Source organism: Pelecanus crispus, chromosome 8 (assembly GCF_030463565.1).
Source record: "Pelecanus crispus isolate bPelCri1 chromosome 8, bPelCri1.pri, whole genome shotgun sequence".
NCBI lineage: Eukaryota > Metazoa > Chordata > Aves > Pelecaniformes > Pelecanidae > Pelecanus > Pelecanus crispus.
Genome location: NC_134650.1, coordinates 2017869 through 2159550, shown reverse-complemented (window position 1 = coordinate 2159550; position 141682 = coordinate 2017869). Strand labels below are relative to the sequence as shown.

The following is a 141682-nucleotide window of genomic DNA, read 5'->3' as shown; positions in this document are numbered from 1 at the left end:
CGGAATGCCGAGCAGGCTGAGCTCCAGGTAGAGCTACTGGCTGCTTTCCAGTTAAAAAGTTCCTTTTTTTTTTTTTCTTTTTTCTTTTTTTTTTTTTTTCCTTTTTTTGGGGATACTGGACCTGTCCTGCTGGGCTCGTGTAAGTGATGGAGCGCGGTGTGTTTCCTTTGTCGCAGGTGGTTTCATCGCGACCTTTTCAGTTCTTTGCACGCTCGCTGCTTCTCCTTGCTCCCGTGGTGTTTTCCATGAAGCCGGCGGCTGGTGGGGCCTTTCCTTTTCTCCACCTTTCCCACCCTTCTGAAAGGCACGCGCTGCACCCGGTGAAATCCGACCTGGCATTTTTACGGTAAGCACTCGTGCGTGTGTATTTAACTTCATCCCGTGATTGTACTGAGGGGTTATGCTCCTCGCGTTGATGCCCGCTTGTTTTCTAGTCAACGCCTTTCTTTTTTTGGCTGACACACCCTTCCCGCTCCAGGGAAACCGGAGGCAAAAGGTTCGGACGGATGAACCCGCCGGCTCGCATCCCACCGGGACTGCCCTCCTCCGGGGCCGCCGCGGCGTCGGCGGGCTGGGGGAGGCCGTGGTGCGGTGGCCATGTGCTGAACACCAACGGGACGTGGGCTCCTCCGAAATCAGAACGGCCCTGAAATGGGGCCGTCGCGTTGAAGGAGCACCGCGGTGCCGTTCTTTCATAGAATGAAAGTGTGGGTAAACGAGGGAAGAAACTTTTTTTTCTCTTCCTTTACCTTTTCTTCTTATTTCTAACAAACATAACTGCTGGGCTGAGCCCTCGGGACATGCCCGGGCATCTCACCATGGACCATCTCGGCTTGCCCAGACGAAAACGCTTTGTCACGGAGGCAGGAGTGGTCCAGCAGCCAGGGCCGGTGCATCCGAGCGCTCCGCCGGCTCCTGCTCGGAGCTCCCCGGGGCTTTGCTGCTCCGCCGGCGGTCAGCGGCAGGGCCATGGCAGCGTTGCCCTGCCTTGCAGGAACAGTTGATTGAAAGGGAGCAGGAATTAAAATAAGCTATGTGAAAATGCGGCAAGAACGGTCTCCTGTGCTGGCGTAGCATCCAGGGCAGTCAGATCTCTGAGCGTGATCTCATTCAGTGATAATGAAAAATAATATGGAAAATAATAATAATATGGAAAATAATAAAAATATGGAAAAAGCGAACAAATGAAAAGAGCCAGTGTCATTAGGAGCTACTTTTGGAGGTTTTCTTGTGCTGTGCTGGACACTTTGCTGGGCTGTCTGCGCAGCCTCTGCAGTACTTCTCAGAAACCACCTTTTGCTTTTTGAGGCTGCAGCGGTGCTGCCTTCTCGTTCTGCCCCTTTGTTGCTTTTTGACGTAGTTCAGAAATGCCTTTTTGGCCTTAAAGCCCAGCCCTGCCTCACCTCAGGCAGCGGCTCTCCGGTGCCGGGGCTGCCGCTGCCGCTTCGTGGGTGCAGGCTAAGGTGCGGGACGCGGCGGTGCTGGCTCAGCCGGAGGAGCTGCGTGCGGCTGGACGCGCCGCAGTCCCGCCTTTCCCAGCCCGGTGCAAGCGTTCCGGTCGGTGAACCGGACTGCAAAGCGCTTCAAGGTTTGTGGTTGGGTGTCAGCTGGCATTTGCATTCCTGAAACGCTTTGGAAGGGTTTTTTCAGCTCCAGGGAGCACGTGGCTTTGACAGCCCAGCACGCCCACGTTCCTGTTGCACCGTCGACCGTTTTCTCTCCGACACGTCCCACGCAGGTGTCCGGTCTGACTCTCCTGGGTGGGTGGTTGACCTTGGCTGCTTGCTTGGCCGCTCTCTGCGTGCCCGGGCGCGTGTTGCCTGTGCTGACGTGGGGCCAGAGGACCCCGCTCACCATCAGCCCCGGCGACACCGTCCAGGAGCCGTGCGTGGGTCTCTGCTCCCGTGTTGGCTGCGCGGTGGAAGACAAACCCCCGTGGGAAGGGGCTGGCTCTGGTGCGGCTGTGCCCGCGGGGGCTGCTCCTGCTCAGCTCCTGCCCGGGGTGCCAGCACACAGCATCCCACCTCCTTGGGGCTGGGAAAATAATCCAGCCAGCCAGCCAGGCAACGTGAAATGAATTATGACTCTCCCCTTAATTGGTGTAGTGGTGGACTTGGTAGTGCTTGGTTAATGGTTAGACTTGGACTGGATGATCTTAAAGCTCTTTTCCAGCCTAAACAATTCGATGATTGTGAAGCAGCTGCTGGATGAAGGAATGTCTGTCCTCAGGAGGACAGGGGCTGCCAGCAGGTCCTGCAGGCAAACGGGGTGGGGGGCCACCTGCACCTGCACCCAGGTCTCCGTGGCTGCGGGTGCTAATTGTGATTTTTGCATATAGTAGGAGTTATCTGGGACACGGTTTAGTGGGCATGGGGGTGTTGGGTTGATGGTTGGGCTGATGATCTTAGAGGGCCTTTCCAACCTTAATGATTCCCAGTTTTACTTCCATTAAAAAATAATCCAGCCAGCAAGCCGGGAAACACAAAATTAATTATGACTCTCCCCTTAATTGGTTTAGTGGTGGACTTGGTAGTGTCAGGTTAATGGTTGGACGGGATGATCTTAAAGCTCTTTTCCAGCCTAAATGACTCCATGATTCTGTCCCTATGCCCGGATGAGCCGGTGATCAGGGACACCGGCAGCCTCTTCCAGCCCGTTCCCTGAGGTGCCAAGGGGTTGCATCCATACAACAGGTACTGCTGGAAAGCAAAAATCTTTGCCTGCTGGATAACGCCCGTGCCTGGCATTGCTCCGGAGATGCCCCAGCTGCCGGGGGATGACGTTTATCCACCGTATCCCAAGGATATCATGGGTTGCCGGGCGCCTTCCAGCGCCTTGAGGCTGGTTCACTGCTCTGGGTCCCCGGGAAGGGGCCGCGCACCTCCCAGCAAACCCCCCGTGGGGGTGAGCGCCGGGGCCAGCACCGTCTCCCCCGTCACACACAGGGGTCGCGGCTCCGAATGTGGGGGGCACGCCGTCCCAGGGCGGAGGGCAGCAGCTGTGTGAAGCCCAAGCCGGACCTGGGAGAAGGGAGAGCCTTGGATTCAGTCGGCAGGGCCGGCGGCGATGAGGGGAAGGCACGCTGCCGAAACAGAAGCGGTTAAAGACAGCGGCATTCGCTCGCAGGTGCTGGCGTCCGGGTTGCACCGCGATATGCTGACCCAGGGCACGGCCTCGGGCATTGCCAGGGCAGGAGAGGCAGGGTTGGAGGGGCTGGGTTTGAGTTTTCTGTACCCTCGGCGGTTCAAAGCCCATCTCAGGAGAAAGGCTGGCATCCGGGAGGCAGCGTGGGAGAGGGAGGCGTGTTTCGGAGTTGCGTCTCGCGCAGGCGGCCCGGGAAGGGGCGACTTGGGGGGCGGCCAGCGCCGCTTCACCCCGGCAGGGATTCGGCCGCGGGGCTGCCGGCAGAAGGGGTTCACCCTGGGGTGCAGCCGGGCGGGGGGTCCCCGCCGAGCACGGGCAGCGGCTGTGCTTTGAGCCGCACAAAGCTTCGCCCCAGGGACCGGGACTGAACCTGGTCCCCAGCCCCGGCCCCGCTGGACGGCGGCCGGGCATCGTCGCTCGTTTTTTGTATACAGCACCAGCTCTGCGCCCATCAGAAGGAAATCCCTCTCTGGGCTTTTTCCTGCTCAAAAGCTCACCCGACAAGGTCTGTGCATCTTGCATTTCTGGTCTCCTGTTGCCACCTGCCGCCCGGACGCCTTTCTCCCGCTCCTTTGCGGGCGGCTGCTCTCGCTGCTGTGTTTTGGAGGCTGGATGGCGGGCAGGGAGAGTAAAAACTCTTACAGATCAATGCCTGCATGAGTAATTTATAAATAATTTTGCTGCTTAATCCTTGTTTCACCACCAACTGTGCCTGCTCCCCCCATCTGATGGAGCTGTACTGTGTAAAGCTGTCTTTTTCCTTTATAAAAAAAGTTGGACAGTAGCACTTGAAAACACTGGGAAAATCGGTGTCGATGTGACAAGAGCACGCTTTACTTCTGTGTGTCTGTTCTGGTATCACGGGATTCTCACCCATGCTTCAGCGAGGGTCTCCGGGGGTGCACCCGAAAAAGGAGCTCTAATGGAGACATGTTGTATCAGGATGTGTCAGACCCAGGAAATCCAGAACAAATGAAATCAAAGACTTGGGAACACCGTGACTGCAAGCACCTTGCTTGGTTGCTCAGCTGCTTTTTTACCATGTCAAAATTGGTGAGTTCTGCAGGAAGCTTTTCCTGTGATTAGAAGGACACCGGAGGAACCCACCTCTCACTGAAAATCTCTCCCTAATTTTCTTCTCATTCTTCTCCCCTATATTTAATTTTTTTTTTTTTTTTAAAAGAACTAATTTACACTGGGATATTCATAGCAAAAAATGCAAGCATCATCCAGGGAGCTAAGGGAAACCCATTGATAAGGCAGCCCCAAAGTTTCTCTAGAGCTCTCCTTCTGTGTTCTCCGGCTGGAATCGGAGCCTTCCTTGCAGTGATGAATAAAATTTGGGATGCAGGTAGGCCAATACCCGGGTGGATGGGATTGCCCTTGGGAGTGCCTGCCCATTTTCGCTGCCCCGAGCTCAGAAACAGCTTGTGAGAATTAGGGAGTCTGCGCTGAAAAGGAAAACTAGATTTCAGTTTGGGGTTTTTTTTTAATACATCAGTTTGTGGTTTTTTTTTTTTTTAATACATTACACAATCTGGTTTGATTCCGATTGAGAAGCAGAAGCGAACACGAGGGGCAGGTTCATTTGAGGCACCTGACACGAGGCTTTTCTGGAACGAGATGCATTGCCCACGACTGTAACAGCTGCTAACCAGGTCTGCAGGTGCTCTTGCGGGGGTGAAATTGCCGGTTCTGCTAATCTGAGCTGGCCGCTAAGAGGGATTGGAGGGCTGCAGTTAAGGACAGTCCCACCCTACAAGCCATAAGGCGTGTTCCCTGAGAAAGCTGCTTTGGCTGGAAATTTTGGAGCGGCTTTGTCCTGTCTGCGGAGCTGAAGGAGGACGAACATGCCCAAGACTCCCCTGACTTCAGGTTTTCTGCAAAGCCTGTTTTGATGTTTAAGTTTCCCCGACCTGCTGCGCTTTCTAGGAGCTGATACTTCTAACCCAAGCATCAGAAACATTTCCTTCATCTGTTTGTGCCCAAATTTTTGCAGGCGCTCAGGAAGCTGGTTAACAACATATCTTTTGAAGTCAGCATGCAAGTGCATGTCACCTATCAAAATATCTTGAGAAAACGTGAAAGAAATCCCGAAGAACTATAGAGCAGGGCAGGGGAGAGCATTCAAAGCTAGAAAACATCTTCAGAAGGCTGGAACTGTCTCCAAATGGCATCCAGGCAGTCACCTGGCAGGTAAAAGGCAGAATCACCGTTGTGCAAGCTAAAAGAGGCTACGGAATAATTTGCAAAAAGAGGTAAAAAAAAAATAAGGCTAAATTATTTTTCAGCACCCGCAGCCTCCGCAGGGACACCCAGCAATGGGAGCTCATGCCCCGGGCTGGACACAGCCCAAAACAAAAGAAATAAAGGCAGATTGATGTGCCGTGGGTGTCACAGCCGGAACGCTGGAGGGCACAGCGAGCCCGTGGTGCCGGCTGCCTGCCCCGGGCCCCCGCTGCCTGCCCGGCTGCCTGCTCCGGAGAGCGGGCAAAGCGGGAAAAGCAGGAGCAGGGCACAGAGGGTGATAAAAGGCTGATGGAGGGTCCCCTCGGGTCTGGTGGGAGTCGTTCGGGAGAGCGGAGCTCAGCCTGCAAGGAAAGATGCTGACCCTTTGAATCAGGTCTTTCCTTAGATTTCATTCATATCAAATATTTAGAAGTTTTGTCTTATCCCAATTCAGACTGAAATGCTGGAATATCTCTTTTAGTTCTTTTTTTTTTTTTTTTTTTTTTTCCCCTCAAATCATTGCTAATTGGTATTAATTTTCCCTGCCTGCTTGGAGTGCTGGGTATCTAAAACCCTCTGCAGGGCCAGGGAATCTGCGCTTGTTGTGGGTGTCGTACAATTAGCGCAGGAGGAACCTACGGCCGGCATCCGGCTTCTGCATTCCCTGCTTTATTACGTGTTCTTCACTCCAACCTCCTATTTCTTACTATTTTTAATAGGCAGGCTGCGAGGTGCAGAGCTATCACCTGGGGGTTGTGCAGATGGGGATTTCGTTTTGAGCAATAGCGGTCAGCTGCGGCGTTTTGGTCTGGGTGACTTGGTGAGGGCTCTACTTAGCCGGCGGCTCCAGAGGTGCAGATCGGCATCTGGGGATGCTTTTGTTGTGGCAGCCTCCAGCTTCCAGGAGGAGAGCGAAAACATCTTCCACCCAAGGTACTTTCTGTGCAAATGTTTGTTTGTGAATGGCAAGGGCTGTAATTTCTGTTGCAGGTCTGAGGAGGTGCTTGCTTACTTATTTAAAAGGTATTTATTTTACATTAGGAACCTCACCAGCTGTTTTTTCCTCTGTTTGCAGCACGTTTAGCCCCATTGCTTGGAGTTATCAGGCTGAGTCAGGCAATCGGAATGTGGGATGCTTGTTCGGATGCTGGCAGGTGTCTGCGTCTGAGAATACGCACGGACAAATGGCTCGGCTTCGAGCCTCGGGCATTGCCACCACCTGGAGCAGGTTCTGCAGTTAGACCGTCGATTCGATTCTCCCCCTTTCTATTTGAGGTGTTGAAAAGCAGGGAGAGAAACCAGTAAGCTTTTCTCTGACCAGCCAGTTTGGTCTCCACGGCCTATCAGCCCGTGTTCTAGCAGGGGCTGCTCAACAGCTCTGTTAAAGTAAACCCAAACCTGCAAGCACAGCTCCGTCACCGAGAGGTGCACCTTAATGCTCCCTCTGGTTCTTAATTTGCGCGTCGTTAGAAATAGCTTCTAGCAATGCACTTGCTCGCTCACCTCAAGGGTCTAATTCCCTCCACCATCAGAGATTCTACAATAACTAGATTTGCTCAAGCGTGGAAATAGCTTAGAAGAGATTTATTGGGGAAAACAAAGGGCAGAGACAAACTTTTATTCTCTTTATTAAAAGTAGTAAAAATACAGAATAAATATTTTCTCCAAAATACATATATCTATAAAATGTATTATAATTTAATTGACACCATAGAAATAAATTCATACTGATGTAAACACTCCTATCATCACCATTAGCTTTAGAAAAAAATATTAATTCTCTAAGTGGCATATGCCCAGATCCTTATAAATCTTTAGTTGCCAACTTTACACGGATCTACCAAAGCTGCAGGTAGAGGAAAACCTCAGAATGTGTTTCTCAGTGCTTGTGGAAGATTTTGGGCAGAGAGCTAAGCAGACCAGATCAAGGTGATCCTATACGCGTGAGCACAACGTTCTTGTGCTCCTTGCCGATAAGCGATGTACGTCTATGTATCAAAGCTTAGGCAGAGCTTAAGAGGTGCGATATTGTGTGCAGATGACTTTTGCAGTTCATCCTCGTCTGGCTTCAAAGCAGTGGCAAAGCCAGCTCTGTACTAGGAAGGTTTTGCTTGTATAATGACGTTGATTAATCCTCTTGATTGTAGATGGATATTACAATGTCGAGATTTTCCCAGTATAGCCGTACCAGTTCTCTGAGCTAAATCACCTCTTTCAGTAGCATCAGTTGAGTACTGGTTTAACGGTCTGTACACAGGTTCTTGCTCTTCTAGACGTGTTATCAAGAATAATACCCATTCCGCTGAGGTTGTGCAATACCAGCAAAACTCTCCAGCAGACATTTGACCTTATACCTGAAAAGTTATAGATCCCCAACCCGTATTGCTAGAGTGCGTGCTGTCCCGCCCGCCCCGACACTGGTCTACCCTGGTCTTAAAGAAAGGCAAAGGAAATATATTCACATCACATCTTGATATATCGCTCGGTGTTTATGGCACAGCAGGAGAAACCCACGGGGCGAGGCAATGGTTAGATAAGGCGCATAGCGTGAACAGCTGCTTTTGCTCGCATCCATCTGTACGCATGCTCGCTGTGACTCTTCAGAAATTAGCTTGACCTTTTCATGGGAAACCCAAAAGTTTTATGCCCAGTCAGGTCCTTCCATGATACCCTGCACTATTTGCTTTATCAGGTGTTCAAATTTTCATCTAGAAAGCTGAGTGACATTTCACCATCGATACTTTCAGAGGTTGCATGCCAAACAAGACCCAGTACAGTACCGCTGAAACGGAAGATGCACCCTGCCAGATTGTAACACAAAGGAAGAGTACTTTTAAAAAAAATAAACATTTTACTGCTCCTTTAAATTTACAGCAATCCTAGAAACTTATAACTCTATGCTCTCATGTTTCTTGATGCTCTTCGGATGAAGGTCATCAGCTTCTCTATGAATATTGTTGCTTTCCTTCTTTCTGTATCACATTTCCCCTGAAAAGTTGATCAAGAAAATGAAATTACTTAATATTTAACCGCTATGTAGAGCTTTTTCATCTTGAAATCATTTTATAAATTATACGTTTTTCCTTAAACCTTAAATATGCTGATCACACATATGAATCCTTATTTTAGAGGTGGGTCAAGATGAAGACTAGAGCAAGGGAAGGGTAGAAATGCGAAATAATGCCATGATTTCTTCTTCCATGTACTCAACACAAGCAAGTACAAAAATTATTCTCTCTCATAGACGTAAGGGCTTAGTTACAAATTATGGATCACATTGTATTACATCTCTGCTGCGTGATCTCTGGTAGACAAGAAATAAATTCCTACCTCTTTTGCAAGGCTTGGTGTGAGGGATTGCTTCAGTCTTTCAAATTTATGGAAAAAAACACTGAATTTTTTCATAGCTGGATTAGTTTTCAGCTGTTCCGTTCCTTCAAAGATTGTGCTGACACAATTCACATCCTAAGATGGAAGAAACAGCAAGTCTGAGATACAAGAATTTGTAACCATAAACTACAGTAAGTTTATTAAAAATCATCTTGAGTTACATCCAGCTGCCTGGGTGGCAAATAAATCGTTAATGACTTTTGGGCTCACATTTGCAAGTGCCTTAGGCAAACATGCTTAACTGATGTGCACATTTATTTACTCTGCAGACACAATCCTGGCAGATGATAGTTTCTGCTAGCATATGTTTTGTAGTGTCCAGATGAAGCATATAATTATCTAAGGACTTAGTTGTCTCTCTTCTGCAGCCATCTGAAGATGAGTTTGATTTCTTACATCTGCTCACGTCAGCAAATAATTCTGGTTTACGTCTTCAGTTGGATGCAAGATGCTTTCTGCCCCGGAAACTAGAACTGCCTGAACACGAGAGAAAGAAAATTAATGAACCTGAAACTACTCTAAACGTTAATCTCTGTGACAGCCGACATCTGCATGACAGAAGAGATGGGGACAATGGTCACGCTCTCATCTCACGGCCCCATTTGCCCCTGGCCATGCACCAGGTGTGCTGGTCCTCTTCTACAAAGTGGTTGCTGGCATTTGTCTCCAAGACCTTACAGTCTAGGCAAGGCGGCCAGAAGGGCTAGAGAGGATACGAGGTGGAAGCAGACCAAAGAGTGGTGATGGTTGCACTTGCCAGTGCGGGGTTGTTTTGGAAGAGATCAGCTAAAGTCATGGAGAAGAAGGAGAGGATGCCTCTGTCAGCAGCAGGAACAGATTGGAGAGAAATGTAATGGGAGAAGGAAGCGATGAGAAATGAAGCAAAAACTATTTAGCGAAGGTCAGAGGACATGCAGACAGCTGCTGGAGGTCGGCATCATGCCATGATGTTCTCAACCAACGCGTGGTCTTCTGTTAGTCATTCCTGGATGCTGCATGACAAGGAAGAACATTTTTTCCCAGAACCTTGCTTGGAAAGCTGCTTGCTCCTGCCACTGATGAACAACAAACGCAGAGACACGGGGAAATTCCCCATCATCTCTGTATCCAAAGCACAGGTGAGAGCGAAGCAGCTCTTCTCCCCAGAGGAGAGCCGGGAACCGGCGCGGTGGGCTGCAGTGGCACCGCTGGGGACCGTGGCAGGGAAAGGGACAAGCGAGCTGCCGGCGCTGGGCACCGCTGATTCCGAGTCTGTTTTCCTTATCAAAAAGTCAGGGTTAAACCCAGCCCAAGCCTCAGCCTGGGAAGAGAGCTCTTCCAGGCAGGATCCAGAGAGAAGTGACGGAGCTGGAAGTTTACACCTAATTTACCAGGAATGGGCTGGATTTGCTGCCAAAAAAACCCAAACCCCACCCTCCTGTAGCTAGGTTATGGCACAAACGTGAACTGTTCTGCTCCTTGAATAAATCAATGACTCGGGTAGCAACCTGGCCATCATATTATCTGAAGAGCTCTGTGCCGGGCTGTGATCTCTTGTTGAAACCAAGTTTCCAGTCGATGCACAGCAGAACAAAATCTCATTAGCAGCGTCTGCATCAGGAGGAAGTTGTTTAAAGTCAGCTCACAAAGAGAAGAGCCTTTATGCTGTGAGGGAACAGGAGCAATTTACTGGAGATGCAAAAGAAGATGGCAAATGCATAAAGGGGAATTTGGTCTTTAAGACAGACCTCATTCATGGGCGCACGGCAGTTGGTGTCTTGTTCCCTGGGCATTAGCACCATCCTTCAGCCAAGATGTGGTAATGCAACTAGTCAGTCCCTTACTGATGGTAAAGGTATAAGAAGCCATTTCTAAAAGTAGACTAAATGAAGTAGACTACAAAGAAGCATTTTTGCAGGTGGATGAGCAAGAAAAGTGAACGAGGTTGTTCTTTCCTTTCTAACTGTCCTTCGTTTAAAAAGCTGATTCAGAAAATCACCCTGTGTGTGTGTGTTCTGCCGGAGATTTACAAAAACATAGAACAAGTATATTTGCTGTCCTTGGCTACTTTTATATCACAGCATATTTTTCTTTGACTCAGCATTTGATTGTTTTTAATAACTTTTTATATCTTACAATAACATTTAATAGCTTTAATAACTTTTTATATCTTATAATCGCTACATTTAAAGTCATTGTTTGTTCTTAAATACAAACAGAGTATTTCAGGAGATGACAATTTTAAAACTATCTCAATTTCCAATGACTAAATTTATGAAAAAGTTAATTTGCTTCAAAAAAGGGAGTTTTACTTACATGGATATTGTCTGGAGTTTCAATCCTCAGATTCTGAAAAATAACATTAATTAAGCCTTTCAAATATCATCTTCATTGACACTAATAAAAATAAAATGCCACTTAAATAGATTGGTTGACTTTCGAAAAAGCGAGATATTCAAGAGCAAGAGGAAATTGAACTTACCTGACTGTCGTTTGCCACTGCCTCCAGCATTTGCTGTAATAATGTCAGTAATTCAGCCATGTTGATAATCTGGGGAGCAGCAGAGATGCTTGCAGCCAGCAAAAGAAGGTAGAGATGGGTCTTCATCCTCCTGATGTGCTCAGAGAACCTGTAAGTGCTTCTGGACCAGCCCTCTACCATTTTATGGTCTCTCCTCAAAGAAATAGCAGTTTAGGTTGATTTTTAAAACTGATAGAAAAAAAGCCATTTGTCGCGACTTTCTGGAAGAGACAGGTTCCAGTAAATTGGGTGTTTAACCTTGGGGCACAAGGCTCCTTACCCAATCAGCATTTCCACAGAAGTAGGTAATAAAGATACAAGGATGTGGCCTTTCAATTTTAAAATCAGCAAAACATAGAATGACCCAAAGCATAACCAAGCAGTTGCCGTCTCCACGGCACTTCTCTAGAAATCGAAGTTTCTCTGGTAATGGCATGCGATCTCCTGATATGCGATAGGAAAAAAGACTGTGATGTAAGAAAAAGAAAAAAAAAAACACACCCCACGGAAAATATGTGGACCACTGCCTAGAAAGGGAAAATGACAGCATTTGTGCAATACTTATGGCAAAATTTGGACAAAATGCAGGGGGTTTGTAAGAATTAATGAATTTACAGCAGGAGAAGGCACTGCCCTGGAGCACGCGCTGGAGCAGGAGGGTGGCCCTGGGGATGGGCACAGCAGAGCGGCTCCTTTTGGGTGGGGAAGGAGGGATGCAGGATGCACCGAGCGTGTCAGCCCGGACCCCGCGGGCGCAGTCGGGACCAGGGAGTCGATTTTGTGCCAGGACAGCGATGCCCTCGCTGCCCCGCTCGCCGGCCGGGGGCTGGCAAAGGGGAAGCCCACCGGGTTTGCGAGCATCGCGTCTAAGGTCTTAATTCATTGAAGGCATTACAGCTTGTTGTCTGGCCAAATCAGCCAACTCAGTGCCTTGTCTTTCCCTCTTTCCTGGAAGCTGAGAAAAGGCCTTTTTGATCCCTTTTCAAAAAGAGTAGTGTCTCTTTTGAAAAAGCGCTATCATTTGCTTTCTGCTTGTGGGTCCCTGCAAGGGCAGCATCCGCGGCAGCAGGTGGTCCAGCCCCGTTTCTGCTGGGCAGGAGCAGATCTGCTGGCTCTGCGTGGCCCGGTGGCTTGCAGCCTGATGCCACAGCATTTATGAGTAAGCATCTCAATATCTCAATACTTTGAATTGGGGAAGTCAAAAGTCAGTAGTGGCTGTGTGGCTTAGCTCAGGCTAACCTGCAGGCTGATTGCTGCCCACTTCACTGACCCAGTTTGTCATCTCTAACGGGAATAGGGTATTTTCCCCCACACTGTATGCTTATCTGTAGATCTTTCTCATCACAGCTCTGAGGATTGTATCCTTCCAGGAACATGGACTTTGCACCAGCACATCGCTAGGAGCTCTGTGGAGAACCTGCCTGGTGCCACTGGTTGCCGTCGGGCTGAATTTTTAAGTTATGCATCTGAAAATATTAAGCCCTGTTCCTGGTCTGCTATGTTTTTGGTGTTTTACAGCTCATTTTGTTTGGTCTCCCACAAACTCATACTGATTTTTCAGGCAAAGCCATCTTTGGCTGGCACCTGGGCTGTACCTGCCAGCCAGGCTGAGGTCTGACCCCACCATCAGAGACCTCCATGGACAACTTGGGTTTGAATTGCCATGGGACCTCGAGACCGGCTGGGAAATCTCTTTTTCACCTTTTCCTCGGCCAAAGGTTGGTCCATCCTGTACTGCTGCCACGGTCCCCCCCTGCCTCGGGTCTCCCCGTGCCGGGGCCGCTCATCGCAGAGAGCACATCTGCCTCCTCTTTGCTCCTGGCCGCCACAACTGCCGACAGATTTTATGCCTCGGGCCTTTCCTTTTCCCCCCTCACTTGCATTTGGGATTTTAAACCACTTCTGCAGAATCCTAGCATTGTCCCAGAACCTTGTATGAACTGTATGATTTTTTTTTCTTTTCCCTTGACAAATGTTGTTTTTTTGTGTTCAGGAGATAACTCCCAGTTCCCAAGAATTATAGGGTAATCTAGTTGCACATATCAGTAGCATGAGCTGGTCTTTCAGCAGGGCTTTGGCTAGCTCTCAAAGGAACAAGACTGGTTCTTCACCATCGGATGACCGCTCTGACTTCTTGTGACATACTCCAAAATCATTAGACTTTGCAGTGCATGAGTTTTTCTTTTCCTTTTTTCCCCACCCCTTTTTTTCCTCTTCTGCTTGAGATAAGAGAACTGCTGAAGTGCTAGTTTTTCTCTCTAAGCTGGCTTGGTGTCCCTACACAAACTGTAGTCACATCTTCCAGCCTCAGGTTCATTATTGTTCGGATGGTTTGGGGTTTTTTTTGCATGTGAATGCAGCATTGAGAAGCTGAAGGCCAATGTAAGTACAAAATAGGGGAATGTATGCAACAGGTCCTGACCTTGATGCTCTCCACCTTTGATCCCTATAGTGCTGGAATTTGTCTGCTCTGTGAGTACGGGCAGAGCGAAGACACCACAAACACTGACAGAGTTGGTAGGAATAAGATTTCTGAAGAAACTCTGGAGGCTGGAGAAAAAGACAGTAAATGGAAATCCAAACTGTTGGATTAATCCAAAATGACTCAGTTTGAATTTGGAATGATCAGGAGTATGGAAGTGAATAAATGATGTAATTAATGAGTGAGTTCATGAATTCTGATACTAATGAGAGAGGTATTTCAGTGGGAGTCAGGGTGTGAGAGGCAATGTTCATGGTACGGCTGATCAGGAGGGTTACCGAAGAAAGAATCAGATGATGCTGCAGGTGTGAAAACAAAGCGATCCTAAAAGCTGTGCCGCTGATGCCAGAGCTGCCGGCTGGGATCATCACGCGGGGCAAGGGCTTCTCTGCATCGAGAAATGGTGATTCCCGTGGGTGCGTGCCGCATTAACGGGCTCGACAGACCTGGGGAATGCCTCGCATGAATTGAGCGAGTCAGTCTGCCATCGCAGCCTGCTCAGCAAGCCCGTGACGGGCGAGACTAACGCTGAGCTTTTTAGCGTGAGCTGTGCTGAACCTGCTCGTGGCCCAGGTGCGTTGCCGGCACCGGGGCAGCTGTGGGAGCCGCTCAGCGCCTGCTGCCTGCTCCCCAGGGCAGGATTGATGCCCTGGCCGTAGCAGTGCCACGAAGCCCCTGCAGAGACCACGGCAGCTTGAAGCACTGCGGCGACCGGAGGAGGTGGAACTGAGGTGGCACACAGGAGCTGGTGAGCTATCGTTATGCTACTGTCACCTTTCTATCTTTTTGCTGGCATCATTAGCTGGAAGCTGCAACTGTTTGCAGTAGCTGGTTTTGCTCCTTCATCTAGATAAGCACGAAGTTACGATGCTCAGATAAGGCTGCTTTTACGGGTGCGAGTACGTAACGCAGCATGGATATGGTGCAGTAGCTTGCGCCTCTCTAGCCCGCCAGGCTCAAGAAAATGGAAATTTCTGAAATTCAGGGAACAGACTTCCTTTGGTAGACCGTCTTTCCCCTGGAGATGGCAATGGCTGCTCGAAGGCACCTGCGCTCCTCTGCCAGGGCAGGTCCCAGGGGAGGCGGAGGACTCGGCGGAGCAGCGCTGCAGGGCGCAGGTAGCGCGCCGGGTGCTTTGGGGTAGGGACCCCTCTGCCATCCCCCTGGCTCCCCTCCTCTCCTGAGGTGTCAGGAGTGAGGGGGGTGCGACGGGGATGCGAGGGGGGTCCAAGGGCGGTCCTCCGGTGCCCCAGCATTGCTGGCCGGGGCGTGCAGCCCACGGACGCTGTCAGGTGGATGCACTATGAAATGCTGTGTGGGTGTTTCGGTGGTAAATGGGACGAATGTGTGGGGGTGAATGGAGCCCTAGGGCAGAGTGACATTTGTATCAGACTCTGCATTTTGTCCTTTTCCTCCCTTATCTGAAAGGGCAGGCTAGATGTATGAGGAGATCATGGGGCTCCGGAGACCGTATCTTGTTTTTTAAATCCTCCTTATTAAACGGGCAGCTTTTGACTAATGTAATCTCGCACATGGAAACTACATTTCATCACTTAACCTCATTAGTAAATGTTATGTCTCGTTTGTTACGATAAGTGTTTCCTGGGCATCTCTGAAGTGCCTGCAATGTCCCACTTGAGCAGATGCTCCGTACGGATTTCGGCTGCAGCCAGTGCTACGTATTTGGCCACACAAAAAGCTGCCGCCATGGTTCCGGCTCTTCTCTCCGCTCCCGGGAAAGCGGTGCCACTCAGGACTGCAGGGTTTGCCGCCTCCTGAGCTGGATCCAGCCCGGCACCCACAGACGAGCAGGTGCCTTGGGGCCAGGAGGGCTCCCCGCCACCAACCGGCTTCTATGAGAGCACCAATATGCTTTTACCAGCCTGCAGAAATGCTCTGAAATGCTTTCTCTCAGTGGTTATGTTTCAATAGGTTGTGCTGGGGGCTTAGTTTAAAGTGATCCAGCTGAAATGGAGTTTTCTCTTATCCTGGCAGATTTCCTTTAACGTCTCTTCTGGATTCTAAAATCCTTTGGCTTTCCCAGCCAGAAAATGAAACCAGTAGCACCTCAGCAGCCTGTGATTATAGTCCTTTCAGCCCAAACTGACCCATCTCCTGGGGCTGTAGAGCCTGTTTTACCTTTAGTTACACTCTCCCCTCTTCCAGACAGCAACAGAGAAAAGCCAGGTAAGTGCAAAAAGCAGGTCACTAGCAGGGGGGCTTGAGTCCTATTCGCAGTGTTTGAGGGATGAAGATGTAGCTGTTTGCCGCCTTCCAGCACTGCAAGTAGGGCGGCTGGCACAGCGAGGTACGTACGCATGTGCAAAACCAGGCTGAGATGCTCCAGCAGCAAGCAGAGATCCTGCTTCGTGCAAGGGAAATAAAAGATAAGCCGCTGGATTTTGTTCTTGCTATAAGAGCATGCCGAAGTAGTGCTGCTCCGTAGTGCAGCTCGCAGAGCACCTCTGCCATAGAAACTGCTCTGGTGCTTGTTCAAAGGCCAGTCCCAAGCCAGGGAAATTGTGAAATTTTGTAAAGACCGGTCTGGACCTAAATTCCATGAAATAAAATCTTTTCTTAGGAAACAGGCTGTTAGGAGGAATGTTGTTTATAGTTCTGGAATGGTCTGTGGGAGTGACTGCTTTCTGGAAAAAACACGCACAATATCTGAGCAGTTTTTCCGGGGAGAAATGCTTTTTGCTCTGCTTGGGGAGATGGGAGCCCGCCAGGCAGAGGTGGGCTGGGTCAGGGGCACGCTGCGAACGACGCTCCGGCTGGTCTTTACAGCGCTAGTTTAAACCAAGTCTGTACGGTTTATTGAGTATGTACTAATTACTTAATGCACGTAATTTATTAAGTATGTATTACCAAATACACCACAAAAGTGTAAAGAATTTTAAATGCAAGGACTAACGAAGGCTGTTGTTTTCACAGATTTTCCCTCTTTCCACACAAAGTGGTCCGTAGCAAGAAACGCCTGGTTTTCCAGTCTCCTCGGTGGTGTTAGAGACACCTGGAAGAAAACGTTGGCCAGATGACCTTGACTTGTTTCTTTGCAGTCCATTATTGCTGCCGCTGAAAGGCGAGCCAGGGCAGAAGTTGCTCGGGTAGGAGAGGGGAGCAGCACGGTTCCCATCGAGCACCGGCCACCGGCGTCGGTGGGACAGCCAGGTGCCAGCCGAAGCCCAGCGTGGCCAAGCTGTCGCACAATGTGGGACGCTTCCTATGGAAAAAACAAATGGCAGAAGAGAAGAGGAAAGCCAGGGGAAGGAAGATGACCCAGAGGAGCCAGGTGCTGCCCAGGACTCAGCCAAAACTAATGGAAATGTGGACGTCGTCTGCTGCTCGCTCTGCCCCAGTCTGGAGCAAAGGAGCACTGGCCGGCCCAGGCTGTACTAGAAAGCTTTTCAGCATCATGGGAAATGGCAGTGGGAAGGGTAGCCAGAAGAGTTAGAAAAAAATCTAAACAGTTGTCCTGTAATTCCCTGAAGTGATAAGGCAGAGGAGCAGTGGTGGGGATGCTCACCTCTTTGGATCTCAGAAATTCCTTCTGGCAGCTTTAACATCTCTTCTGGATTCTAAAATCCTTTGGCTTTCCCAGCCAGAAAACGAAACTGGTAGCACATCAGCAGCCTGTGATGATGGTCCTTTCAGCTCAAACAATTCAGTATATTTGCCTGTAGCTTTTCGTTTCTGTTTTCTGATTTTTATCATGGAAGCGATGCGCTGGGTTTCAGTTCCCACACCACACATCAAGCTCTGCGGAAGGAGCCTGTCTCAGCGCAGGGTGCCCTCTGCGTTCAGTGAGAGACCTTCCCAAGATGTGGCTCTGCCCGAGTTCGATTTTTTTTTTTTTTTTTTTTTTTTTTTTTGCCTATACATCTTGAAAATGAAAGCCTTAAGGCTTCTCCTCTTCGCTCGCAGCAGCGAAGCATCGCCTATGTTGAATGTGAGTTTGAAAGGGTGCACAGCCAGCCCCATAACTTCCTCTGCCCTTGCGTGTACAGCCTTTCCCTCCCAGGACTCCGAAAAACCCCATTCCTGTGTCTTGATGAGCCTGGTTTGAAACAGCACCTTTCCTTTCTCTTCCGAAACCGCTTCTCAATACGTTGGCCAGATTGCAAACGGATGACGCACCGCGCTGGCAGCAGAGTCCCCCTGCACGCCGAAAATCCATTTCTCCCACTCAGGGTATTTTCAAATGCTCCCAAGGACTCTAAATTGCATTATAGTCCTGGCACTAGTATTCCTGAAGAGCAGGTGGCATGACATGAGAATTACAGGCGCTCCAAACTGTTAACCTGTACTCGCGCAGGAAACAAAATGTTTCCAGAAGAGCAAAAGGGAAGGAAAACAGCGTTCCCTGCGCTCCGCCCTGGGTGGATGGACCCACTGCAAGGTAACGTGGAGGAATAGCGAAAGAATACGCCTGTAGGTGTGAGCAGAGCTGACGCAAGGTTGCGTGAAAACTGTGCTGTAATGAGAGCTCTCTTCGGCTTAATTGGTTAATCAAGCTTCAGTGCGGTGTTTGAAGCAGTCACTGGCATTTGACGGTGCTTGCCTCGCGAGTTTTAGCCTGGCACTGGTGAGTGGTGCTGTCCCCACCCCTAGGTACATCACGTTATAGCTGACATTTTTAACATGTTTTAGCACGCTTTGGAAGGAAAGGTGAGTCTTTAGGATGACCTGTAATACCGTCACAGTCACTCAGCAATGGTTGGTTGAAAGGGGTTGGTTTGTTTGTTTGTTTCTGATTCAGTTGGTACCATTTCTGCAAACATTGTGGTAAAACACCGACTTTGCTGCTATTTTTCAGTTTTTATGCAGAAAGCTGCAATGGACCATAAAATAAAAAAAAAAACCCTGATGCTCTCTGCCTTGCATCAATTTTAGCAGTTGTGCATCGCTTAGTTACTTGGGAACGCTGTCGTTGCAGCACTTCATTCCTCCTCTGTATGGGCCAGGTTCCCGGGCTTATCGCCCCTCCAAGGATGCGCGGTGCCTCCTCGGGAGCTGCGTCGGAGGAGCACGGTTTGGAGAGGCACCTGCTCGTGTGTGCTGCTTTGACAGCTCCACGTCTCGCTGCTGCCTGCTCTTGCTAAACCCCTGGCAGTGAGCAACGGCACGGGCATCGGCTTGTGGGACAAGGTCCTTTGCCTTTCCTCCTTACTGCTGCATTTATTCACTTCAGCTAAGGGTTATTAGTTTCACAACCCGGTGGATTAGGCACTGTCACGCTGATAATAACAGTGTCTGGGTGCATCCCGGCTTTTCTCAGTCACCAAGAGGGGAATCGCTTTGCTGTGCGCCCTTTCATTTCTTCACTCGTCACGTCTTGTCTACCTGGTACGATCTCCACAAACCTTCTGGCTCCTTGGACAAAATGATGCTCAATTACTTATTCCTGCGGTTTACCTTATTGGTGAGGATCCATAGATCCCTTAGATCTATATCCCATCTAGATCTAGATCTAGATCTAGATCTTAGATCCCATAGATCACCTTATCGGTGAGGATCTATGACTTCCCAAAAATACATCCGTGGCAAGTATCTTTGACTTAAAATGTACGCAACGCCTAGCTGGGCAGGTCCTCAAACTACCTCATGCCCCAGAAGCCAGCTGGGTGAGCCCACTGCGTTTCATGTGGAAACCCGAGTACGCTTCCACACGTTAGCAAAAGTATCGCTCTCCTCTGGCGCTTAAGATGCTAGAAAAATGTAGTATCTTTATTCAAGAAAAGTAACTCACAAACGCATTCTCCGCTTCATGAAAAATATAGCTTAAGGCAATTAAAGGCAAACTGTTTTCCTGAGGAAAAAAACCAAATCCAGCCTAAATTAGACATCCTTTGCTACTACCATTATTTCTGTTGTCACAATTATCGTTTGCAGACTTCTACTGCAACAACCCCCGAGAGACCTGCTCAGGGTCTCATTTTGGCTTGGCACTGAGTCGACAAACATGAATTCCTCACTCTTTGCTCCAAAGTTTGAAGATAACGTGGGTTGAAAATAAATTTGGAGTAACATTAAAATAAATATGATCTGCTGTCACCATAAATCTATTAAATAAATAAAGAATGCATAGCATGCAGGTATCCCACGCGGCAGTTATGTCATAGAATTTCAGGAAAACACACTGATTTCAATCTTAATTATGCACATATTTAAAAGATGGCCTTTTCTCATTTTTTTTCTCCTGCCTTCAGAAAATCAAGATTCTGACAATTTTGTAAACCTCTGCAGGAGAGCGCCTTAATGGATCTGCCTTCTAATCTGTATTTTTTAATTTCACTCGCATAGTTTTATTCAAGCCTTGACATATGCTTTAATTATTAGAGTGCACAAACCCCACAATAGAACTGATAATTTTAAGCTCTTTTATTCATTATCACTTTGAACATTAGGGCTCTGTACAAATATAAAAGCTCTCTATAAATAAAATAAATACCTTAATACCTGCAATAAGACATAAATATCTGATAATACACATATAAAACATTCATGTTCGTGTCGTGCTGTCTCTTTGCGGCGCTCCGTGGCAGCTTTGCAGTATTCCGTCAGAACCGGCTCTAGTGTTGGGTAAAAGACATCTCCGACTAGCTGGGAGGCCAGCAGCCATCAGCACTTCTCCTCCAGCTTTTGAAAGAACCTCTCGTACTGCCTCAGGGCATTCTGCAGATCCATCTCGGTCGTCAGACAGGAACTGTCTGTCTTGGGTTTCTAGAATAAAAATAATAAGAGGTAATAGCGGTAATAAGGGAGAGAATAAGAAGAGCATATTGCTGCGGAGTTGTCGGTGGTTGTTCAAGGCGATAGTTAATCAGAAGGAAAGAGAGAGCTTCACGAATGAACGGCAAGACGGCTTTTGAGAATCAGGAATACTCCTCCTGGCTGACCTTGCTTACTGAGATGTGGCGTAGGGCCTTTTCTTATTAATCTCCTGGCTAACGACAAGTCCAGGATTTGTCTAAGGGTGATGCATCTTTTAGAAAACTGTAACTTCCATCCAGACTCTACGAATTTCAGGTAAGTGTTTTCTATAAAACCACTGCTGAGCAGCAGCCATAATGCTCAACAGTGTGAAATTGAGAGCGTACGGAGATGGTATCAAAATTTTGCTATTGACTTTATTTGACCAGGATGCCCAGTTGCTTAATTTCATATGTTCTGAAAACAAAGGAGCCGTCCATTCACAGTAATTTCACAATTTTACTTGTTTAATCACTATAAATAACTGATGAGAAACTTACTGTACATGCTTTATTTAAACTTGATACTATGTGGTCCTTGTTTTTCTCCATCAGAGAAATTCGTGTTCTCATTTGATCATCCTTACAGTTATCTTTCAGCTTTTCTATGGTTCTTTCAAGCTGACAGGGAACATGGTTGCACTAAAAAAAAAAGTCAAACAGCAGCAAAATTATATTCTGCCAAGTGAGTTAAATTCTATCTTTCATTAAATTCAGTAACTAACTGCATGCACAGCAGAAGCAGAAATTACCTATTATCTACTCTATTTCTGTACAATCAGGGAAAGATTGTTTTCTGGGATTTGATAAAAATCTACAGCAGGAGACAAAAAAGCATATAACATCCAAAAAATCATTATAAAGGAAAAACGGGGAAAGGAGTTGTAAAGGAGGGTTGAAATCCATTGGGGTTGCAGTTTCATCAAAATCACACTGAGTAGCCCAAGGAGATTGGGTCTGCTAATTGCCTTTCACAGCTACCATCTCTGCAGAAGGACAGAAGCACTGTACTCTTCTGCCTATAAAGTGCTGCTCTTTACCTTCTTTAAAGTTGCAAACATTTTTTTCTCTAAAGATAAGGCCTCCCAACAACAGGCTGCCTGTTCTTAGCTATTTTTCATGAGCCTTTTTTCAGTTCACAGAGCCTGAGAAATCTGCAGACCACAGGCTGAAAACCACCGATCAACAACGCTGTGCGCGATAACTTGTCATGCCTGCAGATCGCTTCCTTCGGAGACAAACTCCATTATGCTTTATAACACTCAACTCGTCTGTTTGCCAAGAGGTAAGAACATTTTAGCATTTCCAGTACTGACTGTATTCACCGCCTTCTGCTCTAAACGGCAGCAGGTCACATTCAGGGTCTGCACCTCATATAGCAACGTTGAGAACAACCTCAGTATTAAGCTCTCTGCAAAAGCTCCTGAGGTTGACTTCAGCAGGAGTATAACCAAGTCTCAGAGACCCTGGTCTCAGAATTGGTTATATATTTCCGTAACCTGTTGCATACAAGGAACTTAACTGCCTTTGGCAGAGCTGCACACCAACATACCGTTAGCACGGGTACTCCCTTTTGGTGAGAGTCGGTCTTTTTTAGTAGTCTAACTCTCTCTTTCTCTCAAGACCTGCTACAAAGCATCGTAATTTTCCAAATGATTAACAACAGCAGTAATAAAGAAGCTTTAGAAGTCTTACCTGAAATTTCCCGATAGGTACTGGAAGAAAGGTCTGAAATTTAAAAAAAAAACAAACAAAATAGCGTTAGAAGGTATTTCTCTTCAAAGTGACTGCCACATTGTTAAGCATCTCTAACTACATATCGTCTTCATCAGGTTTTCTATTTCTGAACTTCCTTTGGGGAAACAATTGCAGCGCCAGCTTCTGAGGAGAGGTTGACACGCAGTGCCTTCAGCATCGCAGGTTTAACAAACAAAAGACAGGACACGCGAACTAGAGCTGAAACTAGCCCAGGCGTGATTTGATACTTCCATCAAAAGAACTGTAGAAAATGAAGAAGAAAAGATAATGACCCACCTCCTTCTTTTCTAGTTCCACTAGAGCCTTGAAGTTTGCTTGAAATTCTTTTATTGCACTGCCCATTGAGGCAGATAAGCAGCAGCTCAATAAGAAGATACAGAGCAACAGCATTTTCGCTTCCAGGAAAGCTACGTTTGATTTATGCCTTTTTAACACCGCATGCTGCCTATATATACTCATGCACACCTTGAATATTAAATCAAAGGGAAAGTTTTCTCATATAGGAAAAGGCACAAGAACATGGTGTGAATTATTATAGGCACTGTGGGATGCCTCAGTGGGGACAGGTTGGGGGTTTCCTTCCCTCTGACATCAAATAAGGGGAAAATACCTTTATAGATAAGAGATGTCATCTTCTTACACGATATCAAAAACTCATCACAGGAAATAGGAGTATTCCTTGTATAACACACATCTTCATGTGGTTCTATTCTTACTTTTGCATTGTATAATCAGATAGATGAAGATCTGGAAACCTCAATAGTTTTTACATTCCACTCAGTAATATGACATCCTTTGTTCAATAGGATTTTCTAACATAAATTGCAGTTCTAGGTACAGTAAAAAATAACAGCAAATTCTTAGACATACACACGCTAACACCACCAATTTGACTTCTTTAGCCTTCCTCCTTCATCCTTGCCATTCTGTGAAATTCAGCATATAATACATAGCTGGGAAAAGCATGGGTTTAATTAGCAACAGCCAAATAGTAAAAGCATGGTAGGCATTAATGGCAGAAATTAGCAGTCCTGGCATCAAGTGAAAACCCTGTCCTTCAATGTTAATGGAAAAACTCTATGTACTGAAAAATACTGAAGTGCTTATAAATGGCTAAAAACTACTTTCGGATGGCTGGCAGAGGCTTGTGAGAGGGTTACAGTCACTCATTAAAAGGTTACAATTTTCCAGCAAAATCAGATAAATCACTCAACAATGTGAGAAGAGTCATCTGGTTTTCCATAGCTATCTGCTTGAGAGTCACAGAAACAAAGGAGACCTTGTGCACATCAAACAATTAATTTCTCAATACACAATTTGATGAACAGATCTTTTTAAGTCTTGTCGAAAACACCACTAAACTAAACTTTTAAATATTTTTTAATATTAAAATACCTATTCTTGTCTTAAAATTCAGCAAGAGAAGTATAACTAGAGGTTAAAAAAAAAAAACAACTCTTAAAAGGATCTTTTGATCCTAACTGAAAAAGCTCCTGAAAAAGCTTTTAAGACCAGGCTCATAGAGCATCATATTGTCAGAGCACATCCAAAGGAACACAAAAGGCCCTCCAGCTGGATGGGTTCCAGCTGATCCAAAGGTTTGGATCCAGGAAGAACACGAGGGGAATAACACAACATATACTTACATTCCTCCATGGAAATCAGCATTTGACTACTCTTAGAGACAGGACGCTGAGTAAGATGGACTTTGCCTGACATGGTACGGCCACTTTTTCTGAGAGGGGGAGGGATAAAAAGCATCTATGATAATCTAGGCAGAGGAAAAGCAAATCTTCTGAAAGGTTCCCCTTTCCCATGGTGTGGAGATAAAGCAAGCATTTTGTTATATTTCACAAATGGTGGTAGTTTTATTAAAAATTATTTGTATAGAAATTAGCATGTCTATCATATCATATGCTAATAGAGTACATATTTTATTATATTTAACAAGAACTAAAGGAGTAAACGTTTATTCTCGCTATATTGGCCAATAATCTAATCTTTTGGGGCTGTGACCAGCATCTGAATCACCACCGTCTTAGCCATTTTTGAAACAGTGAACAATTTTGCCCCCAACCGATCACACCCACGGTGACATACCACCAAGGTATGAGTTGGGAGAGGAACAAGATGCACATGATTTTTAATAGCAGAAGACTTATGTCCATCATCCATAGGTAGAACCATGGCAGTTCTTTGTATCACAGTATCAATGAGTCTTGCAGAATTTGAATAAAGAAAGAGTTGTGACATTAGGGGAGGTATGTGGGAGTAGAATGGAAAAAATGCATGAAGGCAACATAGGATAAGTGTCTCCCAGTAAGATGCCATTCACCCAACAGCAGCAGAAGCAAATGAGATCAACATGTAAGGTTCCATTTCCCAGCTGAGTGCAAATATCTTGTCTGTCAGACTTTGCGTTCATATTTATCCTCTAGGGCAGAGTGAAATCAGAACTGACAGTACTTAGTAATTAAAAAGAATTCAGTTAAATAAAGATATCACAGTGGTTAAAAAGGTGTCAAGGACGGATGGGCAGTCAGAGGAAAATACCGATGTAAGAGATTGTGAGGTAGGCGGTGCCGTGAGTGAAGAGCAGCATCCGAAACGACAGGGTGGACTGCAAAGAAATGAGAAGGAAGACAAAATGATTTGGCTGGGGCAGCAGCTCTTGGGGAGACAGTCGGGTGTCTGTGGCGTTTCTCCAGGCCTGCCTTGGAGCTGAACTGAGTTATCAAACCAGGGGATGATAAAATCTACGTCCCCCAATTCCCTATGAAGTGGTGCATTAAGTTGCACATAAAAAGCAACTTGGACTAGTGAAGGCTGGCTCTTCTGATATGTTGGCCTTTAGAACAAGCTTGGAAAGAAATGTATGTTAAAGACATAGAAGTAAATGGTAGAGTAAGACAAAACATAACATTGATTGCTGTAGATGGATCATGCCAGAGTGACCAGATACCCTTGTTTGATAAGAGAGTTCATCCTGTAAGAAGACAAGGATCCTAGGTATCTGGGGTTTAGCAAAGCGCTGTATCGAACGATAATGTATTGGTTAATCTGGAGAGGATGTGAAAGTATTAAGGCAGATGAATAGTTTCCTGGGCTATGGTAAGAGTCTTGTTGAAAAGGAAAGTTATTAGGCTGAAGCAGGTAACTAATGGATGGCCTCAAGATGCAGTCTCTGTCCTACTGTCATTAACAACATCGTTGACCAGCTGAACAAAGAACTCAGGGAGTGGAAGAGGCTGCTTTGATTATCTGGGAAAATGAATTATCTGGCTGAGAATATATGCAGTCTATAAACAGATTGGGAGATAAGAGCAAGAAGAAGATATCTCAGATACAGGACAACATTCAGACAAATTCAGACAGGGAACACTCCAGCCACCAGATATTTAGGCCTGAAATATAAAAGTTTGTAACTGTTAGTTAGTTCTACCTAATGTTCCAACCAGTTTTATAAAGGCGTGTTGACAGATTTCTAGAAGGGGTGACATGATAATAGGCGTTGCAGGAGACTGGAAACAGTGACTCGGGTAGTCCCTTCTGCTCCTCAGCCTTTCACGTTCATACTTTCACATTCACAGATTTCTATACTCCGAAAGGCTGATAACTGTGCTGAGTGTCAAAGGAGATAATCACAAGCAAAGAAATCATTCCCACTAAACCATCTCACAGTAGCATAAACACTGATTTAGAGAATAGATTTCATATTGGTGGGAAAACTCTGTGTGTGAAACAGAAAACTCTTACCAGAAACACCACCAATAAATAAGTCTCCTAATCATAGAATCGTTTAGGTTGGAAAAGACCTTTAAGATCATCCAGTCCAACCATTAACCTACACTACCAAGTCCACACTAAACCAATCAAGGGTAGACTAGACTAAACCATGTCCCAAAGTGCCACCTCTGCCCATTTTTTGAATGCTTCCAGGGGCGGTGACTCCACCACCTCTCTGGGAAGTGTGTTCCAATGCTTGACTACCCTTTCCGTGAAGAAATTTTTCCTAATATCCAATAATTAACGACTTTCGGAGAATACGCCAGAGGTCAGATTGCAGAGTCAGGATATGGTCCATGCATCATCCATCAGCAACATGGAAAAGCATTGCCATGGAGAAAGCAGCAACAACAGAGCCTGATGGCATTGTGCTCCTGAACAACTGAGTCATAGGGAGGCAGCTACAGGGCAGGAGACAACACGCAAACGGAGCATAATCTAGTATCATCTATCTAGAGGAGTTGTATCTGCTTCTGAAAGATGGGTATGACTTTTATCTTTGACTTTGGCAATATTCTAACAGCCTGCTGTGCCAGTAACATCTCAGTGAAATAAATACTAATCTCTTCTTGTCTCAGGATCTGCAGTGGCCATAGATCATGTTTTGCAAACCTTTTTCGCACTCGTAAAAAGTAGGATTATCACCAGACTAAGACCATAGAGAAAGCCTGAATCGTTAGCCACAAAACCACCTGCTGGCTGCCAGCTTATGATAAGGTCCAGGCTTACTTAATCTATCATTTATATGTTACTCATTTTAATTACAGATGATGCTGAGATTGAGTACACAGGGCTGTTTCCCAAAGTTTGCCTCTGTTACCTAACCATGAGCTTGACCTGGTACAAGACCGGCTGCTTTGTTTCTCTCCATAGAGGAAGCAGAATAAGCACTAAAATACACTGGTAAAGTTATTAATCAAATTTGGAGTTGGCTGAAAGCATTCAAATTAGATTCCCCAGACCGGCAGCTTGCCCGGTTTACCTATCCGTGAGCCTGAGATGGCTCCTGCCTGGACAGGGGCTGCCGGGAAGAGGTGAGGGTGCTCACGGGGTCTGCGGCTGGCAGCCTGTCCCCGCAGCTAGTCCTGAAGGGACTCCTGCTCCTCAGGAGTAGGATAAGAAAGCCCCAGAGAAGGGAGGAAGGGGCAGTCCTCTGGCTTTTTTTGTCGTTGTTGTTCTGGTTGGGATTTTTTTCTAACTGGAAGATGAATAGGGGCTATGGAGCAAAGAGGAAGAGTTACTTCTTGCAATGGATGTGGGAGAACACTGGTGCAAGGGGGCAGAGGAAGTCTGCAGGCCCTAGAAAGAAATGAAGAGCCAAAGGGAGAGATCCTTTTTCCTACCCCCAACCACCTGGAACCTTTCTACAGCCCCCAAAACTGCCTCAAAACTCTGGTACACCTTTCCAACCCCTTTGTAGACCTCAAAGCATCTACGAAGTGTTGAGTATCCTCTGATTAAACAGTGCCCAATGGCACTAGCTGTGCAATAGCTGGAGTCCACAGACCGTGTCTTCTATATTGGTGATAGACAGCTCTTGACAGACTGTTATCCTTAGAATGCTCTACTGGGTGACTTCTTAATGCGCTTTGTGCATGTGATCATTAACAACAATGTTATCTGGTGAGCTAAAATTGTGAGAGCTTGACTTTCTTATTATGGAAATAAAGGTCAGTTGCAAAACTCCAGATGTGGCTTAGAATTTTGGACTTTCCTAACATCCAGGATTTTTCCTTGCGTTCTTTTCCAGGGCAGACTGTAATGTTGAAAGTATTTAACAAACTACGCCAAGATCATAAATGTCAGAAGATCAGCAACGTTGAGCGTTTATGTTTTCACAGGTACACAGAAAAGGGTAGGTAATGGTTGAGGACTTAACCAGAAGCAGCAGAAGTTTTTTTGTATTGCAGGGAAAGCTGTTATTTCCCCTTTCACTATTTCCTTCAGAGTAAGAAATAACTCACACATTTTAAAGTGATTTGAACTTCTACTCCTCACCCTAGTGAACACTGATAGGAACAGCAGCTCTTGCAGCAGTTTCTGTCAGTATATCCGACAACGGGCATGCATATTATCCATGGATTTCCTGTTTAACTCTTTCAGACGTATTATTTCGTGTCAGTTTTGTAACTACTTGTTCTGCTGTTGAGAGCAGGATCTGTATTATACTACCTACCAACTGGTGTAAAACATGCGCCCTTGCTAAAGGTATCATGTCTGTTTTCATTTTTTCTCCTGTTCTCTCTTATTTTTCTAAAAAAAAGAAAAAAAGAATAAAAATCAGACTTAGCACTGTGAGTAAGAAAGCATATAAAACAGGTAGACTTGGTGGCAAAAAACTGCATGGAATTTCAACTACATTATTTAGCAATCTCCCCTCAGATGCGTATAGGAGGTATTTCTGAATGCTTTCTAATTTTGTTCTAATTCACTTAGGAAATGGAGTTTTTCTTTTGGTTTCTTTCCAGATTATATTCATTGCTGGAGTCACTCCCCTAGAAGCATGAAGTTGTTTTGGTCAGCTGCTGCCATTGAGCTGTCTGCGGAACAACGGAAGCTGTTTGCATTTAATGTCAAAAGCTGCTACAATTTATTTTCACATTTTGGTATGTGCAACAACATTCACCTTTGTGCATGACAACTGTCTGTCCGCAGGACAGATTTTCAGAAAATTATGAGCAAATAAGAAGTAGGTTTGGTAATGAAGGTAATCATAGAATCATAGAATCATAGAATGCTTTGGGTTGGAAGGGACCTTGAGAGATCACCGAGCCCAACCCCCCTGCAGTGAGCAAGGATTGAACATGATATTGTTTCTTTACAAACAGCTTATATTCTATTGCCAACCATTTTTGTAGGCAGGTGTAAAATGTGGAGAAGAATACCATACGCCGTTAAGTAAAACCTTTCTGCTTAATGAGAGGCCACCTGTTTGGGTTTCATACTCCGTGCATCAGAACGGTATTTGAACGATCACAAGGACCTGCATTAAAATTTCTAAAATAGGAAGCTGAAGTCCAAGGGCTAGTGCCCCGCAGCCGCTGCGCTGTGCGGGAGATGCTGTTCTCCTTGGGGGTCCTCACGCGTTTCACCTACTCGAACAGCACTTGTCTGTACGCCCAACGCTTCTCTGAGTCCTTCTAAAGATGTTAACTTCAAAAATACCTTATACCACTTCGTCTAGTCATTCTTTCCCTATTTTTCATACGGATTTGAAGGGAAGTTCCCCTCAAATGAAACCTAAACGGAGCAATCCCACAATCAGACACATGACTGCACTTCATCCTCTTCCTGCACTGAGCACAAAGAGATTGATGTGGAATTTCTGCAGTTTGTGTTCTAGATTTCCTACTAAGCAAGGTGAGTTATCAGATCGCATTACACCTCAGACTTGCAAACCATTTCCTGAGTCACATCTGTCGCTGCGAGAGAGGGATGCATCACACTTAATACTGCCGACAGCGTCATGGTGAACCACTGCTCACCCACAGCCCCGAGGACTCATGCTATCGCTGGAAATACTCGAGCACGCACAGTTACTAAGAGGACTGGCATCGCTGCAGCCAGCCAGGTAGCTCTCGCAGCTCGGATGATGCCGTGCCACCTCTTTGCCCGCCGGTCGTTGATCCCGTGCTGGCTCTGATTCAACAGCGCGTAACGGGCAGAATGAGCAGACATCAAAGCTGGCATCGGAAATGTGGTTTCTGAGACAGAAGCACTGAGCTGGATTGCTGCGGGGATCCACAGATTTGCCTTAAAAGCCGGGCTTAGCAGTAAAAGCCTCACGCTCCCCACAACTCGGTTACCCCCGGGTCTGTTCATCACTTAATCAGACTGTCGGAAAAAGCTGGCTTGTCTGTGGGATGATCCACTGTCACTCGGCTCCGTCTGATGACGGGGCCGGAGGATTTGGCTTCCAGCGGGTGACCTGTCTGCTCTGAGGGCGAGGGCTGCCGCTGGAGTTTTCCACTGCCATAGCAGCCGTACCAGCACTGCGGGGGCACAGAGCCATGGCAGCAGGCTGGAAACATTCTTTTAAAACCCTCCGAAATTATTATTTGACAATTATTTTGTGTTTTTAATAAAAGCGCTGACAGCTTCTCAGCCACGGAGGCGGGAATTGCTTGGGTGCCACTGGGGTCCCCAGGACAGGGCAGGCAGGAGAGGATGGGGGAGAGGGACTGAGGGGATGAGGAGAGGGGCAGAGGGATGAGGGGCCAAGGGATGAGGAGAGGGGCTGGGGGATTGAGGAGAGGGGCAGAGGGATGAGGAGAGGGGCCGGGAGGGATGAGGAGAGGGGCTGGGGGATGAGGAGAGGGGCTGGGAGGGATGAGAAGAGGGGCTGGGGGATGAGAAGAGGGGCCGGGGGATGAGGAGAGGGGCCGGGGGATGAGGAGAGGGGCCAAGGGATGAGGAGAGGGGCTGGGAGGGATGAGGAGAGGGGCTGGGGGATGAGGAGAGGGGCCGGGGGATGAGGAGAGGGGCCGGGGGATGAGGGGAGGGGCTGGGGGATTGAGGAGAGGGGCCGGGGGATGAGAGGGGCTGTGGGGGTTGAGGAGAGGGGCCGGGGGCTGCCCCCTCGCTGCCCCCTCGCTGCCCCCTCGCTGCCCCCTCGCTGCCCCCTCGCTGCCCCCTCGCTGCCCCCTCGCTGCCCCCTCGCCCCACACGGCCCGCGGGCGGAGAGCGGGCGGGGCACCGGGGGAAGCACCGCGGCCCGGCCCCTCCGCGGGGCCTCCGGGCAGCCCCGGCCAGCGACGGGGGGCGGTGGCGAGCCCGGGGCGGGGCCCGCCATTGCCGGGGCGGGGCGGCCTTGGCCGCGGTGGCTGCCGGGGAGAGCGGGACGGCGGCGGCGAGCGGAGGTGACCGGGCTGCGGGAGCGGGGCGGCGGGCAGGGACCGGGCCCGGGACAGGGCCGCCTCCGCTGCGGCGGCGCCATCGCCTCTCCCTGGAAAATGTCCACCCCCGCTGCGGCGCGGGGCTCCGGGCGGGGAACTCCCGCTGCCCACCTCTGCCCCGGCAGCGGGGTTTCTCCAGGAAATGTCCTCTCCCCCCCCTCCCGGTGCCTCCGACCGCAGCGCCGGGCCCCGCCTCAGGGGGCCGGGAGGTGCCGGGGCTCGGCCGTGCCGGGGGCGCGCAGGGCGGGACGGGCAGGGCCCTGAGGGGAGGCCGGGGCGCGCTGAGCTCCTTCTGCCCTCTGAAACAAAGCTGAAATGCATATATATCTATATGTACCCGCCTGAAACACGCGTGTTCGCCGTGGGTGGGAGCTGCCTCCGTCGGTGTCTGCGCCCCTGTGACAGCTCCCACCCGTGCCCGTGGGCCCTGCCTGCCCCTGCAGCCAAGGCCTGCAGAGGCTCCTGCTTTGTTTTGTTGTTGTTTTCCGTCTTTCCCCTTATTTCAGGGCAAAGGTGACGCTTGGATGTCCCGTACAGATTTTGAGTGTGGCCCTGTGAGGAGCAAGGGGGCGGCGGGGAGGCTGGCGCGGTGTTGGGGGCTGTGGTACAGCAGTGGGTTTTTAAAGGGGGGAAATAATAAAAAAAAAAAAAAAAATCGGTGCCTCGGTTGTGTTTGGGGCATTCTGAAAGCACGTGCGTGGGTTTTGCGATGCGGAATAACGTTTCTCATACGCTTCAAGGGTTGGTTTTGGCCATTGTTTTGGATTTAGTGATAAATAGCATGGCAGCTCTCTTAATTTGGAGTTGATTAGCTTCTCGGCTTAATGATAAATAGCATGGCAGCTCTCTTAATTTGGAGTTGATTAGCTTCTCGGCTTAAAGCATGAGAGCTGCCTTCGTACGCTCGGTACCTTGAGCCACTCTGAAGAGCCGTAGCTGTGTTCTTAAAGATGTTCGGAATGTTTTGTGCTTGTACAGATGTGTCGTCAGCTTTCAGTGATATGCTGTGATTTTTGCCTTCTAGATTTTCCACAGAGCTCTACTTTACAGCATCTACAACGTTTACATTCCTGACTTTGGAAGAGAAGAAGTTCTGCAGCAATGTCGAAGATTGAGAAAATGAGTATCCTCGGAGTGAGGAGTTTTGGGGTAGAGGATAAAGACAAACAAATTATCACTTTCTTTAGCCCGTTAACTATTTTGGTGGGGCCAAATGGTGCAGGAAAAACGGTAAGGCTTACTATATGTTTGGGTTTGCACTGTAAATAGCTCTGAAAGGCCTCAAAATTGAATAACTATCTCTACGGAAAAGTAGTAATAATACCGCAAAAATCTTGCTGTTTTTACTGTAAATATTGTATTGTCTAGCATTATTAGAGATCTGCTTTCATGGCTGGATTTTGCAGAGCACTGGTTGATATTTTTCATAGGAAATTGGTTCAGATCCTGATTAAAACCGATTTTGCAAAGTACCATGTTCTCATGATACTCAAAAAATAAAATGTTATTTGTTATTTCTCTCTCCTCGCATATTTAACTCATTTGTGAATATCTGGGCTGTTACTGTGGTTTTGCCTGTAGTCCATCTTCTTTAGTCTAAACTGCCATTGTAACGATATACTCATTTCTGTTTTCTTAGACTATCATTGAATGCCTTAAATATATATCCACTGGAGATTTTCCTCCTGGCACCAAAGGAAACTCTTTTGTTCACGATCCAAAGGTAAAAGTCATAGTGACTAGCTTTAATGTGTGTTTACTTCCAAGTCAGATACTTAACGGCGCTCAGTGTTGTGATGAAAACAGGGATGCTCAAGTTATAGGCAGACATGAGCTGACCATTTCAGGAAAAACAAAGAGCTGGGGGAGATTAGAACATTACCCACAGCTGGGAAGGCACATATTCGTTTGGATGTTGAGAAGAATTGTCCTTACTCAGGTCTTTGTTTCTACTAAAGGTTGCCAATGAAACAGATGTTAGAGCTCAGATTCGATTACAGTTTCGAGATGTAAATGGAGAGCTCGTAGCTGTCCAGCGATCCATGGTCTGTACCCAGAAAGGCAAGAAAACGGAATTTAAAACGCTTGAAAGTGTCATTACTAGAACAAAGTAAGTTGTGGGTTGGTTTTGTTTTTCCTTTACTTTGGCATGAAGATCGGTTTGGGTTTTGTGTATTTTTATATAAAAGACAAGAGAAAACTTCATAATGTATTCCCTGAAGTAGCTACCAGTGCTCTTAGATTAAAGCTATGTAGTTTCATCCCTTTATCTATTAGTTGATTCAACAATCCTACAATTGGTAGCCGCTACTTTAAGAACTACTTGTATCTATTAACTTGCATTTATTTGAAAGTTGTGTTAATGATTGTCGTGGTACCAACCACAGATACCAAATAGCGCTCAAGGTCAGTGTTTTAATAACAAATCTCCCAGGCAAAACATCACTAATCACTGCAGAGCATGCCAAACTGCAAAAAAAACCACCAATCTTTAACAATGATACGGTATGAAAGTAGCATTGTGTGGAGTATGTAGGCTTTACTTCTTTTAGCACCATTTTCAGTTTCAGTTCATTGTTGGCCCTTTTTAACTCTCCATCCACTCTTTAGGAGGCGTATTCACTTCGTTGAAGATCCTTTTTGCTCCCTCTGGTGGTTCTGCATCATTTTAAAATGTGTGATAGTCTTGATTACAGATACTGACAGTGTTAAATGCATGTGTTGAACATGGTAATTACATGCTTACAAATTGTTAGTCGTTAAGTTTTTCAATCAGTACGTCACAATGAGATTATGCTGTTAAAAATGCAGTTTACTTTTGAAAGAATTTGCTAGTAACTTCTTTGGGGGTTTTCTTTTCTGTGCTACATAGGCATGGCGAGAAGGTCAGTCTGAGTTCCAAGTGTGCAGAGATTGATCGAGAGATGATCAGCGCCCTTGGTGTTTCCAAATCGGTGATTAACAATGTCATTTTCTGCCACCAAGAAGAATCCAACTGGCCGTTAAGTGAAGGGAAAGCCCTGAAGCAAAAATTTGATGAGATCTTTTCAGCGACAAGGTTTATCTCTTTACTGTAATTCAATAAAAACTAAGAACTGTCTTCTCTAATAATGTAGGTGTTAATGAAAATGTCTGAGGCATTGTTTCATACATCAGTATTGCTATATTGCCAATAGGATCTGAAATCTTGGTTTGTTTGGGTTTTTTTTAAAGGTATATTAAAGCACTTGAAACTCTCCGTCAGGTACGACTGAAACAAAGCTTGAAAGTAAAAGAGTGTCAGACAGAACTGAAATACCTAAAACAGAATAAAGAAAAAGCACAGGAGATCCAGGGTCATCTTAGCGATAGAGAGGCTCAACTGGCTGCTTCTAAGGAGAATGTAAAATCTATTGAGAGTCAACTTGATCCTCTAAAGGTAATTTGCATGACGATTATGTTAAGACTTTAATACAAAACAATACATAAGTACTAAGGAACACAGAAAAATGTGAGAGCTGGACAAATTTCTTGATTAAGATCTTACACTCTTGTGTTGTGTTATCTAATCCTTTGCTCTGAAGCAGAGTCGAGCATACCTCAACAAACCTGGCGGATGCTGGTCTAATCAGTAAACAGTCATTGGAGATTTAAGAACATAGTTTGTGAAATTCTTGTAGCAGCATTGTTTTTTTGTACCTTAATTTAAAATCTCTCTTTCTCAAATTTAGCTGGTAACTGAAACTGTTAACTGTAACTGAAACAAACTGAACTAAAACTTAAAACCCCCTATTTTTAAAAAATATTTTATAAAGCTGAAGGTTTTACACTTAGACTAACTATATTGTATAGAACAATTGATTATGGGATTCATAAGCTGGTGAGGTGTTTTACTTATGGCATTCTTTCCTTTGCAGACCTCTCTGGCTGCAGTGGAACAGAATCTCATGAAAGTAATGAGGCTGGACAACGACGTAAAAGCCCTGGAGAGCAGGAGGAGGCAGATGGAGAAAGATAATCAAGATTTGCAACAGAAGATGGAAAAGGTTGCCTTTTAAATTCCACACTGCCATCCTTTCTGCTGAAGAATCAGTCTGTCTTGCTACCCAGTGAACTAAGTATATATTTTATTATGCATCAGGTGTTGGCGAAGAGCGTTTTCATAGCCCATGGAGCTCGCTTGATAGTATTAGATATTGCAAATATGGCTCACTAAAGCTGTATTAATTTCTGTGTAATTTGGATTAACTTGCTTTTTGTAACTTTTCCCTCCACCATAGACTAGCTTGCCAAGAAGGCAGATACCGACAAAAGTTTTCATAAAAGTGGTAACTACTGGTAACAGTGCCCTGCGGTGCGTAACTTGAAAATATCTACCTCTCACTGTATGTTGAGGATAGCACTTGTTTTGACTGGTACGGGGTGGCTCCTGATGTTGATATTATTCATCTCCCTGGAGATTTTTTTATTTCTTTCTCTTAAAATAAGAAATAATTGTCAGTCTGTTGTGATTGTGACAAGGCACTGAAAACTATTTTGAAAAATGGAAAGAGATCGCTAAGTGATAAAAATTTAGATTAATTTGATTTATCAGCCCAAGAAAAATAGATTTTCTAGTTTTGCTTGTGGCATATTCAATTTTTCTTAATATATGTCTTAATGTAGAAAATCTTTGTGGGAGGTGTTTGTCTTATTTCTTGAATTCTGTTACAGTAAAAACTATACTTTTTAAAAACATCATTAATTGGCTTATAAATTTAGTTAAAAAGCTAACTTTATTCTGTGTTGTATTTGGTGTACAGGTTTTTCAAGGAACAGATGAACAACTGAGGGATAGATACCAGAACCACCAGAGAACAGTGAAGGAGAAGGAGAAGAGATTATCAGACTGTAAACGTGAATTAGATAGAGCCACTAAAGAATGCCAGAGATTTAACAGTGAGAAATCAGAACTACTTATCGAACGAGGTATTTTAGACTTCATCTATAACCTTGTGTTTATTTTTTTTAATGTCATTAAGATCTGAAATGAACCGCTGAAAAGAATTGAAGGGATTTGAACTGGACAAAACCCCTAAAATGTGTATGAGTTTGGGGTCAGCTGCACAGTACGGAATGAGACGTGGACAGGCCGCAGCGTTCTTCTGGAGTTTCTAATGTGCACTAGTTGGTTTGAGCTATAATTACAACACGTAGTACCTTTGCTCTTAAATGGGCCATTCTTTATAAAAATACTCCAAATAGATAATTTATGGTGGCATAGGTAAGCATCAGCCTAGCAGTTTACAACACAGTTGTTTTCACTGTCTGTGCTTGTCCTTTCTTTAGGCAATGAAAATGCCTGCTAACCAGATGTGATTGTATAAGTGTGTTTCAACCAAGAAAAACATGAAAGCGGAACGCTTGGCATGCTCGGGGTCTCAGGTGGAGGCTGGGCACTAGTCAGAGGGCTTTAGGATAATACTCTTTCCTATATCCTGTGTTCTCTTTTTAGATGGACTATAGAAATTTCAGTAAAGCTGTAGCAGTTGAGACACAAAATACATGCTTACATAAAATATGTTTGGGCTTTGTTTGTTTATACTTATCAGAATAATATTTTTAGTGTTTTAAGAGGCTTTCTTTTAAATTATTGATTCATTAATAAAAAATTAGTTACTTGAAAGAGCAATCTCTCAAGGTAAAGCTTGTTTTTACTCGGGAGCTTTTTGTGTTGTTTAAAAATACTTCAGTTTCAAAGGCTTTTAAGAAAATAGTTGCAACTGACTGTGAATCCTAAATGTATCTTCTGCCTCAGTTTTTGAGCGTTTATGTCACGTTTTCTCATTGTGAAGGTCGTCTTCAACTGCAAGCAGATCGTCACCAAGAACACATCACAACGAGGGATTCGCTAATTCAGTCTTTGGCAGCACAGCTGGAATTAGATGGTTTTGAGCGAGCACCTTTTAATGAAAGGCACATTACCAGTTTTCACAGGTTGCTGAAGGAGAGACAGGAAAAGGATACAGAAGCTGCAAACCATTTGATGGTAAGAATTTTGTTGTTGTGGTAGTGTAGTTAGTATGGTTTCTTGGTGCGTTATTGGTCCATATGTGTCTTCATGGTGCTGGGAGGAAGAGGAACAATGTTGGGAGGGAAAAACTGAAGCCATTTTTTTTTCTTCTAGAATTGTTTATTATGGGCTGTCTGAATCTTTCCATGGAAATTCGTTTGGGAGCTGGGAGTGGTCATCAGGTGATCTGAACTCCCAGAGCTATTGAACAGGCAGTTCCTCAGATAGGTTTTTCTCAGCAGCCCTCTCACGCAGGTGAATCACTGACAAGCTAAAAAGACCCCGAGGAAGAATTACAGTGGGCAGCTGGTTTAAAAATAAGCAACTTTTTGTTGAAGTCGTCTTCAAAATAGAGCTGCTCTCACAGAACACTACCGGTACGATGCATCTGCATTTTCCTATCGAAACATTTCAGCAGAAATTTCTGGCAAGTTCTAGTTACTTGTATTACAGTGGCTAATATTTGCAGGCTGGTGTGAAGAAGTGTTTTTAAATGTTGTTTTCCTGTGAAAAAAATAATGAGTATGTTATTGTTGGCTTCTTTCAGAGAGAGTTTGCACGAAAAGAAGCAATGAAACAAAAACAGATAGATGAAATAAGAGACAAGAAAACTGGATTAGAAAGAACCATTGACCTGAAATCAGACATTCAAAATAAGAAACAAGTTGAGCTGAAGAATGTAAAATATGAATTGCAACAGTTGGAGGGGTTTTCAGACAGAATTCTGGAGCTGGATCAGGAGATTGTCAAGACAGTAAGTTAATGTAGTTGAAAAACTTAGAGAAGTTTGAAGTAAAAACTTTTGGCTTTATCGTTTAAAAAAAAAACCCCACAAACACCCCCCCTTTGATGTTTACTCGGTCTGCTGCAGTTTTGCCCTTTTAATACCCTCTCTATGCTTCTGTTTAGATGGTGTGCCCTTTGGGGCTGGGACTGTTCACTGCTTTGTTTTTGTACAGTGCATGCATAGCATTTATTGCTTCTGCTTGGTAAATAGGGTAACAGCCACAGCTAGTGATGTCATAATGTTAGTCAGTCTTAAATCATTTGGCCAGAAAAATATGACCTAAAGTGCTACACTACCTCCATTTTTCCAGATGACTTGTCTGTGAGATGGGTTAGTTGGTTTGTAAGTGTTTTATCCGATGAAGTATTATAAAGTTACAAGCGTTTTATGTCCCAGTTGAACAGCTGGTGATGCCTTTGTAGCCAAATATTTTATGTTTGTTAGCGGTGTATGAATTCAGTGCTTGACAGTGTTTCTTCTAGCCTCCTCACTAGGTTAATTCCAAATTTAATGTACAGTAGATGCTAAAGTGCAGAGAATCAAACTAAATATGAGTGAGCTTCCTAAATCATGTGGTCATGGCTTATGGTAAAAGCATGAGCAGCTTGGGGCAGTACCACATTTCAGAACAGTGCATCCAGTATCTGCTTTACTTTCCCCATGTCAGCATCACAGCCTTTGTCCTTTTCCATGTATTCTTTACAAATCTTATAAGTGTCATTCCTGTAACAGCTGCTGGGCAGCTTTCTTCTGTTTCCCTTAGTTAGAACTTTATTGATCAGTGTAATTATTTAAGTCTTCTGGGGTTTTATTTTTTCTTTAGGAACATGAGCTGGAGAAGGCTGAGAGGAACAGCAGTGTAGAAACACTCGAACTGGAAGTACAGACTCTGCAAAGTGAGAAGATAAACCTGGATAAAGCTCTTAGGAAGTTGGATCAAGAGATGGAACAGTTGAATCTACATACCATGACAATTACCCAAATGGACATGCTGAAGAAAGACAAAGTAATTTTTATATCATCATCTCATAAGAGAGGGACATGAAATTAACACAGTCCCTTCACGATTTGTGTATTTTTCAGGTGTTTGTCAACAATCATACATAAAGCTTCTGTCTGACTTCATAGAAGCCATTACCTTCATGAATGTATTGAGTGACACAAACTTGAAGATACAAAAAAATTAATTTAAAACATTTCATTTCCCCAGGCAGAGAAAGAAGAGCAGATTAGAAAAGTAAAATCAAGACATTCTGAGGAACTGACATCACTGTTGGGATACTTTCCGAATAAAAAACAACTTGAAGACTGGCTTCATGGTAAAAATAAAAAAATCAATCAGACAAGGGATAATCTTGCTAACCTTAAGTAGGTATTAATTTAATTGATTATGTCTCCATAAGTATTTATGTAATTATGAATTTAAATGTTGGGAAGTTTAATATGCTTAACTTGTTACTTTAATTCATTATCTGCAAATACATTAATTGATTATCTGCAAAATCAAAGCATCCTGCAGAATTTTTGTAATGTATAGTTGATATAGTTTGTGCTAGTTAATAAAATCACAACATTCGTAGTATGTCAAAGGCAGCGCTAAAAGCAGATAGCAAAATACTGTTCTGGAACATCCTGAATTGTTTATACTCATTCTAGCTGAATGAATGTACTTGGGGGGTGGAAATTGGTGGTCTTCTGACTTTCTTACAAGTCACGGAGTGGTTAGTGACTGTATCGCGAGTTCATGTGTGATTACCTGTTCCTGATTTCATTTGATTATATAAAACAATTTGTTAGAAAGAGTAGGTAACCTCAGCACAGTGATACCCATTAAACTTCCACAAAACAAAAAACCCACAGTATTTTAAGTATAAAAATATTGCATAATTTAGAAGAATGGAACAGGAGTAGAAGGATGCTAACGTTCTTTGCCTACGAAGTTCAATAATATCTCCTAAGCCATAATTGCTGTAGGAGAAAAAAGTTAATACTGTATTATTCTATAAAGTTTGGTATGTCTTTGTTGTTAGAAATGAGTTTCTCATCAGTAAGCATCTAGAAAACAAAAGGGAATTAAACACTTTATGCTGTACTTAGATGAATAAAAAGTTGACGCTATAGATTTCCTGGAAAAATCATTGAAGAAGAGCTGGTGAACAGCTCTCTAATACTAGTTTCAGATTAAATTCCCACGCTCTTGTTTTTGCTTACACAGTTTGAAGTCTTCATTTTTTTGTAATAAAAGAGTTTATGCATTGATGTTTCAGCAAACGACTGGCATCAGTAGAATATCATAAAACTTATGTCAGTAATGAGCTAAGAAACAAAGAAGCGCAGTTGTCCCTTCATGAAGCAAAACTTTTTGATGTTTGTGGAAGCCAAGATTTTGACAGTGATCTGAACAAACTTCAAGATGAAATTGAAAAAAGTTCAAAACAGCGAGGTAAATTTCTCTATAGCTCTATTTTCTGTTTTAAACTTTTTTTCTCTATTTCTGTTTTACACTTAAGCAGGATCAGTTGTTTCAATTCTTTCAGTTACTTCATTTACACATAAGAGAGTTGTCTGCTTTGGCTTACTGCGTAGGTAGATCATGACCTTCTCAAAGCTAAGGAAATGTTTGAGTGCGTGGGTCTGCTAGGTGTGAAGACAAGCACGGAACCAGCCATTCAGTGTGGGTTTGGCCCATAGGGCCTACTACTAAGTGAGAGAAAGTAATTTCTGAAGAAAGTACTCGCTTCCACTGTTAATTACAGAGGGATGAGCATGGTTTTATTAAAAGAGACTCATAGAATAATGCAGGTTGACAAGGACTTCAGGAGGTGGTTTAGGGCAGCCTGCTGAAAGCAGGGGCAACATTGAATTCAGACCAGGTTGCTTAAGGCCACTTCAGTTTCCTATCTCCGTGATTTTGTGGGTTATAATTTTGTCTCGTTTATGGTAAATACATATCTCGTTTAGATCTGATTATGCACTGTTGATGTTTTTACATAAAGTCTTTTGTTTCTTTTTAAACCAGCTGTGCTTGCTGGAGCCACTGCGGTTTATTCACAGTTCATTACACAACTGACAGAGGAGAACCAGTCATGTTGTCCAGTTTGTCAAAGAGTTTTTCAAACAGAGGCCGAACTGCAAGATGTAATTAGTGATCTACAGTCTAAGCTGCGTCTTGCTCCAGACAAACTGAAGTCAACAGAGTTTGAGCTTAAAAGAAAAGAGAAAAAACGTGATGAAATGATGAGTCTTAAACCACTTCGGTAAAGTACTTAAACCATATTGTTGCAAGCTGTTTCCTTTTAAATGCTTGTTCTTTGATTATTAAAAATTATGTAGACATCAAGGAGGCTTTATTTTAGGGCTAGTTAATTTGTTAAAAATATCTCATTGTTGAGATAAATATTTTGCTAGCATTCGTCCTCTGCTCATTTGGACTTTTTAATATTAAACTGGTTTATATTTTTGGTATTTATGGTCCTTTGGGGCCTCTCGTGAGAGCGAGGCAGAAAAAGTGGTTATATACTTACTTTTCTTGCAGTTATTTCCACTATACAGGTACAGTTCCTCTCCTTGTTATTTATCATTGTAACATAAAATGGATAGGCTATTCTTGTTGTTAATAAAATGTTTTCATACCACATCACCTTAAATATGTTCCTTAAAAATGCTGAAATGGAAGTTTGTCTAGACAGAATGGGAACTGAACCTATATTAAAAACCCTGTAATAATATCTTGATTTATATCTTCTTTAACAATACTTTTTGTTGCTGGCAGTTTTGCATGAACTACAACGTTCTAGAAAAGCATCTCTGGATTTTATAGTGGATTCCCAATGCCATTTATGTTTCCTTGAGGTTCAGTTATTGCAATTCCATCATTTGGGAATACATCTCTGTCTCTGATACTGATAACCCATATTAGACTGGACTGAATTTATTCCTTTACTTTAGTTATTTAAAAAAACTTTTTATGTTTTTTTTTTTTTTTTAACATGGAAGGTAATACAAAGTGTAGGTAATATGAACAAATTCGGAAGAGGTGCCTACAGTATTTTCCAATTTCCAGGCTGAATTTGTCTGTATTTTAAAGCTATGGAAATACTAGACAGCCTTTTTTGTTGTTGTTTCCCTTTTCTCTTCCTGTTGCCTCCTTCCAAAACATAAACAAGTAACAGTAGCCATAAAGAGCTTTTGTCAGAGTCCTGGTTTGTGGATTTTTTTTTTTTTTTCTTAGTATATGAACAGCATTTAAAGTAAGAGCAGGCAGGTTTCCTGCCAGTAGGTGAAGAGGCTCTAGTCTCAAGAAGAAATTTGCAGAACGTTGTTCTGAGAGACTTTGGAGAATTTATGTTAGAGGGTAGAACTTTTCCTTCACAAGAGGGCAGACCTTTCCTTCACAAGAGGGCACTCCTGTACAGTGGATTTAGACCCCCTTGTGAGCGCTTGCTGTAATTAAATTAAAAACCAAAAGAGATTTTGTTTGCTCTTTTGTTTCATCTCATCTGTCTAAAATGAGGGATGTATTACCTTAGCTGGGTATATAACATAAGCTCAATCGAATGTGGGCAAGGTTAAAGGGATACTGTTTTGGCTAAATTTAGTCTTCCACTACTATATCACAGATTTTGTGATCTTGAATGTCTTGAATTTATGCTGCTGTTTTTGACAAAGGAAATTTTACGGATTTGTGTTTTATTTAAGGCGAACTGTCGTTGAACTCCAAGACAGGGACCTACCAGACTTGAGGAACAAGATACAGAATGCAAACAGGGATTTAACAGGCTTGAAGTGTGAGATAGAAGAACAGGAATCACTCTTGCGGACAGCTTTGTGTGAGGAGGAAGGTGCCAAGGCACGTTTACAGGATATAACACTGATGGAAAGGTACCAGGTATGCTTTGGTAATCTCTTTTAAAATATATAAAATGATACTCACTTGCTAGCATCTAAATATATAGGTGTTCAATAATATGACAAAACTTTGAGGTCTTAAGACTTTTCAAGCAAAGTAAGCTTTTAAAGCCAGCATAGATGTCTTGGTACTAATAAAACTTTAAAGTTTTATGTAATGATTTTTGCTGTTGAGGAGCAGAGAGTCTCTTGACTTCTGATTCCAGTCTGTGCTATAGTAACTGGGAAGAGAGGTGTAGTCCAGAACTCGAGCACGAACGCAAGTGCACCAAAGGGGTTTTCAGTCCTCATAGTCAGGCTTCTGTCGTTATTGTTCAGTGTGTTCTCAGCGTCTGCTCTGTGTGCTTTCTGAAGTCTTGTCACATATGCTTCCTTGTTCTGTGCCATCTGAGTATATGGTAAAGGGGAATTGATATCCTATACTTGTTATTATTCTCATGTAGGAGACTGTTTCGAACAGTCTTCATGCCTTAATTACCAACACAAAATCTTTGCTTGACTGAGAACCATGCGAGGGACAATTACGTAGAGAACCTGGGGCCAGGCAAAGAACTGAGAGCGTTTCACAGGTGGGAGGTGGCAGCAGCTCCTGAGGCGCCAGCAATTTGTTGTTGCAGAGACAGGTTGCACATGTGACTGATCTGAGGTAGCCTGGGGATGTCAAAAGCCCATCCACCTCTATTGACTGATTTCCTCCCACAGTTAGGGATTCCAGTTTCTAGCAGCCTGTGGGCTGACGTAACCTTACCGCTAATGATGTGACATTGCTCCAGCAGAGGAGATAAATTTGGAGGTCTGAAGTCATGTGTGCCTCAAGCCCCAAACTTGTTCTTGTATGCCAAAGATAAGAGATACATTGTTAAACACTAATACAACAATAATAGTACTTTTCCTCCTACTTTCAGACTGATATTAGGGATGTTGAACGAAGAATTGCTCAGCAGGAGGCTAAGCTGCTAGGGGTTGATTTAAGTAGAACTGTTCTACAAGTAAGCCAAGAAAAACAAGAGAAAAAACACTTGTGGGATACAGGTAGGTCATACAAAACTGGTATTTCATTTTTATATTGAAAATAATGTTCTAAACTTGCTGCCATTAAAAAAATTAAACTTTAGTTATTTTACATTCTGAAATAACTGTATTCCAATAGTTTGTTTTGGTTTTGGGGGTCATACTAGCTTAATTTAGAGTTAAATTTTCATAAGGAAGACAGTAAACCTTTTTAGTAACAGATGGGCTCTGTGTTTGTTTTCATCTACAGTTACTGGTAAAATTGAGTTAAATCAAAAGCTCAAGCAAGACCAGCAAAATCAGATTCAGCAACTAAAGAGTACAGTTAATGAGCTGAAAGCAGAGAAACTTCAGATTTCCAGCAGCATGCAGCGTCGTCGACAACTGGAGGAACAAACAGTGGAATTAACTACTGAGGTTCAGTCCTTATGCAGAGAGATCAAGGTAGGAAATGCTCTTATTTAATCCTTAGCTTTGTTGTCCTGGGGAAAAAAAAATAATGTTGTTATATTTAACATTGTCTATAATCCTAGCAAATAACTTGTGTTTTTAAATGTTTGTCCTGTGCTGCTATTGCATATCTTTGGGGATTTGCAGAACTTTATTAATACATGTTTCCACATCTGTTTTTCAACACACACACAAAAAAGAAAGAAGTAACCGCATGACTTCTTTTGCCACTTGAAAAATTGTTGATCTTTAACAGAATGAGAAAATAAAAAGGACTTTCTCCAACTACTTTTCAGGAAGCAAAAGAACAGGTATTTCCTTTGGATGCGACTTTAGACAAACTGCAGCAGGAGAAGGAGGATCTAATGAATAAAAGGACTACAAGTAATAAAGAAACACAAGAGAAGGTTTGTTTGCTTTTGACATAGCTGGAAGATAGGATTATTTATTGGTTTTCAGGCACGGGTGGAAGCTACGGTAATGAGTTTGCTTTTAGGAAACGGCAGCGACTTTAGCGAATGCTTTAGATTGATGGAACTTTTAGGGAAGAAAAGGAACATAACCAAGTCAGGAGATGAACTCAGTTGTAATTGACCTTTGGCAGTCTTGTCAAAAGGCTTCTAGGGACATTTGACAATATTTAGTAATGGTATTAAAAGCCCTTCCTAATAATCTAAGAGAAATAGCAAGGATGACTGTAGGCTGTCCTTGCCAAGAGACAAATCTGTTTTACTCAGGTGAAGTGGCCCTCTTGTGTAAGCACAGATGAGTGATTTACCATTTGCTTTGGAAAACATTTTCATGGTAATAAGGAGCATCTGGGTTTCAAAAGCTGAAGGCTTTATTAGAAAATTAAAGGGAGTTATGATAAGGAATTGTACTTAGACTATAGTGTTATCCAGTGTCTGATCTTTGATACAGAGCGTACCAGTTCTTGGACGTAAGACCGCATTTCATTTGAAATCTTTCCCCTGCAGATAAATGGCATAAAAGAGAAAGTTAAAGACATAAACAAGTATGTGAAAGAAATTGAAAACTATATCCAACAAGGAAAAGAAGAGTATAAAAAGGTAACCTAAAAAACAGTCAATAAAAAGTTGACATTAAAAGGACTTTTGTGTTTAAATTGTATACTGTTTTATTTCTTTAGCAAAAGGAGTCTGAACTTGAAGAAGTAAATTCTCAGTTAGCTGCCTGTGAGAAACAGAAGGAAACGATAAGTAAAGAGATGGAAATGATTCGACAAGATATTGACACTCAAAAGGTAGATGCCTTGTTTTACAGTAAAGTGTATTTTGCGTAGTTGAATTAATTTCTGGTTTTAGTTTAAGTCTGCCTCGGTCCACAGTGGTGCAAAGTTTGTCTCCTCCTGATTTACTTAATCAGTTTTTAGTCAGAATAGCTCCTGTACATGCATTAGGCTGAAAAAAAGTCATGAGATTTGTATATGCAAAAGCAGATGCATTTTAGAAAACTTTTATCTCTAACTATCCTTTTGTGGTGTTTCCAAAAGGGGTAAGGCTGTTGGGATAATAGCCAGCATTTTCAAAAGTACCTTTGTGTGGAGAATACCCGCCTTCTGAAGTAAGACTGCTGTAAGGTGTTTCTAATTGCAGGTACCAACAGTGGCTAGCTACTCCAGATTTTGCCATGTACTTTAAATTCTTGTGTATGTATTCCAAATACTGTTTACATTCTTTATAGGAAAGATGTCTTTCTCCATTCTACCCCACCACTTACTGTCTAACTTGTAGAACTGAGATGGGGGACTTTGTGAAATCTCATACTAAATTACTTGCCCCGTTTGAAACATTGATTAATATTCGCACACAGGATCACTCTGTGTGTGCCTGTGACAATAAATACTGTAAGTATTATTTCAGGTTGAAATATGAAATAATACTGCTGGTTTCCTACTTCTAGCACAAGATAAGTTCTCACTGTGATAATTTGTGGTGTCAATTATTTTATACTTGCAGCATGTTTTAGAGTTGTGCAGAACTCGTACTTGGTAATTGAGAATCAATATACTGAAACATTGTACAACTTCTTGCTTTCTGTTGGGATAGATACAGGAAAGGTGGCTAGAGGATAATCTTACTTTGAGGAAACGGAATGAGGACCTAAAAGAAGTTGAAGACAATATAAAGCACCTTGTGAAGGAGATGGGAGAAATGAAAGTCCCGCAAATGAAAAAGTAAGCATCTTCAAAACAGAACGGCACGTTTTGCGCAAGAATCCACTGACGATCTGAACGTAATGCTCACTGTGTGTTGGTGTGTTTCCTGGGCCACCTTTCTGCCCATTCATGTAGACCACTTCCTCCTTCAAACTCATGTTTGCATAATATCCGCATGACGACAACACAGATGACTCAGTGAAATTATATAGAATCATAGAATGCTTTGGGTTGGAAGGGACCTTGAGAGATCATCGAGCCCAACCCCCCTGCAGTGAGCAGGGATTGAACCTGTGAACTTGGCGTTATTGGCACCATGCTCTAACCAACTGAGCTAACCCTGCTGGTCTAGCTAGAAATACATATATGTACACATGTGCACATACCTGTTCCAATCTAATCCACTGTTTTAAATGACTGCCACTGTTAAATGCACATTTAAAAAATAATTTGTATCTCTGGATAAGAATGTTTAGTTTTCATTTTCAGTCTGCTCACTTACGTTTCAGCAGCAAATTTTATATTTATTTCAGTTGTTTAATATTAATTGCTCAGATAACAAACACTTTTGAAAAGGAATTAGCCCTATGCTGGTTCTTATGTGTGAACCATTTATTTAGCTTTCTAGAGGTTGCCCAATTAATTCATCTTATTTTGCTCAGTATCCTAATTTAATTCCACCTATGAAATTAATTATTTTCTGTGTTTCTACATATAGCACTTTGGCATTCGAACTTGATAACTTGTGTCTCCTCCTCAGAATAGCGATTTGAATATGCTCTTAACAAAAATATTTTTATTTCAATAATGTCTTAATTTCAGTGACATTAGTACTCTAATTTTAACTGTTATAGACTTTATAGATGCAATATAATGAGCTACTGTCTAACAGAAACTCAAAGTTAGAACCCTGATTAAAAAATTGTGAAACATGAAATACAAAAGACTTATAAATCAATTACGATTTCACAGTGAACGAAAGCATTTAGAGGAGAAAATAGAATCTCTGAAAAGAAACCATCATGTTGCACTTGGCCGACAACATGGATTTGAGGAAGAGATTGTTCGGTTTAAAAAGGAACTTCGAGAGTCACAATTCAAAGATGCAGAGGAAAAATACAGGGAGATGATGATTATTATGAGGACAACAGAGCTGGTGAACAAAGATCTGGACCTTTATTACAAGGCTCTTGATAAGTAAGTATTGTCGTATGAGGGTAGTTCGTAAATGTTTTAGGCTTTATTACTATTGATAACCTTGGTGCAAAAGCAGCTTTCAGTTTCAGACTTTCTGGGGTAACTTAGAGATAGTAAATTGATAGAAGTCTTTGAGATACATAATTCTTTCTCTTCAGAAAATCAGGCTTTTAAATCTGAAGATAACAAGATACAACTTTTTAAGTAAGTTAAAATATAGTGCAAACGGCACAGGATTGGTAGGATGTAGGAAACTTGTAAGTTAATGTATCTAATGTACATACAGTTAATGCATTGATGGTAATAATTGGAGTTGAATGTAGTCATAGATAAGTCCAGTGATCATTATAATTTTATTCCCAGTTCTCTGTAGGACCCTTTTTGTACGTGTTAGGACTCATATTTGCGATGCAACAATTCAAGTTGAGTGATAATAGTGAGTGAACCCGACACATCACCCACCTGTGCCTTCTGTGCTGAATTCTTGATGTGAAATAATCTTTTGCTCTGTTGCCTGTGGTGGTTAGAGAATGCTGAGACAACAAACACATTCCACTTTGGTTTTCTATGAAAATGTGTGGAAGAGCCAGTAGAGCTGCAGGCTGTTCCTCTGACCCTATTCCTCTGTAGCTTTTTTCCCCACTTGAAGGCATTTTTAGGAGGCTTTTGTAATTGTGTCTGCCAACATTGCTGATGGTTTTCCTTTCTTCCTGTAATTTTGGTTGCTTTGGGTTTTGGGGGTGGTTTTTGTTGTTTGGGGTTGGTTTGGTTTGGTTTTTTTTTTTTTTTTGAGGGAAGTAGAGGAAAGTGTTACAGGATACGCAGTGGGAGAATGTGTTTCTTTAAAGTCTGTCTCACATGTTCTCTCAAAGTACATAAACTCCACAGGGTGAAATCTGTGTTTAAATCCTTCATTATTAACCTGGATCTTTCTTGCATAGTCTCTCATAGTACTTTAATTTCTATAGTAGTATGTTTTAGCATCTTCTGGTTGTATCTTAACATGAATAAGATATGCCAGGTAGATTTCTTGTTTCCCATGATCTTTTTCTCAGGTAAACAGTTGTGTTTTCATTAAAGAATATTACAACATAGAGGTATTTTTTCCCCTTTTCCAGTGTGGGTGGTTTTGTGCTTACATTAGAGAAGGCAAGATCAAAAGAGGCATGTCTTGCATTTGATGGAAAGTGTAGTAAACTTTGTGATTGTTTCTGCTTCCTCTGGAAGCTTGTTTTCCAGTCTTGGCTTGACTGGCCAAAAATAGCATCTCAAAATTTGTAAACGAATACAAAGTAAAACATATGGCTCCCTAAAAAAACCCCTGTACTCTCAGTTATAATGATGGCATTGCAATGAGCTACTGCAACTTGATGGACAATGGGGAAGGATCTTGGAATCGGTGGATATGTTTCAGGAAGTATGAAACTGGTGCTCAGTGACAGAGAGATGAATATTGGGAACAAAGAAAGAGCGAGCAACGTTTTGGGCACTGTATAAATTCACAGTACACCCATGTCTTGAATATGGTATGGCATTCTGGTCCCCTGTATTAAAAGGGGTCTAGTGCTGGAAAAAAGAGCACAGAAGAGCAGTAATGCGGTTGAGGGTACAGCACAACGGTCAAGAAGAGAAACTAAATAGATGAGAACGTTCCAAGTTAAGACAGGTCTCAATGGTTATTAAACACAGTGGTCTAGAGGAACCCTGTTTTAAGCAGTTTTAACGATAAAATAAATATGTTTAATAGTTGAATGTAAGCGAATCCAAAAATTATTTTGTGCAGATTTAAATTGTTCAGAGCATGTATAATTCTTCCCTTTCAGCTTAAATGGAAATGCACTCCAAGAATTTCCCTTTTAGAATTCAGAATCTTTTTGTATGGTAGTAATCATCTATTGTTTCTATTTAAGGCAAAACAGGAAATCAGTCTCGTAATTTCAAGAAAAATAGATAAGCATCACTTATTGGTAATCGCCTGAAAAATCGGTGAGACGAAATGTTAACTCTAATGGCCAGAGATTGAAAGCTGTATCTGTAGCGAGGAAGACCAACATTTTGGGTGTTCTGTGCTATCAGTTGATCTTTATTGACTTAATATTTAGTGGTTTATCATAAATATTGATGAGGAATGCGTTCTTGGGTTTAAGTAAATAGTTGAAAACACTTTCTTCTTCTTCAGACTTAATAAATCCTATTAGAGTTGATACTTCAGTCTCCCCCAGAACAGGTGGAAATAATTCCTGTAAGAGGGGAGGTAGGAAAAGTATATGTAAAAGTCCAGTTCAGAAGTATATTTTATTTCCACCATATTTTTTTGAAAGAAGACATTGGCACAAATTGAGGAGGCATTTTTTTCATTACAGAGCACTTTTTCTTTAAAAGGCCAAGTTAGAAATGTTAGCATCCTGTCCTTTCTTGAATGCTTTCGTAAGGAATCATCTATTATTGAACTAAAGTCATGTTGATATATTAATTGGGGAAATTAAATTGAAAATTATTAATGACATCCTATCCTTCTCTTGCTGCTGAAGAGAAAGGTGGCTCTAGTCATAACGTCTCTTTGGGTAATTGTAAATTATACTCTTGATACAGAATTCTCTGCTCTGAGGAAACTTCACAGGCTCTTCTTTCCTACTGAGACCCAGTTATTGGCACTGTTGGGGGACTGTGCCCATGAGTAACACCGGTGTTGTTTTGGAAGGCTTAACATCGCATTTGTTGTCTTAGTGTCAGTCTGAAAATATACCTCACACATAAATCTCTTAAAAAGTCAGGTAAAGTGGCTGCAAATCTTCTTGTCTTCATTACTCTCCTACTTCTTAGACTGAGCTGTTTGTGAGAGTAGAATTGTTTACGCAGTGGAGTGTGGTTAGTCTTTAGATACTTCTGCATTCAAAATGAACTACTATTTATTACATTTTTAGTAGAAGTATTTAGGGAATGGAAAGGGAGCTGCTGCCTTCATTTAAAGCCCCTGTAGTCCATAGCAGTCCATGGCTGCGCCTATAACAATCTGCATTTTTTGTTGTTCTTCTTTAGAGCAATAATGACATTTCATAGCATGAAGATGGAAGAAATCAACAAAATAATTCGTGACCTTTGGCGAAGCACCTACAGAGGACAAGGTATGTAAAATTTTTTTTTTTTTTTTTTTTTTTTTAATTTTTGCCCATACATATCCATTTGATACTGAGCACAGCATACTGAAAAGTGTCTGTTCAAAATTTTGGAAGTCCATATAACCAATTAGTTGGTTCCATTCTAAAGGCTACATCTGTTGGTTGCCACTATAATCTCCCGTTTATTACAGATTGTGTAGTTAGTTACAGGGTAAATAGAGGTAATTTTCCCTTTTCCATGTTTTCCAAAGTTAAGGTTTCTTTGAGACAGGGGAACTGCGTGAGTTCCTTCAATTTTGGAAAAAATTAATTTCAAAGATGTATCGTATTAGTGGGAGTTCTGAATAGAATTTTTGTGGTTACTGCATATTATACCTCTGACCCTGTTTAATCCTATGATATTTTTAAAGATTTTTGATATTATAACAACTGTCTCCTTCCCATTTTCAGATATTGAATATATAGAAATTCGTTCTGATGCAGATGAGAACGTCTCGGCCTCTGATAAAAGAAGAAGTTACAATTATAGAGTAGTAATGATAAAGGGAGATACAGCACTGGATATGCGAGGAAGATGTAGTGCTGGGCAAAAGGTAATAGCATGTTTTAGTACACAGTAAACAAGATTCTGAAAACTGACTTGGGTGGATGCAAGAGAGTAACGCATTCTGAAGTGAACCTGAAGAACTGGTGGCTCCAACTCTAATTAGCGATTCTGTGCAACTTGCTTCCGCTGTATCTGGATTTTGCCAACAGTATGTAATATGTCGTTCTGAACATCTGAACCCTATTGTGGGGTGCCAAAATCCCTTGTTTCAGTTGGGAACTGGTCTTGAGTCCCTGCAGGAGTGAAGGGTTCACCTTCCCTCTCTCCTCAAGTTCAGATGCTCCCAGTCTCTTGCTAGTGACCGCTAAGGTTCCCATAGCTTTAGGTCTGTTGACGTGCTCCCATTTTTTCCTTCCTCGGGGCTGGCCCTTCGTCTTCTTTTCACAGCTGCGTCTACCTCTAAGTACGATAAGACCTATTTTTCTCCAAGTTATGCTGCTCTCCCTTACTGTTCAACATAACCTTTCAGTTCATGTCACCGAGTATCACACCATGCCATACTTTCAGGCATTGCGTTTGATTCTGTCCTATCTGTGTCGGCTATCAGCTCTGCAGTCTGGCCGTTCAGCTGTCTCGGTAGTTTAATAACGCACACTGGCCGAGGGGCCTGATAGCACACCTGCCTTGACAGTACCAGAGATCAGAGGTTCATCGTAGTTAACCACACCTCTTTCACATGTTGGGGCTTGAGAGTTGTTGTTTCCACCTGTCTGTTATGACAGGGCATCTAAAATATTCCTCAGCAAGAGAAAAGAACCATCCTTGTTCATCTGCTCCCAAAATCACCATCTGCACTGATTTTTTTATTTTTTTTTTAAAAGAGCTGAGGTATGGGAAAAAACCCGTGATACTTGTAGCCATTTGACACTTGACATATTGGTTATGCAGCCTGGGCAACCACAGCTACCTACAAGTATTACAGCAGGAAACTGCTTCTTCCTCAGATAAACCATTTCCACCAGAATAAGCAATCTTCCTAAATGCAGAGATACTAGAAAGGGATAAAAATTTCTTCCCTGCTGGAACACTTTCTGCCCATCCTTTGTGCTTGCTGCACTGTAAATAGAAGACCTGGAGAGCTCTCCCTGACACTTAAGACTCTCTGTGCAAGGTGCCAGTAACAACCTAGCCCAAGGACACTGCAGTTGTATGAGGGACATTCTCATTCCTCTGCTGCGCTGGGAGCTCGAGCTTTCTGGCTCCCTTTCCGCTGCAGTAGCTGAAAGGGCTTTGCTAGCAACGGATTTAGATCTCTCTGATGTTGAGGAAGAATTGCCATTCTCTGAGGTAACAAACTGCCTATTTCCTTACTTCCAGAGTAGCAGTTCCCACTGTGTTGCTTACTCCAGCAGAGTTTCACTGGCAGCCAGGCCTTTTCCACAACCAGATAGTACAGACAGTAGTAGAAAATGAAATCAAGGACTGGAACAAAATGATACACAATGTTTTTAAGTGCAGACAGCAACAGAATCATGAAAGGATATTTCATGAGAAGATGAATACTGTATTGTTGCTTGAATATGAAAAATGCTGTCAAATTAATTCCCACCTGAGTATAGATGTATACTTGGTTTTGAAAATTCCATACTAATTTTGGGGGAAATCCAAATCTTCTAAAACAGCAGTATAGGCAAAAAATGTGTCCTCTCCTAAAGTAGTCTAGGGTGTTACGTTAGAGTCCTATGTAAATGAGAGTGAAACTTGTTCACAGTTTCTTAGCTTATATTCTGAGAATTCTTTGATCGTGAACTGTGATGCCAGCAGTTGTGATAATTGGAAAGTATTTTTGGCAGCACAGTTTCCATCAAGTGTTCTGTCATTTTCACTAGTTCAGGAGATCTAATAATAATGTGATTAGGCATGTTAGTATAAAACTGACATGTAAGGTGGTAAATCCTACTGTCTTCAGTTTTAGTGAGTAGTCAGGAGTTCGGTAACTCAAACTCAGCGATACGCGTACAGATTTCCACCATCCCCGCTGCAGTAGGGTGGGGCTTGAACAGAGCGTAGGGGTAATGCAGGTGACAGTGTTGTAGCATCTTTACCTCGGATTGGAATCCTTATCTAAAATATTTCCTGAATTTTGAGTGTTTGACTTCTTTGATATTTTTCCAACAGCACTTCGTAGAATGGATCCTTCAGTTAAAACTTGAAGTTTTAATGTAGTTTTTCGGTAACTAATTATTTATTGTCATTTTGTAAACTATCAACGTGTTGTTACATAAACTGTAGTCAGGGTTTGCAATGGCATCAAAAATAGCATGTTACATGTAGTTCCTCTATAAACACTTTGAAGAGTGAGATTTTGGTGTTAGTTGTGGTGGTTTGGTTTTTTTTTCCCCTTAGGTGCTTGCTTCTCTCATCATTCGTCTTGCTCTAGCAGAAACATTCTGTCTCAACTGTGGCGTATTGACACTAGATGAGCCTACTACCAATCTTGATCGAGAAAACATAGAGTCTCTTGCACATGCCCTGGTGGAGTAAGTATCTTGTGAAGCTTAAAGATGGATGTTTTTCAAATGTTAATAGTTGTCAGCAGAAGTTAATTATATTTTAAGCTGGCATGTCTTTGTTGGCATCCGCAAATATACATGCAAAGCAGTAGCTTTAGATTCCCTATCCTTTATCTGGAAGAGGAAAAATATTTCTTAAGTAATTGGGGATCTTTTTAATGTGGGTAAAAAGAGTGGCTGATCTGCATTAGATTGCTAGACGGTTCATGTTGTTTGTTATCAGTAGTTAAATACTTTTGTACTATGTCTTTACAAGTTCTATAAAACTAGACTGTGGTTTAGATAAACATACACTAAATAGTATCTCTTTGTAGGATAATAAAAAGCCGCTCACAACAGCGTAACTTTCAGCTTCTGGTGATAACTCACGATGAAGATTTTGTTGAACTTCTGGGCCGTTCTGAGTATGTGGAAACGTTCTACAGGATAAAGAAGAACATTGACCAGTGCTCTGAGATCATGAAATGCAGTGTCAGCTCCCTAGGCTCATACGTTCATTAGAATTTCAAGTAATTACATATTAAAGACTGGCGTAGCTGCCTGACTTGACAGAGCTCAAGTGAAGGCATCGGAAAATACACTTCCTTCATATCATATGCTACTGAAGGTTTGTAACAATTTTAGCTAGAGTCAGAAATTATTAGACTTTTAAACTTTGTATCTTTGTATGTATTTCTGTGTCTGGGTTTAACGCTTACCATGATTAGGAAGAATTTAAATGAATACAATGCAGTTAACTTTTAGCTGTATTTTATGCTTTAAAAGTGAAAATAAAGTTATGATGTTCTTCGCCTATGTCCTGGTGGGGAGAATCACGTGCAAATTCTTCGGAAAAGCTGCAGCTCTGTCACTAGACTAGGGCTTGCTCTCCATCACTGCATTATGGCAAGTTCAGGATTGATTTGTATCTCTCTAGTCACAGCATGTTCATAACTACACACCTAGTCTACACAAAATTCAGAAGATTCAGAGAGAACTTTTACTACTTTCTCTACGAGGTAGCAGAAGACAGAATCTTCACAAAGTACAACAGCTTTCTTTAGAACAAAGGCAGGTCCCATCTCTAACTAGATGAATGAGGGAATGGATGACAGAAGCGTATTTTAAGCGTATTCTCTTTGTAGTGTCATTTACCTCTCTGCCGCTTTAAGATGATGACATTTATGAGAGTTATGTCATATTCTGATTCTCAATGAGATACAGTCAAGTTCTGTGAAAACGATACAAAAATGCCTTAGAGTTAATTTGTGTGGATGCTGAGCTTCACCTGCACCACTCAGAGTTCTTCCTTGAAGCTCTTTTGCTTGGTACAGCAACACCCGATGGCCCTGCAGCACGCAGGCCAAGGGGAGCCTAGAATGACAACGGAAAGTCAACAGCCGTGGCATGCTTCAAAATGACACCTGATCATCACAAGTCCTGAGATTTCAGACAAGGGTTCTTCAGCAACATGCCTCGCCGCCTCTGAAGCCATGCAAGCCCTGGGGCATGCGATTGCTGGGTCTCTGTTTTGTCGGAACCAAGTAAGGGGGCACCTATTCTACCTTGAACTCCGGGTTCTGGGTACAGGTCCACCAGCAGAAGCTGGGCTTACAACTCTCTAAATCCTTGCAGACGGCAGTGATCAGCTGAACCTCCTTAGCAGACAGTGTATGGCCGAAGCTCAGTTTCGGAGGAAGGATCTTAAACCACTGTGGGGAAAAAAAAAAAAGTAACATCAGGACATTTGTCTGGCAAATATGGGACTGAGCCCAAGAACGTTGTGCACTGCCTTCCTCCTGCTTCGGGATGCGGCAATCCCTTTATTTCTCGGGGATGAAGAGCAGTTTCCAAAAGCGAGTGAGCACAGGGGTAGGAGTGTGGGCAGCACCACGGACAGAGGCAGCCCCGGGACGTGCCCTGGCACCCGGAGGCCTTTGCCCGAGGGGACGGTGAAGCGTGGACCTGCCAGCCCACGGGCGCTGTGCCGTGGCTCCTTCCTGGCTCTGCCGAGCCCCTCGCCTTAAATCATCCCACCGCCCACAGCGCCTGCTGAAGGGTGTGACCAAAATCTGCGCCAAAAGAGACAAAACCCAACAGTGCCCCGGCTCTGATTCTTCATCTCGATGTTCTTCAGCCTTCTGCGTGGCAGCAGGTGCCTTAAAGGGTAATGCCAGGCACTCAGCACTTGAGCTAAGGATTATTTCCACCTGAATTTCTGAAACTGCAAGTCACTAGAGTCAGGGTGGCCCCAGTCATCGGGAAACCACTCGATGATAAGCGAATGAATGGGACTTCCTAGCAATTACACTCTTTCACCAATCCCCTGAAAAAGCAATTAACACCAAACTGGGGGGGGGGTGGAGAAGGCGAAGGAAAATGCTGCTAACATGCATTACGTTTGCACTTTTAAGCAGCTTCACTGACTCTAGTACTACTTCCTGAAGGGGAATTTTCTTCAAGATCTAATCAACAGAAAAAAAAAATTGCTTTGAGTTTTCAAATTTTCCTGTGTTACCTGTTTGTTTTAGCATGACACATACATCCCAGCTCATGAAGAATTACATTCTCTTCAGAAGCAACTCCCCAACCTTTATGAATTCCCCCCCAAGTTAGAGCCGTGTGGTTTGCAATTCGTCTATAAAGTAGTTTGGGCACGTTTCTGCCTAAATCAGTCTTTCTCTGTTCACCAGCTGCAAAGTTTATCTTCTCACACACACACATACACACAATTTGGGGATTAAGCTTTTTGCCAGAGCTTGGAAAAAATACAGAAAATGTGGTGGGAAACTAACTTCTCCTGTGTCAAGTGTCAGTATTCAAATGACAAAAAATAATCCAGGTGATGATTTTTTTCCACACCTTTCATTTGAAGAATCCACAGGCTCCTCTAGAGCTAACAGCGTGGAAAAGAGATTCCACCAGCCCCGTGGGTTTGATACGGACCGGGAAACAAAAAAAAAGAAATGTGCTCGTGTGAATCAAGTGTAGGAGAAACTTTAAAACGCTTTCATGATCTGCTGCTGCTCGTGGGCACCTCGGGGAGAGCGAGGACAGAAACGTGGAGCGGGGCTCGCTGCCGCCTCTCCCGCTGCACCCACAGGAAGCGGGGCTGCTGCAGATGGGCGCAGTCAGCCGCCCCCGACGCCGCGTCGAGGGGATCCCTGCTCCGCCACCGCTTCCTGCCGAGCCGCACGGCCGACGACGCCGAGCAGCAGCTGGCCTCTGCTCCCGGCCAGACGGCTCGCTTGGGCTCGGCCGCCACGCCGGCCGTGTCCCACGGGTGGAGGACGGAATGCGAGGGTGGCGAGAGGAGCAGAGCATCGGTGGGAAGGCGTTGCCCGTACGCGACGCTGCGCAAAGTTCAACGCCGTCTGTGGCGCTGAACCAAGCAGAGGCATTTTTTTAAGGCGAGCGAGGCGCGGATTTATTGCGGCAACTCGTGGAGCGGCGGTGCAGAAACTGGCTCGCCGTTTTGGTCGGAGCGGAGGTGGGTTTCCAGCAGGCACGGCCACGGGCAGACGCTCGCTCAGATACACCGTGATTTAAGAGCCAAAAATGACAACTAAAATAATTCTAAATGCTTTCACAGAACTGTCGGTGAGGGTGATTGCAGCAGGCTCAGGAGCCAAGAGTCAGACACTTGCCCGGGACGGTGATTTCGTAGCCAAGCAGGCACCCGGCATCCCTCTGAGAGCGCCGAATGCCTCCCATGCCCGTACAGGCGAACGGTGGCAGGTCAGCCCGGGAAAGGGTTTGCTGGGTTTAAATCCCAAGGGATTTGGGTCTGACTGCTGCCTCGGCCCGGGCAAGTGCTTTCAGAGCCAGGAATCTGCAGCGGAGCGAGGGCTCCAGCGTGCATGGCTCAAGCACATGACTTTCCTCCCACCTCTGTGCCACATCATTTATTTCTTCAGCAACGTAACTTGTTTTTGGCTTATCTGCACTTCGTAAGCAAGGTGGCAACCACTTTCACTAGGAAAAAAAAAAAAAAAGCCTTAAAGACATCCCTGTCTGAATGGTCTTGTTCCTATGTGGAATACATATTACAGTGGAAAAAAACAATACTTGGATTTTCTGCTGCTTCCTTCAATATTTCTTACGCAGTACAACACTGTGCTGTCTGGTTACACACTGCTACAAAGACACCTGCTTGGCCCAAAGTACTTTGAGTGGTTAAAACTGCAGAGAAAGTGAATTTTTTTAGGTTGGTTTGGTTTTTTTTTTTTTAATTTCCCCCCCAACCAAAACTGCTTTCTGACCTGCCTGAAGTAAAAAGTGAAGTAAAAAAAAAAAGTAAAGAAAAAAAAAAAAAGTAAAAAAGTTACAGAACACGTAACTTGCTACTTCCAGGAGCAACTGCTCCATAAAGTTTCTGACCGTGGAGACCCAGTTTTCCTCCTGCATGCCATGTTTTTAGGCAAAAAAGCTTTTGCATGCCCTAAAAATTAAAAATTAAAACCCCAAACAGGTGTGATTATCTACAAATAAACACCGCAAACCAATAAATATAGATGATGCTTTCAAAAGCTTAATCATTTAATGTCTCCACTTGGCTTTGTTAGCAGTTAAATGTCACACTAAATATCATTTCTCATCTATTTCAGTATGACAGTTTGTTTACTACCCCTCCGCGGGGCAAGCTGCCAGGAGCCAGCGCTTATTCTCTACTTTCTGCAAGACGATACCTTCGGGAAATGTGATGCAATTTGCAAAGTCTCCTTCATCCGCCTTCATCCTACTCTGTGTAATTTGATTTATGCAGAAAAATGAAATTGCTGTAGCTGTAGCGCACCTTCCCCGCCAGCTGCACGGGCTGAAGGAAGCAGGTTGGCTCCGGCGCCGGGCTGGGGCTGCCAGCACAGGGGCTGAAACGCTCAGTTTGTAAACTCAACCACTGATCGACGAGATATTACATATGCTGATGCTAGACGTTGCATGGTGACCCACATTTGGGGTGCTTTTTTTCATGTTATAAGAAGTTTTAGTTAACTTCTCCACCGGCTTCTGAAAGTAAGGAACAGCGTGCACGCACACACAAGCAAACAGCCTGGAAAAAAAAAAAAAAAAAATGTTGTGGCTTCTCAATGAGGATTTCATAAAAGGCTAAGTTGGAATATTATTGGAAGCAAGAAAATAGTTAGTAGGGTTGGCCAAGATCAGGCCCTCAAAGGTGATAGAAGAGACCTGAAGGTGTTTATAGCCAACATCAGACCCTCAAAGGTGATAGCAGAGACCTGAAGGTGTTTATATCCAAAATCAGACCCGCAAAAGTCATAGAAGAGACCTGGAGTTGTTTATATCCAACATCAGGCTCTCAAAAGTGACAGAAGAGACCTGAAGTTGTTTATATCCAAAATCAGACCCGCAAAAGTCATAGAAGAGACCTGGAGTTGTTTATATCCAACATCAGGCTCTCAAAAGTGACAGAAGAGACCTGAAGTTGTTTATATCCAAAATCAGACCCGCAAAAGTCATAGAAGAGACCTGAAGTTGTTTATATCCAACACCAGGCTCTCAAAAGCGATAGGAGAAAAAGACCTGAAGTTGTTTCTATCACCTCAATTACAGCGGCCGCCGGATTTTACGCGCTCTGACACTTTTTCTTAATTGCATGATCCCGTCCTGTCCCTCCACAAAACCTACGACGCGGTGCTGCTGGGACCGCCGTAGGGCTGAGCTCGGCTGCTAAAGCCAAGGGTGCTAAAACGGCCGGGAAACTGCGGCGGGAGGACAAGGCGTTGGGAATCGCCCCGGAGAAGCGGGTGCCCTCCCTGCCCGCGGTGCCGGGGTCCTCTCCCCATCCGGAGCCGGGGATGGCCAAATGCAGCCGGGTGGGAAACCTCCCGCTCCTGCCGCTGCAACGGCCCGGTACGGAGTGGAAGATACCGCCGATTTAGCTGGAAAAGCACAAATTCAGCCCACCTAAAATTACGGACCGTAGTTCCCCCGTTTCCTACAGAGGCAGGAAGGAGACGGGGACTCTGCCAAAGGGAACCGCAGCCTCTGTCAATCTGACCTCCCCGTCAGCCGTGCCGCTTCCATTCCATTCATTTCCATTGATTCCACCCGTGTCCGTGGATGCCATCCCGTGCCGCTGGTGGCCGCTGCTCTTCATTTGTGTGTGGTGACTCTGGGCAACCAAACTGGGCTTCAGGGCTGGGGAAAAGAGAAAAAAAGACCCACAGCTTTGGACACAGAACAAAGCAAAATTTCTATTTTCGGTCGCACTGAGGGTTTCTTCAGCTGGTTCCTCTGTTTTTCCTGGTGTCATCATCCAGAGATGCAGCTATGGAGGGGGCCGACCAGCGCCAGCCCGGTGTGCGCCTCAGCCCCCCGGCTTCTCCACTCGGGCAAGCGTGCAACACCACCATTAACCACTTGGATCATTTTTTCTGAATTGATGCGGCTTAAATCAGGGATGAAGAGCACGGGGTGCGAGTGTGGGGCAGGGCAGCCCTCCCGCCCCCGGCTGCTGGACCTCCGGGACGCGCCTGCGTTCTGCCTCTGGCCGCAGCTGGAAGCAACACCAGCTCTGTCATGACGAGGAGACCCAGCCCGGGGGGGGTTCCAGCGCCTGGGGTCCTGCGTCCAGCCCCGCCGGCGGCCGCAGGCTCGGGGACGAGGTGCCCCAGCCCCACGCGCCCCCGGTCCCTTCGGCAAGGGCAGCTCGGCCGGCAGCGCCCGCCTGACGGCCAGCGCCGGGGGTGATGCACAGGCAGCAATTTCCCTTATTATTTCACAATCACCAGTGGGTTTAATGCTCTCAATGAGCTATTTTTGTTCCCTTCAAGCCAATGACTCTCCCGGAGGGCTGCGATCCCCCCTCGATGGCTCAGCGCCATTTCTCAGAACCGGGCTCTGCTGTCATTTGCCACCCACACGAGCCAAATTGATACGTATCAGCTTTTCCCATCATCAGGTTCACGTTACCCTATCAATAGTTTGGGGGAACGATTTTTATCTGCCTTTGGGGGAGGTGACACACGTTCTCCGCGTGAGGTTTGCAGAATGGGGCCCCGCAATTCCGCCGGGACCACCGCGCCAGGGCACAGGGGGTGGGACCGCGGACGTCTTCCCTGGGGCCACGGGGCATCCTGCTCCGGCATCCCGCTCCAGCAGCTTGGCTGAAGGGAGCCAGGGACGCCGGCTTTGGGACAGACGGACACATGCGTGCTGCGCCAGATACACACCAGCTCCTACACCTTCCTCCCAGTGCCTGCGACAGGAAACCTCCAGTCTGGCGCTGACCCAGCCTTTCGATTTTGCAGGGAATTCAATGATTGGGAATTGTCACCATCTTTTTTTTTTTTTTGAGGAAAACCAATTTTTTCCAGGCTAATAAAAACAATGAAACGGGAGTGCTGCAGCCCAGTCCTGCCACTGTAATGTTAGATCTTCCCATACAAAAAGAATGCAGTGGAATGGGAAGGGGTTTGTTTGAAATGGGAAGTTCAGCCCTTCCTCAGGCTATGCAACACCTGGACTTTACTGAAAAAAAAAAACCCAAAACCAAAGATGGTTAAAGTTTAAATGTTTCTACATTTTCTAAATTAATTTAACAATTTAGAACTATTTACAAGCCTCTATCAGGTCTAAGGTGAAGTGTGGGGCTCCCCTGGACGCGGCTTTGCCCGAGCCGGGGCGGCATGAGCAGCGCCGCGAGGTGCTGCTGGCACCGAGCCGCTTCGCCTGTGCTGGCAGCAGCGCTTGGGAGAAGGCATTTAAGAATTTGGGGAAGAGATGAGCCGTTCGGCTGAGTCAACTTTTTTCCCCACAAAATTCCCACTAACGGCACAGTTCAGCCATGGTGGGAAATAATTGCAGGTTCGCGTCTGCTCTTCTGCTCGAGGATGCGGTGGTTTGAATTCCTGAGTTCCTGTTGGTTTTCTGATGTCCCCTGGGAGGGTGTGGGATGGCATGGAATGGTGTGGGATGGCGTGGGATGGCGTGGGATGGCGTGGGATGGCGTGGGATGGCGTGGGATGGCGTGGGATGGTGTGGCATGGCGTGGGATGTTGCAGCCCACGGGCACGGCGCGGCACGGGGCTGAAAGGTGCCGAGCTGAGCCGGGCGCTGCAGGAGCCATCCTCGCAGGATGGGATACGTGCTACAGAGCTGAGCAAGTCCTAGTTAAAACCCAAACACCCACACACCAGAAAACCCCCTCAGCTACTTCTTCCTTTACATGCAAGAGCATTTTTTTTCTTTCTTTGCAGATGTTTAACATCTTGATAAAAGTTTTGAGGTTTTGTTTTCTTCCAAACCTGACTTTGGCTACTTGAGCTTTGCCAGAGCTGCTGCCATGATGGCCAAGCGTCTGAACGACACGTGGTTCAGCTGTTCCTCTCCGACAGCAGCTGCATGCCATTTCCTTCTCCGAAGCGTTGCTGTCACCACCGGTGATGACCAAGCTGCTTTCCAGGGTGCTGTGGGCCTGGCACGTCCCCAGGGCCGGCACCAGGAAGATGGGGCCATGTCGGGGGAGAGGTCCTCCGCATCCACGGGAAAGACAGCAAGTGGTTGGGGTGCCCCGGGAAGCAGCGCCGGGCACGGGCGCTCCCACCCGCGTGCCGTCGATGGTGGTGTCCCCAGGTGGGTGCCGAGCCGGCTGCGGGACCCCGCGCGGCCGGCCGAGGGGCACGTTCAAGTGCAAAAGCAAATGTCTGCTTTCGCGTCACTTCGGCTCCTGGATTTCTAACCGGAGGGTGACGCCGACCCCCGGGCTGGAGCCGCGGCACCTGGGCACAGACCCACCTGGATGGCAGGGCTGCTCCGGTTCCCAGTTCATGGCGGGGAAACGCCTCCAAATCCAACCAGACACTCGCCGGGGTTGTGCCGTCCCCCCGTGAGACGTCGACGTCCGGGGCAGGAGCCGGGAGCCTGGCAGGCATCCAGCCACGCGCATCCCGGGGCCGGTCCTTCTGCGCAACCCTTTGCCTTTTGCATCGGCGGGATGAGGAAAGTTTTGGCGGATATTTCTCCGCTCGTAAGCTCGTGGCTTGACTTTACTCACGTCTTGCGACGCGCTTGGGTAAGTCGCGCACACGTTCATGGTTTTCCACATGCAGCACGTTACAAACACACTCGATGATAGTAAATAGATCCTCAGACATCAAAGAGAAATTCTCAACTTCTCATCCCAGTATCTCTTCATCTATCAATTAGGTGATTAAAATCTGCATGGTAGCTGAATAGCAGATAATGTTGGTTAAGGGCGAAAAGTCTTCGCTGTCATTACATAATGCCCTTCTTTGGGGCGAATGGCACTTCCCACCGTCTCGCCTGCTCAGCACAGGAAGACACCTATATTTGGTAGTCAATGGAGACTATAAAAATGGTGCTCTGCCAAGCAGCGAGGCAGAGAGGCCCTGGCCAGCCATCCCAGCCGGCACGGGAAGAGCTCGGAAGGCAGCGACAGGATGCTCCCCTTGCTGAAGGCTGCTTTTGCTCTCCTCTCCCTGCTCGAGCTCACTTCTTCCAGGTCGCTGACAACGATCTCGCCTAAACTAAAGCTGTCAGAGATCACCCACCGCATCCAACACCTCAACTCAGGAGTGCAGGTAAATGCCGCTACACCTCCTGGCGTTTCTTTGCTTACAGACCAGAGGAACATTATTGATGGTGATGATGTTCCTTGGTGCTTTGGGCGCCCCAGCCCTTTTCAGCCTAGGCTTTGGGTGCTCGGCGCTTGACTTGGCAGTACAAGAGGCTGCTCGGGTCAGGCAGGGTGAAGTTTTCCACTTGATGCTGGGCACATTGCAGAAAAAAATGCTGAGGAATGAGACAACCTCTCCCAAATGTCCCCGTCCAACACGCAGAGCTGTGTCGGGGTAACTGGGGCAGCTTGGCGATGGGGACATGGTGGCCTGGCACTGTGTGAGCTGCCGGGGGGTCCCTGCTCTGCCTGCACCAGTCCATAGCACCCGCTGAGAACCCAGGGACCCTCCTGCCCCTTTCCAAACAACTGCTCGCAAGCGCTGTGCAAACCTAGGGGCCATCTTCCCAGGAGCCTGTTTTGAAAGAATTTGCTGAAACACCGATCTCAGTGGTGGTGGTGGTGGTGGCAGGACCTGGGGAGCATCCATGCCGTGTCCCGACGAAGAGGGACAGAAGCACAGTGCCCTTTCCCGGGGGAGGGCGCAGCTGGCAGCTCCTTGGGGATGGGCTTGTGATGATGGGCTCGTCATGACAGTCTCATAACAACGGTCTCATAACGACTGCTCTCCCTTGTGTCGCCTCTCCAGGTCCCCTGCAATGACACCCGAGTGGCCCAGGTCGCCTTCACAGATCGAAAGGTAAAAGATGATGGAGAGAGAGAGGCGGAAAGTGCGTTTGTAATAAACGCAGGCACAGCCGGTGCCCTCCTCGCCGCGGCGCACAGCCCACGTAGCAGAGGTGCTTTTATTAGTCACCGAGCTCCGGTGCCAATTGCTGGGGGTGAGCACAGGGCTCGATACCAGCTGCGCCCGAGGACCTGCCTCCAGCGCCTCTGCCCCCCTGCTCCCCCCCGACCCCGGGCTTCGGGCACAGCCCAGGGCCCCGGCCGCCGCACAGGGCTGCGATTACAGCCGTAAAATGAAAGCACTTTAGGAAGTCGCTGTGAAATCTCCCACCAGCCCTGGACACCTTGCTAAGTAGCATCAACTTAAATCAACTACTTTTAAATCAACATTTCCCCCTCCATCTTTGCCAGCTGCCGGAGCAGGTGCTGCTGTGCCAGGCCGCCACGGCGCTGATGAAAGTCACCAGATGCAAGAAAGACTACGAGCTGTTCATCATCAACTTGCAGAGCCTGCACGGCAAGACGGTAAGCAGGAGCCGCAGCTTCCCCGCTCGCTGCCCCGCGGAGCGGCTCTGGCCCCCGGCGGTCGTTAACTTGCACGGGGCCGGAGCTGAGCGTTGCGGACCCGCGCGGTGCCGCGGGATAATTTGCCTCCATGGGAAGAGGGTGAAGGTCCCCGCCAGCCCCAGCCACCCTGGGCGAGTGGCCGTGGGCGTCACACCGCTGGGCACAGGGGCCGGGTGCTTGTCCTGAGCAAAGGGCAAATTCCCAAGCTGCTGGGGCAGCATCCTCACAACTCCCGAGTTATTCACGTTGGGAAACAGAGGCAATGGAAGCAAACCATCTGCTTGGGCCGGTAGCCTGGCTACCTGCCGCCTGAGCCGCTACAGCCCGCTGTCGGCTCTAACGCTCTTCTGCTTCTCCTTCCCCAGAACTGCTCCCTGAGCAATGAAAACGAGATCTACCTGCGCAACTTCTTGCCAGAGCTGGGGAACTTCACCCAGGGCATGTACAGGCGCCTGGCCATGTCGGCTGCGCAGTGAGACGGGCGCCGCTGCGGCGAGAGCCACCGCCAGCCCCGGGACCAGGGATCTCGCTGCTGGTAGCTCTTAAAATAGGTTTTGCAGAGTTGTTTTGGGGGTTTTTGGGTTGGTTTTTTTTTTTCTTTCTTTTTTCCTCCTCGTTGCATGCACTTCCTCAGCTCTGCCCCAGCCCTCCTAGACCCAATGCAATCCTAAAAGCAAATCCCAGCGGGGAACGCCAGGCACCCGAGATCGCTCAGCTGCCTGCCCGGGATCGGGCGATGGGAAACGTCCCCTTCCCGGCAGGCGCCCGGCATCTCCCAAGCTTTCTGTCCCGGTGCTGCGTGTTAGACATTGCTCAGCCTCTGCAGGAGAGGTCTCGTCCGGACGGCGCTGCCCTTACGGCTCCCTCGCACCCCTGCGGCTCTTCCAGCCGGCACGAGGTGGGATGAGACCCCTCGGGAGGGCTGCATCCCCCGGGAAGGCTGGCAGGAGGGTTTGCCGAGCCGGGCATCACGCCTGGACGGGGCAGCCGGGGAGGTTGAGCTTTTAATTCATTCACCTCCTCCCGCAGCACCTACCAAAACCAAAACCAAATTATCTGCTTCCTGTTCCTCTTAATGAAGGGAGGCTTCTTCATAATCATCTCCTCTTCCTAAAGAGATCAAAATCTAGGCTGAAATGATGCAGTTTTCGCTAACGAGTTACTGCAGCAGCTCGGGGGGGACGATTCCCTGCGGGTACCCGGTGGGAGCGGAGCCGGGGAAGTGCAGCCGCGAGCGAGGGAGGGGGCTGCCTCGCCGCCAGCCCGACCTGTTCCTGTAACCTTTAACGTGCCCTTCACACCGTCGGTGGGCTTTTAAGTTATTAATAGTGGAGCCCAGGAGAGTCTGTAGGATAACTTTGGAGCCTAATGGGTGCTCACTGGCGTCACACTTCTAGAGTTTATTTATTATTGTATTTTATATTTAAATAACTTATTTTTATACTGCCTAACCTAAAGAGTCAAGATCAGAAAGTCCTGGCTGTCGAAAGATTTTTTTTCTTCGCTCGGGACCCAAAACGAAAAGGAAAAGCCAGTGTTCAGAATAGGTGTTTTATTTTTAACTTATATGAGAGTAGTTCTGTGGAATACAGTCATATTTAACATACCGCTACCTCATTCTTAGGGAACTATTATTGCCTAATTGCCTTTCCACGACAACAAATGAATGTGTGCTGATTCGTAATTTATTGTTATTCCCTCTATTTAAAATATTTGTATTACGACAGAGTTAATATATTTAAATGATCATGTATTTGGATGTCTTTTTTTTTTTTTTCATTTCAACTTTGCACTGATGTTATAAAAGTGTTTCAGGGCTTAAGCAATAAACTACTGACTAACGAGCTCTTGGGACCCACGGTTTATGCTGTCGATTCCGCGCGTCTCAGGAGTTAAGGGAGAGCATCGGGGGGTGCTGCCCGCTTGGCCAGTGGGCACGGGGGGAGCGGGGTGGGGAAGGACGGCGTTCCGTGGGGCACCGTATGGCGAAGCTACCCACCAGAAGGAGAGGTCAAGAAAGCAAAAGGCACCAATGAACCTACCTGGCTCGCGGCGCAGGAAAACCCGGGGCGAAGGGAAGGGCTGGAGGAGCGGGGAGGAAGAGTCCGCGTTTGGGAAGAGGGTCTGGCGCAGGGGGCTGGGGTGAAGGGGAGCGCGGTGGGGTGCAGCCCGGGGCCGGGGGGCTGAAATGGGGGGCAGCGGGCGGCAAAGCGGTGCCACAGGCAGGGGCAGGCACGCTCGGCCCATGGGCGAGGGGAGGGACAGGGCCAGCTCATGGGACCAGCGCCCGCTTGCGTGCCGGCAGCAGCGGGTACACAGGTAGGAAATAAATAGGCGAAGCGGCTGTTAGAAATTGGTATAAATGCAGGAAATCACCATAAACGCGTGCGATGGGGCGTTAACTGCAGCCTTTGGATTTGCTCCAGATAAACCGCAGCGTTATTAGCACCAGCACCAGCTGTGCAGGCAACAGAAAAGCATGAAAGCAGCAGAGCGTCCCTGCCGCTGCCAGCCAAAATTCACCCCGTTTACTGTGCGCTATACCCAGGCAAACCCTCGCGGCCCTTTCTCAGCGGCTGTCCTGGAGTCGCTCCGGTTTGGGCCAAAGAAAGAGGGGGAAGGCTGAGCCGGTGGCCGCGGCTTTCAGCGGATCCCTGGGCTCGGAGGCTGCCGGCGCGGGCAGCCCAGGCTGGATCTCGTGTGCCGGGGAGATGCTGCAAACCACAGAGCACGAGGGGCAGAACGGCAGCGGAGACAAATGAGGAGACATTTCTGCATCAAGCGCCTTCCTCGGACAGGGAAGCTGGCAGCGGGGCCATTCCCTGGACGATGGCTGGGATGCAGGCGCAGCCCGGGCTCTAGAAACTGGGGGGGGGAGACGGGGGCCGGAGCCACTGCCACCCACCGCATCCCACCCTCGGGAAAGGACGTGGGAATGGTGTTTTCCTTCGCTGGTGCCTTTCCCATCACACAGCGATGCAGTTTTCCACCGTGATTCAGCCCGAGTAGCTCAAAGGTTACATTTTTCTGTTAATTTAGCGTTTTCTGTTCATTTAACTCCAGTTTTAGAGCTTTCCCACCATGATCACTGGGGAAACCGCTGCATCTGCAGGACGGGGCCACCACCTCCATCCCCTTCTCCAGCGCCGCTTTTAGGCAGGCAGCCTCCCACCACCCCCCATCCCAAACCAGCGGGGCGGCTCCGGGCATCCCGGCGAGGAGCCCGACCCCGCAGCCGCCGTCCGCAGAAGCCGCTGCCGCCGCGGCACGGTCCCGCAGCCGGAGCGCGCTCGCTTATCTGCTCTCCATCGAGGGCGGTGCAGGTAGGAAACGGCGCAGCGCTCCGCTGGCAAATCCCTCGCAAAGGTCTTGCTGAGTCAGTGGCACTAACTTCATCTGCGGCATTTCATAATTAGACAAACAAAATTACTCTCAGTCTGGCTGCTCCTGGATTAATCGAGCGCTCGCAAACTCTTATCAAGCATCTGATGGCAAGTTGCTATTTGAGTTAGAAAAATACCTATTAGTTATTACAAAACTCCAAAGTTTCCCAGCTCAGCTAATTTCTCAGCACGGTTTCCTGCGGCAGCGCCGGTGCCGGCAGAGCCCATGGCCCGAACCTCGCGCAGGCTCTTCCCCGAGCGGGGCGGCCTCCGGCTCGCCGAGACGCCGGAGCAAAGCCGCAAAACCCCGTTGTCCCATGCGCGCTCCCGGGCGTCGACGCCGCGGGACCACCAGCTCCCGGCGCCTCACCCCCGCAGGGTGCCACGGGCAGGATCACGCCCTTTCGGGGGTCCCGCTTGGCCAGGAGGGCCCCCAGGCCTCCATAAACCCCCCGGCCCCGGGAGGCGGCGATGCCCCGCTCCTACCCTGGAGGTTTTTGTCCCCGCGGGCCCCAGGCAGGGCTCTGCCACGCTTTCTGTTTCTCCGCAGGCGCAGGGTAAGATAAGTGGTAGACAGAAAATGGTATGCAGATGAAGGATGCTTTGCATGATTTGGAGATATTCAAATGAAACGCAAGATGGAAGAGCTCGCAGGATCGTTAAGAGGAAAAAAAAAAAAAAAAAAAAAAAAAAAAAGCAAAGCTCCGTTATTTCAGCGCGGTCAGATCTGTGGCCTCCGCAGTTCGGCCACTTTCACCTCACGGCGTAGAGGAAGTCTTGGGATACGGAGAAATGAAGAATCCCCAAAGCAGGCAGTTTACATACGTTTGTACGTGACCTGACTCCTACCACCGTTATCTTACGGTGGAAATTTCCTATGTTGAAACGTAATGCAAGATCAGAAGAAAATGTTGACTTTTACCAAAAAGACCTGTTGTCCTAATTGGATAGGAGCAACTTTGGAAAGTGCAGATAAGGGAAAAATAAGTTTTTCCTACAGGTTCAGCAATTTTACAGCCATAAATTGAGATGTTTCTTCCAGAAAAGCACACACAGGTAGAGATCACCAAAATATCCAGAAACTGCGAGCTGAGGGGCTTCGGTCCAAGCAGGCCATGAGCATCCTGGTCCCGGTCCTGCTCACCGTCCTGGCGCTGTCAGCCTGCCAGGGCCACCCGGCCGCCCTGCCGCAGACCTCCAACCTGCTGAAGGAGAGCATCAGCCTGCTGAACGAGCTCCTGGATGCCAAGGTAGGGCTCGTTCACGTGGCTCAGCCTTCACCCGCCGATGGGAGGAGGGAGAGGTTTGTTTCGCCAGGCTCGGCGAGGGCGATGCTGAGCCAAAGGCAGGCGCTTGAGCGTGCAGAGCGCATGCTTCGCGGCGCGCCGGAGGGCCGGGAGCGGGTGGGTGGGCGTCTGTGCGCGCACGTGTCGGGATGGATCTGCGTTAGCGGTTTCTCTGGCCTGATCGCTCCTCTCCTTTGTGTCTTGATAAAGGTTTCCTGTGACAAGATGAACGTGACAAGTATTTTTGCAGACGATAAGGTAAGAGAGAGAGGAAAGGAAAAAAAAAACAAACCCTAACTCGTCCTTGTTCGAAAACAATCGTACGGCCATGATGGGTACTGGGAGAGGCTGCCGGGGGCCGGAGGAGAGCCCGGGGCAGCCGGGAGGCAGCGGAGAAGCCCCGGCAGTCCTGCCCGTCCCGGCGCGGCACTGCACAGAAGCAAGGAGCCCGTCGCAAGCCCCGAGCGGCGATGCTGGGCTGCCAGGCTGGTCCTCGCCGCTCCCGGTGCCCGGCGTGGGTGCCTTCGCCTTCCCGCACCCATCCCCACCTCCTGCCAAAGCAGCATCGGCTGCTCCCGGCCGCCCCGGCAGCGAGGGGGAGGCCGGAGGGGCAGGCAGGAATGGGCAGCAGGCGTTTTAGCAGCATAGAGGGTTTTTCAAGCTTTTCAGAAAGGAAGAGAGGATCTTCTTCTTCCCTTGCCTTGGAGCGGTGTGTCACCGTCTCAGACACCCACACGCGTCTATCGTGCAGCATCTCGAGCGCTGGTTAGACATGTTATCCCTCTTTAGCCCCTTCTCTGGGGAAGGCTCTTCAGTTAGCAGAAGATTTAATAGCAGATAATAAAGTCTATCTCTGCTCTGAAAATCGCTGCCTAAGCCAAGCTCCCCGGCACCGGAGTTCCTGTTTTCACAGAAAGCCGATGCCCTCGCTTCGCGCTGCACGGGCGGGCGGCAGCCGAGGGACACGGCAGCCTCCCCGCTCGGGGGGGGTCCCCGCACCCCTCCTGCCGCAGGGACTGGCCCTGGGAGCCAGAAGAGATGCCCGGAATGCCGCACGACCCGCTGCCCGCAGAGCCGGCCGTGCTCACGGGGCCGGGCCGGGCGCTTACTCGGTGGTGCCATTTGGGTGAAAGCTGAGGAACCGTGAGCAGGCAGGGCTCTCGGCGGCATCAGGAACGTCCCCCAGGGAAGATAACTGAAGAGTTTTTCTCGTTCCCACCAGCGCTTCGCTTACTAGCTCCTCATCTCCCACGTGTCGCTGCTACAGGGCTTTATCTACTCCACGCACCTGACGGAGGCAACCTCTTCGCAAGGGCTTTTGTTATTCCCGTCGAGCTTCTGCCCACCCAAACCAGCTCCGCTCCCGTGGGACGCACAGGGAGCCGCTCCCCGAGTGCGGGCTCCCACCCACGGCTCCCACGTTCGCACCCGCGCCGGGAGCACGATGCTCTAAGCACGTGGGCGCCGACTGCCGCGCCGAACCCTGCCGCGACTTCTCGCCAGCGGCCGACAGCACCCTCCTCGCCGGGGACGGGAGTGGACCCGTGCACGCACGTGTACACGTGCACGGGGCTGGGAAGCTCCGGGGGAGGCTTTGACATCTTGAGCCGCGCTTTGCACCTGCCGTTTAGAATGGAAATTTATTATTTGCGCTGGTTTAATCTGCTGCTAATGAAGCCGCGACCGCACAAAAGGGTCTCTCAAAAAGCCGTGTGCGTCTTTTTCCAGAAAGACGATGCAGAGATCTTATGCAAAGCTGCCACAGTCGCTTTGGAGGGCCAGAGCTGCCACCAGCACCTGGAGGGCATTTTCCTCAACATGCTCCATCTCGCCCGACGGAAGAGCCCGGTCTACAAGGTAAGGCAAGGCTTCCCCCCGCCGCGGCCGTACAGCCCACGTCCAGCTTCCCCCCCGGTCACCGTTTTTGCTTTCACCCAGTCCTCTCCCACACCACCCTTTGCAGCCCTGGGCGGGCAGGAGGAGCAGGGCCCTCCCCCAGCAAGCGCCCTCACAGCCGCTTTTCCCTATCGCAGGCACCGTGTCCCGTGGCAGCAGGCAACACTACTTCACTGCGCGAATTCCTAGTGGATCTACGCAGAGTCCTCCAACGATTAGTAAAAGCCTAGGGTTTGAAGTGGAAAAACACAAGCTCGTTTTTTGTTTGTTTGTTGTTTTTAAACTATAATGACACTGTATTTTTTTAAAGATTATTTATAACAGATCTTTAATAAAATGTATTTTTGGATTAAATTTGCTGGCATTGCGCGAGATGTTTCTCGGCCGGAAGCGGGAAAGCACAGGCGCGCGTTAGAGCTGGAAGGCGCCGGCCGGAGCACAGGGCTGCAGGAGCCGGCTGGCAGCGCCTACGAGCCCGGGAGCACCCAGCTCCCGGAGGGACCCGCTCAGCCCTCTCCCACCACCCCAGCAGCAACGGCGAGGGGCCCGAGAGGCGGCCGCGGCTGGGGCAGAGCACCAAGGGCAGGCCGGACGCAACAGGGACCTGGCTGGTGGCAACAGAAGGGAAAGGGCAGAGCAGGGAAGAAAAAATGTGTTATCTTTGATCCAAATTGTTGGAAAGGGACAAGTTTGGGACTGGGTTGGAAAGCAGGGGCAGCACTGACTCCAGAGAGCTGGGCAGCGACAGGTTCCTAGGTGGAACAGGGGGCTTTAAAACCATTAAGTCACAAATCATTTTTGTTACTTTGCCATATAATTTGCAAGAGATACACGGGGCTACAGTGAACAGACTCCACCGGCACAAGGGCTGTGCTGGCAAGAGTTGCCAAAACTAAAGAGTTTGTCCCACTGTGAGGTTAAGGCTTGCACAAATGCGAGGGAAGCACATCTAAGTGGAGGAAAAAAAAAAAACCAAACCACCACACAAGAGAAGCTGGGCCACAACCAGGGCCTGCTTCTAAACACCGTGAACTCAGAAGCATGTGCTAGAGCTGCAAAGGGAGATGCCAGGTCCATAGCTAAGCAGGCCCTTAGTTATCCCCTCCCTTTATAGTCTATTTATAGCCTATATTTACATTATAGCCATATATTTATATATATGCCATTTACATATGGCATAGCCCTGCGTGGCCCAGGAGCAAAAGAGGCTCCAGCAGCAACGGCAGCGAAAGAAACAGCAACCGGGAGCAAAAGCGCAGCGGTGAAGGGATGAGCCCGGCCCGCAGCAGCCCTGGGTGCTGGTTAAAGCCTCTCTAGCCCCAGGGGACTGGAGCCTCGCAGGTATTTAGGTGTCTGCCATTCTGCAACTTTGGCACAGCGTGGGAGAGCGCTTTGGAAAGTCCCAGGACCGTGCAGTGTTTGGTTCATGCATCAACTGAGTCACAGTACTGAGGGGAGCTGCAAAGATAGCAGACCACAAAAAACCTCTTGCCTACTGCGTGAGCAGGCCGAAATGTCTTCCAGAGGAAGAAACGCACCACAGACCAATACAGTTTATGCAGCAGAGGAAACGGAGCTGAACATTTCCAGTTACTGCAGGTAAATTCACACCATCTGCACAAATACCGGGTCTGACAGGCTTGCCATGTAGCACAAAGACACTGAAAGCCAAAGAGCATGAAAAGCCTTTTCTCCCCATCAGCCATAGCACCTGCGCAGCACACATGCGCAAGAAGAGGCAGAACACTGCAGCACCAATTATTTTGGTGGAGAAGAAGCTGCTCTGGCTCAGCTGGGCTCTCCTCTTCCCAGGGACGGCTCAGGACAACCCCAGCAGAGGATGGGCTCGAACAAGGGGCTCACCGGCTCGCTGAGGCACAGCGCTGGGGCTGCATCCTCCTGATCAGAAGCGTGTGCTAGAGCTGCAAAGGGAGATGCCAGGTCTGTAGCTAAGCAGGCCCTTAGTTCTCCCCTCCCTTTATAGTCTATTTATAGCCTATATTTACATTATAGCCATATATTTATATATATGCCATTTACATATGCCATAGCCCTGCGTGGCCCAGGAGCAGAAGAGCTCCTCATCCTGGCCTCATCCCTCTGATCTTCTCCAGAGCCTTGCAGAGCATCCTCCTGCTCTGCCCTGCCTGCCTCTTCCGCAGCAGCTTGTTGCCCACAGCCCCGAGGCTTGGCAGTGGGGGTCCCCACGCACCCCAAAAACTCACTTCCCTAACTTCTCCAGCGAGTGCTGTGTATCAGAGCTCTGCAGACTATTTTCGCTACCCTGACACATCTTCTGACTCAAACCGAGCCAGAAAGATGCTGGGTGTGTAAAGTTATTTGAAAAACAGGCACAGAGGTGGAACTAGGAATCAGGAATTTTATTTCATGGGATGAACATGCTCCAGGGACACAATACTGATATATACAGTGTAATGAATAAAGTTTCATCATAAAACAAAGGATAATCAGAAATAAACAGAGTTAGAAAACCAATAAATAGGAAGACAAATTATATAAACAGACTAGCATTTTTTCCTATATACAGGACTGGCTAAGCAGAACTGTTGGGAAAGGTGAAAGCTGGACATGTGCAGACAGCGTCAGTCAGTGAAAGGCACTAAGGACCATTTCCCCCTCTCTTAAAGGGGAACAAGTTAAATACGAAATAATTCATTTACACAACATTAAACAACATAAAGCGTCAAAAACCTCAATGTTAAGGTCGATATTCTGGAATGAGGGGAATCTTCTGGTAGCAAGATGCAAAGATGAGCACACACAATACATATATTATGGTAATACGATTTTTGATAAATACTATAGAGCATGTACTGACCTAGGATGAGAATGGCTGTATTAAGCTCTTAAAAAAACAACAAAAACCCCACAAACCAAACCCCTTCCTCATGAAAGCGTGTTACGGACCCATTAGACATTCACAGATTGTCCGGGGCTACAGGGGGCCCATATGGTAAACCTGCAAGCCAGACTCCCTGGTTTTAAAAGAAAGTTCCCAGAACTTCAACAAAACACCCCAGTTAAAGGGGAAGCCAAGCTGACAGAACATCATGACCACGATAGTGTTCCACTTAAAGTCCTCTTGTAAGAGCAGATGATTTGTTCTCCAAGCCCCTGTAACAGGAGGTTACAACCAGTTTCTCTAATCTGCTGATTAAAGGTGTGCAAGCAATTATTTATCGTTTTATCTGCCCCAAGGCTCACTTAAATATGTAGAGTACTATTGTTTTCAGCAGCAGGACTGTAACATTACTTGTAAAGCATATGCCTTTATAGTTCAGTTTTAAATATTTTAAATGCAGTGTCATGGTTCACAGTAGTATCTGATGTCTGTCAGGTCAAAAATTTTCCATGGTCTTTTTGAAAGCACGGTTCAGGAGAAACTCTTAAAAACAGATCACTCAACAAATCTTAGCAGAACGAGGCGTAACACAAAGGGAAATCAACAGTTATCCCTGGTTCTGAGAACGAGTACAGGCCAAAATTATGCACCTATCTGTTTGGACTGAGAACTGACACAAGGCCTAAGACAAAAGAGCATTTAAGCCATTTTCACCTATCTTGTTTGATGAGAAGTTGTGTAACACAAGATAACCCAACTCTATCCAAGCACATTCAAAGAAGTTCAGCTCTTCAAGGGCAACTACAACTTAGATTAGACAAAAATTCCAAGTATTTACATCCTTAAATGCTAGGCTAGAGAAAACAAATGCCAGTGTTTGTATTTGTATCCTGTATGAACTTAGGTGACAAAGCCAGATCTTGTATGAATTTAGGTGACACTCCCTCCCCCCCAAAAATAGAGGGCAGTATGTTCTTCTCCTAGGTCATGATCCTGAAGAACACATTTAAAAAAAAAAAAAAAAACAGGGAAAAGCTCACAACTCGTTTAGAATAGCACTGAATACATCTCCAGAGCAAAACACGCCCTTACAAGACCCGCTTTAACTATTACAGATCCTGTCAGAGAGTCACAAGGTACATCCAGTTTAAGCATCACGACAGTAAGGAAGGGATATCAACTCCTAACTACTCCAAGTACTTCACAAGAACATTCTAGTAATTGCAAATGTGGCTACTAGCAAGAACTCAGGACACCTAAGGAGCAGTCTTGTTCTTTCTGTCATGCTTAAGGACTCAATTTCTCCTGCTAGTAACCACAGCTTTTTAAACCTCTAGGTAACACTAAGATTACATGGAAGTTACAACCGATTACCACCGCCCTGGCATGGGAGCTGTTAAGATGCCTGCAGCCGATGTGCTCCAGCATGAGTTATAAAGCACACACAATCCAAGGAGATGCATTTTCTCTGTGACACAAAAGCAATGTATTAAAGTGATATGTGTCTCTTAGCAGCATAAATATCAAACAAAAAGAGCAGCCACCACAAATAAATGGTTATCATCGGAGACCAGAATTTTTTTTCCTCTCATCAGAGCATAGGCAGAAACCCGAGATGATACAATCTATACAGGAACACAAACAGCATCAGCTATTTCAGGGGATGATGTTATTATGGGAAAATTGGGCAATTCGTGTCTGTTTTAATATAGGAGAGTCAAATTCACCCTCAGTTTAGAGCACTGGTCCAGTGTCCTTATAGGCAGGGATGAGAAAACGGAGCCGTAACGCTCACAGGCCCAAGGCTGAGGCCAAGTCCAGGTATTATAGCACTCCCCTTAAATAATCTCTGCTGTTTAGTTTACAAAACAATTCACATACATTTTAAAAATTCCACCTCAGAAGCATAAAAAGCAGCCAAAGCAATGCTGCAACACAGCCTTAAAAGAAAGAAAAAACTAAAAGCTCTCCTTTGCCTTTGCATCAAAGGCCTCCCTCTCCGCAGTGCCAGCAGATCCCATGCAAGTAGACAAAAATAAAAGCACTACTCAGACACGCTTGTTTTCTGTTGCACTTAAGCAGAGCATGGTCCCTTCCCAGAAGCCTCAGACTTTCGTAGTTCACATTTCCCCCACCCAACTACTTTCTTTATACAGCAAGACAGCAAGTGAAGAGGAAGGGACCGTGTATTTGATACACAATACGATCATGTTAATAGCCACAGTGAGGAATATTTAAATAAAAGGGTTTGATGCTCTTAATTCAAACGTTTGCAGCAACCACATTCAAACACAGATCAGTGCAACAGAGGACAATAGTGAAAGCCGCCAGTTATGTGCAAAGCAGGGCATAAGTCAGATTTACCAGCCTTAAATTTTAGGATTTCATCAACCGTTTTGAGCTAACATGTCTAGCACTTAAACACACATCTAGAACCCTTATTTTCTATACATTTCAACAAGGATTGCCAACAATAGTTTCCCTGCACAACACGTTTAACACATGGAATTTCACAACCGTCATATATACCAGTTTAATATTATGTTAATATAACATACAATATACGGGCAAACTAAGGAAAAATACTTTTTTTTTTTTTAAAATAAAGCTCCATACCAGCAAGGCATGGATTTTATAGCCATGTCAAACTGTGCCATCTCTTGAATTCCATATTCTGGCCACACCTTACACACTCACTGATTTTTTACGGCAATTCTGAACAGGTCACACCTACTGCAGCAGAGAGTCAATGACAGCTCCTGGCTTTGCCGAACGTTTTCTGTTTGGAGAGCAGAAAGGAAAAGGAAAAATAACACCATACACACATCATTATGCTGTCTAGGAAAGACGGGGACCAGCCACATTTCAAGTCAGAACTACACAATGTTACTCTTCCACAAGCATTTGTCAAAACCAACCAAACAAAAGTAACCAAGAAAACACATGCTGAAATCTCCCCCAGCAGCACAATTACTTTCCAGTAATAACAGTATATGCGTTGTCAGTGTGCCAGCTGCTAAACTGAACCACAGACACAGTAAAATAAAGCAAGAAGCCGGAAGAGGGGAATGCAACAAAAGGGCATCAAAAAAATCCCCAGACAAGTCTTTCTGGGCAAGATTTTACTGTAGTAATGAGATTTCGACTTGGTTCTGTCACACTTGGCACCAGTAAACTAATACCGTGCAAAATTTAGCATTTTGTCTTCTCATTAAGAAAGTGTTTGAAGCCTTATGGTAAGTTTGCATGCACAAACTTAAGCCTTCCCCTGGGTAAATCCCCCATTACGCATAGATACTCCAAAGTTCTTCACCTTCTACCCGTCTTGGGCCTGGATCTTCCTTTTGAAGTCCTCGGCCTCTCCAGCTTCATCAGAGATTGCCTCAAGCTTTCTTCAGTGTAAGCTAAGTAAACATGGGAAAGGTCCACTTCAAAGGGCTAAAAAAAAAAACCAAAAAGAAAAAACCCCACAAAACAAAGCCATCAAAATCATTTTATACACTGCTGAATGGTACTTTTGTAACACTAGAAAGACTCATCTCTTCAAAAGAAAAGAAAACTGAAATTGGACAGTTTCCCTACAAATATGCAGTGGTAGGCACAGGCAGCAGAACTTAGACCTATGCAGCTCAATACATGCTTATAAAGAGTCACTCACATCTTTTTCTTTTTTATCCAGGACGGGCGTCTGCTTCCTCATATTGTTTCCTGTATATGCAACGCATTTCTTAAAGAAAGAAAGGTCTGTTAGTAAAATCTACTGTGCGCAGTAAAACTGACTACAGCTTTAGCAATTTACAGGTGGGCCCAATAAACTTCTCAGAAGCTCGTGCTAACATTAGCTTGTACGTGAGCCAGTCAGCTAGCTTACCAGCTGCCATTCTCCAATGTCTTCGTTCCAGTGAACGTAGTTTTCGATCATTTCCTAGAAAGATATTAGAACAGTAGTTGTTATAGACTTGCACGATCTACACTCCAGCCGCATTTTCCACAACATACATCCCCAAGGGCCTGGACAAGCTGCTTAAGAACAGTCTTGACCATTCCAAGTTGTTTTTATCAGGACAGCCATGCCATGTTAAACCCCCCCCCCCATTACACTCTGAAGACTACGGAAGAGAAAAATTGTAGGCATCGGAGTTCCCACTAAAGCATGGGTTTCCCCTTATGCCAGTGCCATCAGGATAGCAATAAACATGCATTGTAATATGGAAAAAGTGAAAAATTAAGGGAAATACCTTTTATACTTTCTGTTAAATAGCATGCATCATATTTAAGCTTATCAGGAATTTTCATTGGGGTCAAAGAAAACAAGAAGTGAAGAGTTTCAAGTTCAGTCTTACTCCTTTGTATTAATATCAGACATTAGCAAGCACAGCTTCAAGAACAGTGGACAAAAGAGGTTTTGAACAGACCCAGAGCATGGGCACACAGTGAATACACCACTTAAATACACAGTGAACGTGATTTTGTGTTTTTTTAAAACCATTAGGAAAACATGCTGCAAGAGAACTGAGATTAGTATACCCCTCTGCTTACAGCCCCCGCCACATTGTAACACTGCTTTCCTAAAACAGATTCCAGAACCCTGAATTGTAGCCAAAGTTATCAAAACCCCTGAGAAATACAACAAAGCCATTCTGCATTCATTATTCACACCAATGTGCTGGTTTTGGAGCCAAATGCACCCACTAGTTCTGATCATCTTCCAGCTGAACTTCAAGCAGAAGTCCACCAGGCCACAAGAGTCACTTGACAAAAGCATCTTCTCCTACTTTACCATCACCTGGTTCTAACAATCCAGACAATGGCACAAACACATGAATGCAACCAAGTTGCACCTGCTCAGCTGAGCCACAGCAAACAAAGGCTCACAGCAATACACACCAATTCATTTGTGCTACAACTTAGCAGACAAGCGTCAATCAGTTCACTGGCAATACCTCCTGAAAAGAAGCCAACTCATTCCATTTGTTGGACAGAAGAAAAGCTGGAGGGCTCAGCACACATAGCACAACCCGACATCACAGCCTTAGGTTCTTCGTCTTTACCTGGTAGTCCTGAGGAATGAAGTTGTCTATGATAAGCATCTGAAGACGAAGTTCCCGGCTCAGCTGCCGAATATTCTCTAGTAATCCTTCAATCTCTCTCTGATGCTCTTGTTGCAGATCTGCCATCTGAAGACAAACCAGGCATTTCAGAGGCATCAGAGCTAGCTTAAGACATGGTAACAGCCTAAAAAAAGAACAGTCTTCTGCCTATACGAGGTTTTCGGGAAACAAGAGCAGACTCTGGTTATAAGTACTAGAATATTTATCTCCGAAGAATAAACCCTCTGAAACGTTTCAGCTCAGAGATGGCTGAAAAGAGCATTAAGTTCTCAGTTTCATAAAAGCAAAACTGGCCTTCAGCCAATCCAAGCTCTGCACCAGCTAAGAGCAGATGAAGAGTGTGCAGACAAGTGATACCCCGGGAAGATTTCCACGAAAATCTCGGATCCCAAAGACAAAATGCACTTTTCATGAAGCAGGAACCCTAGATACCAGCCAAAGGACACATTGATCCAGTGTGACTGAGGAAGAGACAACAAGGGCAACAGGCAGAAAGGACAGCCAGCTAAGAGCAGAGGAGCATTTGGGCTCCTGCAAAGCAGGAGACTGGGTTGCCAGCAAACAACTTTTATTTTGGTTCAGAAATAACCAATGTTTTTCCTTGAAGTTCTGAATATCTCAGGGTCTCACACATATCCCCTCTCTGCCCGGCTTGGGGAAAAGCTCTACCACATACCCCTGTGAAGCTCTAACACCAGACTTAATTAGGTCTTTTTGAATTACGTGAGCCAAGTGGACAGCACAGAGACATTTCTAAACATATGGCACTTTTCCAGCGTTACAAAGCTGATGGCTTACCCTTCCCAGCTATAGTCCCTCACATGATCACGGGCTGAGGACTTCAGACACTAACCTCCGATTTTGCAGCCATAAGCATGGTCCAAACTTTCTTCAGCTTTTTGGTTTTCCCTTGTGCTTCTTCCTGGAGGCTGGTGTACTTCTCCTCGATGTCCAAGCGTTCTTGCTGTGTACAAGATTTAGCACAGACATCCACACATTAACATAATCAAAGAGACTATCTGCAATAGTATGAACAAGGGGAGAAACTATTTGAACAAAAGAAAGCATTTGCCAAGGGCATGGAGAGCTGGCTTAGCCAGGCTGGCTCAGACCCACAGCGATGGCACTGCCAATGCATGGCCTCCCAAGCGGTTAGCTTCTGCTGGGCTTTCGGGGTAGAGCCACATTTCATCCAAGGCACACAACGTGGTCTGTCCTGCCATTGCTGTTCTCGGACAGCTACAGCGCATAACTTCACCTCCTTCTCCTCGAGCTCCTTGCGAAGCTGTTCCGCTCTCTTCCTTCGTTCTTCCAGTTCCATATTTGATTCTTCTAGAAGCTTCTCTTGCTCCTCTGCTTTTGCCAGCAAGTCCACTCCTCCCACAATCACCTTCTTCTCCAGCGCAGACAGTTTCTCCAACAGGGACTGGTGCTCTTGTCTAGAGAGACAGGTAAGTGAAAAACTTCCTATCCCACAGTGCTCGCAAGGCAGCAGGTCCAGCTCAGTTTTACAGCCCAGACAGCATTCACAGGGCTGGAAAAACTTGTCTTGCTGCCAGGGGTTTAAGCAAGGGTGAGGCAGTGCAAGTGAACACAGGGAGTTCCCTGAGCTCCAGCTCCCATCGCTTTCTTGCGAGCAAAACCAGGTCAGCAGGGAAGTCTCTCCTGCCCCAAGCCCCCTCTCTGAGGGGCTGCAAGGCACCAGCGATATTGCCAGGCCACCCGAGGGCCCTGCCAGCGCAGCGATGCCCAGAGGCAGCTGCAGAAATGGAAGGGAGTGAACGGAGATCAAGGCAGGGCAACTGAGATGCAAACCAGGAATGCTGGCTGCTGTTGGAGCAGCCTCTGACAGCAGGACTGTCCTATTTGCATGGGCCAGTGCAATCTCAGCAGCTTTTCAGTTCCGGAGTGGAGAACCCCCACACCCAAAATGACATGCTCGTGACAGCGTGCTGCAGGAAACCTGGCCTGCTACACAGCTATCGCCCACTGACCAAGCAGTACAGCTGCTCTTCACAGGTCCCCAGGGTTTGGAGGATTCATTTATGTTTCTAGGCTACCTTGCATAACTAGGTAAAGTGAAAAGAAGAAAGAAGTGGCAAAAGGCTAAAGTTTGTCTTTTCCATCTGCTCTAAACTCTGAAAGCAGAGTAAGCTCCTCTTTCACTCTGACAATAGCAAGAGCTGATCTTCAGTTCATACAAAGTCTGACAGGTACCTCGCCATGCATCTCCAGATACCCATAACTGAGCTGTAGATTAAGGAAGGAAAAACCCACACGACCCCACAAACTGCTCAGAGCAGGGTACTCACTGAGCTTTAAGCAAGTCTTTTTCTCTCTTCTCCAGTTCAGCTCTGGCTTTATTTCTTTCTTCTTCTTCCATATCAAGCTTAGTTTCAAGAGCTTTTCTCTCCTCTTCAATCTTTGCCTGCATCTCCACCATCTTATCAGGGGAAACTTTCTTTTTGCCTTTGGAAGAGATAGGGAAAACAAATTAGTTCACAGAAAAATAAGACAGCCTCTGTATCACTGCATTTTTTCCAAGTTCAGATTCAATACTTGCATTTAACAAGAATTAATTTAATTAGATGTCAGCTTCAAGCCGGGCACAACTCAGTTTTTCAAATCCCATTTTAACACTGACCAGCTGTCACCAGTTCCTACAGAGCAGGAATGCTATATAACTAACACTATAACAAAATGCCCCCAAAATAGAACACATACGAACAACACCTGGAGAAGGAACAATGTCTAAAGAGAAGTCTAAGCTGGGAACTCAGACCTTCTAACTATGTAGATTAGGCCAAATGAAGGCAAACAGAAGACTGCCTTGACCTACAGCTACAACAGGTACGCTACCAAGAGTTACGTACTCAAATTTCAAATTAGCATCCCCACCACACCCCTCATTCATTGTCCTCCTTACAGGCTTACCTATCGCAAAGTGAGCACATAGATATTTTAAGAACGCACTACTATGAGAATAGAGAAATTCAGAACAGCCCTATGAAAAACAGGCAATTAAAGAAACTTTTTGATGGTATTCGATCTGTGTAACAATGCCTACCCACAGATTTGAAAGTGCTGAGGCTTGCTGTGACTTATCAACTGTGTCTTTACAACATTACTACTAGCAGAGCAAACCAGGTACTTTTCACAGAGGGTTACAAAGGAAGTGGCCAGAGCAACTCCTAGAACCTATCGGCCTGAAGGGTTGGTCCCAAACACCTGTGATTTTGAAACGAAGTGTGAGGCTGCTGCTCTTGGAAGTCACTCCGCAAGTCTGAGTTGACTTTCATCGTAATCCCAAGAGTGCCTACGGCGGGTGAACACAGAGATCTTGCAGGTTATTTGGAGTGAGAGAGCGCCCAGCCTACGTGCATTTCCTCAAATCCACAAGTCCTAAATCTCCCTTTATTCACTACAAGCAAATTCTTCATTTTCTCGTTTTGTTCTTCTCCAGACACAGGGAAACAAAAAAGCCCATAGAATCCAGATGCCTAGAAACTAACAGAAGCCATCAACTGTCACTGTGCAAAACAGTCTCTTGACATAAGGCATATGGTCAGAACATGCTCAAGAAAGTTATTGTTCAATAAAAGGTTTCCCTTCCTCCTATCTTCATGGCATTCAGCTTTATTTATATACCTATATGACCTCTAGCAGAGACAAAATGCAACTGTATTTGTAAACATGCATGCACATAGGTACTTATCCATATGCATGTTTGTTCATGCACACAAGAGGATACAATTAGTTTTGTGGCAAGGTAAGGACTTCAGCACTACAGCAAACTATGTCTTAGTTTTCATCTGCTAAACTTAGGAATCAGATAATAAGCACTTATTTCTGGATCTGTGGTGAAAAAGTCTCTCGCTAATTAGTCCAAGTAAGAACCTTTCTGAACATGCTATACAGAGATCATCATAGAAAAAGAGACAAGCCAGATAAAGGCTTCTTACTGTTAGTACACATCCCTACATAGTCTTAGTTTAGGAGAAAAAGGTGAACTAAACCAAGTTGTAAGACCCTTTCACAAGCTCTGCAATTGTATTATAAGGAGGTGGAAATCAATTACACCAACCTGCTTGATCTTGCATTAAGAGGAAGTAGAAAGCAAATCGCAGAGAGGCAGCATATGCATAAAAAGAGGAGGAAAGAAAATATATTATTGCTTTGATCGTTTTGGACAAAGATCATCAGCATCAGAACAAGCATTAATTTTATAGGCATGGTTCTAGAGTAGAAAACACAGGATAATCATCACTAAAAAAACTCCATTAGACCAAATATTAATGCATCATGATTTTATGCTAAAGCAGAGAAAGTTTCTGTACTTCAGAGTGCTTTGCATATCCAGGATAATCTTCAGCTCACTCTTGCATTCTTCTGCCCATTCAATGCAATGCAGAATCAAAATGTAACATTATGAGCCTGCCGCAAAGATCATGCCCTAAGAAACAATTAAAGAGGGTAGATTCCTTCCTCAGTAAGAGACTTAATGCACCACCCGCCCCAAGATAGCCAATTCTGTTATATTACCTGTAAAATACTAGCATACAGAAGACTAAGTTTTAACCGAGTTTCCAAGCCAATTCTTTGCAAGATACATGACAGTTGCACATAGGGAGTCTCAGCACAAGATTTCTCCATTTAATTACACAGGGTATTAGTAGGTTAATTTGCAGTAACTGATGCTTCCATAGAGGTATATAGCCAGTTTTGGTTATTCAAGCAAGTAGAGCAAAAAAGGCAGGACAGGAAAGGGATAATGAAAGACACCACATGCAAAAGGATCACGCTTGAGGACAGTTAATATCCCAAACCATATAGAGCCACACTTATCCTGATCACCAACAGCCCAGTGCAACTCCCACAGCAGAGCTGTCCCCAGACTTGCAGGAGATGGACTCATCCACTCACTGCCACATCAGTAGTTTGCTATTAACTGTCCTCATCCAAATAAAATACTCGGGTTTCAAGCAAGCATTGAAAGAGCAAATTTGAAGCAAGCAGATTCCAAGGCTACCATCATATGACCCACAATTCTCCCTCAGGTTGCGATCCTTCTTAACCTGCTACCACTTTCTGAGCTGATGCTTTCCACTAAGGTAACTGGTATAATGCGATTGAACTCTACAGCAACGCTCTCCAGACTCCCTCCACTCAGGGAGGAGAGCGGACTGCCACTATACAGGATAACCACAACAGTGGGTGAAGTCCCTACAAGCCAAGTCCTGAGACGTGATTTGTTTCTTCAGTCATCACTGACTGTAGGGTTTTTAACAGCACAGAGCCCTCTCTGACCAGGAGCAGACCAGACTACCCTCACTGCTCGACCAAAATCTAGATCCCTTGTTCGTCTGAACCAAGTCCCACAGGTATCAAGAACTTAACGTCATGGGGCAGCTAAACCCCAACCACACTGAGGATTTTTTGTTTTTTAAATTATCTGCCAAAATAAAGCCATTCAACCAAGCATTACCATGGTTTCTTTGCAAGCGTAAACCTCGCGTTGTTTGATTGTTGACTGCTCCATTTGTTTTCTCCAGAACTAATTTTGAGAAGGCAGAGTCCAATATAACATAGTACAACCCATTTCACCCATCTAGCTGGCCTTTTTATGAACTCATATTGTAGCAGCTCCCATAAAAAAGTCAGCTCAGACTACCTGATATTTTAGAGGGAGCATTTAACACAGAAGTTGCAAACTTTTTTTTACACCCTATTATTTCTCAATTGTCTTTAAATCTTGCTCAAGCAGCATACTAAATTGCTTCCTATTCTCTCACATATCTGGCTAACAATGTGCACATTGAACAACCGTTTCAAGCACAGAAGCAGCAAAGGAAAAGCATGCTTTAGCAGAGTTAAAAGTTCAGGTTTATCTTTCCAACAGACACAGCAGGGAAGAGTGCAGCATTGCAAAATGGAGCGTGCAGATTATGGAAAGGCCAAAGCTTAAAGGACTTAAGAGCTCCCACTCACTAGTGAAGGACTTATCCAGAGGTTTCTCTATGACAGAGCATGTAGAGTCTGAACTACTGCTGCTGCTACTGCCTGGAAAACAGAAATGCGTCCCACAGAAAAACCCAGAGAGGAAGAAACATGCAAATGGGAAGTTAGTTCTAAAGGAAAGAAACCCAGAAGGGCCAGCAACCTACTTCAGAAAGGCACAAGTTCCCATTAGGAAGCATTTGCTAGGATCCCTCCCAGACTCAGCTTGCAAAGCCACCACTTCCCAGCACAAAATAGCATGCTCAGAAAGACACTTCAGTTAAAACCCATCTTAACCAGCCTACAGCTTAAAACAACATGCCAAGGCAGCTTCCATTTCAAGCAACAACAGCACAGGAAAACCAGATCGTAGTGGAGAAGGCTGTGGATATCTGCAGTAGCAGAGGATTCAGTGACCAGGAGTCCACTCCAGTCTTATGTACATGGCAATCCGCACTCTTCCCTCTGGAAGGCACAATCTGCTCACACAGGGACAGTTACTGTGTGCACTCCTGCTGAGCACCCTTACTTAGGGAACTTAACTGGAGTAGCTTGTTTGGAAGTTGAGTAAATCACAGTTATTTGACCTCTACTCCTTTCGAGCAGCATTTTGAAGGTGGTCTCCTCCCAAGAGGAGATTTGGAAGGGACTTTGTTCTTGATGGAGACAGTGGTCAATCTTTTTCTTCTAGAAATTACCAAAAGGTGAAAAATTAAGCTGTTACAACTATCAAAGGCACAACAAAGGTCATTTACGACTCCACTTGGACAGATACCAAAATGAAGAGAGTGCATCTAAAGCAGGAATGCTCTAACAGGAATTTTTTTAAACAGATGTGGCTGCTTCAGGACAGGAAGGCAGCTTGAATGTCAAAATTAGTTTACTAGAGAAGCTGGAAGTTGAGGTGTAGCACCGGGCTTGACTTCTCTACTCCCCATGAAGGAACATCAGAGAGGTTCTAGGGGCAAAGCAAGCTCCCTGGAAGCCACAGCATCCCATAGTACAGAGTGACCTGCAGTTCTAGGTTCAGCAACATCCCTTAGGATGTTACGCAGTAGTTTAACACTGGTATAGGACAAAGCAAACTTCACCATGGGATTTCCAGAGTGCTCCCAAACAAGGGATATGCAGCTCCCATTCAGCTTTTCAGCTTGCACAAAGACCCCCCCCCAAAGGTCAAGTTTTTCCTCCGTCAACATAAAATAGGACACCAGGAGAGTCAGTTACTGAACATCCATAAGACAGATGAATCCTTTGCCTGAACCACAGCCAGAATTCCCCTCCAACCATTTGCATGGTTATAAAAACCCACATCTGCCTACCATTGATCTTTGGTGTCTTCTTCCTCCCACCTCTGCGAGCAGGGGAAGTTCCACACCACCAGTCACAAGCCATACACAGCCACCTTGCGGCAACCAGGGAGCCACCACAAAAGAGGATGTTACCACAAGCACAGCTACCCAAGTGGAAGCAGATACTACACGGGTTCAGAGCTGTCCATCTACGGAGACGGCACCAAATAGCTTCATTTCTAGGAGAGGCATGATAATTGCAGCGGCAGTAGGGCAGCTCTACAACTCCACTTTTCCCCGCCTGGCTCTGGCTACAGTTTCTGACACCAGCTGCTGGTTAAGAGCAGATTGGTGTCACTGACAGGAGTTTCTACCGCCTTACCCCGTCGTTTCTTCCGCTTCTCCCCATCCTCTCCAATCTCCCCCTCGTCATCTTCATCCTCCTCTTCAGAATCACTGGTCTCAGAACCAGATATCTCTTCCCCTAGAAGAGAAGGGTGTGCTTTTAGATGTGCTTTCCTTCACCTCATATCAGCTTGTTACTGTGACAGCAGCATTTGTCCAAACCCAGCAGTGTCTGACATCAGCTTATGAGCACCTGCAGAAGTCATTAACTGTTGAGCAGACAGACAGCTTGCCACAGCTCAGGCAACTTAAGGAAAACCAAGATAATTTAATGCTGTGAAGTCAGTGTATATACATTAAAAGCTCAAGTGGGTGCTTTTCAAGGGAAATAAAGCACCCTTGCAATGCTGAACTGTTAAGCTACAAAATTTTCCTAGCAGGATCTCCCCACACCTTCTCTTCCATCTCAGAAGAAAGTTCAGACTTGCTACTTAATTAGACACCTGTATACATGGAGCTAGATGGCTGTTAATTGAAAAAATGGCCAGTTTCACAAGCGTTTATCATTGCTGTCACTGCAGACACAATGCTCAGCTGTTTCAGGCTGAGTTTGGAAACCAAACCAAATAGAATCCAACATTTAACAACCTAGCCTCCCAATCATGTTAGCAAACGTAAGGCTGTTTGTTCTGTAGCTTAGAGTCTAAAATTTAAGAAGCCACCCTCAGCCTACCAGGGATGAAACAGCCACACCCAGCTCCCAACCCTTGAAGGAAGCATTACTGACCACTGCCTGCTTCTCCTGAATGGGGCAGACTCCAAACAGCAAGCCATGTTGGAGCTACTGCTTGCTCACAGCCCAGAACAGCTGTAGCATCTCTCTGGAGAGAGATGTTGTGCCAAGGTCACTGTTTAGTAAGCATCCCTCTGGCAGGGTCCTTCGATGTTGATGGACTAACAGTGTCACAAGGCCATGAAGTTACAGGGCTCGAAGAAGCTTCTTGTTTCTCTATGCATTGTTTGAGAGTCAGCCCCAGATCTAGCTCCACAAGTTTGGTTCATTTTTCCTCCTGAAAAATGCATCCCTCCTCAGACAGGGAAAACATCTGACCTTTTGTTACGGTACATGTTAACCCCCTACACCACGTCCAGAGCCCTCCTGCTCACCAGGCGAGCCCAGAAGCCATCACTTATCCCAGTGCCAAGTGCCACCTACCAGGGAAAGCCCGGCCCCCCCAGGCCAGCGCCCTGCAGCCCTCAGGACACCTCTCCTGGAACTCAGCAGGGCAAACAAAACCAGGACACTGACCACCTGCTATACGCGTGTGACATCTTCAAAGAGCTAAAGATGTTCACACTCAAACAGAGTGAGCATTGGTATAGAGAGGAACACTAGGAGGAAGGGGGAATCTCACCTTCTTCCAGTTTTTTCTTAAGCTCTTCAATTTCTTTTTGAAACTGGCGGAGCAAAGCATCCTTGGGATCTTCATTAATCCTGGCCTTGTTCTTTATGTTCTTGGCTCGGTTTGCGTACCTGAGGGTGCTGATAGTCTCATCATAGTTGTAGTCTGCTGGACCAATGTTTGCACACTGTCAGACATGGAAGACCGAGTTACTGGAGGACAGCGTCAGAGCTGAGAACAAGTCATTTCACAGGGCCCCATCCCCACCTCTGCCAATCTCGCATTGCTACTCTTTCCCAAGCTTTCCTGATGCTTCTACACCAAAGCTGCTTTTGGCTACGCAAGCGCAGCTTCCGTTTGATCTTACGCACATGTGTACATCTGCACTATGTTTAGAACCTCACCTGTACAGAAGCAAAGAGAAAAGATAGAAAAAGATGCACATAAAAGGTTCTCTAAGCTGCAAACAGCTCTGAAATACAGGTAAATGCCAGGCTGTTCTCATGGCAAAGTCGCTATGCTACCCCTGTAAAAATGCAGCTCGATTGCTGGCACTGGAAAGGGCATCTCTCAGCTTACCATCATGGTTTTGGAGTTGCCCCCCAGAGAATCCTGAAGGAGCCGTGTCAGTTTGGAGTTACGGTAGGGCACATGGGTGCTCTTGCCATCCACCAGCGCAGAGATAACATTCCCCAGCGTGGAGAGAGAGAGGTTGATCTTAGTAGCTTCCTTCAGTCGCTGCCCCGTTGCTCCAGTTTTCGCCTGTCTTTCAGAACCCTGAAAAGGGAACAGGAAGCAGGAGTTACAACAGATGCTCTAATACATCTCCTTCCTCCAAATAGGATCAACTACACCTGAAGTCTTGCTAGCAGCCATGTCACTAACCACCTCATCCATTATTAGAGAATCTGGCTAAGTACACCTCAGACATTGTTAAAGAGACAAGTCAAACAGGCCTTAACTGAAGCTTTCAATGCCAGCAAATTCTGGATTGCTCAAAGTAATACAGCTGGGAAAACAGATATTTTGTACCCACAAACAAAAATTTAATGAGAAGCAAGTCAGCAGTTACAAGGCCCTGAGCTGGAGCTGCTAAGCACCATCTCCAGCTTTTCCGACCAGCAGATGAAAGGAGAAAAGCAACACTGCAGTTATTTTAAAGTTTCATAGAGCAACCTGAACATCCATCATGTAAATAAAGTTAACATACAGGAATTGGATGCCTTTAGTCTCCCCTTTCCTGCATCTTCTCCAAGGAAAGATACTCCAGTGTAAAGTCTCGGCTTTTTTTTTTTTTTCCCACCAGCACAATTACACAGGTTCAAAGTGAGTGACAGAGGGAGGGAACCTGCAAGTGATGAACTGCATGGTCACAACTCTCAAAAAAAAAAACAAACAACCCTCTTGCAAAGACCCTGGTGAAGGGTCTAGAGCACAGGCCTTATGAGGAGCGGCTAAGGGAACTGGGATTGTTTAGTCTGGAGAAGAGAAGGCTGAGGGGAGACCTTATCGCTCTCTACAACTACCTGAAAGGAGGTTGTAGTGAGGTGGCTGTTGGTCTCTTCTCCCATGTAGTTAGCGATAGGACGAGAGGAAATGGGCTCAAGCTGTGCCAGGGGAGGTTTAGGTTGGAAATTAGGAAAAATTTCTTCACGGAAAGGGTAGTCAAGCATTGGAACACACTGCCCAGAGAGGTGGTGGAGTCACCATCCCTGGACATGTTCAAAAAACGGGCAGACGTGGCACTCTGGGACATGGTTCAGTCTAGTCTACCCTTGATTGGCTTATTGTGGACTTGGTAGTGTAGGTTAATGGTTGGACTGGATGATCTTAAAGGTCTTTTCCAACCTAAACGATTCTCTGATTCTATGATTCTATGACCCAGTTCTGCTGTCCAGAGAGCTCCTTCCAATGTAGTTTATCTATTTAATGATTAATTTACAGAAGCAAGAGAGCCCTTTTACTGGGACAGGCTCTAGCTACACTAAAGGCTCTTCCTGGTACACCTCTGATTTAAGGCCCCAAGCGAATACTTCACAGAAGTCAAATGCCACACAGAAGTCTGGGCTTTAGCTGTGAAACAGGGGACATGCCATTTACCGTGCCTTCAACAGTGCACACACGAGCAGCGATGCCCACCGCGCGTTACGGCAGGCTCAGCTGGCCCTACTTACAGCAAGATCGACGAGATGCAGTTTGCCCATGCGCACGTGCATGTTTCCATCAACCCCCTTCTCGCTGCACTCAATAGTGATAGTGAAGATGGCATGCGAACGAGAGCTGTGCTCATTCATGTTTGTGGCACCAACAGAACCTTTTGACAGAGAGAAAAAGCAATGTCATCTTCAGAAGGAATCACATGCTCCTGGAACACTCCTCCTGCTCTCAGAGAAGACTTATCCCCACCTCTTTACCCAACCCTGTTTTTCAGAAGATGGAAGAGGGATGCTCAGACTCAGCAGCAAACTATTCTTGGGCACTGAAGTTGCAGCACATCTCCAGTCTGGACTAGCAGAAGTGTTACAGCCTGCTGTAGCTCTAAGCCAACCGCAGACTCCCATCCCAAGAGCAGCACTAGTTCTCATCCGTTTCTTTAAGGCTACAAAGATCAGCAGCCTAAGGTATTCACAGCTGATCCCTGAAAACAGCTGTATTTTGCGAACTAAGAACACAGCAAGCCATGCCAAGAGCAACAGTAGTCAGAACTTTAGGTCATAAAAGGACCCGAGCTTAACCAAGAAGTCTTCCAGAAAACATAAACCACCTCCCACTCACAGCTCAGGGCTAGTTGTTGTTCATCCTGATTGGAACTGAAGAGGGAAAAGAACCGAGACACACGCTAGTAGTTCTGACAACGCTGACTACCCTCACTGCATCCTCCCCTTTGCTGTTTCCCCCACTGGCACTGGCCAACACGGGAAGCACAGCCTTCTTAACCTGCCCCTCCACAAAAGGGGTTTCAGAAGAGATACCCTTTTTGCTCTGCTCAGCTGAACAATCTTCCCAGCATTAGGACTAGGATCTCTTACTGTGGTCTCGTAACCAGACCTTCGTTCTGCCTGAGCTACAAACCCGCCCACAGCAAGGCTACGTACGGTTCTTGTGGCCCAGAGTCATGATTCTATCCATATCATCTGCATTGTTTACGACATAAGCTGAAAGGTCTTTGATATAAACTCCCACATCAGGCCTCTCTTTAACCTAAGAGAGAAACAGTTTAGACTGAGCACCCTTAGGAGACCCCCAATAGCAAATTTCAGTGGTACTGCAATAGTACTGATTTACTCCTCCAGGTTCTGGTTTTCTCCCAAGTAGTGAGCAATAGGACAAGAGGAAATGGCCTCAAGCTACCTCAGGGGAGGTTTAGATTGGATATTAGGAAAAATTTCTTCATGGAAAGAGTGGTCAAGCATTGGAACAGGCTGCCCAGAGAGGTGGGGGAGTCCCCATCCCTGGAGGGGTTCAAAAAACAGGCAGACGTAGCGCTTTGGGACATGGTTTAGTGGGCATGGGGGTGCTGGGTTGATGGTTGGACTGATGATCTTAGAGGGCCTTTCCAACCTTAGTGATTCCTAGTTTTACTTTCATCAAAAACTAAGCCAGCCACCAAGCCAGGAAACATGAAATGAATTATGACTCTACCTTTAATTGGTTTAGTGGTGGACTTGGTAATGTTAGGTTAATGGTTGGACTGCATAATCTTAAAGGTCTTTTCCAACCTACACGATTCTGATTCTATAAAACACTCCAACACTCAGAATCAGAGCAGCTAAGGAACAAAGACTGCTGCGGAAGAATATTCCACTGGTTTCCCCTGGTGGCAAATAGTGACTTCAAATCTCGGTCTCCAGTTCCTAGTAAGACTGCTGAGGGGCCATTGGGGTAGAACTGCAGGCACAAAACCGACTCAGATGGAACAGCCAGTTTCTCACTATGCAACTGACCCAGTGGGAAAGATCAGAGAAGTCAGTAGCTATATCCAGCTACTGTATCTTAAAGGAAATAGCACATGTGCTGAGAAGCCCAACCTCCCACCTCCCTTCAAATGCTTCTCTGGTCTTTAAAATGCAATATTGCTCACCGATTCAAAACAAGCATCGCATTTGGAACAGCAGGCTCACCTCTAATCTCTGTGTCTGGTCTTTTCCTAGCAAGTCCCGCACTTCTTCATTGTAAATTTCCAGGTAAGACACACGAACTAAAAACCTGAAGACAAACAGTTGGGTAGCTTCCTTAGTAAGCCATTTGTTGTTGTTCACCACACACAATCACAGAGCACAAAGAAAATGCAGTGATACACCAACGCACCCCTGCTACCCCATCAAGAACTGCCTAAGTAGGAGTCTTTCAGCTAGGGCCAGAGGGACCAGTTCATTTGCCATTGTCAGGGTCAGGTTCCTGCTACAAATGGACACACAAAAGACAGAAGCAGCGAAGAGAAGCTCTTTACCTTGTATCCCCCTCTGCCTTGGCAATGTGACCAAATATATGGGCAAAGGAATTGGGAATGATGCCTCTAAGCTCAGGAACTGCTCGGACCCCTTCCATGGTGAAAGTTTTGCCTGTTCCAGTCTGACCATATGCAAAAATAGTACCTGAAGGATAAGAAGATAAGAACAAACTCTAAGAAGTTGCTAACTGGAGTTTTACTTCATCCCTTCTTAGCCTGATAGCACAAAACACCTCAATTTTTATGGAATTGAAATTTTCCACCCACTCCAGTAGATACTGTACAAGGCTAGAAGCAACAGAAATGCTGGACAACCACAGCGAGCAGGGCTGGGCCACTGTTTTTTATCCTGCCTGCAAGATGCCCAAGAAAAGTCAGCTTGTTGTAACCGTGCAGAGTGATTGAAGTATGGAGACACTTAGGTCTCACCCCCAAATAATTAAGGCAAGCCCAATTAATAACACGGTCAATTAGAGGAAGATCATTACACACCAACTGCAAACCCAACTATTGCTAGTGCTCTGTGCCACAGCAGAAACAGTGCGAGGCTTCTACAACACAGGCCACAGCACAAGCCCAGTTCCGAATCTGCAGAAGCAGCTACAATTTGGACTAAATAAATCAGCCTGCACAGGGAGACATCCAGAAACTTTACTGAGGTCTCAAACTCTGGTACTCCAGAAATATGCTGCTCCTTAAGTTTAGCCTAGCACTGCTGAAAACTCAAGGTTTGATTGTCAAGCCACTGACATTACAGTTCAGAAAAGCTGAATTTCAATCAGCCAAAACCTGGGGGTGTTAGCACAAGAGCTTATTAGGCAGTTTACAAACCTTTAAAAACTTTGTAATCTGTTGTTGTTTATAGCATACTGTTATGGAAAGCAGTAATTTGCTTCCTTACTAGCATCTGCTTTCCTTTACATAATACATTTACATGCATAACAGACACACACACAAATCATGGTCATACTCCTCCCAGCTGTAGGAAGCAACAGATTATCTGTGGGGTAGAGGAGATGTGTTTAACTAGTCATCTTAGTTTAAAAGAGCAAAGTTTAGAGGAGAAAACGCAGCAGTTATATGCACAAGTCTGGTATGCATACCTAGTTACCGCAGGACCGTGGCAGCTGCCTTGGTTACTGAAATTGTATAGTGAAGAGCCGGTGAGAATTCTGATAATGAGATAAAGCGTATATCTTTTGCAAACAGAAGATACAGAATAAAAACATAGAGCTAACTGATGTCGGCTGAGTCTTGTTCATCACCGATCTCCCACTGATAACAATAATAGTAGGTACAACCACCCAGTACTCAGAACAGCAAGTACCTTTGGGCTATTTTAAGTTGGAGGCCACAACAGAAACAATACAGGGCTATAGCCCTCAGAAGGTGAAACTCCCTTAAATAAGATCAGTGGGAACTCTAAAAAACACAAAGAACAGGAGATGGGATCCTTGACTTAAAACAACAAGGGACTTACCATTGTATCCTTCCAGTACAGAGTCAATAATAGGTCTTGCAGTTAAATTATAGACATCCAGTTGTTTACTCTCTGGTCCAAACACTGTGTCGAACGTAAATGTCTTGGGAGGCTCATTCGATGAGTCTGTTTTATGAACAGTTATAGTTCCTCTCATTTCATCTACGTTGACTGCCATTTTGTAGCCCGTAGCTTTCTCTCGTTCATTAAGAGGCCGGCATCGAACAACAACCTTGACATTATCACAGGTCTCTGGCTTGTCCAGCTTTTCAGGCTTGTTGATCTATAATTATTAAAAAAGAAAAAAATACACAGGCTGTAGCACTATGGTTAACATACCTGTGTGTTTAAGCGCAAACGCTGTTGAATCAACTCAAGTAGATGCATACATCTCCACCGGATCATAAACTTGAACTTGTTTATAATTAAAGCTGAGACAATAACATACACTTATTCACTCACGCAATCTTCTCCTGTTTGCTACCGTGGAAACCGATTGAGTAAAACTTGAGAATTGCACATTCAATAGCATCTATGAATTTCTTCAAGAAGCAGTTTCAGGCTTGCAATCAATCTGCAAGCCGTTCGCTGGAAGCAGGCACAGTTGTGCCGTTCTCTTACATTAACACTGACCACGCTCTCTCACTGGAGCACACAAGTCTCAGACCTTACAGATGACATAAGCAGACACCAGTGAGCACTGGCTGAAGGGAATTAATTTAAGTTACAAGCTTCAGCGTACTTGCTGCATTTTAATGGTTTTGAAAATTCAAATGCTGCATGGTAAAACCTCATTTAGAAAATTCAAATGCTGTATTATAAAACCTCACAAACTTTCTTTCACAACGCAGTTACAAACACAAATTCTGAAACACTGCTGATTCATTTGACGTCACATGCTTCTCCTGATTAAATAAATCTAAACCCCATTTGATCTAGTAAAGCCTAAGACACTACCCTTGGTGATAGGTGCTGGAGCTGAGCATTTAACTAGTCCCAAAGCAGCTGTCTTGGATGTCAACAAGAAACAAACCCTGTTTCCAGGCGCCTCTCCACCAGCTGCCACCTGCCTAGATTCCTCTCAGGCCTCAGCAGAGGCAGAAGCAGCTTCTGTTGCTCTCTGGTGAAAGCAGAGCTGATCAGTCTCACCTTGGGGGAGGAGGGATCCTACAGTCTTACTCTACCACCGTAGGTGCAAGAGAGTTTCCAAAATCAGCTGCAGAACCGGTGAGTCACGGTGAGCCACACGCCACCTCCCCGCTGCGCTGTCATCCACAGCCTCGCCGGGGACAGCTCGGCCCCGAGCAGGGGCCCACATTCCCGGTGTTTCCCCGGCCGGAGGCATTTGCCCCACCGCTCTCTGCTCTGACAGCAGCGGGCCGTGCCGCCGCAGCATCAGGAGGCGGCTGGGGAGCAGAGGCGAGGCCCCCCGGTGAAGCGAGGCCCCCCCGGCAAGGCGAAGACCCCCCCGGTGAAGGGAGCCCACCCCCGGGAGGCGAGGCCCGGCCCGCCTTCGGCCCTTGCTGCCGGGGGGCCGTCGCCGCCTCTGCCGGGGGCCTGGCCTGGCCTCGCCCCACCCGCAGCCCCTCGGCCCCGCTCCGCCTGACAGGGCGGCACACGCCGCCCGCCATTTCCCATCCCACAGCGCAGGCGGCTCCGGGAGCAAGAGACCGCGGGGCCTGCGACCCCCTCACCGCCGGGCGCCTGCTGTCAGCGACAGGCCGAGAAATGCAGGAACCGGACGGCACCAGGGCCGGTCACACCGCTCCCTCCCCAGAGCCCAGCGGCGGCAGCCGCCACCCCCGCTGCAGGCAGGCGGCCGCGGACCCGGCGCGGCAGGGCTCACCGGCATGGCGGCGGCGGCGGGCGCGAGGCAGCCGCCGGGCGGCACAACGGAACAATAACAGCACGGCGCCTGCGCCCGCCCCGAGCCGCCCCAGCCCGCAGCCAATCACCGTGCGCTGCGGAGGCCGCGCACCCAATGGCTGGCGGGGAAAGGAGGGGCCCGGCCTGCCCCTCGCGGCCATAGGTGCCAGGCCCCAGCCAATGACGAGAGCGGAGTGGCGGGGGAGGGCGGGGCGTCGCCATGGGAACGGCGGGGGGGGCGGGCCGCTGCGGAGGTCACCGCAGCGCGATGGCGCTGGCCGGGGCTAGGGCGGGAGCGGGCGGCCTTGCCCGATCGCACTGGGGCTCCGCGACAGGGCTCCGGGGGGCTCCGGTTCTAGACCTGACGAGGCTGCGAGACTGACAGGCCTCTGTGGGGCTGACAAGGCTCTGGGAGTTCTGACGGGGCTCTGAGGGGTCTGACAGGGCTCTGATGGGGCTCTGAGGGGACTGACAAGGCTCCAGTGGGCCTGACGGGGCTCTGAGGGGCCTGACGGGGCTCTGAGGGGCCTGACGGGGCTCCAGTGGGCCTGATGAGGCTCTGAGGGGTCTGACGGGGCTCCAGTGGGCCTGACGGGGCTCTGAGGGGTCTGACGGGGCTCCAGTGGGCCTGATGAGGCTCTGAGGGGACTGACGGGGCTCTGAGGGGTCTGACGGGGCTCCAGTGGGCCTGATGGGGCTCTGAGGGGCCTGACGAGGCTCCAGTGGGCCTGATGGGGCTCTGAGGGGACTGACAAGGCTCCAGCAGCTCTGAAGGGGCTCTGAGGGGACTGACAGGGCTCTGGCAGGGCTCCAGTGGGTCCGACAGGGCTCTGATGGGGCTCTGACGGGCCTGACAGGGCTCTGGCAGGGCTCTGATGGGGCTCTGAGGGGCCTGACGGGGATCTGGCAGGGCTCCAGTGGCTCTGATGGGGCTCTGGCAGGGCTCCAGAGTGGGCAGGGCTGCAGCCCCAGCCTGTTTTCCACACAGGCAGAAAATCCATCTCCTTCTTTTTCCAATCCCCAATCAGTGTCTCGCTCCCCCCCCACCGCCCAGGTATTTCTGCACACACAAATCCTTCTGCTGGCAGGTTGCAGGGCACTGTTCCAGTCCCACTCCACCCAGCGCTGCCTTTGCTCTGAGCACCAAGGCCTGGGATCCCAGAGCAAGGCCAGGAATAAGCAGCACCAAGCACAGAAACAAACTGAGGGCTGTAAGTCAGTTGCAGGGCTCGGAACTTGCTGGTAACAGCCGGATGAGGCCGATCCCTCACCCCGAGCTGAGCGTCACCAGGTGAGCTGGGAAGCTGAAGGACGAGATGTTCAGCAAACACAGGCGCTTTGCTGTTTGTATGTTGCCACAGCACTACTCAGAGCTGTAGCGTATGCAAAGATTTGTATACTAATGGAGTAAATTAGCACCAAAAATGTATAACCCAAAGGGCTGGCAAGAGAACAGGGAGTCCTATGTGGGCAGACAAAGCTGAGGAACAAGAAAAGGTTTAACATAACACATTGGAACCAGCTCCCCACGGAAAATGCTGCGTGAGAAAAGCAGAGGGAACCAGGAGCCAAGGGGAGCGGCTGCGAGAGGTGGAGAGAGCCTGGGTGGAAGCAAGCACGGGGTGAAACATGGCTGCTGGCAGAGTGGCCCAGCCCTGGGAGGGGACAGGGGTGCATATGCTTCACGAAACACACAAAAAAAAAGGATCCTTCCCAGCGTCTGGAAGGAAAACAGCTCATGTCAGGTGTTGGGGATGGTGCGGATGCAGCACAAGGGTGTTTCAGAGAGGGCTGTGCTGAGGAGAAGGGGCAGTGCGTTTGTGGAGGCGGTAAGGGATGGAGAGCAGCCCTGCGGAGAAGGACTTGGGAGTGCTGGGGGATGAAAAGCTGGACATGAGCCAGCAATGTGCGCTGCAGCCCAGAAAGCCAGCCCCGTCCTGGGCTGCATCCCCAGCAGCGTGGGCAGCGGGGCGAGGGAGGGGATTCTGCCCCTCTGCCCCACTCTGGGCAGACCCCCCCCTGCAGCCCTGCGCCCAGCTCTGGGCCCTTGGCACAAGGACACGGAGCTGCTGGAGCGGGGCCGGAGGAGGCCACAGAAATGCCCCGAGGGCCGGAGCCCCTCTGCTGCGGGGCCAGGCTGGGGGGGCTGGGGGTGCTCAGCCTGGAGAGGAGGGGGCTGCGGGGAGGCCTGAGTGCGGCCTGGCAGTGCTGACAGGGGCTGCAGGAAGGGGGGGGGCAAGCTTTAGCAAGGCCTGTTGGGACAGGACAGGGAGTAATGGATTTAAACTAAAGAAGAATAGATTTAGACTGGATATGAGAAAGAAATGTTTTACAGCGAGGGTGGTGAGGCACTGGCACAGGTTGCCCAGAGAGGCGGTGGAGGCCCCATCCCCAGAACCATCCCAGGCCAGGCTGGACGGGGCTCTGAGCACCCTGGGCTGGTTAAAGCTGTCCCTGGCACTGCAGGGCTGGGCTGGGTGGGCTCTGAAGGGCCCTTCCCACCCAAACCATTCCAGGATTCTATAACCAATCCAAGAAAGGGCGTGGGGGCAGATTTGGGGTCCGCGCTGAAGGTGCCCATGCCTTTCACCGCAGCAGAACTTCACCCTGATCCCGGGAACGCACGGCTTTGCCTGCCGCAGACGACCATCTCCATCCAGGTGAGCCACGTGGGCTGAGACGAGGTTCACCCAGCGAGTGTCAAGCAGGAGGGCGGGGATCTGGTGATCCCCGCCATGTCAGGCTGTGATCCCCGCCATGTCAGGCTGCGATCCGGTGATCCCCACCATGTCAGGCTGTGAACTGGTGATCCCCGCCATGTCAGGCTGTGATCCGGTGATCCCCGCCATGTCAGGCTGCAATCCGGTGATCCCTGCCATGTCAGGCTGTGATCTGGTGATCCCTGCCATGTCAGGCTGTGATCCCTGCCATGTCAGGCTGTGATCCCCGCTATGTCAGGCCGTGATCCAATGATCCCTGCCATGTCAGGCTGCGATCTGGTGATCCCCGCCATGTCAGGCTGCGATCCCCGCCATGTCAGGCTGCGATCCAATGATCCCCGCCATGTCAGGCTGCGATCCGGTGATCCCCGCCATGTCAGGCTGTGATCCCCGCCATGTCAGGCTGCGATCCAATGATCCCCGCCATGTCAGGCTGCGATCCCTGTCATGTCAGGCTGCGATCCAATGATCCCTGCCATGTCAGGCTGTGATCCGGTGATCCCCGCCATGTCAGGCTGTGATCCCTGCTATGTCAGGCTCTGATCCAGTGATCCCCGCCATGTCAGGCTGCGATCCGGTGATCCCCGCCATGTCAGGCTGTGATCCCCGCCATGTCAGGCTCTGATCCAGTGATCCCCGCCATGTCAGGCTGCGATCCCTGCCATGTCAGGCTGCGATCCAATGATCCCTGCCATGTCAGGCTGTGATCCGGTGATCCCCGCCATGTCAGGCTGTGATCCCTGCTATGTCAGGCCGTGATCCGATGATCCCTGCCATGTCAGGCTGTGATCCAATGATCCCCGCCATGTCAGGCTGTGATCCCTGCCATGTCGAGCTGTGATGCGGTGATCCCCACCATGTCAGGCTGCGATCCCCGCCATGTCAGGCTGTGATCCGGTGATCCCCGCCATGTCAGGCTGCAATCCGGTGATCCCTGCCATGTCAGGCTGTGATCCCCGCCATGTCAGGCCGTGATCCAATGATCCCTGCCATGTCAGGCTGCGATCTGGTGATCCCCGCCATGTGAGGCTGCAATCCCTGCCATGTCAGGCTGCGACCCGGTGATCCCCGCCATGCCAGGCTGCGATCCCTGCCATATCAGGCTGCGACCCGGTGATCCCCGCCATGTCAGGCTGCAATCCCTGCCATATCAGGCTGCGACCCGGTGATCCCCGCCATGCCAGGCTGCAATCCCTGCCATGCCAGGCTACGATCCGGTGATCCCCGCCATGTCAGGCTGCAATCCCTGCCATGTCAGGCTGCGACCTGGTGATCCCCGCCATGTCAGGCTGCAATCCCTGCCATGTCAGGCTGCAATCCCTGCCATGCCAGGCCGCGATCTGGTGATCCCCGCCATGTCAGGCTGCAATCCCTGCCATATCAGGCTGCGACCCGGTGATCCCCGCCATGTGAGGCTGCAATCCCAGCCATGCCAGGCTGCGATCCGGTGATCCCCGCCATGTCAGGCTGCGATCCCTGCCATGTCAGGCTGCGACCCGGTGATCCCCGCCATGTCAGGCTGCAATCCCTGCCATGTCAGGCTGCGACCCGGTGATCCCCGCCATGTCAGGCTGCAATCCCTGCCATGTCAGGCTGCAATCCCTGCCATGCCAGGCTGCGATCCAGTGATCCCCGCCATGTCAGGCTGCAATATCTGCCATGTCAGGCTGCGATCCGGTGATCCCCGCCATGTCAGGCTGCAATCCCTGCCATGCCAGGCTGCGATCCGGTGATCCCCCCACGTCGAGCCGCGAGCGGGACGAGGCTGCGCTTGCCCTGGACGAGCATCGCCCAGCCGAAGCTGCGGCCGGAGGCCCGCCCAAGCCCGCAGGAGCTGCGCAGAGGAGGGTTCCCCCCGGCCGGCCGGTTGTGTTTGCTACCGCGGGGGCTCCACGGCACCGCAGCCGCCGCCCGCGGGCTCCGGAGCGGGGCGAAGCGCCTGAAGGCGCCGGGGCGGCCCTGCCCAGCCGCCGCCTCCCGGGGCGGGCCCTGCGCGCAGCCGCGGATGGCAGCGGGCGGTGCGGGCCCTCCCGCCCGGCCCAGCCCCGCCGGGCCCAGCCCCGCCGCCCTGCTCTGCGCCGCCGGGGCCGCTCCCCGGGGCCGCCCGGACCCGGCCTGGCCCGGCCCGGCCCAGCCACTCCCGGCGCGGCCCGGGCGGGTAAGGGGGGGGGGGGGGGGGGGGCTTCTCCCGGGGCTCCCCTCCCGGGGCCGGGGCTTCTCCCGGGGCCGGTGCGGGACTGGACGGGCAGTCCGGGCGCTGGCGGTGCGGGCACTGCTCGGTGTCATCCTCGGGGACAGCCGCGTTCGGATTAGCCGGAGGGTGAGCTTTTAATTATAATTCATTCCGCCCCCCCCCCCCCCCCCCCCCAAGCTCCGAAAGATAAAGTTTTCAGTGCACCAAACTGGACAGATCCCTCTTTTCCAGCTTTCCTTCTGCTGAAACGATCCGGGCGGTCAGGTGTGGATGCTCGGGCACCCAGGGGCAGCGAAAGCCAAAGTTGCGTGCGGTTTCGCTGAAAGCGAAATCGCAGAGTTTTCAGCTTTAGAAATGTCCAACAGCTTTAGAAAAGTCGAACGGTTTCCAGAGGATTCATGTCACTTTGGGCTCTTTAACGGAGCTGTAGGGAGAACGGCGTGAGCTTCCAGAAAACACTGATGAGGAAGCCCACATCCACCACTCTACAAAGAAAAGCAGAAATTTTCTATGTAGTAACATCTTTTTTTTTTTCCTGCTGTTACAGAAACATCAAAATGTAAGCATTGAAACACTCAGTTTCAGGCTGAGATGTTCTCGCTGCTCGGTTCTCACATGATATTCTATAGAAACGTTTAGTTCATGTAAATACGTGCTTAGTCTGGAGTTTCCAAAGCGTTGCTGTTGCGCGTCTTGAGCAGCGACAGAGAAAGATGAGACTGCTTTAAGGAAAAACTGTTAACTGGGCATTACTAAACCTCCTCAGAACAGTCATCTTTGAGCTTTTGTACGGAAACAATAGGCCTCTGTTTGCCAGAGACTTGAAATCAGGTGATAAAGGGTTGCAGCTTAATAGCTCTGCAAAGGGAGAGCTGAATGTGACACAAGGTAAATAGTAATAGGTAATATTACTGGTACTGCTCACCCAAGGTTACTCAAGCAAGCCTTTACCCAGCTGGGGAGGAAAAAAGTGTGACCGCGCTGCTGTTTAGCCGTCTGACATGTTTTCTTTCACCGTGAGCTTCCCCCTGGGAAGGCGGATGACAGGATTGCTCCGTCTGCAAACCAACAAGTCGTATGGCTGCTCCCGACTTAGTTCTCAGAGTTGGAAAGGCGTCAGGAGAGAAAATCATGCTTGGTACAAGGAGCTGGGATGTTGCTTTATAATGTTTTTCTTGGTTTTGACAGCGGCTCCCATCGGGGAAACTGGCTCAAAGACTTGCCATGAAGTGCCCTGGACCTCCAGAGAGCTCGAGACTTGCCTTCTTCTTGGAAAATGCCTTAGCCAGAGAGGCTAGGATTTGGAAAGTGCCAGTTTTCCAGAATCTCACCTTGAAGGTATTTTCCCTTGTCCTCTTTGGAAGCGCCTAAGGGACTCTGCAGAGATGCAGCGCTTGTCCCGCCGTCTGATCCACCTGAACGCACAAGTCATCCCGCGTGGACTAAGCTTAAGGGATGGAGGGGGAGGAGGGGCTGTATTTCTCCCATCTTACAGCCTGTTAATGCCCCGTGTAAACCCGGGGCTTTGCGTTTTGGTTTGACTCAGGTAGTTTGGGGAAGTCTGGTGGGAGCAGGTAGGAGCAGACAAATCGATGGTAAAGCCATAAATACGTCACCTCAGAGTTAACTGTGCTCGACACCATCTTTGAGTCCCACCTATTCAGATGGGAGAAAAGGGAATTCACTGAGGCCTGACAGACACCCAGCCCCATTCCCCGCTGCTAAAGCCTGTCGCTTTGCTGCCTTAGGAAGCTACAGCGCTTCATGGCCCTCTGTGTACAGTGGAAACAGTTATGCTCAGCTGCTTCTGTAAAGTGCATCAGATCCACGGAAGAATGCACAAAAGTGCCCTGCCAGCCTTGTCTCTTTTTTGCAATAGTGTAGAAATGCTATTTTTTTACCAAGTTATTTTTACTACCAAATAAAGCAAAATAGTGAAATGGATAACGCGATGAGTAATATCAAACAAATTGGTGGTAAATGTTGTCTGTTCTGTGTAGCTGCTCGTCCCTTTCAGTTCTCCTACAATAATGTTTGAATACGTGCCACGGGTCACGTGTGGCATTGTAGTGGCAGCCAGAGTAAAGTCCTTCCTCTCACCAGAATGCATCTTCAAATAAGATATAAGAAAGCAAACAACCGAGTACGCTTTGCCTTGTGCCTCGGGAGAGTCATAAACCTGGCTCCTGTGGTTCCAATGCTGAGCAAACTCAAGGGCTGTTAAAAAAAAAATCGTGCAGAGTAAATCAAAACCTGCTCCTGACTCCAGTTTCTCTCTCCCCGCCGAGGCTGTCTGAATGAAACATGTGCTGCAGCACGGAGGCTTCGGTTTTCTCAGGAGGGGGAAATAATGGGCACCCCCCGCACCTCGTTTGTAAGAGCTCAGGTCGGTGGTTCATACGCGCTGCGCAAGGGGAGGGCTGGGTGCTTCCCCATTCCGTGCTCCAGTACAGTCCAGTGCTGGCCCCCTGTAAGCACAGCTAGAGCCTGACTGGGTGGGCAACATGAGTGAGTGCTTTAAACTGCTCCAGAATTTGCCATTGCTCTCACTCTGCAGACACAGCCAACAGCCTCCTTCATTTCAAGCCTCCAGACATCTGAAATGTTAATTAGAGCACTTAGAATGATTTGAGTCTTCCTTTGGAGATACCTTAACAAAATCATCAAAGCACTAACTGTATTTTACTTCTAACTTTTTCTTCCCCTCAGGGCACAGATATCTCTCCGTTGTGTTACAAGAAAGCAGTTCTCTGGATTGCAGAAATAAGCTCTCAGTTCCAGTTTTACCCTGAAACATTTGCCTTAGCTACCAGCATCCTTAACCGGTTATTGGCATCAGTAAAGGTAGAGAATCTCTGTCAGCTTTCTTTTTTCCAGCTGGATTACTGACTGGGGATGTAAGGAATATGTAATCAGTTTATACACAAAGCAGGTACTATGTTTGGCAGCAGACTTAGGGAGACCTCAGGGTCTTCACTGAGGAAGGCTTTTAAGCATATATATATATATATATATATATATATATATGAACTCGAGTGCTTGATGAGCTTCCACTGATTTACAGTCCTCGGTAGAAGCGTTTGTGTGACTTGTAGCCCAAATGCTGTGATAAGTACAAAGAACTCATTATCATCCGGTTGTCTCTGCTAAACAGAAAACACTTGCATTATCACTTTTAGTATTTTAGTTTTGAAACCACTATTTTTAACTAAACCATGGGGCCAGCTTTTTCTGCTGTTGAAGCGACAGCAAAGTTATGAGTTGAACCGAGCCTTGCAGCTCTCAATTCTTTTTAGAGCAATACTGGCATCTGGCAAAAGCATATTAATTGTCTCAGCTGAGAAGAGGAATAACATTGCACTGTAAATACTGTGGCATTGCATAGCCTAAAGATTGTGGGCTACATGAATAAAAAGTGCACCAAGACGACGATTTATTTTGTTTCACTTTGGATTTCCTTGCTCTATTTCCAGCCTCAAATGAATCTTTCTGCAGCCACACTAATTCAGAAGCAACTGTAACTTTCATTTAAGTTTGAAACTTGTGCATCTGTAGTAGAATGACAGTTATTTCCCCCCCAAGACTGTTATCTTCTTTATTCAGTGTTTTCTTCTTCTCCCTTCAGGCCCAATTAAAATATCTTCAGTGCATAGCAATTTCCTGCCTTGTCCTTGCAGCAAAAACCAATGAAGAAGACGAGGTCTGTATGTTTAATTTTAAACACACCAAACTCATCTCTTATGTTCAAGTTGTTTATGTTGCCAGGTCTTTCAACAGCTTGGGCATAATGAGGAAGTGTTAGCTTCTTTACCTTAAGCAGTCCTTAAGGGGTGACAGCAATGGTTTTGGTCCTGTTTCATCGTTGCTTGGAAGAATTGTGACCTTTATGGATGAAGGACGATGTGTTTCCCTCCTCCTGCCCTTAAACCGCTCTCCTCTTTTCAGAATCCACAGCTCGCAGTAAAGCTTAGCCTGGGGGGGACAGTCGAGATGCACGTGCACAGTTTTGTGCACACAACATCGGAGTGCTGTACTTTGTTGTTACAGGTCCTGGGAGGGTAAGGTAGGCAAGACAGAGCAGAGATTCTTCAGAGGAAGCTTAAAATTAGATGAGTTTGCTTAGAGTCGAGACTGGTTTCTGAACCTGGTGAGGAAATGACTCAGGTCTGCACCTCCAAGGTGAGCGTGTAAAATCAGCAACTACCCACGTAAGTGTGAGATTACACAGGATAATCTCTCATGGCAGTGCACTGGTAGACTTCTTCAGAGGTCTACAAACACGAGCCAAAAGCATTTCAGATTGCATTTCTCCTCTTTCCTTCATTCTGTTTTGAAAAAAGAGTTGGAGTCAGACATGCCTGTCTCTCTGAACAACGTCTGCTGTAGTGAAATGCTCTTTGTAGCCTTTCTTGGGATGTGTCACGTCGAGGTTATTCTTCTTTTCCCCTCAGCTAAAAAGGAGAAGTTGAGTCAATGACCACAGGAAACAAGACAACCACAGCAGGCCCTGTAAAACAGGCCAACAGGAAGCCTCCTTGTCAGTGGAGCAAACTAAATGAGACTGGTAGCAGGGAGCACGTATCACCGATGCAGCCTTCAGGAGGCTCACGGTGACCCAGGAGGTGAACGGCATCGTTCGTGCTGTGGGGTCGTAGCCAGCTGCGCCGTGGCAAGCGTGCACCAGTCTTCATTTTGGATGGGAGTTATCTAGGAGAGCGGTCTCCTGAAGGAGCATTCTGCCTAGCGCGTTGGGATGCGTATAAACTTGTCAGGTCCCTTCGCAATACAGAGAAACACACACAGCACTGTGTAGGACGTTGGCTTCTTTATTGTTTTTAATTTTTTTTTTAATTTTTTTTTTTTTTTTTTTTACAGGTAATACCATCGGTGAAGATGCTTGCAGCGCAGAGTGGTTGTAAACGCTCGCCAGCTGAGATCTTGAGAATGGAAAGAATTATACTAGATAAGCTGCATTGGGATCTTTACACAGCAACACCAATGGATTTCTTAAACATTGTAAGCACTAAGTTTTGCAAATTTTTTTTTTCTTTAAAGAAACAGCTCCTTATCAAATAAGACTAGAAAACACAGATGCGCACACATACACACACCCACACATCCTTCCCGAGACGCTTTGCAAACTACCTGTTCTTAGCTATCTGCAAATCTTTTGAAGAATGTTACGGTGATTTTTTTGAATTTATTTATTTTAAAAATTTTCTGCTATTTAAAACCTTTCATTTTGCTCAAAAAATTTAACTCCCCTCTTTAAAGGACAACTAAAATGGACGTTAAAAAGATTCTCATAATGCACAACTATACGCCATTTTTATTTTTTTAAATACACACTGCAAAAATATTTCTAACTATTTCCATTCTATTAATACTGTACATAGAAAGCTGTCAAAGAGTTTTGCTACATTTCACACACAGGTTTTTTTTCTTAAACCATTTTCCTTTTCACCTTAATTATTCACCCTTGTTTTAGGCAATGAGACTACCCCAATCTGGCACTTAGTTCACATTGCAGTTACTAAACATTTGATAGAAACAATTAAACTTTGTCTTCAAGAAACGAGCATGTGCTAGTAAGGCAAAAATCATGTGATACAAACACATCCTGGATCCCTTTTTTAAGGTTATGTGCAAATATTAAGCCATCTTAGGCTGCTGATTGTGAAAACGGCCTTTCTTAGGTGCTTGTTTCCTCGGTAAATTCAGAGTGCAGTCATTATTGTTGGTTCTTACTCTATTCCTATCTGCTGGCCTGAATTGAATCTCCTGGATAGCAATCTGGATAATGTAGAAACTTCGTCAATTGTTAGGAAACACAGACCTTGTACATTCATTATAAGCTCAAAAAAACAGTTCAATGGTTGGCAAATACAAACACGAAACACAAAAAAAAAAAAACCAAAAAGGGGGGGTGGGAAGGAACCCTTTAGGTTTCCTGATATGAGATGAAATTAGTCTGTACTTCCAGTTGATAACATACGAAAACATACAAAGTTCACTGACCTCTGCTTTTTTTTTGTGTGTTTTATATATATATATATATACTTTATCTTCTCTCCAGTTCCATGCCATGGTGATGTCCAACTGGCCCCATCTACTACATGGGCTGCCTCAGAGGAATCCTTCCCGCCATGTCGCGTTCTTGACCAAACAGCTACAGCACTGTATGGCGTGCCACCAACTAGTGCAGTTTAAGGGCTCCACATTGGCTTTGGTGATCATCACCTTAGAGCTGGAGAGGCTGACTCCTGACTGGTTTCCTGTTATTACTGATCTGCTAAAAAAAGCACAGGTAGGAATCAAGATGGCCTTTGGTCACAAATCTTGAGGCCAGGACACCGATAAATGAATAAAGCGCACGTGTGTTTACAACCAACATTGCACTTCCGCAGCCTTCCCGTGTTCTGCCTTTGCTTGCAGACCTTGCTACTGCTAACGAGAGGGGGAATAAAGCTGCGGTTACGGGCTGGGACTGGGGAGAGGGCTTTCCCTTTGGCAGGGAAGGGAGGTTTCCAAATTGCTTGGCCACAGCTCCCTGCTTGCTGAGCAAGGAGAGATTCTCCCACAACGGGAGTGTCTGAGAGCACCTAAAAACCTGCCCACCGCGTCCCCAGCCTCCCACTGAAGGCTGCGAGAACTTCTAAGTACAGTTGTAACGCTTTTAAAATATCATCAGTTTGGCTTCTAATGATACACGTTAAAGGCAAGCTCTGTGGGGGTTTGGGTTTTTTTAAAGCTTTTCTCCAGTTTCCTAAGACACATGCCTTTTAAGAGAGTATACCTAGAAGGCTAAAGACCCAGGCTGGCAGCTTACCGTGGACCCGTGTTGTGGTCTTGAATTTGAAATAACTCAGCCTCCTGCTGTCGCCTCCTAAAAAGAGGGAACGCTTGCCCACCTTTTGTGTTGTAGGTCAGGAGCTCCTGGTTAAGCGTTTTGCATCAGGGCCAAGGTGCATATTGCTGATGTGCATCTACCGAGGCATCCAACGCAGCCTGTCCCTGCCCTCCCCCTAATTACAGAGTTACAGGAGCAGCGGCCAGAAGAGAGAGTAATTTATCGTGCACTTACCAAAAAAACCTGCATCTTTCCTTACAGGTTAACAGCGCTGAATTCATCCACTGCAAAGAGCTTGTGGATCAAAAGCTAACGTGCTTGCAGCCATCCAATGCCGTTTATATTTTCTGTCCCATCAGTGGAGCCATCCAGGGCCACCCCAAGGCAAGGCTACCCTACCACCTCCCTCCTGGATTGAGGAATCCCCGTCAAGTGAGGTCGAGGGGTGCTGCGAGCCAGCCAGTTTTGGCACCCTTCACGCCTACCGCAGCCCAGACTCCTGACGACGCCATGGAGACTGACGAATACTACGATGGATTCGGGCACCTGTACAGCGAGGACGGGGCAGCGAGCGGTGGGAGGGCGAACGCGGGTGGCTCGTGCCCTCAGCCGCGGCCCGGAGAAGGCAGCTCCCCGTGCCCTCCCTTACAGCCGCCGGCGGGGGACTAGCGGGGAACGACCGCCTCTGCGGAACCGGCAGGTCCCAGCGAACAGAACAGCCGACACGAGAGAGCTGTGTTTGTCAGAGGATAACGACAAATTGGTATTATCTTTCTATTTTTATGTCCTTCCTAAGCAGCGTGTGCTACCCCGCAGTTTTTAACATCGTATAAATACAGAAGGCCGGGGACAGGAGGGACTCGGTCACAATCCTACAACTCAGGGATCAAGTTGGCAGAAGGCTACGAACTGCACCAGAGAGAACCAAAAAAAAACTCTCAGAAGATTTTTAAAATAGCTGTGATGAAGTGTGACAGATCGAGCCTTTCACCCAGCTCACTCCATTCTTCTCTTACTAGAGCTCGTCTGACTTGCCCCATGGGAGAGTGAGCAGGAGCTGCTTTCCAGGAAGGGGGAGCTCCCGCTGCGGGCTCTGTGCGAGTAGTCCTCAGGTGGAACCCAGGTTTTGATTTAGGAGTGAGAAGACTGAGAACCAAACCTTCCAGTTTTTCTTAAGGCCTTACCCTGGAGCCCAGGGGCCCACGGTCTGTGCTCCTCCCTGGTTAAGCCATCAAAGACCCAATCCCGGTTCCTACGCGCTGTGGGAAATCACTTCTTGTCCGCAACCACCGTTGCCTTAGGCCCTCACCAACCAGCACGTGCCCTTCAGGGTTTTGCTAACTTTACTCTGTCTTACCAGACTGTACAATACAAAATGCCTTTAACTAATCCCCCCCCAAGCAGTTTTTATTGACTGCTAATCTCCATAGCAAAGCAGTTTTACCAACTACAAAGGGTCAGTTTAAAACTCTATTGCACTTTTAAAAACCAAGGCAGCACCTTCTTTTAAAATAAAGTGTTTTCTTACTTCTGTTTTAAACAATAGGGCCAGCATTTTTAGGTGATTGTTATCCTAGTTTGAAGGTATAATCCAGACAGCACTGGATTAATAACAGCACCACACCCGCAAGTCCTGTCACGGAGCAGGAAGGGGTTTCCGATGGATTTCATACGCTGAGCAAGTGTCTCGCGTAACGACGCAGGATAAATAAATGGGGGACAAGGACAAGACAGGAGCAAGGGGACCCTCACGCTGTGTAACAGCAGCGCTCACCAGGGCAGGAAGAAAGTCTCTGGCTTTCCTTGCTCATCATATTACCTTGTAGGAGAGGAATTCCTGAACGTCAGACTGTGCAGGACTGATGTCCTGAGCAGCTCTGCTAACAGATAATGCTTTCTGAAGTATTAAATTTGCCAGAACTGGCACCGAGAAGAGAGCGAGCTTTGTACGTGTGCAGGGAGAAAGCCACACTTTTCTTTTTAAACCCCAAAGAAAGCGGTGCCCGAGCATTCCAGAAACATTTAGCATCGGAGACCTAGTGCGAATGGCACGTGCAAGCAGATGTGATGTGACCCAGCGGTGCAACGAAGGAGGTGCTGTGAGGCAAGTCAGAGCTACCGCAAACTGTGAATGCTGTGCTGCGGCGGGGAGCCTCTGCCCTGGCCAGGAGCAGGACTCGGCGCCCGGGTTTAGAGCGGGTGAGGTTCACGAGGTGCCCACGCAGCCGGGGGCCGGGCAGCGGCACACTCGGGCTACGTTATTTATTCATCCTTCCTGCCTGCGTACCACAGGGAAGGTTTTCATTTTGTGGCAGGGCTCTTCCCCCCGCCCCAGCATAGCACCCTCCTTTTCTATCACAAGCTGTGACTTGACGGCCTGACTTTTTGAAAGAAGCAAGTTGTCTTTTGTCATTTTCATTAAATAAAATATAAGTTTGGTCCGCGTGGTCTCGGTGTGCTCCTTGAAGAGGCCAGCCAAAAGCCCGCAAAGCTCCCTGCAGGAAGCTGGGGTGCGTGTCTGGTTCTGCTTTTCCTCCCAGCCCTTTGCCCTAGCTTAAGCATCTTCATCAGCTGCATTAACCAGTGGAAATGCTAGCAGAAAAATTCTACACGCAGTAATTAACGTGCTGGAACTTCATACCCCAGCAACCACAGCTCATGTTTTTCCCCCTCAGCTTTGAGCCTACGTACATAGTTTCTTGCCCATGAGCTGGACGACGCATTAAAAACCATGAACGAACCTGCTTTACAGAACCTCTGCAGATCTATATGCTCAACGTTCAAAAGTATGTATTGATAGGGGGTTAATTCTAAAAGATGAAGTCAGCGCTGCTGAAAGGCCCTCCACAGGGCCCTGCATTCCCAGCCAGGGTGCCAGATGCCATAGCGGGATGGGAACAGTGAATCGGGAGCCTGCCCGCTCTCCCGGGATACGCAGCTGCTCTCCGGCAGCGCAGGTCCCCTCTGCACGCCTGTTCCAGCGCCCGGGTTACGCTAAAGGAACTAACGCTTGCGGCTTGGCTCAGCAGGTTGAAAGTACCGCTTACCTTCGCCTTAAGAACGGAGCTTCCTGCCCTGAAGAACAAACTGCAAGCTACAGGAAGGAGCTGCTCTTGCAAAGGGATCATTCATGCCATGGAAAGAGCGTCTTCGACAGTGAGAGCTGCACAAGTTCCCTTCTTACTGGCAGAACGGCGTCTGAGGCTGTTGATAGCTTTCCCCTTACCGGCTGCACAAGTAACAAGTGACAAGACCAACACACCGCACAGCCAGGTGACAGCAGTAGCGGCAGCAATCATTGTGCCCAGCTGATGATTGCCACAGATGAGGGCTATCTCGCTTCTGTGCCTGCCTGCTTGCATTGCCTGCGGCACGTGTGCCAGAGATGCAAGCTGATTTTCTACCTGCAGCCAAGCTCGCCGACGTGGATCCCGTAACCATTTTGTGACACACCACTTACTGGTGAGAATCAGAGAATCGTTTAGGTTGGAAAAGATCTTTAAGATCATCAAGGCCAACTGTTAACCTAACGCTACCAAGTCCACACTAAACCATGTCCCAAAGTGCCACCTCTGCCCGGTTTCTGAACGCCTCCAGGGATGGTAACCCCACCGCCTCTCTGGGCAGCCTGTTCCAATGCTGGACCACTCCTTCCGTGAAGCAATTTCTCCCAATATCCAATCTAAACCTCCCCTGGCGCAGCTTGAGCCCATTTCCTCTCGTCCTATCGCTAACTACTTGGGAGAAGAGACCAACACCCACCTCCCTGCCCCCTCCTGCCAGGAGCTGCAGAGCGATGAGGTCTCCCCTCAGCCTCCTCTTCTCCAGGCTGAACACCCCCAGCTCCCTCAGCCGCTCCCCACCAGCCCTGTGCTCCAGACCCTGCCCCAGCTCCGCTGCCCTTCCCTGGACACGCTCCAGCACCCCAATGTCCTTCTTGTGCTGAGGGGCCCAAAACTGGACACAGTATTCCAGGTGCGGCCTCCCCAGCGCCGAGCACAGGGGCACAATCACCTCCCTGCTCCTGCTGGCCACACTATTCCTGACACAAGCCAGGATGCTGTTGGCCTTCTTGGCCACCTGGGCACACTGCTGGCTCACGTTCAGCCGCTGTCTACCAACACCAAATTACATCCAAAATCCCCTACAGTAAGTATCCACGGAACGGTTTTGTCCTTCAAGTTTTCCAGGCAGACACCCCTGCTGCACGCGGATGCTCAGGTTCTGAATCGGAACCAAAACGTAAACCAAACATTAAATCACCTACAGAAACAGCCAAGCGATTCAGAGTCAGCCCCAGCTGCCGCCGTGTCTCCCGTTCGCAAACAGGCACCAAAAGGAAACGTGGCGCAGCTGGCGCAGCCACCCAGGAACCGCAGCACGTAAGGGCGAAGCTGCCTGCCTGCGGACCAGCGCTCGCCACGGGCTTTCAGATAATAAACCTGACTCGGTATCACTACTTACAGCGGGCACGGGATGACCTAGAGGAAGAGCTCATTTATGCAGTTGCACAAATGAAGGCACTTCGGTCGTCAGAGAGTTGATCAAGATACAAGAGAACAGCAGAGGGAAGAGTAAGACAATAGTTGTTTTACCGTATTACAGATTTCTGACAAAATTTGCTGATACGTCAAGAAGCAATTCACAGCAACCAGCACCGGGATCCCCGATCTTTCAGAGCACCCAGCAGGACGTTACCGATACCAAGCACTTTCTGCATTTATTCTTTCAGGCTGCCTTCATACCTCATTTGTGGGGTTGCCTCTATGGTTGATTTTGGGTTTGTTTTTTTTTTTCTTCCCCTAATTGGCTTTACTATTTTAAATTCAATTTGAACAGTACTTACAGTTCGATTCTTTAAGAATGCAGAAACGTACACTTAGATCAAGTGATGCATTAACTTCTGGCAGGTCTCAGCAGCTCCCCCTTGTTCTTCCTCAGCAAGGCATGCAACTTGAATCCCACTGGTGACCAAACTACGGCCAGGGCAAACAGAACTTAATCAAAGCTTCTGAGAAATTTGGGAGGGGGGGGAGAAAAAAAAAAAAAAAAGCAGCGCTTTTATTCCCAATTCACCTATCCAGATGGGAATCTAACTCGACAATAGCTCCAAACCGGATTAAAGCTTTGCCACAAAGGAACGAGATTGGTTTGCCTCAAGAGAGGACACAGGCAAGTTTAAAGCAGACATCAAAGCAGCAGCAAAGTGCATTTCATTGCCCAGCTCAGCCCGACGGTCACGCACTGCTCCAGCTTTCACTCCCGTTCGGTGCAGGGCACGACGGACACGCAGACAGAGCCATCACCTGAACCCCCGGCCCCCGAGAGACAGCCTGCTCAGCCCCTGCCTGCTTCGCACCCGGTCCCGCTTCCCCGGAGCACGTGGTGCCTCGCCTCTGCCCGCCGCGGCAGCGGGGACGGGCAGGGATGAGCCACGCGGGACGAACACGCTTGGCACGGGGTTTAGTCCCGACTGCCTGCAAAGCGGCAGGACTCTCCAGAACTTCCCCGCGTGCCCGCTTTGGTTATTTTCAGGCCACATACCTGTTACTCGCTGAGATTCCTTTCCAAGTTCTAATTTATGCCAAGGGCATCCAGCGGTTTCGGTGACTGTCGTGTGCAATGTGCCCCGGGGACAGGAGCTCGGTGCCTGCCGCAGTCGGTGCCTCTACCCCGTCCTCTCCGTCTCAACAAACTTGGGTGGCGATGGAGACCCAGCCTGCGCGGGGGAGCCTCGCCGGGCTCCCGGCACGCAGCCCGCCGTTCACAGCCAGACCTTGTCCTGCTCCAGTCACACCAGCCAGTGCGGGGTAGGGGTACGGGGTGCACAAATCTCCTACCAAAGCCTGGGTTTCTGCCGGCCCCACGGCACCGGGGCAAGCCGCAGCTCGGAGAAGGGGAGGGAGGCTGCCGGCAGCAGCCGCCCCAAATGTATGGGGGTGCGCAGGGGACATCCCACCTTAAACACAGATATACGGGGTAACGGGGTTAACAGAGAGAAACGGGAGTAACAGTGAGGGTTGTGAATTTGGACACAGCACTTTGTTGTTCCAGTGAGTATAACTAGCATACAAAAGGTGTTTTTAACAGATGTTTGTTAAACAAGTCAGTTTTGCTTTTATTAAACCCAACTTTGGTACAAGCAGGTCATTCCTGAGCTTCATTTACAAGGTTGTTTGAAAACGAAGACCAGCTGGGGCCTCTCCCTGTTCCTGTGTGAAGTTAGACTGGGGCACAGAGAGCAAGCTTCACCCCCCCTGCCTTTTTTTTTCCATTTAAACAAGTATTTGTGTAAGGGGAAACCGGTGTTACAAACACAGAACTCACAACCAGGAACGCCGAGTCTCCAGCTTTAAACCATTTCCCCTCCATTAACATCTAACGTGTAGTTGTCCTTTACAATGGTTCCATTCTTGCCCACCACATCCACATCCCAGTGGGAAGTGCCGGGTCCGGCGGGCCAGGCAGGGTGACCTGTCACCGAAGCAGCGGGTGGGGAGCGGGCAGGGAGCTCTGGGGAAGGGGTGAGCCTGCAAGACACGCGTGAGCAGCCCTAGAAAAACTAAAGAAATTAATGTGGGGGGATTTTTGGTTATAAAAACCTGTAAATCTACAGGAAAAGCAGCTACACGGAAGAGTTATTGCTAAGAAACGTTGAGAATCCAGCTGGAAGTTAAGGGACGTTAGGAGGACCCCGAGTTACGGCCCAAAATGGGCGGAGGGGGGACAGACGGAAGCCCCGCTGCGGCGGCAGCTCAAGCAGCAAGCTGGAAGCTCGCCTGGCGCTAACCCGGCTTTGTCCCTCGGCTCTCTGGAAGCTCAGCCAGCGTTACCTGTGCTTTGCACGGGCTCTCGCCCAGGCATTAGCGTTTTGGTTTTAGTGCAAGCTGTGCGGCAGCTTTACAATTACGGATTAATTAGCAATTTATCTTTTGGCAAGTATCTTAGATTTCAACTTTATCAAGAGACCTGATCGAGCAAGCTTTTCCCAATCAAAAGATACCGGTGCATCTTAGTCCTTGCTACATAATCTCTTCTGTGCAATAGATTGCAAGCTTAAAGGTGAAAGCACCAATTAATTTCTTCTGCATTAGATGTTTTGGCCTTAATAAATCTTCTAATTAACATGTCTTCCTGATGTTATGGAGCACGCACTGGGAAGACTAAAAAAGCTACAGAAAGAACAAAAGAGAATCAGTATTTAAGTTTCAGTTATTTACATTAATTAAAGACAGCACGAAAGGTCAAAGTACAAATCTAACGTAGCGCAGGGGGCTGGGTGCGCAGGACACACTTGAATTTAAACCATCGCGACTTGGAGCAGCAATCCCAGCTGCCAAGGTCTTGTTTGGAATTGGTAGTCTGAGGATTGGTTTAAAATTTTAATGAGGAAAGACTGCTGACAGGGAAGATCCGAGAAGCCACGAGCTACGGAGACATGGGGTGGGGAGAGGTGCGGAGCCATCTCTCCCAGCCGGCAGAGCCCGCGGCTTCGCTCTGTCCTCCGTGTCCCCCAGCTGCGCGGTTCTCCCTGCCGAGCAGCCCAGGACAAGGACACGAGGCTGGGTTTCGGTCGTCTCCCGAACGCAAAGCATCAACACGTCCTAGGGCCTCGGTCACCGGGTTGGAGCTTTGGAACTGCAAAACCCGGACAGCACCTACCTGGCTGCTGCGCTGCTTTGGTAACAGCGCTTTGCATTTCTCATGTGCTTGCGGGCGCCTCTAGGAGCTTTGCACAAATATCAACGAATGATCTTAACACTGCTCCTGTGGAAAAATACTTGCCGATGTACGTCATCCTAAATGCCCAGGTGGCCCAGCTTTGAAGTGACCAGCTACTCTGCCACCTTAATTCCCCCATTAATTCTGCGGTACCTGAATGCACTTTCTCTTCTCTGGCTTCCTACGCTTTAAAAAGTATTGGGATGGGAAAGGTTGTACAACATTTCAAACAGGCCACTTGGTATCAACTGTGAAGTCCCCACTAATGCTTATCCTTTAAAAAAAAAAACAAACTTTAACAGGCTCATGCGACACAACTCTAACCCAGCGCGGGCTCAGGCTTTCGCCCGCGCTCTTTGTCGGTGATGGCTACAGGCAGGGTCACCCCAGCTCCAACCACCGCTCCCGGTCAGCTCTCTGCGGTGGATGGACAGCATCCCTGCGGCACGGTACCGCAGCTGGGGTAACCATCCCGGCTCGTAAGAAGGTGGGATGCAAAGAGCACACGCAATGACCACACCTGCCCTCTGCCTTGTAAGCAAGCTGCGTATTAAACGCGAAAGCAGAGGTCTCTCGCACAAGCCGGCTCCTGCAGCAATGGCACGGTCCCTCTGCACGTTTCTAAGATTTCAGAAGCAGCCAGCATCGCTGACTTGGTTTTGTGCTTGAAACTGGGGCTGCAGAAAAAGCTCCCACCAGAAGCACCGCTTCAGCAGACACCGTGCCTCAGCCAAACTCCACTAGTTGGCTTTGTCTTAAGTGCAGCATTGGTCCGAGTCCAGTACCAAATAAAACGCAGAGACACCCTCAATTAACTGAATATAACTTCCTATGTAGCAGTGCCCCACAGAACAGACCTGCAGGTAAAGCTCCAGCAGCAGCTCGCTCTGAAAAAAGAACCCCAAGCTAAAGCCGCGCTCTTTTTCTGGCCTTGATCTAAGTGTACGACGTGCTTCTCCAGAAAAAAAGCGTACGGCTTTGGAAGCACCATTAGGAAACTATCACCCTCCACCTCCGCTCCCTTTTCATCCTACCCTTAAATCACCTCTGCGGGCATCATTACAACAGCGAAACTGCCGGTAAATCTACCCGCTCAGTCGCCAGCTCCCACGAAGGAGAAGTACAAACAAGCTTAAAGGCAACTTTTGCCCAAACGGGGTTGGCATTTGAATTAATACCTTAGAAATTCTCCCCAGGTTGCAGATGAGGTGCTTTTCGGCATAGTGTATGATGAGCTAATTGCTAATTAATGAGCTAATTTTATTTTTGAATGTTCCCGATAGTCATAAGACATCCTGTGACCGGTAAGCTTTCAATCATTACATGTTATTATTTCAACAGAGATCCACTAGATATTGCAGGAAATCCACAGCTGAATAAATGACACCACAAAAAACTCAAAATACATGTGAAATTTAATAAAAGCAAAGTACAAAGTGAGTGGAAAGAACTGAACGTAAAAAAAAAAACCAAACCAAACCCAAACCAAAAAACCAAACCCAAACCAAAAAACCAAACCCAAACCAAAAAAACCAAACCCAAACCAAAAAACCAAACCCAAACCAAAAAAACCAAACCCAAACCAAAAAAACCAAACCCAAACCAAAACGCAAGCCATTTGGAATGACAAAGCGAAGGGGTGCAGCACGTCCGAGAGGCTGCTACGCGCCCCGGGCAGGGCCCCGAGCACCTCCACATGCTCCGAGCCAACCACCCCGTCCCCACCCCGGGCATCCACCACAGCCAGACCCGAAGCCTACAGAGCTGAGAGCCCCCCAAAAGACACTTTAAATTAGAAAGCAGACAACATACATGATGGTAAATGCTTAAATGATTAAAAAAAAAAAATGGATAGTTTTTCCCATTAATACCAACCTTTTACGGATAAATGTATAAACCAGCTGAAAGATGTGTAACTGAACAGCTTCAGTCATTTCTGAAGGGCTTTTTTTTCACTTCTAGCCTACAAGATGTAAATCGTCGGACTGGAGCGAGATTAGCATCACCATGCATTTGTAACGCGTTAAATAAAAGTAAGATACAGAACTACCCTATATATCACATACTTAAATCTTGTCTCGGCCAAAAGGAAAGACCAAGTACTAGAGGGAAAAAAAAAAATTACTGAGTCCCATTGGGGAGATTATGATGTTGACTGCTCTAAAGAACAGGTAACTACGAGGAAAAGGTATGTCCGTCACAACAAAAAGTCAATGTATATATAATAATCATCATTCAAATATTGTTACATACATTCTGAATGTCTTCATCAGAAAAAGCTGGAAATTTCTCCACAATGCCCATGGATTTGAAGGTTTTTACTCTTTCATTGTTATCACCATTGCTTGTAGCTACCAGTTATTCTAGGAAAAAAAGAACTGACCTCTGACAAGCCGGGGCAGATAGAAATCATTTCGATAGATCTTGCTGGCAGCAGCACGAGACCGGGAGAAAACCAGTGACTGGGAACGTGATGGCGGGGCAGCTTGCATACCCCAAATCATCAGTTCCTGCTTTATCCCAGCCTCAGCAGCATTGGCCTCGAGAAGCAAAACGATGAAAAAACAGCGCTGCCTACCCACGCAATTAGTGCACCAGAGCTTCCTCTAATTAGCAAAAATCAAAATCCTGCCCCTAATTTCCTACACGATCGGACTGTAGTCAGTGGTGAGCTGGAATTGCCTTCTTGCGTGTAACAATAGCTGGGGTTCCTTGCACGTTTCTGAGAAAAAAACATTAACCTTCCTAACATCAGACGGTAACTCTTTAAAATACATCTAACCTGGAGGCACAGCCTTAAAAATTAAATGTTCAGCTTTCAGCAGACTCCTAATAAGTGCACATAATTTTTACTCTTTGAAAAACAGCCTGTTCTAAAGGGTACCTGCGAGATCTTCACGAGGTTCTTTCCTACACGCATCAAGGAGCGCTGATGTGATTTTCAGTATATCCATATAAAAGGCCAATGCCCATATGGAAACAGTTTTAACTCCTGAGCAGGTATTTGGCAGGGGGCGGGGGGGAAGCTGCTTTAATGGGATATGCAAGTTAAAGAACCTCATTTTACAGTCCCACAAAATGCTACCCTCAGAGAGTCCTGTAATGGCTCAGATGCAAGGCCGTGCACCTCCATCTGCAAGTCAAATAAGGAATTTGCTGACATCTTAGCTTAAAGAGAAGCCTTTAAGGGGGAAAAAAAAAAGAAAAAAAAAATCAGAGAAATCCTGTAACATTAACAACTAAATAAAATGCACACACTCACAACTAACACTTAGCCAGCCAGTGTTTTTATAAACTCTAAAGACACAATGTGGGGTTAATAGAAAATATTTGCTCTCTTTTAGCCTGTTATCTGATGGAGGGATGGAATTGAGTCCAACTATTTTTCCATGACAACACAGCTAGCGAGTCTCTATTCAGTCATCGTCCTGCCTTACCACAAAATGGTTTGAGTGGAAAAAAATAATATTGATCCTAATTATTCCTCTACGCTCGGTTGCCCAGGAAAACAAGGCTGGGATTTCTAGGCATGAGGAGTGTTAAAGGAAGCACTTTCTGGGAGGAATAGCGCCTATCAGTATAAATACGGTGCGTAGCTCAAGATCGGGGGATTCTCCTTATTAGGCACATAATAAGTTTAAGGTTAAAGAGTAAAGATGACCGCTTAAATAGTTTTTCCACAACAGTAAAATACATTGGTAAATAAGTGAAAAGTTACACAAATCCTGTAGTTCCACATTATACAACAAACTCTTACAAAAAAAATCTTTCTATATAAATGTTCTACTTTAGCAGTAAAGAAAATTCAAAACATTGTCCCATGAATTTTATTAACCTCTCTCTCTTTTTATATATATATATATATATATTATAAATGATGTAGAAAGTGTTTAGAGTAATTCAGGATTAAAATATATAATTACTGGAATTAGGGTTACTCGGACTAAGATTCACAGGGCAGAAAGTCTAAGCATTGCGTTTTTCTACCCACTCTAAAAACTTATTCGAGAATTTTGTTAGAAAAATAAAAGCTTCAGCATTCTTCACACCACTCCTCACATTTGTGCATGTACAGGGGAAGGCAGATGAGCCTCAAGCAGACACCTTAGCCGATTAAAAAACCAAAAAGTCTAGAAAGCAAGTATTCAGCTGGTGAGTAAGATGAGCTCAGGCAAACAGTTACGGTCACTTTATACACGGCTGTTCAATCGCTGGGTTTAGAACAAAACATCTTACTTTAGGGATTAGTTGACTCTGTTTAACAAAATGTACAGGGCAAGGTTACTTCCTTAAAACCTCCCAATAAATTCTGTACAGATAACAGCGAGTCGTTACACTGCAACCACCGAAGATGCTCATTTTCTCTTTCACTTTGGTCCACTCACACAATGTTATGAGAAGGGTCACAGGGTGGGAAACTCAAGCAACTTAACACATGAAAGCACCAAGTCCACTCTTGGCCTGAAAGTCTGTGTGTGATTAACTGAAAGAAAACAAAACATAAAAAAAAAAAAAGGCATGAATTAAAGTTACGAAAATTAAACAAAAGCAAAACGTAGTGAAATACGTTAAAAACAAAGAAGGAAGAGAAGGGCAAACGCTGCTCGGGCATCTGAAGACTCACGGACGAGAGCAACCCTCGGCACGCATCCTGGCACTTCCCCTCCACACCTGCAATTCTTCCACCTCCGTTTTTTACTTATTAAAGCTACGAAAAATGCTGTGTTGAAAGAGGAGACCGTAAAAGGTTCCACTAGCTCTCCTAAAAACTGGAACAAGAAGAAACACCCCCTCCTCAAGCTCACGCTACGTTCCCGGTTCCTGCAAGGTCCCAACATCTCGCCTGTAAGCCCAGGACGTGCCTCCGCTCGCATCCCGGTCCCCTGGGGAGCTGCGGGGGCTCTCCCGGCAGCAATGCTCCCCTGGGTCCCGCTTCCCGTGCAAGCAGAGTGCAAACCCTGAGCTAATTTTCCCCTCGGCTCTGCGAAGCACCAGCTCCTCGTTTACCGAAGCCACGGGCACAGCCTGAACCCTGTGCTCTGCCGGCGGAAGCTTTGCCGCCGGTCCCGGGGCTGGACACTGCCTGCCACCAGCTCCCCAAATCCCAGCTGCCTTCCCGTCCGGTTTGGCTGAAAGATCTCGGTAAGAGAGCTGGCAAAGACATTCCCGCTGCTTGCTTGGGAATACACGGATCCTCTTAACGCTGGTGCGGTCTGCGGGGCTAACGTCAAACCTTCCTGGGGTGCAGCAGCGGGGCGGGGGGCACAGCGCAGGGCTGTGCTCTCCGACACACAGGCTTCACAAGACCCCCGGCTCCTTTTGATGCTTCCCAGATGACAAGGGGGTCTTGGAAGACAGGTCGCTGGGCAAGGCCAAGGGAAGGCACCTTCCTTTGAATTTTTTTTATTACAGATTTCATTATCCTGCTTGAGCAGAAACCCCCAAGTACCTCATTTTGAACTAGCTCACAGGTTTTCAAAAAAAAAAAAAAACCAAAACAAAAAAACCAACCCCAAACCAAAACCACAAAAACCCCAAAAACCAATCCAAAACTACTTCCTCTCCCTAATTTATTAACTGTATTCCTGGTGATGGTGCACCCCTCTAGCCGTGCTCCGGGGGTGAAGACAAGCCCCCTGCCCCAGCACTGCAGAGCACAGGCTGTGGGTGCCCCTCGGTCCTTCGTACGCTGCCCGAGCTGCCTTCTCCTGGCCTGGCTCCTGACCGCGTCCGCTTTCTAATCGCCACCCAGAAGAGGAAGGGCGTCCAGACTCACATCTGTAGGTGAGCTAAAACCAGCAAAGCGCAGGAAACCTATTTCTGTCACAGACAGACGGAGCGGAGGGGAGGCTGCAGCGTTTCCGCCTGGCCAGCATGCGCAGCACATCACCGCCGGAGCATCCCAGCGACCGGCATCGCTGGCGCAAGTTAACAGCGTGCGGCTCGGCATGCTCACCTTCTGCAAAGAGCTGGGCCCCCGGCTGCCCTGCTGTTCAGCCACTAATTCATGTGTGACTTCAGCTGGATTAAACTCTGTTTTCAGCAAAATATTTTACAAAGCGTTTTGGACTCTGTGCGTGAGGTGGGACATGCCCAGAGCATGCTGAGAGGTCTGCAGAAGAGAGTGCTTTGGTTTTGTTTTAACACCAACACATTTACATTCCAAGGAAACACGTTAAGTAACATGCACTCTTATCTTCCGTAGGAAGAAACAAATTACCAGCATGTCAGTACGCAGAACGAGCTTCTCTAGCGCTGCAGTTCACAGCAGAGAAATGACAGAGCACAAGATCGCATCAGCGATGTGAAGCCGAACATTGTGCTGTCAAGAGCAAACTCGGGTGTTGCTACTTTTTTTTTTTTTTTTTCCTTTTCATCATTAAAAGGCTCAGAAAGCATTGCCACCAGCCTGTTCTGGATTTGACAGAATGCAGTTCAGACTCTTAAGCTCCTTCACGCGAGAGGAAGTAACAAAAAATGCTGGAATAACAGAATTACCAGCTTGCATGATGGCGCTTCTCATTTTTTTTTCCCTAGCCAGTGTTCCTTGAAGACTAGCTTGCACAGAAACAGGATCACCCCCGCAACACCTTTTCTTCTTAAACCTGTTTGCCCCATTCCTGCTCTATCGTTACACAACCGGGCAGCTGAAAGAGCGTTATTTACATGCCCTCGCTCCACACTCTTGCTGGCTTCAGCAATGTCAATTCACTTGCAGCAAGCTAAGATAAGAATTCTGCCTTTAGGGGAAAGGAGCTTTCTCGTAAGCAGAACTGTGTCTTGGAGCCCTATTTCACTGACAGCCCTAATCAATTTCCAATGCATCTTTCGCTCTAAGCTGCTGTTTCCTTCTTTACAGCTCTGCCTCTAAAAATAAAGTAAGAGCACTCTCCAAAGAGGGCCCCAAGCCTACACAAGGGCCCTACAAGCCCCAAAATCACAGTGAGGTAGCGCATGATGGGGGACCTCATCTGTCAGACATCTGTCAAGATTGTCCCCACTCCTCTCCGCTGATGAGGAGCTACAGCTTATTTCTCGTCACCTTCCCGTCTGTCTCCAGGAGCAGGCGGCTCGCAGGATCCCTTGAGCTGGCTGTGCCAGAGGCAAGGGCGAGCCCCATGGGACTCTCAGCCTTCAGAGAATGGCCCCAAATTGCGAATCCCTTGCACCTGCAGCCACCAAGGCTTCGCCAGGGCAGTGCCTGGGCACGGGCAGACCCCATCTCTCCTCTGCTTTAGGCAAAAGGTCAGAAGGGTAGGAATTAGGATTCCAAAATCCCCTTTTCCACTTGCTGTCTAAGCAGTTGACCAAACATTAAAGCACCTGAGCAGACACCTAGCTTCCCAGCAGCAGAGGAGAAAGACTCAAGTTCAGGCACTTACTTTTTCTTGTCTTTGTCCTTCTTCAGCGGCTGCTGTGAGGTAGCCTGCAAGGATTGGGACTGCAAGGTTTCCACCGCTACTTTCCGCCTGTTGAAGGCGTTCATCTCTTCCTCCAGCTCCCTCCTCTTTTCCTCCACCTTCCTCTTCTCTTCCTGGTGTATCCTTTTTAAGTGCTCAAATTTCTCATGCAGCTGGTAGGAGACAGACCCTCTGAGCATGGCATCCAGCACGACCGTCAGGCTGCACTCCCCCCGGAGCCACGGTCGCACCTCCCGCACAAATCCCCACCGCCCCAGGGACCGACCCGCTGGCAGGGCACAGCAGCCAGCACCCCTGCACCGTGCAAGCCCCTCAGCAAGAGCTGACCTCCGGGCGATCACAGCCTCTTCCCCAAAAGCAGCAAAAAACGGTAAATTCAGCTCTGCCTGATGCCACATATCAAACAGGAGAAAGCGTCAGCCCTGGATAAGCACGCTGAGGATCTCAGCTCAGTCTGCAGCCCTGCCGTGGGGCTGCGGGCATTGCAGGCTCTTTCGTTCCTCGCTAGTTTTGAAGATGGTCCACATTTATTTCCTCCCCAGTCACGGCAGCTGCCCGTGGCCTCACACCGAGCCGGGGTCTCCAGCCCAGCTGCCCCCTTTACTCTGCTGTCCAGCGAGCCTCCAGGGTGAAGGCTACCTGACCTGGATGCCCACCAAAACGTCCTGCATTGTCCCTCACTCATCACATGGCAGCCAAGTCTTCTACACACTGCACAGGATGGGGAATACTCTTGTTTCTGAGGAACCTAAACCAGTGAAGCTGTTTTGAAAACATTACCCCGCATTCCCTTCTCCAAGTGGGGGAAGGTGTGCGTGCATGTGTTTGTGCTTTGGCTGGTGAGGTCTGCTCAAGAGCTGCATGTGCTTTCCAGGATTCATACATTGCCCAGACCCATGCTGGCTGTATTTTGGGCTCCTCTCACAGGTTTTTGGCACACCCACCTCTCTCTCCTTCTCCTTCAGCTCTGCCTCCGTCTCCTTGACTTTGTTAACAAACATTTGTCTCATTTCTTCCTCTTTCTTCTGGAGCTCACCCAAGAACTCTTTCCTTTTGGTCTCGTATGTTTCTTGGAGGCTGGGGAAGAAAGCAAACGAAATCCAGACTCCTTGGACACCAATGAGTTAGGGATGGGGAAATGCACGCCTGTCTGCATTGCTTAAAGACAAACAGGCAGGGAAGGGAATGCCAAAGTCAGCCGCAAAGTTCAAACCCAGTGCTAGTATTTTCCAGCCCAGCACTGTGGATACCACCTACAAAGCTCCCATTTTTTGGGGGTGTCAGTACCAAACTACTGCTCTAAATTGATGCTAGATGCGAAGGCCACTCACCTGAAGGGCTGGCTGTCTGGATCCGTGTCCTTGAAGCCCATCTCCTCCAGTTTGCACCTCCTGTACAGCTCATAGTGGCGGGTGTGAGTCTGCTCCCGAAGATCCTCCATGTTGACTCGAATCAGCATTTCCCGCAGTTTCACAAAGTCACAGTGACTTTCATTCTCAACTGATGGAAACAAAGAGAGAAGTCAAGCAAACTGCACACACGGCGGGGGAGCACAAATGCAGATACAGATTAACTCCAGAGACTCCCCTCCCAAGGACCCCTGCCTGCTGTCCCACACAGGGCACAACACAGCCCCTTGGATGCAGGGATTCCTGTGGACCATTACTACCTGCCGGTAGGAATGGGAAATCAAAGGAAAGATTGGCCAACCCACAACAGGCTGCACAGGACATTTCTGCACCGTTTAGCACGGGGCAGCTTCACGCACACAGAGCTGGAGAGGGTGCCAGCGTGCACACGTGCGCGCACGAGGGAGGTTTGCGGGGGCTGCCCGGCTCGCAGCACCTTACCTTGCACCACTCCCCACGGGTACTGCCGAGCTCTCACCAGCTTGTTCCCAACTTTCACCTCCTCCGTGCTGCCAACCACAGCGAAGGGCAGATGAGCCTGAAACAGAGCCAAGGCCGGGGACTCAGCGCATGGGCTAACCCCTCGGAGAACAGCCTGACCATTAGATTCCCCCTCATGCAGGCACAGGATCTACTTCAAAAAGCCCCTCCCCTGAAACTATCAATCTCCAATACTCAGAGCAGTCTCTACTATGAGCTGTGTCCAGTTTTGGGCCCCTCACTACAAGAAGGACATTGGGGTGCTGGAGTGAGTCCAGAGAAGGGCAGCGGAGCTGGGGAAGGGTCTGGAGCACAGGGCTGGTGGGGAGCGGCTGAGGGAGCTGGGGGTGTTCAGCCTGGAGAAGAGGAGGCTGAGGGGAGACCTGATCGCTCTGCAGCTCCTGACAGGAGCAGGTAGGTGAGGGGGCTGTTGGTCTCTTGTCCCAAGTAGTTAGTGATAGGATGAGAGTAAATGGGCTCAAGCTGCACCAGGGGAGGTTTAGATTGGATATTAGGAAAAATTTCTTCATGGAAGGGGTGGTCAAGCATTGGAACAGGCTGCCCAGAGAGGTGGTGGAGTCCCCATCCCTGGAAGCGTTCAAAAAATGGGCAGACGTGGCACTTTGGGACATGGTTTAGTCTAGTCCACCCTTAATTGGTTTAGTGGTGGACTTGGTAATGTTAGGTTAATGGTTGGACTGGATGATCTTAAAGGTCTTTTCCAACCTAAACGATTCAATGATTCTATGGGATATTATGACAGAGAGCGGTGTAGGGCCATAGCACAGCTTACTAGCAACGCTGGCTGGACTGAACTAGCTGGGGAAATATTGTGGGAACACCATGATCGTTACTGATCTCCCTCTACCCATTTGTCAGCTTGCTCTTGCAGCTGTAGTCCCGCCACACGCCAAGAGCGGGGCACTCCCTGCCTTGCGGAAAGCACCAAGACATCCGTAAGCAGGCCTTGGCGCAGCAGTTTGTGCGTGGCACTGGAAGGGACACGTGCGGGATACAACATGTGCTCGCCGCTCTCCAAGTCTGCAAAGCATCGAGCGCAGTAAGGAAGCAGAGCACCGTCCTCAAGCATCGCAGGGGAGGAGCCGCAGAGCGGGTGCTTCAGTAGCATGAGGGTGACAAAATCCTTCACATTTCGGAGGAAACGGACCCAGAAGTGTGGAATTGGTAGAGAAGCAGCCAACAATATTTTCATTGCAGGGGGGAGGGAGAAAAAGAAAAACCAAGCAAGCATGGCTCCCGATTTTGTCCCCAATGCACACAGCTTGCAATTATTTTTAAAAGAGTGCATCCTCCAAATTTCTCTTGAATTCAGTGAAAAAGCACTATTACAGTGAAAACACATATCCAGCTGAGCCAGAAATCAACTGGGTATTGAAAGTTTAAAAAAAACAAAACAAAACAAAAGGGTGTGTCTGTGCATGTAATCAGAAACAGCTATGCAGGAAAACGGTCATTTTAATGAAAAAGCTACTTTTTATTTAAAAAATTAACATGGAAACATTTCAGCCGTTTCTACTGCAATAGCTACACTCTGATATGGGAGACAGGAAACTCGAAAGTGATTCGCACATGCTTCAGCCAGGTCTGAATTTAATCTTTGAATTTCAAAAACGGCAAAATAGAGTCTAACACTTTTTATTCTTTATTTTAAATTGGGTTTTCTCTGCTTAGCCTCCTTAAGTCAGAAGGCTAATACAAATATTAACTGTAAAATTTTTATTCAAAGTTTCTCCCTCCTCAAATGAAACGTAGCCTAAAAGCAGACAGAATGAATTTTGAAGAAAGTATTTTTCAAAAATTCTATAAAACAAGTTTTAGAGCTGAGCTGAGTTTCTCCAGAGAGCCCACACGTTTTAATTAATTCTGTATGCAACAGCCTTAGGCGTCTGTCCACAGCTCAACTTTCAAACAGATTTAGCGTCTGGACAATCCCAATGAAACTTTCCCTCCAAATGCATTTTTGCACAGTAAATTCATTTGTCACAACTTCTGGAGGCAACGCGATTGGCGGCGCTACTCACATTCATCACGGAGTTGATCTCGGCGACCGCTTCGTCATCTGTGGGGAACTGATAGATCTGCACACCGTTGCTGACCAGCTCGCTCATTATCTTTATCTTGAACTTGTGCAACTCGCTCTTGGAGATGGTGTCTGCTTTGGCAATAATCGGGATGATGTTCACCTACAGCAGAAGGAAGGAAGGAAAAATAACCAGGTGCGCAGCATTCGGGGCAAGCGGCTTTGTCAGGAGCGTGGGTGCCCGCGGGTGGCCCGGGTCCCACCCTGGTGGCTGCTTTACATTTCATCAAACCACAAAGGTGCTACGTTTTGCATGCGAGCTGCGGCATAAGCCCAGCTGAACACTAGAGGGAAGAGTTTTCCAGGACTAATGTGGCTACAGGACTTCCAGATAAACCAAAAGACAAACACCCTGCAATAAATACCAAAGGAGCAGATCAAAGCCTCTGCTTTTGCCTATGTATTTTGTTCCACTCTTCGAGGGAGGCAAAGACAGCAGAACTGTCACATCTTGAGCTATCGCCTATCCACTTCTGGCTGTGCTGACAAGCTGCTTTAGAAGACAAAGCGCAAGGATGAAACGCTGCAGCGAGCTGATGTGGAGCCTTCCCATGCTTAAGCAGAAAGAGCAGGGACTCCTCTCAGATGCTTTCACAGCAGCTCTGGATCCTTCCCGAGGATTCCCTGAGCCTCCCAGTGAGGATCACAACTCAGGCATGCTGTGCAGATTACAGGGACCACCTGGGAAAGGAGCAGGGTGCCATACAGCAGACAGGAGATTTGTTTTCATGCTGTTGTTGCTCAGCTTTGGTTTTGCATCAGCGGCCACCAAGCACAACACCCCACACAGCTTCATCAGCCCAGGTTTGGAAAGCTACCCACAAGCTGTAGCGTAGGGAGGTCCCCTGTGTCTAGCACATACCAGGATTGAAAGCAAACGAGGGCCACGTCCCCCATCCTTCAGGAGGGATGTGGTTCACCATGGCCTCATGCTTGGGAGAGCTACAGCAGGGCAGGATCTCTCGCAGGAGCCTCTGTTAGGTAATGCTGTTACACCCAGAAAAGCCAAGTGCAATACTGCAAAGCACTGCTTAAACAACAATGAAACTCGTCTGTCTGAACAGCAGCCAAATTCATAGCAGTAAAACCAAAGAATCCAGACAAAAGAGGGGAGAGTCTGATTTGCCATCTAACATTTCCCAGGAGCCAACGCTTTCTGTCCTACAGAACAGAAATTCCTAACAGCCATTTGGTCTCCAGTGGGTGCCCATTAAAATAAATGACCTTGCTTTCCCAGCTCAAGTTCTCTTTGTAGCTGGTTTTTTCCATATGTCCTGTTTTTTCTCCCCCCTCTGGTTTAGCACTCACTAAATACAAGAGCATTTACTTGCTCCAAAAGAAAATCATTGCAAAATCATTTGCTCATTGCAAATTTATCTGAGAGGATAAATTCTTTATTTTTCCCAGCCACTGATCCGGCCTCTTTTACCAAGGACCACAAACACCCACACAGAACAAGGTCTGCTGGTCTCACTCTGCTCATTACAGCGGGTCAATGTCCTCATTACAAAGGTAAAAAAGGCCATGACCGCAGCTGGGTGTCTCACTGACCTGCTAAGAGCTGAGCAGGCTTGGATCCACCATCTCACACAGAAAAAGGGTCAGCTCAGAGCTTGTGTACCACCCACGCAGGAGCAGTACCTGTGACGGGGAAGGCACTGCCGGGGAGCTGCTGCATGCAGGGCTTCGCACTCTCCAGCCAGCCAGACGCGCTGACAAAGCGGCGCAAGAGGTGATTTTAGTCCATTTGCAGTTGGCCTAAGCAATTCCCCTCTCTTCTTCCAAAAAGCACCAGCTCAGCCCTGCTTACAGCGAGGCAGGAGGTGCAGAGCCTGGGGCTCGGCACGGCTTCCCCAGCAGCAGCAGAAGGCGGGCTGCTGCCCCAGCAGTACTCAAAGAAGGGGCAAACCGAGGTTGGTTCAAGTCCCATCCAACCAGGTTCCTCACACTTTGAAAAAGCAACTCGGTCAGCACCTGCTGTCGCAGAGTTCAAAACCCAAAAGGGTTTTACAAGTTGCCGCATTTCCAGTAATCGATAGCCAACGTCAATACTGTGGAGCCCTGGAAATGGCATTTGGGTGTATCTCCCTCCTCCTCTCTTCTTCCCTTGTGAGTTCCTTACTTTTTTTAAACTATTACTGTTTTTATTTTGATTTCATGCATGCCTTGGAAACATACTAGCTGGAATCCCACAGTTAACAAGTGACACCCGGAGCACCATACAATTATCTTCCTGTTTTCCTTTCTCTGATTTTGAGCATTGGCACCCAAAAGCTGTCTAAGTCTAGAATAAGCTCATCCCTTTCTAATAAGGAGAAAGGACGGAAAAGTTTGGACACAAGAAACAAAACGAGGTAAGAGATGCTACCGAACCGAACTGCATGTCTAATCCTGCCCTCCTACAGCATCTTCCACACATCCATTTCTAGGCAAAGGCTGCAGTATATGGCACAGGGATTAGTGCCAAATAAAGTGATGCACAACTAGCTAGAGAAGAACTGACCTCTCCTCTCCTCCCTGAACAGGTTTTAAAAACCCAGTAAAAGGAATTGATGCCAGAACTGTGTGAGGTTTCTCTCTCCACTCCTACTTTTACACAAACAATGTCTACCTTGGGTTGCAGGCAAAATCCCAGAGCAACATTCTTATATCTCATGGTGGAAGAGCACTATTCCCTATTTAAAGATCTCGTAATAAAATCATGAAGTTAACTACTGGAGCGTCATCCCACTGAATGTGACAGGCACGCAGCACTCCCTTGACTGTCAGTCCATGTGCTGGAAGCCTTTGCTGGAGCTGGAATTACGGCCAGAGGAAGTCTGTGCTTCAGACAAGATGGTGCACTCACATGCACACACATAAAATGCACCTCCTTCTCGAGTCATTCTGACCGCAGAGTTATTTCTCATCTCCAAAAATAAAACTTAACAAGAATGCGCTGAAATAAGTCAGTTGGTAGAAAATAATTTTGCTAATATAATAAGGCTACATGCATTTTCACCCTGTGAAATACAGCTGGATTTTTTCCCCCATCTCCAAAGTGTTCCCAAATGCAAGTCCCAGTGAAGCCAACAGGCAAATCCGACCTTGGAAACCAAACAGCAGAGGCACAAACTGGCCTGAAGTGTCCCCACCGGCCAGTGACCCGCCGAGGATGTGTCAGCTAACGAAGGGCAAGCAATTAGCCACAGCTTGCAAGTGGCACACGCTGGCTGGAAACCATCCAGGGCCAACAACCAGGGAGCCCTGGGATGCCCACGGCAGGACACAGCCGTGCTGTCACTTTCCAGGGCACGGCTGTGGTTTCAATCAATAAATCACCTTCTCATCTGATACAGATGCAGTTTTATTTATTCTCCCCCTTTTCCTGGGTTAAACCCAATGGAAAGCCAACCCCTGCCAGGTCATACGTGCTTCCCACCTACCAGCCAGCCACATTTCATCTACCTAGAACGACTTCTGAAGATGCTTCCAGCTCTCTGGCTGTAATTAAATACTCTAGACAACAGCTGGCCAGGAGCTCAGCCAAACAAACATTGTATTACAGTACAAGGGAAGATTGTGTTTACAAGCCAGCTTTACCCAGAAGGGATTTTGTAAACTTTATACTAAAAGCAAGATTCATTATCAAAATCATCACGCAGATTCAAAAGCCTGCGCAACACCTGATGCCATGCCACTGGCGGCCTCAAGCAAAGGTGTAACTGAGCCAGGTTCCTACAAAACCCTTGTTAAACTAGGCCTAAAGCAAAGGTGTAACTGAGCCAGGTTCCTACAAAACCCTTGTTAAACTAGTCTCAGAGGCTGAGCCAGCAGCAGAGCATTGCCTCTGATACACCTTTCATCTCCACGGGCTCCATTCTCCAACTGCAGAACACGGGCCACCAGCCACGTGAAGCTTCCCAAGAGGAAAGCCAGGTTCAGGTGTGCTCAGATGGCTGCAGACATGAGTCAGTGCACGTCACCTCTCTGCTCGGCCACGGAAACCACTCGCTGTCACCAGTCTGGAGCAGATAGAAAGCTGCCCAGGGTTTGCTGACACCCCCCTTCACTCTGCCCATGCACTGGTCCCCAAGCACAAATCATTCGCGTGTACTGGGAAGGGGGCACAGCACTGTCATGCACAAATCTTTAAGGAGTGCCTGGAAAGCACCTCGATGTCCTGGGATGACACCGATGCAGAAATGCAACATAAACCTCTGACAACTAGAAAATATCCATGGTCTCTACTTGCTTACTCATTTCCATGTGCCTGCTTGTGCAAGGCCACCACACCATGAAATCCAAGATGTTCTCACTCTGTGGTAAGAAGGGAGATGAGAGCAAAGGGATAAAATGACTTCAAAAAGGACTATTTAAGTGGAAGTTTAGAAATATAAAAAGCTTGCGTGCACACAAAGTTTTCATCTCCGCACAAGTACAAAGGATTTATTTTTGGTACTACCCAAGGACCACATTAAAAGGCAGCCATGGAGAGATGTGAAAAGTAGGGAATGCAGAAGGAAAGGAAGAGAAAAGCTTTGTGGGACCACCATCACCAAGGGGAATCGTGCAACAGCTTTCCTCCAAACATATTTCTGGGAGCATGTAATGCTGGCACCGCACCAAGAGACAAGAGTTTATTACGGGAAAGTTTTTGGATTCCTGATGAAGTCAGTGCAACAGCCACCACGGCTACAAACAGCCCACTGCAATGGGAAGGCAGCGCCTGCTCTGGAGCAGGGCCAAGGAAAAGCAGGCCAACAGCCCCGGGGGGCGAGGGCGAACAGCAGGGACTCCACGAGGGAGAACTGTACCCGCCAGAAAAGTCTGATAGAGCTGCACGTGGACAACAGCCAGAGAAGAGAGCATTCCCTAAATGTAATCCAGGGGATCCCCACTTACTGCCTTGCCTGCCCCCTCCGTAGACTGATCGGCATCTGCCACCTGAAAGGAACCACCTTGCTGCTAAAATACTGCTCTGAAAGCCTGGAAATTCTTGCAAAGACAAGAAGAGATGCCACTGTCATGAGTGACCTTTGAAGCCTCCTGCAGCTCCCTGGAAGCCAGCTGGAACAACCAGAAGTGTGTCAGAAACCTCCAAGCTGCAGGAATATCGGCGGTAACCAGTTAAGTAACCCACTGCCCCCTAATGCGGTAACAGTTTATGCACAGAAAAGCAACCCCCAGCTAGACCCTCTCACGACCCACTTCTAGGACTCCTATGACCTTGAGAATTTCTCACCGTATGTACATTTTCAGAAGATTCTGTGATCTCCTACACAGATCATCTGGCACTACCAGCAGTGGCAGCTCACGCACTCCCTGTGTGCCAGCACGCACAGCCACCGCTTCTCTTCAGCCCTTGCCTCCTCTGTACTGGCCACCACCTTCGGACATCTACAGTTTTGGTTGCTCTCGGCCCCTCTGTCCCTGCTGACAGGTCAGGAGAGCAGAGGTGGCTCCACAGTTCAACTGCAGGAGCTGGAACACATCCTTACCTGCACACCTGTAGAGAAGAGCTAATAAAGATGCAGCTGGTGGCTTTGATAAATATGAACTAATCTGGGTAAGATTCTTACAGTGATGGACACTCTAGACTTCACACAGCTAGCTGGAAAACAGGTTTTTTTCACCTGACATTTTTCAGGAAAGCTGGTGAGAAAAAAAAGCACAGGACCTCAGCAACCCACCAGGGCAGACTAAGTTTTACCAGTGTCCTCAAAACAGCTCAGCTAACGTGCAGGAAGGAGTCCAGCACTTACACAGAAGGAACAGAGCCTTCCACGTGACAATATTAAGCTTCACCGCTTCCAGAAAGAGGGACCATGGTCTCCAACCTCTTACCTTGCTATCCAGCTTCTTCATTGTCACCAGGTCCAAGGACTTGAGCGAGTGCCCAGTTGGAGTGATGAAGTACAGGCAGACGTGAATCCTTGTGTCATGATAGTTGAAGAGGGATCGGCGGATTTTCAGCTCTTCTTGCAAATAGTTTTCAAACTGCGTATCAATGTACTCTACTATCGGCCTGTAACTAAAACCATACCATTAGCAACACAGATACTGGAGCTCAAAATTAAACAGTTTGAAGGCTGAAGGAGTTCTCCTAGACATACCATGGTATCATTTTAAAAGTAGTTATAAGACTCAAACAGTTTAGCCTTACAACAGAAGTGTGGCATTTACACACAGACCTTATAATCCAAAGGTTGCTGGAGTCTCCTGAGGCTGCACTGCAAAGTCTAAGGACAGTGGAGCATGGAAAGATGACTACTTCCACAGATCAGACTTTGCCCAGATCTCAGGGCTGAGCCATCTGGCTGTAGCAATGCAACATGACCAAGGAGAGACCTTGGAGTCCCAGAAAGCCTTTACCTGGGGCTTGAACAAGATGTCTGTGTAATTAAATGAGACAGGTCCAGAGACACCGATCCCTGCCAGAACAGATAATTCCCAACCCTGCACTGAGGACAGCTTGTTAACTGCTCACGTTCCCAGAGGACACCACTCTCTGCTGGAAAGACCTCCTATGACCTCTCTTTTTGGCTCCTCACCCAACTCTCTCTACACTTAGTCCCCAGAACCAAAGCCACTGCAGAGAGCTGCTCTATTGACATAAACACAGACTTCTCCTCTGCAACACCGCAAGCAGGACTGCAGGCAGTTCATGTCTAAGCATCAGAGGCAAGCCCAGAAATGCCAAGCAGATGGCACGAGACCTGCCTTTCATCTTTATTTATCTGATCCCCAAATCCAACCGCATCCACAATCGTTAGCTTCAGGTGGACGTTGCTCTCCTGCAGGTCGTAGGTCCGTGGCCGCAAGCGAACCGCGCTCTCATAGTGACTGGCCTCCTCCGTCTCGAACGTGGTATTGAAGAGGGTATTCATTAGCGTGGACTTCCCAATGCCGGTCTCACCTGGAAGGAGAAATCATCAGCTCACTGCAGCATGAATTTGTCACAGGTACTTCAAAGAACATTAATTACAGAGCAGAACTAAATTATACTGCGAAAGGTTACTACAAATTGCTTGTGGACAGACACATAATTGTCACAAAGGTAACTGCATTCTCGAAGGCCTCCTGTGCTTAATGCAAAGCTAACACAGAGCACTTTGGTCTCATCTCCCCACTGAGGATCATACAGGCGAGCAAAACACACCATCTCCCCTTCCACATAGCCTGACTTTGCTCAGGATCCTGCACGAGGGAAACTAGGGATAGTACAATTTTTTTTTTAGAGCTGCTGAGATCTGGCTCAGTACATGCAAACTGTCCAAAATGGTCCCGTTCTGCCCAGACACATCACAGACAGCATGTCTGTGCTTTGAGATGATAGGACCACCTGTGCAGCAAACAGAATTGGCCAAACTGGAGGAAATAAGCAACAAACTCTTCTGTCGCATCGGGCGTGAGCTTCCACAGGCATCCAAACAACCTCAGCAAGACAGCAGCTGCCTGACAGAGAGCAAGAGGTGCTGCTCTGCCTTGAAGAGCTCCAGCTGCACAGGGAGATCTTGCAACCCAGCCCAGATGATGGCTTTTGCAACACAGCTGGTTTCATCACATATTGCTCTTGATTTCTGGAGTTTCCCTTTAGTATTTCTGCCTCCTTCAAGGCTGCCCTGTTGCCCCATGATTCTTCATGCCTATCAGCCAAGGGGAGACAAGAATGCTGTATAGGGGAAAACAAAATTCAATCAATCCCAAAATGCCATATAGCATCTGTGACAGAGAGGCCAAAGCATGACAGTGTTTTCAGAGGCCACGTTCCACGGTGCATTTTTACTATAGACCTCAGCAGAGCCCTGTGCTGGAGCACTGAAGCAGGGCACTTCCGAGGCATCTTCATCTTTCCAGTAGCAGAACAAATTCTGCCAACTTGAACCTCTGAGATACGCAGAGGGAGAGAACGTGGAGTCAAGAGGGGATGGCAGAGAAATTTGGTAGGGAGAGAATAGTTCTTGGAGAACCAGTAAGGGCAAGATTAGGAGAAGTTTCCCATCTGTTCCAACAGCCACTGAAGGACGCCTGGGACACATCACAAACCAAGCTCCATCCCAGAATATTTGGCTCACAGGCTGTCTGTGAGCCAGAAAGGCTTTGAACTGCTGCTCCTGGTAACTAAACAAGACTCTGATATTTTCCAGATTGGCCTATGAGGGGCCCCATTTAAACTCTTCATTCACTCCCCGCAACCCTGTTGGCCAAGGGAGTAAAGAGAGGCAAAATCCAAGGAAAGAGCCTCCTAATCCCTGCTCCTTTCCCAGGCAGCCCTTTGTGCTACACCTTCAGCACAGCCAGCCACCGCTTCTGCTGAGCACGGCCCCGCTCGCCGAAGCCAGCCACCTCCGAGGAGCCCTGCAGCCGACGTGCCGATGGGAGAGCAGGAGGGCGAGCAAGTTTCTGTTTGAGGGCGGTGGCCAAGGGGTTTGGGCTTTTTCCTTCTTCAAGCACCACGGGTTCTGCTCTTCACTGGAGAATAAATACCTCATGGTGCTCAGAGTAGGGCAGAGGCACACACCGCTTCCCACCGCGGTGTGTTGCGCAAGGAAATAAAAACAGCCTGGTGCTCTAGATTAATCCGAAAGGAAAGTCGTATGCAGAACTCTCTACTGATGCAAGCCACATGCTCCTGTTCAGTTGTGGGCACAGCTGGGAGCAGGAACTGGCAAGAAGGGGTACAGGGTTTTTTTTTTTTTTCTTCCTCTTGTCCAGAAAGAATGAGGTAATTTTTTCCGGTGTTTCACAATTGGTATGGCCAGATGAGAATGCAGGAATATCCATCCTGGTGTCCCCAAGAACGACACTAATTAAGAACATATTGCCCTCTGCTGCAATTACCCTTCTGCTAAGGAACTACAAAGTTCCAACTGTTATTTCAGCCATGCTTTTTACTTGTGGTTTGGATATGCAAGAGTGGCTTAGGTATGGCACAAGCACCTTGTGCAAGCTGGCAGGGTTTCACCGCACAGTCTATACAAAGCCATATTCTCTTCGGGCAGATTGAGGGCCAGGCAGGGAGCTGCTGTCTCTGCATGTATTTTTGCTGGTCTAGCAGGTTACAATACTTCAGACCTCACGCACAAGACAAGAACCAGCCAAAGTAAAAATAATGCTCATCTCATCACTGGAAGGAATTGGTTTCTAGTACTCTAGCCAGCATGGCCTGCTAGATCACATCAATACCAAAATTAAGAAACAAGAATACAATGAGTTTATTTTAAAGTCAGCCTCTCGCACCTGCTCACAATCTTCAAGACAAATACTTTACAATCAATAAAACCAGGAACGCTCCCTCTCCCTTTCCTAGCACAGAGATGGTCATGCTTCAAGCCCTTTGACACCCTGGGAAAGCATCAACCAGGCACAGCTCAGATACAAACCTCTTATCCCTAGCTTTGGGGTGCAGTTTACACTCAGAAATGGCCAAGTTATCACCAGCAGCTCTCAGCTAACACATGGTGCCTCTGACCGCATCTACTCAGACACCATATCCACTCATGCCAGCAACCCCAGTTTGCAAAGGGAAATATTTAACTTGCCACATACAGTCTTCCCTTAATCCTCCCTATTGCAAAGCTACTGCAGCAGAGGAGATGAGCAACACCACACTGATTATGGAAATTCTTCTGGTTTGACCTCCAAGGCTCAGCGCTTGGACCTCCCTGCCGCTCTCTGCGGCTCCCACACTGGTAGCTCAGCTCAATGCAGAGCTGGACAGTCCCGCACCCGTTTCCTTCCCCTCGGCGAAGGCAGAAAGTTGATATATTAAAGCCTTTCCCAAAACTCTAATTTTGGGCAACGAGTGTCCAACAGTCGCTTGTGAAAGTCACAATGTGGAAGCATCAAGCTCTAGAGAGCTCAAGTTCATTGAAATCATTACACGTTTTTTTAGAGTTAGGCGTTTCCGAATTGCTTCAAGTCAATGCCGAGGCCCGGGGCACAGCAGGACACACAAGAAATCCTGGTCCCAACCTCACCACCCCGCCAGCTCATCCCAGGTGTGTTTGCAGAGGACTGTGCTCACCCACACAGAGGATGTTGAAGCTGAAGCCTTGCGTGACAGACTTGCTGACCAGCTGATCGGGGAGACTGTCGAAGCCGACATGGCCCCCCAGGGAAAGGTTCCTCTTCTCTTCATTCTGGGAGAGAGAAGAAACCAGATTAGCAGAGGTGCACTGAGAAGGCAAGTCAAAGACACGAGAGGAACCACCAAGCCCAAGAAATAACCACCCTCCCAGGCACTGCAGAGCCACCGATGCAAACCCTAACACTGCTCACGAGAGCTTGTGTTTTGGCACGCCACAGCTCAAACCCTCCGACAGCCACCAATGACAGAAAAGAGAGGGAAACATACTGATCTTAATGGGGAATTGGGAGAACCAACCTACCAGGCTACAAAGAAAAGAAAACACTAGCATGAGCTCCAACTACATGCAGCTGGGAGAGATTAGCAAAGGAAAACTCACTATCATGTGTTTTAGCACTCATTTCTCCTTGTCCTCTTTTATTTTCTTTTCTTAAGCCCTCCAGCACTGAATTCAGTTCAACAGGCTCTGCATTTTCCCAAGTACTCGAGCTTTTTCCCTTTGCTATTGCCATAAGCAGCGTGGTTTTATTCGCTCACGCATCCAGGGGTGCCGGTCGCACAGGCAGGGTGAGGAATCCTCTTGCTTTACCATCTGTGACCACACAGTTTTCCACCGTTTCTCTGCTGTTCCTGTTCCTGCCTCCCCCATATGCACTTTGTTCTTCCTTCTGTCTCCTCCCTCCCCCAGAGGAAGACAAAGCTGATCACCTGTAGGAAGCTTTGCTTAGAAACTAAGATAAAAAATATCCGAGGAGACAACAGGTCTATGCCCTGTGTTATACAGAAGGGCAGACCAGGTCAACTATAATTCGAGAAGAGAGGATTCGACAGATGGGCCATTTCTGTTTCCAGTGGTTAAGAACAGCAGAGTTTGGATTTGCACAAATATTTCAACGGATGTTGCCACCTCTCTGCACAACTGAACGACGCTGTCCGAGCCCAGGGGCCAGACCACTGCCCCCGCAGCCTCCCAAGCACTCTCCTCCTTCCATGGAGAAGCAAGGATACGGGATTTCGGAGCACGATGCATTCACCCTCACCGTTTCTTTGGTAAATTACTCTGATTTTCTTAATCACCAGCACACAGTGGAAGATGGGGATGGAAAAAGTGTCTGCCTTTTGCCTGGCTCTGGTTCTTCTGTCTGTCCCTGACAATTCAGACTTGATGTCCCAGCACTAAGACTGCGAGACAAGAGCATACCCTGAGAAGAGCCTAAGCTGGCTGTCAAACTTTGAATTAACTCCAGAGAAAAATAAAAGAAATGACATGATAAGCCTTGCAGATTGCTCTATGCCTGCAATAAGATTGCTAAATAAAACACAAACCTTTGTTCAACTGCATCTCAAGTCAAAGCCTCCTTTAGTTCTGCCTTTGGTAGAACAAATATTCTTAGCTTTGTAAAATAAACCTTTTAAATCACAAGAACAACTTGTGAACAACTGAAGCAGCTCCTATGCCTCACATACAAGCCTTCTGGCTGTCCTGCTTAGCGTTTGGTACCGACTTTCAGAGGATTTCGGCCCAGCACTCTCCCAAGGGACTCCTCGGACAGAAACACAACTGAATTGTAGCTGGGCTCCTGCGATCAATTCTGTTTCATCCCACCAGGATCGATCACGCTCACTAACTAAACGGAAATAGCAATCATTTCAAGTTTTCCTGTGGGAGAGACGGCATCAATTAAGGTTTTAAGGTGGCCGAGAGTTTAGGTGAATTAAAAAGGGCCCCTAAGACAGAGAAACCTCCAAGTTCAACATTCTTCCATTCATCTATCACCACAGCAAGCTGCTAAAGCTTGGACTAACACCTCTGCAGGGACGGACCCCAACTGCTGGACAATTCCCCAGCACACAGGGAGAAAAAGTGAGTCCGTGCTGATCCGGGCAGCCCAATGCTGAACTGCGGATCTGGCATGGGATGATGCAACTGCACCGGGAAGGGGAACTTGGACACACGTGTGCTGGGCGAGGGCTCAGAGTTGTTTAGGTTTGGTTTTCCTCTTAAGGAGGAGACCGTCAGATGGCACAGGAAGCCACTGCGTGCATCAGCAGAGCTTGGGGGGCTTCCTCGAGCTCCCAGCCCCATCCCCTCAGCACCCACTCCTCCTCTCCCCCCCCCCGCCCCTCCGCACCACCACCTTACAGAGCTTAAAATGCCCGTTCCCACCACCACGATGCGGTGACAGCCATTCCCACAGAAAGTCACCGAGTTTGATGGTTGCGCTTTGCATCTTTTCATTTTAAATAATAAATAAAAACAAGCAAACAAAAAACACAAACCAGAATCCTAGGATGACATTTTGGATGGGAAATAAATAAAGGCTGCCGACGGCTATGATTAGGCTGAGAGTGCCCGAGGCTGGTAGGAGGTTTCCAGGCAACAGGCAGCACCACTGCTCGGGATTTTAAAATAGGCTCCAGCTTGGCAAGGCTGCATTTTAAAATAGGCTCCAGCTAGGCAAGGCTGCATTGAGAACTCAGTCATGCTTCGGCCGGAGGAAACCCAAATGCGTTCGCACAGGGCTCTCTTTTTCTGTTCTTTTTTTGGCGTTTGGTCGCTGTTCGTTACAGGACAAGAATACACTTACTCAAAACTGCTCACCGTCTCTAAAGCTGCTAAACCAACGAGCCAAACTTCAGTGAAATATTTTTGTCAGTGACCTTGAAATGCACAGTTTCCTTTTATTTCTGTAAGCAGCGATAATAATCTGGTTCAAGTCCAAGACGCTGCTGATACCAAAGCAGAAAAACCATTTGCTGTGCTTGCGGCGCGTTCAGCTGTCAGTCAGCCTCTAAAGGGATTTTGCTATTGTTGCTGTCTTAGGACAAACAACGGCAACAACTGCTGGAAAGTAATAAGACTAAGAAAAGAAAGGGGGGGGCAGGGGTAAAGTTTTCTCATTTTATTCTTTCCCTCCAATCCATCGAGCTTACAAACTTGACAGCCTTGTGAATACAACCAATTTTTCTGCTCGCTTGCGTTGCTTGGTGCGCTGGCCTGCCCTGGAGAGGAACCCACCCACCACCCTGATGAGCAACCACCAGCTCTCCTTCCTGCATCTACCTGCGATCGGTCTGCGAGTCTCGCCCCAAAAGACTAACCCCTCTGGCCAGCTCCTGCTCGCCCAGGCTAGCTCAAGGACAGCTTGACACAGTTCACCTGCTAGTAAAGACAACAAGGTCACACTCAAAATGGAATTCTTTCCAGCAGAAGGAGCCAGCCTGCAACGCTCAGCATAAATAATCAATCCAGAATATAAATGCTGCAATAAATGAGGGCAGCGGTAGCGCAGCAATGTGGGATGGGTCGTTTTGGTTTTGTTTTAAACAAAAGCTAAGCATTTCAGTAGGGCTTTTTCCATGTTTGGTGGCAGTGATGCAAGTGCCGTGCAGGACAGGAGCAGGCAGGTTACGTGGCAGAGCTGGACGGGATCGACCATGGCGAGAGCCAGGCAGAAACACAGCCCTGCCCTTTCCAGTTGCACTGGTCTCGGCGATACTCCCGCCCTCCGCAACGCCCGATGAGAATTAGGTCCCTCCTCTCATGGCCTGGAGAGGCAACTCGCCCGCTTCTTACCAGGCAAGACCCCATCCTGCGGCTGCAAATAACCGCGAGGCGGTCAAGCGTTCCTGTAGCCCATTTGGTCATTTTGCAACATGATAATTAAGAGTTTGTGATGGCTCCGAGTGCCAACTCCCACCATAAACAGCCACTGCAGCCCTGAACATCACTTCTTGGGTCACTAACGACATCCTACAACGGGCAGCTACCAGGGGTTTACTTGGAGCCTCTGAACATGGTCTTTGAAGATCTTCTGTGCCTTGAGCCGATCTTCAGGGCTCGAAGAAGAGAGACGAGGGTAATTTGTATTTTGAATCTGGAATTTGGTGGGAAACAAAAGAGTCATCGGAAGGTCAGAGCAGAATTATTAATCCCAAATCCTTTAAACATTTTCACAGATGCTCTAGCCGGGCTGAGAAGCAGAGTCCGTCAAGGCAACAGGCGCACAAATGGCATCTGGGGGCACAGCCAGGGGAACAACAGCTATCCCGGAGGGAAATCCATTTTTGGCTCTGGTTTGACTACGTCACAGGACCCTTCTCCTGGCAGGCAGCAGAAAGACAGACATGCCCTTGGTAGCACAGACGGCCACACTTAGCTGAGCACCACAAGAACCCAAAAGAAACCTCCAGACATAGCGCGTCAAACCTACTGTAAGGCAGCAGCCACCCCAGCTCCCAGCCACGCTCCGCTGGAGGCTGGGGATGCACGATGGCACGCTGGATCATTCCTGCGGCCACACCAGCACGAAGCTGCCGAGGGGACTCAAAACAGCGTTTCAAACCCCCATCAGCTTCCTAAGCTCATCCACAGCAGGGTCCCACAAACCGTGCCATGCAGCAGGGCTGGGAGGGAGCAGCATCGCCACGGGCACGGGCAGCAATGCCAGGCAGCTGGCCACAAACCACATCCGCAGAAGATGATATGTTATTTGGCCCTTTATTGCGAGCGAGTCAAGAAAAGGCAGAGAAACACAATCAGAGAAACCAAATCCCGATCCCTATAGGAGGGTCAACACAGTATTCACATATTAATTAGGCTCTTCCTAGTAGACAGAGGGATTAAAGAAACCTGTGAGAAGTGGCACAGGCTACGGCATCAACCAGCGTGCCCACGATCCTTCAAGAAATAAAAATCCGATCACAGTTTCTCTTCTTCCAGTCTCTTCATGCTTCACCTCCAAATTAGCATCAGTTTCACTTTGCGTCAT

The 141682-nt window shown here is 47.4% G+C and overlaps 4 protein-coding genes across 7 annotated transcripts; 2 read left to right on the top strand and 2 right to left on the bottom strand.

The window, feature by feature from the left end:
• The first annotated feature begins 32037 nt into the window (after positions 1-32037).
• Positions 32038-54239, top strand: RAD50 (RAD50 double strand break repair protein). Its single transcript, XM_009493555.2, has 25 exons — positions 32038-32166; positions 32576-32659; positions 32895-33046; positions 33809-33994; positions 34150-34354; positions 34833-34961; positions 35718-35883; positions 36750-36943; positions 37515-37721; positions 38578-38760; positions 38965-39122; positions 40022-40197; positions 40774-41011; positions 42453-42642; positions 43568-43694; positions 43924-44117; positions 44420-44530; positions 45101-45193; positions 45274-45387; positions 46193-46320; positions 47275-47499; positions 50539-50624; positions 51069-51211; positions 53572-53705; positions 54053-54239. The coding sequence occupies exons 1-25, from the start codon at positions 32038-32040 to the stop codon at positions 54237-54239; spliced, it is 3939 nt and encodes a 1312-aa protein (XP_009491830.1).
• A 19299-nt stretch (positions 54240-73538) lies between these two features.
• Positions 73539-95927, bottom strand: KIF3A (kinesin family member 3A). Its single transcript, XM_075715606.1, has 20 exons — positions 95922-95927; positions 94538-94555; positions 94076-94358; positions 92596-92740; positions 92267-92351; positions 91241-91346; positions 90320-90459; positions 88725-88922; positions 88158-88332; positions 86780-86881; positions 85097-85168; positions 83193-83201; positions 81421-81577; positions 80367-80547; positions 79962-80072; positions 79049-79174; positions 77869-77922; positions 77656-77724; positions 77311-77435; positions 73539-76776 (listed from the first exon to the last, which is right to left on the bottom strand). The coding sequence occupies exons 1-20, from the start codon at positions 95925-95927 to the stop codon at positions 76728-76730; spliced, it is 2211 nt and encodes a 736-aa protein (XP_075571721.1). The 3' UTR covers positions 73539-76727.
• A 6125-nt stretch (positions 95928-102052) lies between these two features.
• On the top strand, positions 102053-108374 carry CCNI2 (cyclin I family member 2). The gene is made up of 6 exons (XM_075715789.1): positions 102053-102193; positions 103565-103699; positions 104481-104555; positions 105731-105871; positions 106932-107162; positions 107967-108374. The coding sequence occupies exons 1-6, from the start codon at positions 102080-102082 to the stop codon at positions 108372-108374; spliced, it is 1104 nt and encodes a 367-aa protein (XP_075571904.1). The 5' UTR covers positions 102053-102079.
• A 6448-nt stretch (positions 108375-114822) lies between these two features.
• On the bottom strand, positions 114823-140761 carry SEPTIN8 (septin 8). Of its 4 annotated transcripts, none has more exons than XM_075715791.1 (9): positions 136848-136956; positions 133541-133736; positions 132665-132851; positions 126780-126941; positions 124699-124795; positions 124180-124348; positions 123793-123925; positions 122810-123000; positions 114823-114877 (listed from the first exon to the last, which is right to left on the bottom strand). In XM_075715791.1, exons 2-9 carry the CDS (start codon positions 133705-133707, stop codon positions 114823-114825), a joined length of 1161 nt encoding a protein of 386 aa, XP_075571906.1. In that variant the 5' UTR covers positions 133708-133736; positions 136848-136956. The 4 variants fall into 4 exon arrangements, with proteins under 4 accessions (XP_075571906.1, XP_075571907.1, XP_075571908.1 ...); XM_075715792.1 differs by lacking the exon at positions 114823-114877 and adding an exon at positions 140739-140761 and having other exon boundaries at positions 122806-123000; positions 136848-136948; XM_075715793.1 differs by lacking the exon at positions 114823-114877 and adding an exon at positions 140739-140761 and having other exon boundaries at positions 122806-123000; positions 132665-132845; positions 136848-136948.
• Positions 140762-141682: the final 921 nt, after the last annotated feature.

Excerpts from the sequence above, each read along its gene's own strand:
- RAD50 (XM_009493555.2), top strand. The coding sequence starts at position 32,038 with ATGTCGAAGATTGAGAAAATGAGTATCCTCGGAGTGAGGAGTTTTGGG. Across the intron at positions 41,012-42,452 it reads ATGAGTCTTAAACCACTTCG|GCGAACTGTCGTTGAACTCC; the intron begins GTAAAGTACTTA and ends GTTTTATTTAAG. Across the intron at positions 47,500-50,538 it reads TATTACAAGGCTCTTGATAA|AGCAATAATGACATTTCATA; the intron begins GTAAGTATTGTC and ends GTTCTTCTTTAG.
- KIF3A (XM_075715606.1), bottom strand. Across the intron at positions 86,882-88,157 it reads TAAGAAAAAACTGGAAGAAG|GGGAAGAGATATCTGGTTCT; the intron begins GTGAGATTCCCC and ends CTTCTCTTCTAG. Across the intron at positions 77,436-77,655 it reads TGGATAAAAAAGAAAAAGAT|CCCTTTGAAGTGGACCTTTC; the intron begins GTGAGTGACTCT and ends TTTTTTTTTTAG.
- CCNI2 (XM_075715789.1), top strand. The coding sequence starts at position 102,080 with ATGAAGTGCCCTGGACCTCCAGAGAGCTCGAGACTTGCCTTCTTCTTG. Across the intron at positions 102,194-103,564 it reads TCCAGAATCTCACCTTGAAG|GGCACAGATATCTCTCCGTT; the intron begins GTATTTTCCCTT and ends TCTTCCCCTCAG. Across the intron at positions 104,556-105,730 it reads AAACCAATGAAGAAGACGAG|GTAATACCATCGGTGAAGAT; the intron begins GTCTGTATGTTT and ends TTTTTTTTACAG.
- SEPTIN8 (XM_075715791.1), bottom strand. The coding sequence starts at position 133,707 with ATGAATACCCTCTTCAATACCACGTTCGAGACGGAGGAGGCCAGTCAC. Across the intron at positions 123,001-123,792 it reads TGAAGGAGAAGGAGAGAGAG|CTGCATGAGAAATTTGAGCA; the intron begins GTGGGTGTGCCA and ends GTCTCCTACCAG. Across the intron at positions 114,878-122,809 it reads AAGGACAAAGACAAGAAAAA|CTTTTTTAGTCTTCCCAGTG; the intron begins GTAAGTGCCTGA and ends TTCTTTCTGTAG.